Consider the following 111,316-nt stretch of genomic DNA (forward strand, 5'->3'; position numbering starts at 1 on the left):
CAGGTTGTCATACTCTCCTGTCATCTGGAGCCAGACCCAGTCAGACTCAGAGACTAAGGAAGCTTCTCTGGAAATAAGTCTCCTCGGGCTCCTTTTTGCAAGAGTGATATCTAGCCAGCACTGTGCTTTGAACCCCATCACAACCAAAATAATAAAAATTCTGGAGAACAACGTTTTCCGTCATCAGGGCACTCGAGGATGGCGGGAGGTGGGAGGCCGCGAACGGAGCTGCGTGGCATGGGCTGGAAGTGCAAGAGCTGAGCCGAGTGGCGTGAGCAAATGAGGCCGCGAGCTGAGCCGCGTGGCATGAGCTAGGATGCCGTGAGCTGAGAGGCCACGAGCTGAGGCGTGTCTCGCGAGCTAGGAGGCAGCGAGCTGAGCCATGTCCGACGAGCGAGGAAGCCTTGGTCCAAGCTGTGTCCCGCAAGCTGAGAGGCCGCAAACTGTACCGCCTCGACCAACATTGCTGAACTCGTAGTCTAAAGCGTCCAACAGGTTGTCATACTCTCCTGTCATCTGGAGCCAGACCCAGTCAGACTCAGAGACTAAGGAAGCTTCTCTGGAAATAAGACTCCTCGGGCTCCTTTTTGCAAGAGTTATATCTAGCCAGCACTGTGCTTTGAACCCCATCACAACCAAAATAATAAAAATTCTGGAGAACAACGTTTTCCGTCATCAGGGCACTCGAGGATGGCGTGAGGTGGGAGGCCGCGAACGGAGCTGCGTGGCATGGGCTGGTAGAGCAAGAGCTGAGCCGAGTGGCGTGAGCAAATGAGGCCGCGAGCTGAGCCGCGTGGCATGAGCTAGGATGCCGTGAGCTGAGAGGCCACGAGCTGAGCCGTGTCTCGCGAGCTAGGAGGCAGCGAGCTGAGCCACGTCCAACGAGCGAGGAAGCCTTGGTCCAAGCTGTGCCCCGCGAGCTGAGAGGCCACAAACTGTACCGCCTCGACCCACATTGCTGAACTCGCAGTCTAAAGCGTCCAAGAGGTTGTCATACTGTCCTGTCATCTGGAGCCAGACCCAGTCAGACTCAGAGACTAAGGAAGCTTCTCTCGAAATAAGACTCCTCGGGCTCCTTTTTGCAAGAGTGCTATCTAGCCAGCACTGTGCCTTGAACCCCATCACGACCAACATAATAAAAATTCTGGAGAACAACGTTTTCCGTCATCAGGGCACTCGAGGATGTCGTGAGGTGAGAGGCCGCGAACGGAGCTGCGTGGCATGGGCTGGTAGAGCAAGAGCTGAGCCGAGTGGCGTGAGCAAATGAGGCCGCGAGCTGAGCCGCATGGCATGAGCTAGGATGCCGTGAGCTGAGAGGCCACGAGCTGAGCCGTGTCTCGCGAGCTAGGAGGCAGCGAGCTGAGCCACGTCCGACGAGCGAGGAAGCCTTGGTCCAAGCTGTGTCCCGCGAGCTGAGAGGCCAGAAACTGTACCGCCTCGACCCACATTGCTGAACTCGCAGTCTAAAGCGTCCAAGAGGTTGTCATACTGTCCTGTCATCTGGAGCCAGACCCAGTCAGACTCAGAGACTAAGGATGCTTCTCTCGAAATAAGACTCCTCGGGCTCCTTTTTGCAAGAGTGCTATCTAGCCAGCACTGTGCCTTGAACCCCATCACGACCAACATAATAAAAATTCTGGAGAGCAATGTTTTCCGTCATCAGGGGACTCGAGGATGGCGGGAGGTGGGAGGCTGCGAACGGAGCTGCGTGGCATGGGCTGGTAGAGCAAGAGCTGAGCCGAGTGGCGTGAGCAAATGAGGCCGCGAGGTGAGCCGCGTGGCATGAGCTAGGATGCCGTAAGCTGAGAGGCCACGAGCTGAGCCGTGTCTCGCGAGCTAGGAGGCAGCGAGCTGAGCCACGTCCGACGAGCGAGGAAGCCTTGGTCCAAGCTGTGCCCCGCGAGCTGAGAGGCCACAAACTGTACCGCCTCGACCCACATTGCTGAACTCGTAGTCTAAAGCGTCCAAGAGGTTGTCATACTGTCCTGTCATCTGGAGCCAGACCCAGTCAGACTCAGAGACAAAGGAAGCTTCTCTCGAAATAAGACTCCTCGGGCTCCTTCTTGCAAGAGTGCTATCTAGCCAGCACTGTGCCTTGAACCCCATCACGACCAAAATAATAAATATTCTGGAGAGCAACGTTTTCCATCATCAGAGCACTCGAGGATGGCGGGAAGTGGGAGGCCGCGAACGGAGCTGCGTGGCATGGGCTGGAAGTGCAAGAGCTGAGCCGAGTGGCGTGAGCAAATGAGGCCACAAGCTGAGCCGCGTGGCATGAGCTAGGATGCCGTGAGCTGAGAGGCCACGAGCTGAGCCGTGTCTCGCGAGCTAGGAGGCAGCGAGCTGAGCCACGTCCGACGAGCGAGGAAGCCTTGGTCCAAGCTGTGTCCCGCGAGCTGAGAGGCCACAAACTGTACCGCCTCGACCGACATTGCTGAACTCTCAGTCTAAAGCGTCCAAGAGGTTGTCATACTGTCCTGTCATCTGGAGCCAGACCCAGTCAGACTCAGAGACTAAGGAAGCTTCTCTCGAAATAAGACTCCTCGGGCTCCTTTTTGCAAGAGTGCTATCTAGCCAGCACTGTGCTTTGAACCCCATCACAACCAAAATAATAAAAATTCTGGAGAACAACGTTTTCCGTCATCAGGGCACTCGAGGATGGCGTGAGGTGGGAGGCCGCGAACGTAGCTGCGTGGCATGGGCTGGTAGAGCAAGAGCTGAGCCGAGTGGCGTGAGCAAATGAGGCCGCGAGCTGAGCCGCGTGGCATGAGCTAGGATGCTGTGAGCTGAGAGGCCACGAGCTGAGCCGTGTCTCGCGAGCTAGGAGGCAGCGAGCTGAGCCACGTCCGACGAGCGAGGAAGCCTTGGTCCAAGCTGTGTCCCGCGAGCTGAGAGGCCAGAAACTGTACCGCCTCGACCCACATTGCTGAACTCGCAGTCTAAAGCGTCCAAGAGGTTGTCATACTGTCCTGTCATCTGGAGCCAGACCCAGTCAGACTCAGAGACTAAGGAAGCTTCTCTCGAAATAAGACTCCTCGGGCTACTTCTTGCAAGAGTGCTATCTAGCCAGCACTGTGCCTTGATCCCCATCACGACCAAAATAATAAAAATTCTGTAGAGCAACGTTTTCCATCATCAGAGCACTCGAGGATGGCGGGAGGTGGGAGGCCGCGAACGGAGCTGCGTGGCATGGGCTGGTAGAGCAAGAGCTGAGCCGAGTGGCGTGAGCAAATGAGGCCGCGAGCTGAGCCGCGTGGCATGAGCTAGGATGCCGTGAGCTGAGAGGCCACAAGCTGAGCCGTGTCTCGCGAGCTAGGAGGCAGCGAGCTGAGCCACGTCCGACGAGCGAGGAAGCCTTGGTCCAAGCTGTGTCCCGCGAGCTGAGAGGCCACAAACTGTACCGCCTCGACCCACATTGCTGAACTCGTAGTCTAAAGCGTCCAAGAGGTTGTCATACTGTCCTGTCATCTGGAGCCAGACCCAGTCAGACTCAGAGACTAAGGAAGCTTCTTTCGAAATAAGACTCCTCGGGCTCCTTTTTGCAAGAGTGCTATCTAGCCAGCACTGTGCCTTGAACCCCATCACGACCAAAATAATAAATATTCTGGAGAGCAACGTTTTCCATCATCAGAGCACTCGAGGATGGCGGGAAGTGGGAGGCCGCGAACGGAGCTGCGTGGCATGGGCTGGAAGTGCAAGAGCTGAGCCGAGTGGCGTGAGCAAATGAGGCCACAAGCTGAGCCGCGTGGCATGAGCTAGGATGCCGTGAGCTGAGAGGCCACGAGCTGAGCCGTGTCTCGCGAGCTAGGAGGCAGCGAGCTGAGCCACGTCCGACGAGCGAGGAAGCCTTAGTCCAAGCTGTGTCCCGCGAGCTGAGAGGCCACAAACTGTACCGCCTCGACCGACATTGCTGAACTCTCAGTCTAAAGCGTCCAAGAGGTTGTCATACTGTCCTGTCATCTGGAGCCAGACCCAGTCAGACTCAGAGACTAAGGAAGCTTCTCTCGAAATAAGACTCCTCGGGCTCCTTTTTGCAAGAGTGCTATCTAGCCAGCACTGTGCCTTGAACCCCATCACAACCAACATAATAAAAATTCTGGAGAACAACGTTTTCCGTCATCAGGGCACTCGAGGATGGCGGGAGGTGGGAGGCCGCGAACGGAGCTGCGTGGCATGGGCTAGTAGAGCATGAGCTGAGCCGAGTGGCGTGAGCAAATGAGGCCGCGAGCTGAGCCGCGTGGCATGAGCTAGGATGCCGTGAGCTGAGAGGCCACGAGCTGAGCCGTGTCTCGCGAGCTAGGAGGCAGCGAGCTGAGCCACGTCCGATGAGCGAGGAAGCCTTGGTCCAAGCTGTGTCCCGCGAGCTGAGAGGCCACAAACTGTACCGCCTCGACCCACATTGCTGAACTCGTAGTCTAAAGCGTCCAAGAGGTTGTCATACTGTCCTGTCATCTGGAGCCAGACCCAGTCAGACTCAGAGACTAAGGAAGCTTCTCTCGAAATAAGACTCCTCGGGCTCCTTTTTGCAAGAGTGCTATCTAGCCAGCACTGTGCCTTGAACCCCATCACGACCAAAATAATAAAAATACTGGAGAGCAACGTTTTCCATCATCAGAGCACTCGAGGATGGCGGGAAGTGGGAGGCCGCGAACGGAGCTGCGTGGCATGGGCTGGAAGTGCAAGAGCTGAGCCGAGTGGCGTGAGCAAATGAGGCCGCGAGCTGAGCCGCGTGGCATGAGCTAGGATGCCGTGAGCTGAGCCGCGTGGCATGAGCTAGGATGCCGTGAGCTGAGAGGCCACGAGCTGAGCCGTGTCTCGCGAGGTAGGAGGCAGCGAGCTGAGCCACGTCCGACGAGCGAGGAAGCCTTGGTCCAAGCTGTGCCCCGCGAGCTGAGAGGCCACAAACTGTACCGCCTCGACCCACATTGCTGAACTCGTAGTCTAAAGCGTCCAAGAGGTTGTCATACTGTCCTGTCATCTGGAGCCAGACCCAGTCAGACTCAGAGACTAAGGAAGCTTCTCTCGAAATAAGACTCCTCGGGCTCCTTTTTGCAAGAGTGCTATCTAGCCAGCACTGTGCCTTGAACCCCATCATGACCAAAATAATAAAAATTCTGGAGAGCAACGTTTTCCATCATCAGAGCACTCGAGGATGGCGGGAAGTGGGAGGCCGCGAACGGAGCTGCGTGGCATGGGCTGGAAGTGCAAGAGCTGAGCCGAGTGGCGTGAGCAAATGAGGCCGCGAGCTGAGCCGCGTGGCATGAGCTAGGATGCCGTGAGCTGAGAGGCCACGAGCTGAGCCGTGTCTCGCGAGCTAGGAGGCAGCGAGCTGAGCCACGTCCGACGAGCAAGGAAGCCTTGGTCCAAGCTGTGTCCCGCGAGCTGAGAGGCCGCATACTATACCGCCTCGACCCACATTGCTGAACTCATAGTCTAAAGCGTCCAACAGGTTGTCATACTCTCCTGTCATCTGGAGCCAGACCCAGTCAGACTCAGAGACTAAGGAAGCTTCTCTGGAAATAAGACTCCTCGGGCTCCTTTTTGCAAGAGTGATATCTAGCCAGCACTGTGCTTTGAACCCCATCACAACCAAAATAATAAAAATTCTGGAGAACAACGTTTTCCGTCATCAGGGCACTCGAGGATGGCGTGAGGTGGGAGGCCGCGAACGTAGCTGCGTGGCATGGGCTGGAAGTGCAAGAGCTGAGCCGAGTGGCGTGAGCAAATGAGGCCGCGAGCTGAGCCGCGTGGCATGAGCTAGGATGCCGTGAGCTGAGAGGCCACGAGCTGAGCCGTGTCTCGCGAGCTAGGAGGCAGCGAGCTGAGCCACGTCCGACGAGCAAGGAAGCCTTGGTCCAAGCTGTGTCCCGCGAGCTGAGAGGCCGCATACTGTACCGCCTCGACCCACATTGCTGAACTCGTAGTCTAAAGCGTCCAACATGTTGTCATACTCTCCTGTCATCTGGAGCCAGACCCAGTCAGACTCAGAGACTAAGGAAGCTTCTCTGGAAATAAGACTCCTCGGGCTCCTTTTTGCAAGAGTGATATCTAGCCAGCACTGTGCTTTGAACCCCATCACAACCAAAATAATAAAAATTCTGGAGAACAACGTTTTCCATCATCAGGGCACTCGAGGATGGCGTGAGGTGGGAGGCCGCGAACGGAGCTGCGTGGCATGGGCTGGTAGAGCAAGAGCTGAGCCGAGTGGCGTGAGCAAATGAGGCCGCGAGCTGAGCCGCGTGGCATGAGCTAGGATGCCGTGAGCTGAGAGGCCACGAGCTGAGCCGTGTCTCGCGAGCTAGGAGGCAGCGAGCTGAGCCACGTCCGACGAGCGAGGAAGCCTTGGTCCAAGCTGTGTCCCGCGAGCTGAGAGGCCACAAACTGTACCGCCTCGACCGACATTGCTGAACTCTCAGTCTAAAGCGTCCAAGAGGTTGTCATACTGTCCTGTCATCTGGAGCCAGACCCAGTCAGACTCAGAGACTAAGGAAGCTTCTCTCGAAATAAGACTCCTCGGGCTCCTTTTTGCAAGAGTGATATCTAGCCAGCACTGTGCCTTGAACCCCATCACAACCAAAATAATTAAAATTCTGGAGAACAACGTTTTCCGTCATCAGGGCACTCGAGGATGGCGTGAGGTGGGAGGCCGCGAACGGAGCTGCGTGGCATGGGCTGGTAGAGCAAGAGCTGAGCCGAGTGGCGTGAGCAAATGAGGCCGCGAGCTGAGCCGGGTGGCATGAGCTAGGATGCCGTGAGCTGAGAGGCCACGAGCTGAGCCGTGTCTCGCGAGCTAGGAGGCAGCGAGCTGAGCCACGTCCGACGAGCGAGGAAGCCTTGGTCCAAGCTGTGTCCCGCGAGCTGAGAGGCCACAAACTATACCGCCTCGACCCACATTGCTGAACTCGTAGTCTAAAGCGTCCAACAGGTTGTCATACTCTCCTGTCATCTGGAGCCAGACCCAGTCAGACTCAGAGATTAAGGAAGCTTCTCTGGAAATAAGACTCCTCGGGCTCCTTTTTGCAAGAGTGATATCTAGCCAGCACTGTGCTTTGAACCCCATCACAACCAAAATAATAAAAATTCTGGAGAACAACGTTTTCCGTCATCAGGGCACTCGAGGATGGCGTGAGGTGGGAGGCCGCGAACGGAGCTACGTGGCATGGGCTGGAAGTGCAAGAGCTGAGCCGAGTGGCGTGAGCAAATGAGGCCGCGAGCTGAGCCGCGTGGCATGAGCTAGGATGCCGTGAGCTGAGAGGCCACGAGCTGAGCCGTGTCTCGCGAGCTAGGAGGCAGCGAGCTGAGCCACGTCCGACGAGCGAGGAAGCCTTGGTCCAAGCTGTGTCCCGCGAGCTGAGAGGCCAGAAACTGTACCGCCTCGACCCACATTGCTGAACTCGCAGTCTAAAGCGTCCAAGAGGTTGTCATACTGTCCTGTCATCTGGAGCCAGACCCAGTCAGACTCAGAGACTAAGGAAGCTTCTCTCGAAATAAGACTCCTCGGGCTCCTTCTTGCAAGAGTGCTATCTAGCCAGCACTGTGCCTTGAACCCCATCACGACCAAAATAATAAAAATTCTGGAGAGCAACGTTTTCCATCATCAGAGCACTCGAGGATGGCGGGAGGTGGGAGGCCGTGAACGGAGCTGCGTGGCATGGGCTGGTAGAGCAAGAGCTGAGCCGAGTGGCGTGAGCAAATGAGGCCGCGAGCTGAGCCGCGTGGCATGAGCTAGGATGCCGTGAGCTGAGAGGCCACGAGCTGAACCGTGTCTCGCGAGCTAGGAGGCAGCGAGCTGAGCCACGTCCGACGAGCGAGGAAGCCTTGGTCCAAGCTGTGCCCCGCGAGCTGAGAGGCCACAAACTGTACCGCCTCGACCCACATTGCTGAACTCGTAGTCTAAAGCGTCCAAAAGGTTGTCATACTGTCCTGTCATCTGGAGCCAGACCCAGTCAGACTCAGAGACTAAGGAAGCTTCTCTCGAAATAAGACTCCTCGGGCTCCTTTTTGCAAGAGTGCTATCTAGCCAGCACTGTGCCTTGAACCCCATCACGACCAACATAATAAAAATTCTGGAGAACAACGTTTTCCGTCATCAGGGCACTCGAGGATGGCGGGAGGTGGGAGGCCGCGAACGGAGCTGCGTGGCATGGGCTAGTAGGGCATGAGCTGAGCCGAGTGGCGTGAGCAAATGAGGCCGCGAGCTGAGCCGCGTGGCATGAGCTAGGATGCCGTGAGCTGAGAGGCCACGAGCTGAGCCGTGTCTCGCGAGCTAGGAGGCAGCGAGCTGAGCCACGTCCGACGAGCGAGGAAGCCTTGGTCCAAGCTGTGTCCCGCGAGCTGAGAGGCCACAAACTGTACCGCCTCGACCCACATTGCTGAACTCGTAGTCTAAAGCGTCCAACAGGTTGTCATACTGTCCTGTCATCTGGAGCCAGACCCAGTCAGACTCAGAGACTAAGGAAGCTTCTCTCGAAATAAGACTCCTCGGGCTCCTTTTTGCAAGAGTGCTATCTAGCCAGCACTGTGCCTTGAACCCCATCACGACCAAAATAATAAAAATTCTGGAGAGCAACGTTTTCCATCATCAGAGCACTCGAGGATGGCGGGAAATGGGAGGCCGCGAACGGAGCTGCGTGGCATGGGCTGGAAGTGCAAGAGTTGAGCCGAGTGGCGTGAGCAAATGAGGCCGCGAGCTGAGCCGCGTGGCATGAGCTAGGATGCCGTGAGCTGAGAGGCCACGAGCTGAGCCGTGTCTCGCGAGCTAGGAGGCAGCGAGCTGAGCCACGTCCGACGAGCAAGGAAGCCTTGGTCCAAGCTGTGTCCCGCGAGCTGAGAGGCCGCATACTGTACCGCCTCGACCCACATTGCTGAACTCGTAGTCTAAAGCGTCCAACAGGTTGTCATACTCTCCTGTCATCTGGAGCCAGACCCAGTCAGACTCAGAGACTAAGGAAGCTTCTCTGGAAATAAGACTCCTCGGGCTCCTTTTTGCAAGAGTGCTATCTAGCCAGCACTGTGCCTTGAACCCCATCACGACCAAAATAATAAAAATTCTGGAGAGCAACGTTTTCCATCATCAGAGCACTCGAGGATGGCGGGAAGTGGGAGGCCGCGAACGGAGCTGCGTGGCATGGGCTGGAAGTGCAAGAGCTGAGCCAAGTGGCGTGAGCAAATGAGGCCGCGAGCTGAGCCGCGTGGCATGAGCTAGGATGCCGTGAGCTGAGAGGCCACGAGCTGAGCCGTGTCTCGCGAGCTAGGAGGCAGCGAGCTGAGCCACGTCCGACGAGCGAGGAAGCCTTGGTCCAAGCTGTGTCCCGCGAGCTGAGAGGCCACAAACTGTACCGCCTCGACCCACATTGCTGAACTCGCAGTCTAAAGCGTCCAAGAGGTTGTCATACTGTCCTGTCATCTGGAGCCAGACCCAGTCAGACTCAGAGACTAAGGAAGCTTCTCTCGAAATAAGACTCCTCGGGCTCCTTTTTGCAAGAGTGCTATCTAGCCAGCACTGTGCCTTGAACCCCATCACGACCAACATAATAAAAATTCTGGAGAACAACGTTTTCCGTCATCAGGGCACTCGAGGATGGCGGGAGGTGGGAGGCCGCGAACGGAGCTGCGTGGCATGGGCTGGAAGTGCAAAAGCTGAGCCGAGTGGCGTGAGCAAATGAGGCCACGAGCTGAGCCGCGTGGCATGAGCTAGGATGCCGTAAGCTGAGAGGCCACGAGCTGAGCCGTGACTCGCGAGCTAGGAGGCAGCGAGCTGAGCCACGTCCGACGAGCGAGGAAGCCTTGGTCCAAGCTGTGTCCCGCGAGCTGAGAGGCCACAAACTGTTCCGCCTCGACCCACATTGCTGAACTCGTAGTCTAAAGCGTCCAAGAGGTTGTCATACTCTCCTGTCATCTGGAGCCAGACCCAGTCAGACTCAGAGACTAAGAAAGCTTCTCTCGAAATAAGACTCCTCGGGCTCCTTTTTGCAAGAGTGCTATCTAGCCAGCACTGTGCCTTGAACCCCATCACGACCAAAATAATAAAAATTCTGGAGAGCAACGTTTTCCATCATCAGAGCATTCGAGGATGGCGGGAGGTGGGAGGCCGCGAACGGAGTTGCGTGGCATGGGCTGGTAGAGCAAGAGCTGAGCCGAGTGGCGTGAGCAAATGAGGCCGCGAGCTGAGCCGCGTGGCATGAGCTAGGAGGCCGCAGGCTGAGCTGCGTGTCATGAGCTAGGAAGCCGTGAGCTGAGAGGCCACGAGCTGAGCCGCGTCCCGCAAGCTGGGATGCCCCGAGCTGAGCCGTGTCTCGCGAGCTAGGAGGCAGTGAGCTGAGCCACGTCCGACGAGCGAGGAAGCCTTGGTCCAAGCTGTGTTCCGCGAGCTGAGAGGCCGCAAACTGTACCGCCTCGACCAACATTGCTGAACTCGTAGTCTAAAGCGTCCAACAGGTTGTCATACTCTCCTGTCATCTGGAGCCAGACCCAGTCAGACTCAGAGACTAAGGAAGCTTCTCTGGAAATAAGTCTCCTCGGGCTCCTTTTTGCAAGAGTGATATCTAGCCAGCACTGTGCTTTGAACCCCATCACAACCAAAATAATAAAAATTCTGGAGAACAACGTTTTCCGTCATCAGGGCACTCGAGGATGGCGGGAGGTGGGAGGCCGCGAACGGAGCTGCGTGGCATGGGCTGGAAGTGCAAGAGCTGAGCCGAGTGGCGTGAGCAAATGAGGCCGCGAGCTGAGCCGCGTGGCATGAGCTAGGATGCCGTGAGCTGAGAGGCCACGAGCTGAGGCGTGTCTCGCGAGCTAGGAGGCAGCGAGCTGAGCCATGTCCGACGAGCGAGGAAGCCTTGGTCCAAGCTGTGTCCCGCAAGCTGAGAGGCCGCAAACTGTACCGCCTCGACCAACATTGCTGAACTCGTAGTCTAAAGCGTCCAACAGGTTGTCATACTCTCCTGTCATCTGGAGCCAGACCCAGTCAGACTCAGAGACTAAGGAAGCTTCTCTGGAAATAAGACTCCTCGGGCTCCTTTTTGCAAGAGTTATATCTAGCCAGCACTGTGCTTTGAACCCCATCACAACCAAAATAATAAAAATTCTGGAGAACAACGTTTTCCGTCATCAGGGCACTCGAGGATGGCGTGAGGTGGGAGGCCGCGAACGGAGCTGCGTGGCATGGGCTGGTAGAGCAAGAGCTGAGCCGAGTGGCGTGAGCAAATGAGGCCGCGAGCTGAGCCGCGTGGCATGAGCTAGGATGCCGTGAGCTGAGAGGCCACGAGCTGAGCCGTGTCTCGCGAGCTAGGAGGCAGCGAGCTGAGCCACGTCCAACGAGCGAGGAAGCCTTGGTCCAAGCTGTGCCCCGCGAGCTGAGAGGCCGCATACTGTACCGCCTCGACCCACATTGCTGAACTCGTAGTCTAAAGCGTCCAACAGGTTGTCATACTCTCCTGTCATCTGGAGCCAGACCCAGTCAGACTCAGAGACTAAGGAAGCTTCTCTGGAAATAAGACTCCTCGGGCTCCTTTTTGCAAGAGTGCTATCTAGCCAGCACTGTGCCTTGAACCCCATCACGACCAAAATAATAAAAATTCTGGAGAGCAACGTTTTCCATCATCAGAGCACTCGAGGATGGCGGGAAGTGGGAGGCCGCGAACGGAGCTGCGTGGCATGGGCTGGAAGTGCAAGAGCTGAGCCAAGTGGCGTGAGCAAATGAGGCCGCGAGCTGAGCCGCGTGGCATGAGCTAGGATGCCGTGAGCTGAGAGGCCACGAGCTGAGCCGTGTCTCGCGAGCTAGGAGGCAGCGAGCTGAGCCACGTCCGACGAGCGAGGAAGCCTTGGTCCAAGCTGTGTCCCGCGAGCTGAGAGGCCACAAACTGTACCGCCTCGACCCACATTGCTGAACTCGCAGTCTAAAGCGTCCAAGAGGTTGTCATACTGTCCTGTCATCTGGAGCCAGACCCAGTCAGACTCAGAGACTAAGGAAGCTTCTCTCGAAATAAGACTCCTCGGGCTCCTTTTTGCAAGAGTGCTATCTAGCCAGCACTGTGCCTTGAACCCCATCACGACCAACATAATAAAAATTCTGGAGAACAACGTTTTCCGTCATCAGGGCACTCGAGGATGGCGGGAGGTGGGAGGCCGCGAACGGAGCTGCGTGGCATGGGCTGGAAGTGCAAAAGCTGAGCCGAGTGGCGTGAGCAAATGAGGCCACGAGCTGAGCCGCGTGGCATGAGCTAGGATGCCGTAAGCTGAGAGGCCACGAGCTGAGCCGTGTCTCGCGAGCTAGGAGGCAGCGAGCTGAGCCACGTCCGACGAGCGAGGAAGCCTTGGTCCAAGCTGTGTCCCGCGAGCTGAGAGGCCACAAACTGTTCCGCCTCGACCCACATTGCTGAACTCGTAGTCTAAAGCGTCCAAGAGGTTGTCATACTCTCCTGTCATCTGGAGCCAGACCCAGTCAGACTCAGAGACTAAGAAAGCTTCTCTCGAAATAAGACTCCTCGGGCTCCTTTTTGCAAGAGTGCTATCTAGCCAGCACTGTGCCTTGAACCCCATCACGACCAAAATAATAAAAATTCTGGAGAGCAACGTTTTCCATCATCAGAGCATTCGAGGATGGCGGGAGGTGGGAGGCCGCGAACGGAGTTGCGTGGCATGGGCTGGTAGAGCAAGAGCTGAGCCGAGTGGCGTGAGCAAATGAGGCCGCGAGCTGAGCCGCGTGGCATGAGCTAGGAGGCCGCAGGCTGAGCTGCGTGTCATGAGCTAGGAAGCCGTGAGCTGAGAGGCCACGAGCTGAGCCGCGTCCCGCAAGCTGGGATGCCCCGAGCTGAGCCGTGTCTCGCGAGCTAGGAGGCAGTGAGCTGAGCCACGTCCGACGAGCGAGGAAGCCTTGGTCCAAGCTGTGTTCCGCGAGCTGAGAGGCCGCAAACTGTACCGCCTCGACCAACATTGCTGAACTCGTAGTCTAAAGCGTCCAACAGGTTGTCATACTCTCCTGTCATCTGGAGCCAGACCCAGTCAGACTCAGAGACTAAGGAAGCTTCTCTGGAAATAAGTCTCCTCGGGCTCCTTTTTGCAAGAGTGATATCTAGCCAGCACTGTGCTTTGAACCCCATCACAACCAAAATAATAAAAATTCTGGAGAACAACGTTTTCCGTCATCAGGGCACTCGAGGATGGCGGGAGGTGGGAGGCCGCGAACGGAGCTGCGTGGCATGGGCTGGAAGTGCAAGAGCTGAGCCGAGTGGCGTGAGCAAATGAGGCCGCGAGCTGAGCCGCGTGGCATGAGCTAGGATGCCGTGAGCTGAGAGGCCACGAGCTGAGGCGTGTTTCGCGAGCTAGGAGGCAGCGAGCTGAGCCATGTCCGACGAGCGAGGAAGCCTTGGTCCAAGCTGTGTCCCGCAAGCTGAGAGGCCGCAAACTGTACCGCCTCGACCAACATTGCTGAACTCGTAGTCTAAAGCGTCCAACAGGTTGTCATACTCTCCTGTCATCTGGAGCCAGACCCAGTCAGACTCAGAGACTAAGGAAGCTTCTCTGGAAATAAGACTCCTCGGGCTCCTTTTTGCAAGAGTTATATCTAGCCAGCACTGTGCTTTGAACCCCATCACAACCAAAATAATAAAAATTCTGGAGAACAACGTTTTCCGTCATCAGGGCACTCGAGGATGGCGTGAGGTGGGAGGCCGCGAACGGAGCTGCGTGGCATGGGCTGGTAGAGCAAGAGCTGAGCCGAGTGGCGTGAGCAAATGAGGCCGCGAGCTGAGCCGCGTGGCATGAGCTAGGATGCCGTGAGCTGAGAGGCCACGAGCTGAGCCGTGTCTCGCGAGCTAGGAGGCAGCGAGCTGAGCCACGTCCAACGAGCGAGGAAGCCTTGGTCCAAGCTGTGCCCCGCGAGCTGAGAGGCCACAAACTGTACCGCCTCGACCCACATTGCTGAACTCGCAGTCTAAAGCGTCCAAGAGGTTGTCATACTGTCCTGTCATCTGGAGCCAGACCCAGTCAGACTCAGAGACTAAGGAAGCTTCTCTCGAAATAAGACTCCTCGGGCTCCTTTTTGCAAGAGTGCTATCTAGCCAGCACTGTGCCTTGAACCCCATCACGACCAACATAATAAAAATTCTGGAGAACAACGTTTTCCGTCATCAGGGCACTCGAGGATGTCGTGAGGTGAGAGGCCGCGAACGGAGCTGCGTGGCATGGGCTGGTAGAGCAAGAGCTGAGCCGAGTGGCGTGAGCAAATGAGGCCGCGAGCTGAGCCGCATGGCATGAGCTAGGATGCCGTGAGCTGAGAGGCCACGAGCTGAGCCGTGTCTCGCGAGCTAGGAGGCAGCGAGCTGAGCCACGTCCGACGAGCGAGGAAGCCTTGGTCCAAGCTGTGTCCCGCGAGCTGAGAGGCCAGAAACTGTACCGCCTCGACCCACATTGCTGAACTCGCAGTCTAAAGCGTCCAAGAGGTTGTCATACTGTCCTGTCATCTGGAGCCAGACCCAGTCAGACTCAGAGACTAAGGATGCTTCTCTCGAAATAAGACTCCTCGGGCTCCTTTTTGCAAGAGTGCTATCTAGCCAGCACTGTGCCTTGAACCCCATCACGACCAACATAATAAAAATTCTGGAGAGCAATGTTTTCCGTCATCAGGGGACTCGAGGATGGCGGGAGGTGGGAGGCTGCGAACGGAGCTGCGTGGCATGGGCTGGTAGAGCAAGAGCTGAGCCGAGTGGCGTGAGCAAATGAGGCCGCGAGGTGAGCCGCGTGGCATGAGCTAGGATGCCGTAAGCTGAGAGGCCACGAGCTGAGCCGTGTCTCGCGAGCTAGGAGGCAGCGAGCTGAGCCACGTCCAACGAGCGAGGAAGCCTTGGTCCAAGCTGTGCCCCGCGAGCTGAGAGGCCACAAACTGTACCGCCTCGACCCACATTGCTGAACTCGTAGTCTAAAGCGTCCAAGAGGTTGTCATACTGTCCTGTCATCTGGAGCCAGACCCAGTCAGACTCAGAGACTAAGGAAGCTTCTCTCGAAATAAGACTCCTCGGGCTCCTTTTTGCAAGAGTGCTATCTAGCCAGCACTGTGGCTTGAACCCCATCACGACCAAAATAATAAAAATTCTGGAGAGCAACGTTTTCCATCATCAGAGCACTCGAGGATGGCGGGAAGTGGGAGGCCGCGAACGGAGCTGCGTGGCATGGGCTGGAAGTGCAAGAGCTGAGCCGAGTGGCGTGAGCAAATGAGGCCACAAGCTGAGCCGCGTGGCATGAGCTAGGATGCCGTGAGCTGAGAGGCCACGAGCTGAGCCGTGTCTCGCGAGCTAGGAGGCAGCGAGCTGAGCCACGTCCGACGAGCGAGGAAGCCTTGGTCCAAGCTGTGTCCCGCGAGCTGAGAGGCCACAAACTGTACCGCCTCGACCGACATTGCTGAACTCTCAGTCTAAAGCGTCAAAGAGGTTGTCATACTGTCCTGTCATCTGGAGCCAGACCCAGTCAGACTCAGAGACTAAGGAAGCTTCTCTCGAAATAAGACTCCTCGGGCTCCTTTTTGCAAGAGTGCTATCTAGCCAGCACTGTGCCTTGAACCCCATCACGACCAACATAATAAAAATTCTGGAGAACAACGTTTTCCGTCATCAGGGCACTCGAGGATGGCGGGAGGTGGGAGGCCGCGAACGGAGCTGCGTGGCATGGGCTAGTAGGGCATGAGCTGAGCCGAGTGGCGTGAGCAAATGAGGCCGCGAGCTGAGCCGCGTGGCATGAGCTAGGATGCCGTGAGCTGAGAGGCCACGAGCTGAGCCGTGTCTCGCGAGCTAGGAGGCAGCGAGCTGAGCCACGTCCGACGAGCAAGGAAGCCTTGGTCCAAGCTGTGTCCCGCGAGCTGAGAGGCCGCATACTGTACCGCCTCGACCCACATTGCTGAACTCGTAGTCTAAAGCGTCCAAGAGGTTGTCATACTCTCCTGTCATCTGGAGCCAGACCCAGTCAGACTCAGAGACTAAGGAAGCTTCTCTGGAAATAAGACTCCTCGGGCTCCTTTTTGCAAGAGTGATATCTAGCCAGCACTGTGCTTTGAACCCCATCACAACCAAAATAATAAAAATTCTGGAGAACAACGTTTTCCGTCATCAGGGCACTCGAGGATGGCGGGAGGTGGGAGGCCGCGAACGGAGTTGCGTGGCATGGGCTGGAAGTGCAAGAGCTAAGCCGAGTGGCGTGAGCAAATGAGGCCACGAGCTGAGCCGCGTGGCATGAGCTAGGAGGCCGCAGGCTGAGCTGCGTGTCATGAGCTAGGAAGCCGTGAGCTGAGAGGCCACGAGCTGAGCCGCGTCCCGCAAGCTGGGATGCCCCGAGCTGAGCCGTGTCTCGCGAGCTAGGAGGCAGCGAGCTGAGCCACGTCCGACGAGCGAGAAAGCCTTGGTCCAAGCTGTGTTCCGCGAGCTGAGAGGCCGCAAACTGTACCGCCTCGACCAACATTGCTGAACTCGTAGTCTAAAGCGTCCAACAGGTTGTCATACTCTCCTGTCATCTGGAACCAGACCCAGTCAGACTCAGAGACTAAGGAAGCTTCTCTGGAAATAAGACTCCTCGGGCTCCTTTTTGCAAGAGTGATATCTAGCCAGCACTGTGCTTTGAACCCCATCACAACCAAAATAATAAAAATTCTGGAGAACAACGTTTTCCGTCATCAGGGCACTCGAGGATGGCGGGAGGTGGGAGGCCGCGAACGGAGCTGCGTGGCATGGGCTGGAAGTGCAAGAGCTGAGCCGAGTGGCGTGAGCAAATGAGGCCGCGAGCTGAGCCGCGTGGCATGAGCTAGGATGCCGTGAGCTGAGAGGCCACGAGCTGAGGCGTGTCTCGCGAGCTAGGAGGCAGCGAGCTGAGCCACGTCCGACGAGCGAGGAAGCCTTGGTCCAAGCTGTGTCCCGCAAGCTGAGAGGCCGCAAACTGTACCGCCTCGACCAACATTGCTGAACTCGTAGTCTAAAGCGTCCAACAGGTTGTCATACTCTCCTGTCATCTGGAGCCAGACCCAGTCAGACTCAGAGACTAAGGAAGCTTCTCTGGAAATAAGACTCCTCGGGCTCCTTTTTGCAAGAGTTATATCTAGCCAGCACTGTGCTTTGAACCCCATCACAACCAAAATAATAAAAATTCTGGAGAACAACGTTTTCCGTCATCAGGGCACTCGAGGATGGCGTGAGGTGGGAGGCCGCGAACGGAGCTGCGTGGCATGGGCTGGTAGAGCAAGAGCTGAGCCGAGTGGCGTGAGCAAATGAGGCCGCGAGCTGAGCCGCGTGGCATGAGCTAGGATGCCGTGAGCTGAGAGGCCACGAGCTGAGCCGTGTCTCGCGAGCTAGGAGGCAGCGAGCTGAGCCACGTCCGACGAGCGAGGAAGCCTTGGTCCAAGCTGTGCCCCGCGAGCTGAGAGGCCACAAACTGTACCGCCTCGACCCACATTGCTGAACTCGCAGTCTAAAGCGTCCAAGAGGTTGTCATACTGTCCTGTCATCTGGAGCCAGACCCAGTCAGACTCAGAGACTAAGGAAGCTTCTCTCGAAATAAGACTCCTCGGGCTCCTTTTTGCAAGAGTGCTATCTAGCCAGCACTGTGCCTTGAACCCCATCACGACCAACATAATAAAAATTCTGGAGAGCAATGTTTTCCGTCATCAGGGGACTCGAGGATGGCGGGAGGTGGGAGGCTGCGAACGGAGCTGCGTTGCATGGGCTGGTAGAGCAAGAGCTGAGCCGAGTGGCGTGAGCAAATGAGGCCGCGAGCTGAGCCGCGTGGCATGAGCTAGGATGCCGTAAGCTGAGAGGCCACGAGCTGAGCCGTGTCTCGCGAGCTAGGAGGCAGCGAGCTGAGCCACGTCCGACGAGCGAGGAAGCCTTGGTCCAAGCTGTGTCCCGCGAGCTGAGAGGCCACAAACTGTACCGCCTCGACCCACATTGCTGAACTCGCAGTCTAAAGCGTCCAAGAGGTTGTCATACTGTCCTGTCATCTGGAGCCAGACCCAGTCAGACTCAGAGACTAAGGAAGCTTCTCTCGAAATAAGACTCCTCGGGCTCCTTTTTGCAAGAGTGCTATCTAGCCAGCACTGTGCCTTGAACCCCATCACGACCAAAATAATAAAAATTCTGGAGAGCAATGTTTTCCATCATCAGAGCACTCGAGGATGGCGGGAGGTGGGAGGCCGCGAACGGAGCTGCGTGGCATGGGCTGGTAGAGCAAGAGCTGAGCCGAGTGGCGTGAGCAAATGAGGCCGCGAGCTTAGCCGCGTGGCATGAGCTAGGAGGCCGCAGGCTGAGCTGCGTGTCATGAGCTAGGAAGCCGTGAGCTGAGAGGCCACGAGCTGAGCCGCGTCCCGCAAGCTGGGATGCCCCGAGCTGAACCGTGTCTCGCGAGCTAGGAGGCAGCGAGCTGAGCCACGTCCGACGAGCGAGGAAGCCTTGGTCCAAGCTGTGTTCCGTGAGCTGAGAGGCCGCAAACTGTACTGCCTCGACCAACATTGCTGAACTCGCAGTCTAAAGCGTCCAAGAGGTTGTCATACTGTCCTGTCATCTGGAGCCAGACCCAGTCAGACTCAGAGACTAAGGAAGCTTCTCTCGAAATAAGACTCCTCGGGCTCCTTTTTGCAAGAGTGCTATCTAGCCAGCACTGTGCCTTGAACCCCATCACAACCAAAATAATAAAAATTCTGGAGAACAACGTTTTCCGTCATCAGGGCACTCGAGGATGGCGGGAGGTGGGAGGCCGCGAACGGAGCTGCGTGGCATGGGCTGGAAGTGCAAGAGCTGAGCCGAGTGGCGTGAGCAAATGAGGCCGCGAGCTGAGCCGCGTGGCATGAGCTAGGATGCCGTGAGCTGAGAGGCCACGAGCTGAGGCGTGTCTCGCGAGCTAGGAGGCAGCGAGCTGAGCCACGTCCGACGAGCGAGGAAGCCTTGGTCCAAGCTGTGTCCCGCAAGCTGAGAGGCCGCAAACTGTACCGCCTCGACCAACATTGCTGAACTCGTAGTCTAAAGCGTCCAACAGGTTGTCATACTCTCCTGTCATCTGGAGCCAGACCCAGTCAGACTCAGAGACTAAGGAAGCTTCTCTGGAAATAAGACTCCTCGGGCTCCTTTTTGCAAGAGTTATATCTAGCCAGCACTGTGCTTTGAACCCCATCACAACCAAAATAATAAAAATTCTGGAGAACAACGTTTTCCGTCATCAGGGCACTCGAGGATGGCGTGAGGTGGGAGGCCGCGAACGGAGCTGCGTGGCATGGGCTGGTAGAGCAAGAGCTGAGCCGAGTGGCGTGAGCAAATGAGGCCGCGAGCTGAGCCGCGTGGCATGAGCTAGGATGCCGTGAGCTGAGAGGCCACGAGCTGAGCCGTGTCTCGCGAGCTAGGAGGCAGCGAGCTGAGCCACGTCCGACGAGCGAGGAAGCCTTGGTCCAAGCTGTGCCCCGCGAGCTGAGAGGCCACAAACTGTACCGCCTCGACCCACATTGCTGAACTCGCAGTCTAAAGCGTCCAAGAGGTTGTCATACTGTCCTGTCATCTGGAGCCAGACCCAGTCAGACTCAGAGACTAAGGAAGCTTCTCTCGAAATAAGACTCCTCGGGCTCCTTTTTGCAAGAGTGCTATCTAGCCAGCACTGTGCCTTGAACCCCATCACGACCAACATAATAAAAATTCTGGAGAGCAATGTTTTCCGTCATCAGGGGACTCGAGGATGGCGGGAGGTGGGAGGCTGCGAACGGAGCTGCGTTGCATGGGCTGGTAGAGCAAGAGCTGAGCCGAGTGGCGTGAGCAAATGAGGCCGCGAGCTGAGCCGCGTGGCATGAGCTAGGATGCCGTAAGCTGAGAGGCCACGAGCTGAGCCGTGTCTCGCGAGCTAGGAGGCAGCGAGCTGAGCCACGTCCGACGAGCGAGGAAGCCTTGGTCCAAGCTGTGTCCCGCGAGCTGAGAGGCCACAAACTGTACCGCCTCGACCCACATTGCTGAACTCGCAGTCTAAAGCGTCCAAGAGGTTGTCATACTGTCCTGTCATCTGGAGCCAGACCCAGTCAGACTCAGAGACTAAGGAAGCTTCTCTCGAAATAAGACTCCTCGGGCTCCTTTTTGCAAGAGTGCTATCTAGCCAGCACTGTGCCTTGAACCCCATCACGACCAAAATAATAAAAATTCTGGAGAGCAATGTTTTCCATCATCAGAGCACTCGAGGATGGCGGGAGGTGGGAGGCCGCGAACGGAGCTGCGTGGCATGGGCTGGTAGAGCAAGAGCTGAGCCGAGTGGCGTGAGCAAATGAGGCCGCGAGCTTAGCCGCGTGGCATGAGCTAGGAGGCCGCAGGCTGAGCTGCGTGTCATGAGCTAGGAAGCCGTGAGCTGAGAGGCCACGAGCTGAGCCGCGTCCCGCAAGCTGGGATGCCCCGAGCTGAGCCGTGTCTCGCGAGCTAGGAGGCAGCGAGCTGAGCCACGTCCGACGAGCGAGGAAGCCTTGGTCCAAGCTGTGTTCCGTGAGCTGAGAGGCCGCAAACTGTACTGCCTCGACCAACATTGCTGAACTCGCAGTCTAAAGCGTCCAAGAGGTTGTCATACTGTCCTGTCATCTGGAGCCAGACCCAGTCAGACTCAGAGACTAAGGAAGCTTCTCTGGAAATAAGACTCCTCGGGCTCCTTTTTGCAAGAGTGATATCTAGCCAGCACTGTGCTTTGAACCCCATCACAACCAAAATAATAAAAATTCTGGAGAACAATGTTTTCCGTCATCAGGGCACTCGAGGATGGCGGGAGGTGGGAGGCCGCGAACGGAGCTGCGTGGCATGGGCTGGAAGTGCAAGAGCTGAGCCGAGTGGCGTGAGCAAATGAGGCCGCGAGCTGAGCCGCGTGGCATGAGCTAGGATGCCGTGAGCTGAGAGGCCACGAGCTGAGCCGTGTCTCGCGAGCTAGGAGGCAGCGAGCTGAGCCACGTCCGACAAGCGAGGAAGCCTTGGTCCAAGCTGTGTCCCGAGAGCTGAGAGGCCGCAAACTGTACCGCCTCGACCCACATTGCTGAACTCGTAGTCTAAAGCGTCCAACAGGTTGTCATACTCTCCTGTCATCTGGAGCCAGACCCAGTCAGACTCAGAGACTAAGGAAGCTTCTCTGGAAATAAGACTCCTCGGGCTCCTTTTTGCAAGAGTGATATCTAGCCAGCACTGTGCTTTGAACCCCATCACAACCAAAATAATAAAAATTCTGGAGAACAACGTTTTCCGTCATCAGGGCACTCGAGGATGGCGGGAGGTGGGAGGCCGCGAACGGAGCTGCGTGGCATGGGCTGGAAGTGCAAGAGCTGAGCCGAGTGGCGTGAGCAAATGAGGCCGCGAGCTGAGCCGCGTGGCATGAGCTAGGATGCCGTGAGCTGAGAGGCCACGAGCTGAGCCGTGTCTCGCGAGCTAGGAGGCAGCGAGCTGAGCCACGTCCGACGAGCGAGGAAGCCTTGGTCCAAGCTGTGTCCCGCGAGCTGAGAGGCCACAAACTGTACCGCCTCGACCCACATTGCTGAACTCGCAGTCTAAAGCGTCCAAGAGGTTGTCATACTGTCCTGTCATCTGGAGCCAGACCCAGTCAGACTCAGAGACTAAGGAAGCTTCTCTGGAAATAAGACTCCTCGGGCTCCTTTTTGCAAGAGTGCTATCTAGCCAGCACTGTGCCTTGAACCCCATCACAACCAAAATAATAAAAATTCTGGAGAACAATGTTTTCCGTCATCAGGGCACTCGAGGATGGCGGGAGGTGGGAGGCCGCGAACGGAGCTGCGTGGCATGGGCTGGAAGTGCAAGAGCTGAGCCGAGTGGCGTGAGCAAATGAGGCCGCGAGCTGAGCCGCGTGGCATGAGCTAGGATGCCGTGAGCTGAGAGGCCACGAGCTGAGCCGTGTCTCGCGAGCTAGGAGGCAGCGAGCTGAGCCACGTCCGACGAGCGAGGAAGCCTTGGTCCAAGCTGTGTCCCGAGAGCTGAGAGGCCGCAAACTGTACCGCCTCGACCCACATTGCTGAACTCGTAGTCTAAAGCGTCCAACAGGTTGTCATACTCTCCTGTCATCTGGAGCCAGACCCAGTCAGACTCAGAGACTAAGGAAGCTTCTCTGGAAATAAGACTCCTCGGGCTCCTTTTTGCAAGAGTGATATCTAGCCAGCACTGTGCTTTGAACCCCATCACAACCAAAATAATAAAAATTCTGGAGAACAACGTTTTCCGTCATCAGGGCACTCGAGGATGGCGGGAGGTGGGAGGCCGCGAACGGAGCTGCGTGGCATGGGCTGGAAGTGCAAGAGCTGAGCCGAGTGGCGTGAGCAAATGAGGCCGCGAGCTGAGCCGCGTGGCATGAGCTAGGATGCCGTGAGCTGAGAGGCCACGAGCTGAGCCGTGTCTCGCGAGCTAGGAGGCAGCGAGCTGAGCCACGTCCGACGAGCGAGGAAGCCTTGGTCCAAGCTGTGTCCCGAGAGCTGAGAGGCCGCAAACTGTACCGCCTCGACCCACATTGCTGAACTCGTAGTCTAAAGCGTCCAACAGGTTGTCATACTCTCCTGTCATCTGGAGCCAGACCCAGTCAGACTCAGAGACTAAGGAAGCTTCTCTGGAAATAAGACTCCTCGGGCTCCTTTTTGCAAGAGTGCTATCTAGCCAGCACTTTGCCTTGAACCCCATCACGACCAAAATAATAAAAATTCTGGAGAGCAATGTTTTCCGCCATCAGGGGACTCGAGGATGGCGGGAGGTGGGAGGCTGCAAACGGAGCTGCGTGGCATGGGCTGGAAGTGCAAGAGCTGAGCCGAGTGGCTTGAGCAATGAGGCCACGAGCTGAGCCACATGGTGCATGCTGGGAGGATGAGGGCTCAGCTGCTTGTTATGAGCTAGGAAGTCGCAAGGTTAAAGGCTGCAAGTTGTACCCCATCGAGCCACTTTTCTGTACTTGTAGTCTAGTAATAAACACCCTGGAGGGTTTTCTCTCACCAGTGCATTCGAGGATGGAGTGGCTTCACACAGCAAGGGAGGGACGGAAAAGGAGCTTCGTGCAGCTGTGAAGCCAAAAATTGAGCTGCTAGCTGAGGTAGGTAGGAGCTGAGAGTCTGCAAACTGAGCCGCATCTCGCGAATACGAGGTCACGACTTGAGCTGTATCCTATGAAAAGACTGGGCTTAGAACTAGGCATAAAGGTTAGGGTTGGGATAGTTCCTTATCGGGCTTCTAATGAAGTTTTTAATTTTCTTTTTTTATTAAGCTGCGAACAAGAACATCAAGCATTCATTAATATAAGAAGTAGGACAAATGTCAGATAGCATGGGATCATTGGGGGGAAAAAAGAAAAAAAAAATACCACTATCAACAATAATAAGACAATTATTTAAATAAAATACAATGCAAACACCTTACATACTTTTATACATTTATATGTATAAATTAAGTCACATATCAGATAAATTAGCAAATGATTACGGGGCAACACATGACAAATAACCACAACCCTTGTCTTGATGTATGGATATGTGTCTTATAAGCTCTTTTTTCAGGGAAAACAGAAGGAAAGATAGAACAGAAGAAAGATAATCAAAAGATAATAATAAAATCAACTAAATAACAATAATAATACAATTACATAATCATTAGGCGTTGTGATGTAGTGAATATCTGTAGACTATTGAGGCTGCGTACTGTTTCCCCTTAATGGTGGGCATGCATTGTGTGTTGGTGAAGATACAAGTAACACATCAGGGGGTAGAGATGGAAGAGAGGATAGGTGGGAGAAAAAGGAAGATTGATGGGGGGAAGATTGTTGTTTGATCAACGCAGGTTGGGCCGCCGTGCACCGTGAGCAGAGCAGAGGGAGAGGCATGGCAGCCCCCAGGACAGCACCCCCCATGTAAACCCCGGCCCAGGCAGACCACACCGAACGCGACCTGCTACCACTGCGTACCCCTAGACAGGGGCTAGAGTAAAGGCGTATTAAAATGGCAATTCAAGATGGAAGATGCTTATTGGGCTTTTTATTAAGACAGAGGGGTGATGAAGCTGTGCTGTAGTTCAAACATGTTCCTTTTTTGTGCTTTTACAGACGCTCCCCTCCAAATACTGAGCAGGTTCTGTGCCCATACCGATTTCTTAAAGAAATGATTGACCACAGAAAGTTTGTCATGTCCTGCTGTCTGCTTTTCAATTTGTCTCACATATTTTTGTTTTTTTATAGGCCAGCATATTTTATTTATTTATGAACACCTTTGCTACTTGTTGTGTAAAATAATAAACATTTGAAAAATTATTTGATTTTCTTTGTTGCTTTTTCTCATCCATCTTTAAGTACTGTTTGGTTCATCATGACATTTATAAATTGTATTACATATAAAGGTTCACACACTGATAGGGGTATTAGTAATATATGGCAGTCAATGTTGTCCATAAGACCACATTGTAAAAATGTGTGTCAGTGTATAAAAACACAAATGATTTTCTCACTGTCACTGTTTTGATTACGGGTACAGATATGGTGGTACTGCAATATGTCAGAATATCTGCAGACTTTGTCAGTCCTTCATGCAGCTGTAATGATAGAATTAGAACATTTCTGTGTACTGCTACCACATAGTGGACAAATAAAATATTGCAATCAATTCTAAAATCAGTCAGTCAGCCCAGATGTCTTTACAGGCAGTCCCCGAGTTAAGGAAGGCCGACTTATGGACAGCTCATACTTACGATCGGACTGCCATGAAGCCTTTTATATTAAAAATTTGGGCTAAATACAATGGTTTGTAATAACAAACAGATGCGCCATTAGTGACACTCCCAGGGGGTTCATTAGTTTCAAGAGAAAGAGGTTACCACCTTGAAAGTAGGTGGCTACCATTGTTCAGGGAAACTTGACACGCAAACTCCGAGACATGCGACGTAAACCAATTTCAGGGGGTTGTAGGGGTCCTTCTGAGAAAATTTTGAAATGTAGAACCTTTAATATTCCCTTTTTCAGGCATCTTAGAGGCCTCATTCCACCAAATTTTACTGACACAAACTTTCATCATACAGTAGTAGTACTAAGTAGTAGTAGCAGTCTGTTACTGAGGACACCAAATGTATCTCATTCTTAGATTATGTTGATTAATGATTGATGTACTGGTCAGTTGCAGTGCTCAATTATCAAGTAATGGTTTCATCAACAAGAGGTCAGCTTACCAGTATCTGAAATAAGACTTTTAACCATTAACCAATCATTAAAAAAAATAAAGTTAACATAACAAAGGAAATTATGTCTATGACTTCATTCATTTATTTATTTCACACCCTATTAGACATGTTAAAGGAACCTACAACTGTCTGAATGTAGCTTCTTCATTCAGTAAATTCAGTGGTCTCCTAAATCAAAATAATTCCATAATCCTACCAGGTACACTCATGTCATGCCCATGAAATACTAGTACTTATGAAAAAAACAACCACTCCAAGTTACCAACTAAAAGTCTCTTTCAAAATACAATGCCTCTGAGCCAAACTGATGTAGGTTCATAATTGGTATAAAAACTGTCAGAATGGGTTAACTTGGAACACGTGTTAATGTTTGTAAACAGGCTCGGCTGATCGTGACATCATCGCTGTACATTATATGGCTAGTAATGGTAGCTAGCCTACACACACAACTAGATCAGCGAGTTCAGATGCTCCAGCGTTTTGTCGTTTTTTTGTCAGAATATTTCACTTTGGAAATAAGCTGTCGGCCTTAGCTTTCGAACAAAATCAGTGTCATGCAATATCTCCCCATATTTTTCACCAATTTTACGCCGATGTTGGCTCGAACGAACGAAGATATCGATCGTCTGCTGCTGGTCTGATCCATGTGCATCTGTACTGTGTGAATAAGTCGACGAGTCGAGTTGTATGTCAATGCAATGCATGCGGCAACCGAAGCGACGACACCGGGATGAAATAGTATAGTGTTACGCCATGCTGGTCTCACTTCATTAAGTATTAAACTCACCTTCAGTTCCTGCTTTGCTTTCTAGACGCCATTTTGTCCACTTGCCTCAATCAGCCAATCAGAAAACGCAGAATAAAAGCTTGCCAAAAATAGCCAATCAAAACAAAGATAAGAATTAAGAAAGCCAAGCTAAGATGAAGATGGCTGCACCTAGACAGAACATGGAAATTTCTGCAAAAAAATCTTTTACTGTGGCACCGAGTGCTGATCGTTTGATTCTGGGAACAGAGGCATATTTTTTTTCAGCAACTGAAAGTATCCGGTGATGTACTTACCCACAGGCGCCGAAATATCGCCAGGTGCCGGCTTCAAATGAACCCCCTGTGCTCCTGAAATCATTGCACGGCTTCAGCGGCTTGCTGGCTGGAAGTACAGTACTGTATTTTTGTTTTTTACTGTATAGCAGTAATAATAATGATAATTATTATCATGTACTGCATTTACTTTTCTGACTTTCCTACAAATTCACCTTAAAGACTGACTTTGGGAACCGATCTGGTTTGTAACCTGACGACTGCCTGTACTCTGAATATAACCTCCTACCCGACATTAATCCATATGATGTCCGTCTATTGAAGGGCTCATACACAGTTAAGGGCTGAACTACATGCTGTCAAATTATAATGAATTTATACATTTTCCTGGGATATCTGCTGTTAATCATTATAAAAACGAAGTGAAGAAATAACCATCCTGAAGTAAGTGATTCTCACCTGGAGGCCCATCAGAGGATGAAGAGGAGCATCAGAGGAGCCTTATGTGTGTCTCACTGCCCTCAGATCTGTGGAGACTGACACTCATTTCCTGATTCTCCAAATCTGCATTGTTTCTCTGTCTCTACCTGTGATTGAGGAGTCCAATGAAAAACCCACTTTCTCCTCTCTGATTGGCTGATACGAGTTCTGCTGTCTTCTGTGTCACCTACTGACAGACCACAGCCCACCTGACCAACGTCGTCCTTTACAGCAGTGACTGGCTGTGGCATGTGTGGCCCTATAAGGGCAGCCCTGCATGTGCTGAGGAGGCCAGCAGCACTGCCATGGGGTGTGTGCCACTGGGGGAGGGAGGGTGTCTGGGGGCAGGGGGGGAGGAAGAGCAGGAGGAAGAGCAGTGCCCAGGGCTCTACATCAGCAAGAAACTGTCAGCGAGAGAGACAAAGTATAGCACCACTGAGAAACAGTGATTGATAATTAAGTGAGCTGTCCTCACCCTCCGCTTCTACTTCCTGGGGGGGAGGGGTACTTCCCCCTCTGTTGTGACCGTGCTCCCCCCATTACTCAGATCACTTAGCACTGTCTAGCTGGAACACCCTTCAGCTTCCAGGGAGCCTATTAGCTGGGGGGCGGGACCTGGTCTGGACTGACTCCCTCCCCCAAGAAGGGGGTCAGTGCAGCAGTGGATAGTTCAGGTCCAGAAAGTAAAAATCCAGACCAAGATTTAGTTTCAACCAACCAGCTGAGTACTCTGTGTCTGTGGCACTTTACACAACTAGTTGTTTGAAACAACATCTAAAACTGGATTTTTACTTTCTGGACCTAAACTATCCACTTCTGGATCAGTGTCATTCTTAAAGTCGTGTTTCAACTTCTGGCAAAGTTCTCCCAGGAGCCTATCTCTGTTGTATGTACAGTCGGCATGTAATTCCTGCCCAGGTCCCTGACAAACAGTTGGAGGCAGAATTACTTGTTATCAGAGTATGTGAATTTATACACACACCAGCAGCTGTGACAGAGTAAGACATTTCCTGTATACTGCTGCCACATACTGGACACAAAGAAGACTGCAGTCAATTCTAAAATCAAAGTTAGTCAACATGCTACCACCACAGACTATTACAGTTTTTCTGAATTGCTAAAACGCATTTCCTAAAATCTCCTCTCCTTTTCTCAAAACACTAAGCACAAACCCTAAAGTTCAAGCTATGCTCATAAAACCTTTTACTTGTCTTGCAAAATCAAACAGTTGAACCGAGACAACTCAAAAGAACCAACTTTACTCAAAATCAAGCACAACTGTCAGAAAACACACAAAACACTACTCAGAAATTGACACACTACATAAACAAATGCAAATCACTCTGGGATAAAAGGAAAATAATCTTTATTTAGGACATTCCTGTACCTATGAAAGCTTATTTACATCCAAACAAAGAAACCTGCAGCAAAACAAAATGCACTCTGTACTTTTACATATTTTTACATCAAAATCAATCAGTCATTCAGCCGCATCATCATGCCTTTGCATCCAGTCAGGCCACAGGACTTCATCTACATCACATGCAATGTTCTCCCTTGCAAGACAACGTGGAAAGAATCCTTTGGCTTCCCGAATCCAGCCTTGGCAAGATTCCATTCTTACATCATCACACGCTGCATCCATTGCTTGGATGAGATTTTCCTGTATGTAGGGATTTCGGTAATATACTTTCCACCGCCATGCTGAGAAAAATTCCTCAGTAGGGTTTAAAAAGGGAGTGTATGGAGGAAGGCAAACATTCATAAAATGCTGGTTATTGTTAAACCAATCACGTATTCTTGGACCACGGTGAAAGCTCACATTGTCCTAAATGATAACATAAATGCGATGCTCTGCCTGCTCGTCACCTCTCCGCTCATGTCCAAGCAAAGCATCCCATAGACCATCCAGGAATGTTAGAAGAAGGTCAGTGTCGTATGGCCCAACAACAACATGGCAGTGGACAACCCCATAGCTGCTGATGGCAGCGCATATGGTCACATTTCCACCACACTGGCCAGGCACTTCTACAATGGCACGTTGACCAGTTATGCTGCGACCTCTCTTTCTCCTTTTTGCCAGATTGAATCCAGCTTTATCCATGAAGATGTATTCGTGAGGCCTCTCCATTGAGTCAAGTTCAAAAAGTCTCTATACACAATGAAAATAGATTACCCTCCGTTCTGTGAATGACATATATAGTACAGTATACTGTACATGCTAGTGCAGAGTGTACTGTAACAGTTTAGTTACTTGCACATATTGATTTCGTTGCTCTTTCACTATTTCAGTTTCGCTCAAACGGCACCCTATAGGCTTGTTTCATCCTTATCTGGTTGCGTTGCAGGACACGGTCATTTGTTGAAAGACTCACATGATTTATTCTATCGAAATGCACCTTGTCTTCAATAATCTGCTGTTGTATTTCACACAAGTTGTATTGCATTGTTTTGATGGACCATCTCAACAATTACTATCTCTTATTCTTCTGAGAACTTACGTGCTCTTCCACCCCTACTGTATGTGGCCATCTGTCAATTCTGCAAAAAGATAATATTGTTAGCAGTATACATGCTGTACTGTAAATGTTCTCTACTGTACAAAAACAGATATAGTGCCGTAAGGAAATTATTTTTCCCTGTCCCCTTTATAGAGATTGGTGGAGCCATTGACTGACACTGAAGTCACGCCGTAACTTTCAGAGACAAAAATACATTTTACCGGTTTTCTTCCCTGAAGGTCCTGACCATGGAGGCCACTGTGAACCGACATAGTTTTGGTTGCACATGTTGTCCTGCTTCCCTCATCGTCATGCCATGAACCACAACGTGATCTATGACCGTTGCTCTGATTTCATTTGAAATTACACCTCTTCTTCTTGGTCTTCCTCCTCGTCCACCACCTCTGACTCGCACTCCTCTTCCTCTTCTGTTGTATTGCTCCATGTTGAATTCAGTCACACCGCTTTCATTTGACTTGGCTTATATCCTGTTTATTGAATGGGTTCCACACATCACAGACTGCACACGTGTGCTCAGTTTTGAGTGATAGTGTTAATGATGAAAATAGGGTGTTATTTCTGTGTAACTTTTAGAGTCTGTGTGTGCCATTCTGGGTCCAAGTGCACCACACTGCTAAATGTGTTTTGTGAATGAGAATGTGTTTAGAGTTTTGCTAATTGGGAGATTCAGATTTGCTAATTGTATCTAAGCAGACAAACAGTGTTTATCATTTTGCAAACTGTGGAATTGATTTGATGAAGGAGTTTTGGTAGTTGACAGTTTAGTTTTTAAACTGAGGTTTAGTGTTTTGGCAATTCAGAAAAAATAACAGGAAGTGATAAAACTTCATGGAAGAATATGAATATAAATGTAGTAAATATATTATGCAAAATTTATCTTCATCTTAATTACACTGAATGGTGGAGTGAGAGAGAGTGAGAGCTTGTCTCAGAGTAAGTGATCCTCACCTGGAGGAAGAAGATGAAGAGGAGCATCAGAGGAGCCTTATGTGTGTATCGCTGACCTCAGATCTGTGGAGACTCAATTCCTGACTCTCCTTAACCTCACTGCCTCCCTTTTTGTGGGTTTTAAATGTTTAAAAATCATCCATCTATCTTTCCCCCTCTTGCCCAGGCAGAGGGTCACAGTCAGCCTGGGGCACATCCCAGGAAGCACGGGGCCCAAACCGGGGACACAAACAGCACACTGACAGCCAGGGGCAGGATTCAAACCCAAACCCCTGATAGTATGAGGCGTCCGTGTTACACACAGCCACCACTGCAGCATGCAGGAGCAATGAAAAGCATTTTTATTAACATGGTGTATGACAAGTCACACAGTCTGTGTTCTGCATTTTCAGTAATATTCCATCTATCAATAAACTGCAAATCTGTAATAAGGCATCAAAATAGTGAAGTTACTCCAGCAGGGGGTGTCAGTAAACCCTCATCAGTGTGTATACTGTACACAAGAGAAATGATAGACGGATCGGTGCAGCATTGGCAGTAATGTGGACGCTGTACTGTACTGTCGAGAGGAGGGAGCTGAGCTGGAAGGCGAAGCTTTTGATTTACCAGTCGATCTATCTTCCTACCCTCACCTATGGTCTTGAGCTCTGGGTAGTGACTGAAAGAATGAGACTGTGGATACAAACGACCGGAATGAGCTTCCTCCACAGCAGGCCTGGGCTCAGCCTTAGAGACAGGGTGAGGAGCTCAGACATTCGGGAGGAGCACTGAGTAAAGCCGCTGCTCCTCCGCATTGAACTGAGCCAACTGAGGGGTTCGGGCATCTAGCTGGGATGCCTCCTGGACGCCCCCAGGGGAGGTGTTTCCGGTATGTCCAACCAGGAGGAGGCCCTGGGGCGTCTCTCTCGGCTGGCCTGGGAACGCCTTGGTATCCCCCGGTGGAGCCGGAAGAGGTGGCTGGTGAGAGGGAGGTCTGGGCATCCCTGCTTAGACTGCTGCCCCTGTGACCCGACCCCAGATAAGCGGCAGAAAATGGATGGATGGATGGATGGAAGGAAGGAAGGACGGACAGACAAGAGAAAGAGACACTGGCCAATACTTTCTCAAAATACTGTATATTATGATAATAGACATTTTATATTATACAAATAAACTAATACTGCTAATGATATTTTCTCCATTAATATAAAAGTGACATTTCACAGACCGCCAGAATAAAACCTCACATTTACATTTATCTTATTTAGCAAAAGTTTTTCTCCAAAGCGACGTACAAGTGCAGCAAATGGCGTCTTGATCACGGTAAAAATGCACAACAGCCACGAATGACTGTTTCTCACTGGCTGATTCTTACTGTCACACTGTAACATGACATTGCTGCATGCCATTTAAATACAGCTCACATCACTGTAAGATTCTCCTCCATGGTGATGATCCCTCCCCATCACTGGAGTATCTGCGTGTCCCTCTCATCCTGGGCAGCAGCTCCCCACATGTAGAGCAGTGCCTCAGTTGCTGCCCCCTATTGGACAAGGAACAGACAAGCATTAACATCAATTTGGTTTCTCAGACACTAACACCTTCCTTAGCATTTCAGGGAATGTAGAGAATCAATGTTAGTTCTACAGGAACAGGAAATCAACCAGATTGATACATTAATCTGTGAAACCTCTTTAGTTTCATCCGATTAAAATCTGATGCCAAGTGAACCGCAGGTATGATGCTGGAATCATGACCATATACAGTGTCAAAGGAAACTCATAGCTAGGTGAACAGTAGGCAGGGTGTGTATTTTGGCAGCTTGGATGCCATGGGACCATCTGATTGTGTAATTAGTACCACAGTAATTCTTCCTTTCTGTTGCGGTGATGCTGGCACTTTAATATCAGCGAAACGGCAGAGTGTGTGAGGGGCTGGAGCTCCCATATGACATCAGGGTTAGGAAGTGGCTGGAGAGCAGAGTGTGTGAGGGGCTGGAGCTCCCATATGACATCAGGGTTAGGAAGTGGCTGTAGAGCAGAGTGTGTGAGGGGCTGGAGCTCCCATATGACATCAGCGTTAGGAAGTGGCTGTAGTGCAGAGTGTGTGAGGGGCTGGAGCTCCCATATGACATCAGCGTTAGGAAGTGGCTGTAGAGCAGAGTGTGTGAGGGGCCGGAGCTCCCATATGACATCAGGGTTAGGAAGTGGCTGTAAAGCAGAGCTGAATGTATGTAGCAAAAATATACGAATAGATGGTTATAAAATACCGAAACGGTCAGCAATATCAGGACAAAAGTATAATCATCAGCGGACTAAGGGGGATGAGTGATGATTTTGTTATTCTTCGATTCCCGGAGACTGGGAAAACGTGCTAGGTGTGTGATATCCCCTCCTCGACACCACTGACCAGCGGGGCAGCGGAAGTGGCAGTAAAGTACACTGGTGGATGTCTATGGATGCTGACTATCATGGGTTGTCATGGGCTGGCGGTGGGGTCGCTTTGGCTTTGCATGACTGCTTCACGCTTGCTGGGTTGCCTGTTGGGGGGTGATGCTTGGCGGTTCCTTCTTGCTTTAATTGACGTGCCAGCTAATTTGGTGGCATGCCGGTTGATGTATGGGGTGGCTGTGGGCTGGCGTCCCCTGGCTGGTGGCTTAGTGGGTGTGGGGTGCTCAGGGGGGGCTGCAGATACTTTACCGTTGGTTCTTGGTGGGTGGCGCGGGTCTGTGATGCGTCTTGTATTGGTTTGTGCATTGGATCGTCGGGGGTCATGGATTGCTTGGGTGTTGCTTAGATGTATGGATTTTGTCCTTCTTATAAAGTGTCACTTTATGTAATTGTGGTGTTTTTCCTTCATTTTGGAACCAGCCACTACTGTTGTCTATAGATGTCCAATAGACTGAATTGTCATTAGGAGGTCGAACTAAAGTGTGTTTTATGTTTCTCATAATCGTTTAATTATGGCAGTTACGTTATAAAAAGTAATGCTTTTCTTTAAACAGTGCAGTCGGGATTTTCTTCCATGGCCGGTGGGATAATTTATAATCAGTGAACATATGACCCACATGCAGCATGGCACAGACTAAATGTATCACAGCTCATGTTACAGCAGATTCTCCAAACTCACCTCTCTGTGCTTCAGGGTGACTGAGCTGTAGATCACGTCGCTGGCTGGGTTACAGCAGGACAGTGTGAAGAACATCCTGAGGACACCTGCTGAGAGCATTTAGCTGCTTACAGTGGAGGTACAAGACTAACCTTTGTACAGAAACCACAAATCCATAAACTCCCAAACCTCCCATGTGAATCACTATGAAATATCAGGGGTATCATGGTACTTCTTGGTTCATTACTGCTAATTCTGATACACATGGATCTGAGAGATCAGCTGAGGTGTAGATGTACCTGCCCAGTCAGTACATTATTGATATACTTGTCACTCTCATTGGTACGGGCATAGGAGCAGTATCACAAAAACTGATTTACATGAAACCATCTTACCTCTGGCAGGACAATGGAGCTGTAGGTGACATCAGCACCAGGCTCCTCAGAGGTCTGAGAGAGGAACATTATGACCATGTATCTCTACAGAACCACCTGTCCATTCTTTAACTGACAACAATGAAACGTCATTAGTGATGAATTTGGAGATAATCCAGTGTACAAGTAAATAACTTTACCATTAAAGTTATTTTCCAAAATTAAGACTTTTTATTTCCATTTAGAAACCATTATAATGCAGTAACTCACTTTTGAACTGGCAATGAATAATAAAGGAACTATCAGCACCTGGTAATGAATGACAAGAGGAGTACGACACCCGGTACTGAATAACAAGGGGAGAATCGACACCCGGTACTGAATAACAAGGGGAGTACGATACCCGGGACTGAATAACAAGGGGAGAATCGACACCCGGTACTGAATGACAAGGGGAGAATCGACACCCGGTACTGAATAACAAGGGGAGTACGACACCCGGTACTGAATAACAAGGGGAGAATCGACACCCGGTACTGAATAACAAGGGGAGTACGACACCCGGTACTGAATAACAAGGTGAGAACCGACACCCGGTACTGAATAACAAGGGGAGTACGACACCCGGTACTGAATAACAAGGGGAGTACGACACCCGGTACTGAATAACAAGGGGAGACCACCAAGCAGACCAAGACATTGAAAGAGCAGCAAAGAACAAAAAGACTTGCTTGTCGGGGTAGAACACGCTCTTTATTTGCAGTCTTTAGCAGGAAAATAAGAAGCACCCAACAAGCACCAGACCTAACACAGTATGAAAACACAGGAAGGTCAGAGGCTGGACCGTCAGGTACGCAAACGGTGGGTGTCGCGTTTTAAGGAAGACACGAGACAGGTTGTAAACTGAAGCTGTTCAGTCATTTTTTCCCAAAAAACCTGCTCTCCTCTTCCTGCGCACTGTCCCCTTAATATTCCCCAAACGTAACGTATTTTTTTGTGCGAGTACATAACCTCTACTCCCCCCCCCCCCCAGAAAACAAAATCAGTCATGATAATTCGGCAAACTGCACTCACCCAGTTGTTTGGGATGCCCTAAAATGTTTCAGATAAACAATATATTAACACAATTTGGCATGGAAAAGCACAATAGTACTTAGCGTACCCAGCACATTAAATGAACTGCACAGAGAGCCAGGTGCAAGGTCAGCATATCAGAATTCAGTCAAAGTCCCTTGGGTAACCTGGGCGAGACTGGATGCGAGCTGATCTTCGAGGGGACTCCAATGTAGACTCGAATGGATGTGCGGCTGGGCATTGAGTGTGCTGCACTATGGGTTCAGATGTGAGCACACCTCGTTCCATAGGTAAGTTCTAATCACCTTCTGATGAAGGGGAGCCAGCATGAACATGAGTGCTGGCCAATTCCGGAGCTGCCACCTTGCGGAGGCGGCCAGCGTGCCATCGAGACCCATCAGAAAGAGAAAAGGTAGCTGGCCCTAGCTTCCCCGCCACCTGAATAGGAGGGGACCAGAATGAGACCAGCTTGTGGTTACGATGAGCGCGGCGGATTCTGACCCAATCCAAAACGGCAATAGTGGGGTTCCTCGTCCCCCAAGACCGATCAAACCGCAGCTTCATCTTGTGCTGCTGGGCGGACACCCTGTGGCAGCATGTAGGGGGAGGGGCCACTGGCCTTGAGTCGATCCAGTGGAAGCTGCAGTTCGCAGCCCAACATAAGTGACGCTGGCGAGCAGCCTGTTGTGCTGTGCTTGGTGGCCCTGTAATGGAGCAGTGTGTGAAGGAGCACCGCTGAAAGGGGTAACCTTCAGCTAAGTGGGCTCAGATGCCATACTTAAGGGTCTGATTGAGACGCTCCGCTCCGCCATCGGCCTGGGGGTGATATGAAGCTGTGCAGATGTGACGGATGCCTGGATCCGTCAGAAAGGCTTCGAACTCAGCAGACACAAATTGGGGCCCATTATCCTTCGTAATAGCCAGAGGAAGTTCCCATCGAGCAAAGAGGGCATCTAAAAAGTCAGTGAGTACCCATGCCGTGACAGTGCCAGTGGAGACCACCTCAGGCCACTTAGAGTGGAGATCATGCACCACAAGGAGGAACCGCTGCTGGTGTGGAACTCCATGTAGTTCCCCACAGATATCCAGTAGGAGATGTTCCCCAGGATGGGCCAAACCGGAGGCTGCAGGGGGGGTGGTGCAGGTTGGCCCATTTTCCTGCTCATAAGGCAAGCTGCACAATCCCTAACTAGATTTTCTATGTCCCTATCAATGCCGGGCCACCATACTAGGTCCCTACAACGTGGTTTGACATGTACAATGCCCAAATGGCCTTCATGTGCCATGCTAAGAACACGGGCCTGAAGGCTGCTTGGCACCACTGTGACAGCTCCACGAGCTACACAGTGCTCATTCCAACATGAAAGCTCATCCCTGACCCTGTGGTAAGGGGTCACCTCAGCAGAGACTTCAGTCGGTCAGCCTGTGCGAATGTATGTACGAAGCTGAGGAAGGACTGGGTCTGGTTCTGAGGCCAGCCGGAGTTCATCAAAGGAGACAGCTGCCTTCAGTGGTGTGTGCATCATCTGGCTGAGGTCTGGTTCCTGAGAGATGGAGTCAGGTGCTGCAGGATACTGGGTGTAGCGGGACAGCAGGTCTGCCACAACGTTATCACAACCTGGGGTAAAACAGGATGATATTGTACTGCTGCAGTTGCTCAGACCACCGGTCATTGTGGTTTGCATCCTGTACTAGCTGTTGCAAGCAAGGCTGTCAGGGCCTAGTGGTCAGTGCGCAGTGTAAATGCCCTGCCATAAAGATACATGTGCCACCGCTCACAGGCCCAGACACAGGCTAGAGCCTCACGTTCGCCCACGGAATATTTTCGTTCGGTGGGGGTGAGAGCACGGGAGGCAGAGCCAATGGGCCAGTCCACTCCATCCTGCAGCTGTGACAGTACAGCTCCAACTGCCACAGCTGAGGCATCACAGGTGACAGAGGTGGGGCAGGAGAGGGAAAAGTTTGCCAGGATAGGAGGTGATGTGAGATGGGACTTCCGGAGCTGGAAAGCCTCAAAGCAGGCTGGCATCCAAATGCATCTTTCTGCAGCAGCTGATGTAATGGAGCTGTGGTAGCGGAGTAGTGAGGCAAAAAACACACAGGTAATAAGCTGTCATGCCCAGGAAAGAGAGAACCTGGTTAGCATTCGTGGGTCCAGAAATACGCTGAATGGCCTCAATATTAGGTTGAAGTGGAATGAGGCCCTCAGCCGTGAGGCAGAATCCATGGACCATGATGTCATCGAGGTAGATAATCACCCCAGGTATGCCAGTGAAGATGGTAGTCATAGTCTTCTGGAAGCAGCTGGGGGCAGAGCTAAGCCCAAATGAGACCCATGTGCACTGAAACACTCCAGCATGTGTCACAAAAGCCGTGAGATTCTGGCTGTCAGGCTGGAGAGGGATCTGCAGATAGCTCCGACGAAGGCCCAGTTTTGTGAAGACCATCGAGCCATGAAAGTGGGAAGTGACTTCTACTATGGAAGGGAGGGGGTACTTGTCAGGGACAACGGCCTTGTTTACAGCCCGGAGGTCGACACAGAGACACAGACTCCTGCATTTCTACTTAGCTATCACCAGATTTGAGATCCACTGAGAAGCATCAACTAGCTCAATAATGTCTGCCTCCAGCAGGTGGCGCAGCTCAGCAGCAACACCATCATGAAGGGCCAGGGGACTCAACATGGGAGCTGAAGTACTGAAGTTATAGATGGAACAAGTAGGGGTTGGTGATTAAATGTGGAGAGACAGCCTACGCCCTCCAACAGGGGACTGCTGCTGCCATGGGAAGTTAAAACGGCAGATCCAGTCGTATCCAGTAGGAAGAATCCAAGGGCAGTAAAAAAGTCAAGGCCCATGTTGGCAAAATGGTGGGAGACGTGAAAAGGAAAGTCTGGGACTAGTTTATAGCCACAGCGGACTGATAGCCGGCTGGAGCCTAACGTGAATTTTGGAAGTGCCATAGCCACATGGAGCAGGAACGGCCTTAGAAAGTGGCACATGGGAAAAAAAACTACCGTACAGTAACTAGATTAAGTGAATGTGGCCCCAGTACCCAATAAGAGGGGAAGGCAGACTTTGTCCAGCTCTACAGTACAGGTTTTAAAAGCTGGCAGTGTGAATAGTTGTAGAAGCATATGGAGGTGCAGTGGAGAGTGACAGCGCTGTAGAATTTGCAGGGGTCGACCGGCATACTTTGGCAAAATGGTTAACTTTGCCACAGCGCTGGCACCGTTGCCCATGGGCAGGACAGCTCCAGGCCCCAGTAACACGGCGTCATGATATGGCAAGCTCGGACTGGGAAAACAGGCGAAGGACAAAAAGGGATTTAATAGGGAGCCGGATCGGCATACGGAACAAAAATCACCATAACAATACAATGACAGAACTAGGGAAATATTCTCTGACCTGGACATAAATACACAAAACTAATGAAGACACTTCAAAACAGCTGGTAAACACGGGGATTCCACGGCATCCAGGAGGATCGGACGGGCGGGTCGACACATTGGAGAATGAGCCACAATTCCCACAGCGTTGTCGTTGTTGCTTTCGCGGTGTATAATGCACGTCTGAACCAACTTCAGATAGTCCTGACGAAGGTGGCTGTGATGCAGATACTTATTGTGCAGGGAGCGAGGTGACAGCGGGGTAAGGTAATTTAGACGTAAACTCCGCTGCTGTTTCAATTTGAAACGCGACTTGTATAGCGCTAGCGAGGTCATGTGCTGCCGTCAACAGTCGCTCTCTAATTTTAGGGTGGTTAGAGTGTTCAGCCAGCTGACCACGAATGAATTCATCCTGCATGCCACCAAATTTACAAAGACTGGCTAAACCACGCAGATTAGCCACGTACTGATGTACGGACTCACCCGGCTGCTGTCGCCTTCGGCGAAAAAGAATCTGCCACAGGATGACACTTTGTGGAGCTGCGAAGTGAGAACCCAGGAGCGAAACAGCGTCTTCATACATCTCCGCAGGTCCGAGCGTCCGAAAGATCTGCCGTCCTTCCGTGCCTAAGCAGTGAATAAGTATGGCTTTCTTCCGAGCGTCGCTGACTTCATGCTGTCCCAGGGCATCCGAGTATGTCTGGAATGATTCCAGCCAGCGAGTCCAAGGGACAGGAGGTTCGCCAGGAAGTGCAAGAGAAGGTGAAGGTGGTGGAAGTGCAAGCTCTATTCTCGTCGCCAAAATGTCGCGTTTTAAGGAAGACCGAAGCTGTTCATTTATTTTTTCCAAAAAAATTGCTCTCCTCATCCCGTATACTGTCCCCTTAATATTCCCCAGACGTGACGTGTTTTTTGTGCGTGTACATAAAAGTGAGTAATTTACATGATGCTAAAGACATGCGAGGGTCGTACAGGGTGCATACAAGACACGGGCAACCATATATGCCACGATCGGGAAAACAAGGGATTTATTAGGGGATGACACCATCGGGAACTCAAGGACCACCAGTAACATTAAGATGTTAATGACCCTGGGTAGCATTTGTGGGTTCGGAAATACGCTGAATGGGGAAACATACTCTGAGGCGGACTTAAATACACAGGACAGAGCAGCTGATAACACGAGGATTCAACTTGAGTTAGGTGAGGGGGCTTGGCACACAAGAGGATCGGCATGATCGGAGCATGACAGATTTTCTTCCCATATGAAACATGAACTTACTGTCCTTCCTAGATTTTGGCCCCCAGCCACATTTTTCTCTACAAGGAAAGAAATGAGGAAAAAAATAGAAAATTATTCTGCTGACACCATTGTCTCTGTCCTTAACCGACACAGATGACTTGCTTTGTAACAAACACATTCACTTTTAATCAGCATGTACATACATCTGAAAATATTATCAAGTCTAATTAATGAGTAAAACTATCTACTCAATAGGGGCAATAGTTTTCTTATTTCTATGACAACTGATTACCAGTCTGAGCTTGCTGGTAACCAATCAGTGAATCCCAGCCGGCCCTGGTTAGAATAACTAATTCAGGGAGGTTTTTATAAGCTCAGCTGGGTGGACACAGACTCAGGGGGTCAGAGGAAAGTCTGATCATGGATCATGGAGGAAAGGGTTCGGGTTAGAAAGGCTCCTTCAGGGCTGCTGTCCTCTGATGTCCTGTTTGTACTATAGTGGATTTTAGCTCTGCACTGTTATTCCTTTTCCAAAGGGTTGTGACCACGTTCTATGTTTTAATTTCACTGCATAGACCTGTGTGTCTGAATGCTGCTGTCTGTGTCCCTGTCAAGCAATCTTTGGAAAAGGATAAAAGCATGAAGTTGCCACTCACTGTGTTTGTCCCGCACTTTCCATGTGATGATGATGACCAACAGCAGCACCAATAAGCTCAGTCCTACATACAGAGCCAGCTGGACCAAAGAGCTGAATAAGAGGGTGGATGTGAACAGTAAAGTCTTACATGCTTTATAGAAACACGGTACAGCCACATCTGTACTATTACACAGGACACATGTGAGGAACAGGAGACATTAACAAAGAGCATGAAAATAGCTAGAGATTATCACACAACATGTTACACTATTTTGTAAAAACAGGCCTGCAGTCGTTCCCCAGCAGCACAGGGCACAAGGCAAGGGCTCACCCTGGATGGGATGGGATCTCAAGTTTATTATTAAGAAAATGAAATAAAAAATAATATCTTTTTCTCTTATAATTAAAATGACAGTTTCCCATCACTGTGTGATCAGGTAAATGCTGCTAGCAGGACCCCCACACTACTGTAAATGCTGCTGAATGCTTACCTCAGTTTTTCATTATCCCCTCCTTCTTCATCATGTGCAGAGAAAAGGAGAGCAGTGGAAACAGGAGAAAGGATAGTTAATAAAAAGCAATTTTCTGTTAGTCAATAAAGACTAAGAAAAGGTCACTCTTGAAACTGAAATATAAATTATGAAAGATATTCTACAGAGAAAATGATTAGATGGAGAACAATGAATTAGTGTTCACATCCCAGGGCACTGATAGTGAACAGGTGAGATAAATGATTTTATTAACATATTTTAATGTATTTACTGTGGCAGGGTGGCACAGTGGTGCAGTGGTTTGCAATGTCACCTCACTCCTCTGGCACATGTACTCAAGTCTCTGCCAGAGTTCCGTGTGTATGGAGTTTGCATGCTCCCCCCGTGTCATTGTGGGGTTTCCTCCAGGGACTCTGATTTCCCCCCACAGTCCAAAAACATGCTGAGGCTAATTGGAGTTGTCAAATTCCCGGTAGATGTGCTTGTGTGAGGGAATGGAGTGTGAGTGTGTCCTGCAATGGGTTGGCACCCTGTCATGGGACGTTCCCTGCCTTGCGCCCATAGGGACCCTGAGTTAGACAAGCAGTTTCAGACAATGGATGGATGCAGCACTGGAACAGATATTACAGAGTACAACTGTAACACTGGCCTACGCTGCAATGAAATATCAGTCAGTCAGCATACCTTTAGTAACAATTCATTCCCACAAAAAAAATGCAAGCTACATGGATTTGTATACATAACAAAGGGCTGGCTGTATGTTTGCAGCAAAATGGTGTGATTTTTTCATGTTACATATTGATCATAAACTAGAAGACACACACTGTATATTAGAGACATCAATTAGCCTGACTGTGCGTTTTTGGATTGTTGGAGGAAACCTACACAGCATGTGGAGAACATGCAAACTCCACACAGACAGAGCAGAAGCCAGATTCCCGTAAACATGGAGGCGTGAAGCAACAGCGCCGCCTACTGGACCACCGTGCCACTATCATTGAAACAATAATCCCAATAAATAACTCTGTTTCACAACAGCTGATAAATAGGGGATTATCCCCACAAAGAAGCACAAACCCCCTTCATGAGTGAAACTGCTGGGTTAATTAGTATTTATCTTTTTATATTCAAGTATAAATGATCCACACACAGATTTAAATTAATTACTTACGTTTGATAGTAATATGAACTGGAATCTGCTGATATCCAGCAGCACACCAATACCAGCCAGTGTCCTTCCTCTCCAGTCCCCTCATTGTCACAATGAAGGTTTTATTTACTTTGTCATCCCTGATCAGGACAGGCCTCCCATCCAAACTCCCAGATCTCTCTGATGCACAGGAGCCCCCAATCTTACACCACATCCTATGTCTTTTGTTGTTTCCATAGTAACACTGAACACTGACACTGTCTCCATCCACACCCGTCACCTCCTGTTTGTCCACAGACAGCCCCGAAGAAGCTGAACACACAGATTAGGAACAGATAAAATACTGAAATATTTACACCACAATGAAATATTATGAAAATCAGCTCATTAAACATGCATATGCAAATGTTTTTCCAAAAAGCCATATATTACTTATCATATTTAACTCTGTGAAGTTGCCCATTTAAACTGACACTGTTACTTCTTTCAAATCTCGTTTATCACATTGAATGAAAATAAAATGCATATTTTTACAATATTAAAGTATCTTTTCCTTTTACAGGAAACAATATTTGTGTTAATGTCCTTCCTTTTTGATTCAATCACCTGTTACATACTGTGCATCTCATTGGATACAGTCTGCAGTACAGACATCTTACCATCAGTGACTGACAGGTTAACTCGATCTCCAACATCTGAGGCTCCACTGATCTTCACACCACACCAGTACCTATCAGAGTCTTCAGCTGTCAGATTGTTGATGGTCACAGTGAAGACTTGCTGGTCAGGATCATCTCTGACTGACACTTTACCCTCCTGTGGAGAGTCAGTGTGTACTATGGGAGTACATGACCTCACATTATACCCTCTGCACCAGTATTTCACATGAGTTTTATATCTGTCACCATATAAACATGAGATGGTGACAGATCCTCCTCTCTGTACAGACACTCGTCTCAGTGTGGACACACCTGCAGGGAAGGTATGAAAATTACCAGGCTGATTAACTCTCTCTCCCTATTACACCATTTATACACAAATTAATAAAGAGGCAGAATATTAAACACAGAGTATTAAACAAAGAATATTAAAATTTGCTTTGCTAAAGGCATGGTGGTGTAGTGCTTAGCGCTGTTGCCTCACATAGAGTCTGACTCTCTGCTATGGCTCTGTGTCTGTGGAGTTTGCATGCTCCCCCAGTGTCATTGTGGGGTTTCCTCCAGGTGCTCTAGTGGCCCCCCACTGTCCAAGAACATGCTCAGGTTAAGTACACTGTAAAAAGTAATACCTAGATCTAACTTGTAAAAAGTGAGGCAAGTGGCTGCATTGGATGTTTTAAGTTGAGTCAACTTGCAGCCTTTTTTAAGTGTAATAAACACTGTAACATTACTTAATACAAACACAACAAAATGAAGTTGAGTTAACTAATAGTACTAGTATTGCTCAGTTAGATAAACCTACTTTTATTGGTACAGGTAACTTATTTATGGGTTGCTACAAGTAACCTGTACTCATTTTAATTAGGTTTTATTGACTTTATTTTCTCAGTAAAATTAACCTAATCAAATGTGAATAAACATTTTAATTGAGTCCTGTCTATAACCTCAGAAAAAAAATCTAAATGGCTATATAGTCTAAGTACTACAGTGATTAACTGTACATAAACAGACTTTGTCAAAAACAGTTACAAATTAAATTGAAGAAGAAAAAGATGGGAGGATAGATTGAAAACAATAACATTTATTCAATGTCAACCAGTTTCACTTTTAACAGGGACTACAAAACAGCCAATAAATGTGGCCGCAAATGTACACAATAAGTGTATTAAGTGTATTTTCTACCTGTTCTGAACAATAAAGTGAAATATCCAAACTACACAATCTGCAATGTTTAGATAAAGGTAAATGTGAGCCAGAACATCACATTGTATCACACTGGAACTGCATTGTCCAAAATAATTACAGTATTTCTATATTTTGACCATTATTTTTAAGAACTTCCAAATTGTGCACACAACACTGTTGAGTATTTACCTTATGAGGTAATAATCGGCACAGAACAAGGCCAAAGTGCACATTAATTAAGGCACTGAATAATGAACAAAAAAGGAAAATAACCAAATTACCTGAGCAACTTGTACCTGTCCAATGAGTTTTAAGATCAAAAACAAACAAAAGAAATCTGTAAAACTAATTATTTCAAATCAAAATATTGGTAAAATTCAGAGACAAATATTTATATCACCCTGAATATTATAAAATTATCTGATTATGTTACAGTACGTTTATGTTGGCATTTAGCAAAATCACCTACCAAAGTGACTGAATTTTTTCTAATGACGGCAAACAATGCCAGATGCCACTGAGAAATAATCTAAGACAACTTGGTAAGGAGATTTGCATATTTGGATGATGGCTTAGGACGCATGGGGTCCAATCCCACAAAGAGCCTCTGATATATCTCAAAAGTATACACCATTTTTGAGGGATACTTGAGGTCGAGGGCATAGGTAAGTCCAAACAGGAGGCAGCATGCTTTCAACAGGTTTGGCACACCTCTGACCACAGGCTGTCCTTCTATGATGATCCCAATCGTGTCGGGCTGATGGCATATGTAAATTTTCAGTGGGCAGCTGCCAAGCTCAGCGTGCACCTCTGTCTCATCATGACTCTATTGGTGGAGACAAAAAAGAATCAAGAGTTTGGTCAGACAAACAAGTAATGAGATAAATATGTATACCTCACAATATGAATACATACAAACAGAAAAATAGACAAGTAGCTCTAAGCACGATACATACGTGGTGGACACTGATGAGGTCTTCCTGTCTCTCCCCCATATACTCAATCAGGCATCTCAGGACCACTTCTCTCCTTTTCTCCACAGAGGCAGATGGATCCTGTCAAAAAGTAAAATCTGATCAAAATTCACAGCCTGATGTCAGATTGCTGTTAAAGGTCCTACTATACATATAGCTCTGTACTACAAGATCTCACACTAGCACCGGCATCTCAAAAAAACAAAACAAAAAAGCATATTGCATGTGCATGTTGTTTACTCAAAAACGTCAAGGGGACAATTCACAAATTTGAGATTTAACTGTCCAAGTAGGCTGTGTTCATTAATATGAATCAAGCTTCTATAAAGTACATTGTCTATTTCTCACCTCAAATGCTTTCTCTGATTCCAGAATCATGTCAAATTCCATCTCGTTTTGCCTGTTGTCCATGGTAGAGAAAAGCTTACTTTCCCTTATTTGCCCGCACAACTACTGCCTGAAGGCTCGAAATTGCGACCGTTTCAATTGCATTTCAGCCCGTAATTTAAATTTGTGCAACCTAAAAATATAACTGAGGACATTTGCGCAACTAATTATTAACTACGTATCTGCGTTTTCAAACACGTCCATGTTGTAACAGTGGCGATGATGAGACCATTAATATGAAATTAAACAAATGCGTTTTAAGGCTACTTTGGATTTAATTTTTTAATCTTTAGTTAACGTTAACTTAAACTAATATTTGACATTAAACTGTAAGGCAAACGTCATAGACAAAACACGTTAACATTAGTTCTACGCTAGTCTAAAGTAACGCTAACTTACGATTAAAAGTGATATTATTGGTAAAATTAAAACCAAAGTAGCCTTGAAACACATAGTATACATGACTACAGCACTTATTTAACTTCATATTAACAACACGGTCTCAACCGCCGTCTTGCCTACAAGACCACACTGCTTCTACACTGTGCAGCCAACTTCGCGTGCGATGTGTGCAGGATAGTTAGCTATACAGTACAACTTGCAAACTTAACCTCAGCTCCTTAGTGGAGTAGCGATTTTGCGTGACTTTACATCACCAATCATTTGGTTAAATTGCTCAACTTACCGTGTTAACCAGTCCCTGAAATCCAGATCCGCTGCAGCAAACAACAGCCGAGAAAAATGCTGCACCTGCGTGGGAAAGTCCCCGCCAGTGAAAAAAGGATAATGCCAACTTACAATAATTTTTAAATATTTAAGTTTGATGAACACACATGCCACATCGGCAGCTGCTCTAATAAAATGTGTATGTCAACTCACTTTTATAACATTTCTTGTACACAACAACCACATACAAATAACTAACCTGAATAAATTGCAATTGTTTTATTTACAATATATAGTTATGTAAAAAACTGATATATTTTAAGTAAAGAGGAAGTATATTGAGATCTTTTAGTAAAAAACAAATAAAATAAACTAGATTACAAATATTTAAAGTATATAAAACCTACTTTGTGGGTGTAGCACTTTTTACAGTGTATCCGAATTGCCCGTAGGTATCAATGGTGTGTGTGTGGAGAAGGGGTTCAGGTAAACATTACATTGTGAGGACCAAATATCCCCACAATGTAATAAAAACCAGTTATTTTGATGTTGTGGGGACCATTTTCTTGTGTATTTTGTTTGGTTACTTATGGTCCAGGTTAGGATTTGGTTGGGATCAAGGGTTTCATTGTTGGGAATAAGGTTTTGCCCATAGATATGAATAGATGGTCCCCACAAAGATATGAGTACAGGTCTGTGTGTGTGTGTCTGTGTGTGCGTGCCCTGCGACAGGTTGGCGCCCCATCCTGGGTTGTTCCCTGCCTTCCACTCATAGGCTCTGGATACCCTGCGACCCTGAACAGGACAAGTGGTTACAGGATATGGATGGATGGATGGATAGATGAAAACTTCAAATTTATCCCTGAAAGTTGCAGGACCCCTGATGTAGCCCATTTAAACTGGTACTGTTACTTCTCTCTGATTTTATTTATTACATAAGTGATAAATATGTATATTTGGACTTTAATTTACAAAAATGCAGTTTAACACTGGCTGATTCATTCCTTGTATTTATTTTAATTCCATCCTTATTTACAAATAAATACTTTACAGTCATTTTAACTCATAAAATGAACATTTGCATTCATGCTTATATAGGTCTGGTCAGATATTTTACCTTCAGGCATCTTACCTTCAGTTACTGACAGGTAAACCCAATCTCGAACATCTGAACCTCCACTGATATTTACAAAGCATGAGAGTCCAACCAGAGTCCCCAGCTGTCAAATTGTTGATGGTCACAGTGAAGACTCGCTGGTCAGGATCATCTCTGATTGACACTTTACCCTCCTGTGGAGAGTCAGTGTGTACTATGGGAGTACATGACCTCACATTATACCCTCTGCACCATTTTTTCACATGAGTTTTATATCTGTCACCATAGAAACATGGAATGGTGACAGATCTTCCACTGCGAACAGTCACCCATCCACCTGTGGGCACACTGTCAGCACCTGCAGGGAGAACAACCAACTGAATTCACATTTTCCACACCACGATCAGGTCAGGTCAGGTCAGGTTGGGGAGTATGCACTGATGCAGCATGTTGCTGCACCCACCACACAGCGAAACTCCCCGGGATCCCGGCCAGCGATCCTCCAGGCAGATACACTGTCCAGTCCCACCCTCCGGAAATGGCCATCCATCTGCCGCAGCCAGGTGCTGCATGGGCATCCCCTTGGCCTGGTCCAGCCGCTTGGGTCCACAGCATTGAGGATCCTGTGACCCGGATCACCCTCAAGGAAACGCACCACATGTCCGTAGTGCCGTAACTGACAACTTCCTCACAATGCAGATAATGTCCCTCATTCAGGGCTCCTCTAGTAATCGCTCATTCGACACAAAGTCAAATCAGTGGTACCCAAGGATTCTCTGAAGAGACACGGTACCGAAGGAGTCCAGTCTTCGTCTCAGCTAACTGCATAGCGTCCATCTCTTATAGCCATAGGGCAACACAGGGAGCACCAGGACTCTCAAGACTTGAACCCCCGTCCTCTTGCAGAGATATTGGCAATGCCACACGCCCCTTTCCAGCAACCTCACGACCCCACGTGCTTTTCTAATCCGTCTGCTGACTTTATAGGAAGATTCACCAGAGACATGAATGTCGCTGCTGAGGCGGGTAAATCTCTCGACAAGGTCGATATTCCCCTGCAGACAGACACACAATTGATGGCTGTGCCTTAGAAATCATTAAAAGCCTGGATCTTGGTCTTTATCCAGGACACCTGCAATCCCAGAAACTCAGACTCCTCACTCAGTCTCCGGTGAGCCCCGAGCTGAGCTTCCATTGACTCCAGAAAGATCACAGCACAGCAAAGTCAAGAGCAGTAAATCTTACTTCACCAACAAATGCCTCATAACCACTGGACCCCACATCCCTGCCCAACGCCCAGTCCATGCAAGCATTGAACAGAGTAGGAGCAAGAACACATCCCTGGAAAACCCCAGAATCAACTGGGAAGAATGTAGAGGTTCTTCCTCCACTCTGTACAGCATTCACTGTACCAATGTACAGGCCGGCCATGACATCCAGAAGCTGTAGGGGGATCCCGCAAAATCTCAGGATGTCCCACAGGACAACTCGATCAACTGAATCGAACGCCTTAAGAAACTAAACCAAAAGCTGCAAAGAACCTCCGTTGATATTCGTGCTTACACTCAATGAGAACTTTCAGTGCAAGGATACGGCCAATGGTAGACTTCTTAGGTGTAAAACTAGACTGCTTTGGCCACTGATAGGTGAGCAAGTGATCACGAATCCTGTTAATCCTAGCAAGGACCTTACCCGGCAGTGAGAGCAGTGTTATTGGCCTGTAGTTGCCACAATCCAGGTGATCACCCTTCCCTTTCCAGATAGGGACTATAAGTCCCGTTTTCCAGTCAGTTAGGATGATGTCTGACTGCCAAATGGAAGCAAAGACTGCCTGCAGTGCCGGGAGGACAGCCTTACCACCAGCCTGGAGAAGTTCAACCCAGATACCACAGATCCCTGCAGCCTTCCCCACCCCCAGCTGATTCACCACCCATGCAATCTCAGTGAGACTGGGTGGTTCACAGCTGATTGGAGGATCTTCTTTTAGAACTGTAGACCCAGAGATGTCCAACATCCTAGCTGGAGGGTCAGCTTTAAACAACTGCTCAACGTAGCCGGCCCAGCAGGTCACAACTGCAGTGTCATCCGTAAGGACCGTTCCATCACCCGCCCTGACTGCAAGTCTCTGAGGAACAGATTCAGATATATGTAATACTTCAATCCCTCTGTAAGCAGGGTGTGGGTCATTAGACCACAAATGATGTGTCACCTGCTCACAAGATTATCATCTAATTCAGATTTGTATATTTTTACATGAATATAAGGTAATAAAACTGACGCTATACAGTCGCTATTCACTGAATTTTATTGACGATGTCAAAATACAGTACAGCTCTTTCAAACGCTTTTCGAATTACTGTACCGTACAAATTAAATTACTGAACTGTGCATAATTCGAATATGGTATAATACAGCATAATACTGTACATAAATATTCAGCCATCCATCCATCCATCCATCCATCCATCCATTTTCTAAACCGCTTATCCTATTGGGTCGCGGGGGGTCCGGAGCCCGTCCCGGAAGCAATGGGCACAAGGCAGGGAACAACCCAGGATGGGGGGCCAGCCCATCGCAGGGCACACCCACACATCATTCACTCACACACGCACACCTATGGGCAATTTAGCGACTCCAATTAGCCTCAGCATGTTTTTGGACTGTGGGGGGAAACCGGAGTACCCGGAGGAAACCCCACGACGACACGGGGAGAACATGCAAACTCCACACACATGTGACCCAGGCGGAGACTCAAACCCGGGTTCCAGAGGTGCGAGGCAACAGTGCTAACCATTGCACCACCATGCCGCCCCTCAAAAATATTCAATTCAATAGAATTTTTTTACACAGTGTCATGACCTGCTCGTACGATACTCCTGTATGCCACACCCCCTTATCATCCTCGTGTGAATTCCTGATTGTTCTCAGCCGTTCTGCGTTTCCGTCCCTTTAGTTCTGTGTATTTAGTCTGTGTGCTAGGCTGTCTCCCCTAGGTCTGTCATTGACGTTCTCATGCTCCCTGTCCTGAGTCTGTCTCTCGTCAATAAGGCTTCCATTGCCTGCTTGCCTGCCCCGACGCAACACACAGCACAAATTTCAGAATGTTACATTGTTTCAAACCGCTCACTGTAGTTTTGCTGCTGCATCTCCGTGGCCTTGTTTTTGGTGGTTTATCATAAGTTTTGATTATTCTATATTTCTTATTGAAAGAAAATGACTTTCTTTTTCCAGTCTTGTTTTCTGTGCTAGCCTCAAGTAGCTAGCCAGAAGCAGATGGGTTACCGCAGGGCAAAGTAGGATGATCAAAGTAAAGTAAACAAAGAAAATAACTACTGCAGGAAAAAAGACCCAAAATGAACAGTGAAAGCTGACTACTTGATTACGACAGACAAATTATCAAAACAATATTTGTACAAGAATTAATCTGTCCCAAGTATTTGATCCATATAAGTGATTCATCGTGATAACCACTGTATGCAAAAATGTGAAATTTGTTAAAATTGAAAAAGTATTCATTATTTCCAAGAACACATCAATTACATCATCATGTAACTAGCAACAGATCTCCATCATGATCTCCAACCTGTAGCTGACAGTGTGTGGAGGAGCAGGAGAGAGATCTCTACTCAGTACCACTGTAATGAGTGACACTCACCTGTGAGCCCAGCAATGAGAAGAAACAGGACCATCAGAGGATCCATATGTGTGTGTGTCACTGAGCCCAGATCTGTGGAGACTGATACTCACTTCCTCATCCTCTGTACCTTCACTGTCTCTGTCGTTTCTATTCTCACACACAGCAGGCAGAGTGAAGGGGGAGTGGACACTTTACACAGGAAGTGACAAAACCACAAGGCTGAAAGTTTATCACTTCAGCATGTCATTCTATTATTATTTGTCTATTGAGCAGAAAATAAACTATTAGAAGATAGACTCCTTTATTAATGAAATTAAAATATCAGCATGAATACAGATGATGCATGAATTAGTGTTGATGTGTATTTATACTATGTTTTTGCTTATATGAAAAGTATATTTGTTTGATCCCCCTGTTGCGTCAAAGATTCGTCTGTTTTCATCATTAGAATAATTATGTAGAATCTAGATCGGATCAAGACAGATTCTAGACCCTAATGCAGGAAGCACACAGTGTAAAGTGAGGTAAACCTTCAACAGCACGTCAGTCCATTGCAGGGCACTGGAAGGTGGAGAAATGCCATGTGAACAGAGAAAGCCTGCAAACTGCACACAGACACAGTTATGGCCACATTCAAAACCAGCACTCAGCAGTGCTGGGATGGCAGATGTATGAGTCAGATATCTAATTCCAGCATACATCAAAGACACAGAGGGACATTGATGAACCACAGCAAGACCAACAGAAGACGGGCTTCTGACAGTAAGGCATCAAAATCCGTCACTGTTTACTGTCGATGTCTCATTGTTCTTAAATGAACTGCAGGTGCAGCCAAAGTGGATTTTTAAAAATTCTTTATCTTGCTTGGTTTCCTGTCATACATGTGAGTCATAGGTATTTTTTGGTAACTTCAAAAGTTAAAGCATGAAATGAAGAACTGTGAGCCCCTGTACATTCTATCAAAGGATGTCATCTTTGAGAGAGCTTGTTTGTGCAGTGATACATTTTCTGTGTAGTTTGAGGTTCAAAGTTTTTGTCCTGCTGTTACCAGGAAGAAATATTTGGAATCTTATAATTTTAGAAACATAATTTCATAGTAAAATAATTGATTGTTGGTCTTCATGGTGAATCATTCCTGCTCACAGAGTTTAAAATACAAGCAAATGAAGCAAATAAGTCTAGTTTTTTTCTGAACTGCTATATCCTCATTTTTCTCTTGCAGATGAGCATAGAGCAGCTAAATCATTAGCATGATGTAGAAGATAATTTCAGACAGACACTCATTCTGAAAAGCAGAAATGTCGTCCTACAGGATGTGAGGGTGAGTGTCACAGATCCACCCAACTCCCCTGCTGCTATGGCTCCTGGCCAGGGTGAGCGCCTCTGTCATGACTCCGCCTACCCTCCTCGTTGCCATGGCTCCTGGCCAGGGTGAGCGCCTCTGTCATGACTCCGCCTACCCTCCTCGTTGCCATGGCTCCTGGCCAGGGTGAGCGCCTCTGTCATGACTCCGCCTACCCTCCTCGTTGCCATGGCTCCTGGCCAGGGTGAGCGCCTCTGTCATGACTCCGCCTACCCTCCTCGTTGCCATGGCTCCTGGCCAGGGTGAGCGCCTCTGTCATGACTCCGCCTACCCTCCTCGTTGCCATGGCTCCTGGCCAGGGTGAGCGCCTCTGTCATGACTCCGCCTACCCTCCTCGTTGCCATGGCTCCTGGCCAGGGTGAGCACCTCTGTCATGACTCCGCCTACCCTCCTCGTTGCCATGGCTCCTGGCCAGGGTGAGCGCCTCTGTCATGACTCCGCCTACCCTCCTCGTTGCCATGACTCCTGGCCAGGATGAACGCCTCTTCCCTGACTCCGCCCACCTTCCTTTTGATTCAAACATGTGCAACGGAGGGTGAGCTACGCGGATGAAGAGATCTGTGTATCCAGGGATGGAGAAAGCCGTTCATGGCCTTGTGATGGCTACAGCCACACAGTAAGAACTTAGTTCAGTATTTGTATGCATTTTCTAATTAAATTGCTTTACAGTAGTAATTCATAGGTTTTAGTTGTGTTTTGTCTTTGGTGTTAGGTGTAGTGCGTGTGTGTATATATATTTTGATATTGTAGGGTTGTGTGCAGTGATTGTTTAATCTCTTTGGTTTGTAGTTACTTTGTTTGTAGGGGATGGTCTTTTATTCAGCGTAAAGGTGTGGCTGAGGGCGGAGGTGTCTCAAAAGACAACCCCTGGAGTAGGAGCGAACCATGTGCTGCCATGGCAAGAGGGGGGAGTTGGGGTTTAGCTGTGTTTTGCTTTGTTTAGTTATATGTAGTGCTTATTTGTTTTATCCCTTTTGTGTGTTAATTGGTTTGGCCAAACCGCTATATATGTTCACTCATGTTACCATATTAGAAAGGTCAGTTTGCTTCAGTTACTGTTTTGCTTTGTAAAATTATGCCATGTTTGTTTTTGTTGGCCTCTTTTATGGGCCCAGTTATTAAGGTTTGAGTTTGTTATTGTTTGCATTTCGGGGGTCAATAAAGCTCTGTTTCTTTAATTACGTTACTGCTTGGTCCCTCACAGCCTGGATCATGTGTCTCGTGTCGGGATGGTGGCAGCTGACTCGGGTGTGGCATGCCCCTGGGTTTGCCGCAGCTGCTGCCCAATTCTCCGGTAAGTGTATGGTGTGCATGAAATTCAGTGTGGGAAAGGGCACTCCAACGACCCTGCAGTGACCCCGAGTCCCCAAAGCCCATTCGATCACCTGCAGATGGATTTCATTGAGCTGACGCCGTGCAGGGGATAGAAGTATTGCTTGGTGATTGTAGATCTGTTTTCCAGATGGGTGGAGGCATTCTCTTGCCGTCGCCCTGATGCTCTGAGCGTGGCTAAATGTCTGCTAAAGGAGGTGATTCTGCGATGGGGCATTCCATCTAAAATCACCACAGACAACGGTCCTGCGTTCAGCGCAGAGACCCTGGCTAAATTGGATGCAAATTGATTTGAAGCATTATTGTGCCTATCACCCCTATCGCGCGCGGGACAGTCCTGAAACATTTCAGCGGTGCAGGCCAATGGTGAGCCGTTACAGGTGAAACAATTGTTTCACTTAAAGCCGAAGATCGTCCGACCGGAGGCGCGATAAGGCGTTTCTATTGTTTCCTCTTTGGGTCACGTGTTTAGAGGTGCGGAGCTTCCATACGGTCCAGCAATTCCCGATTCATCCACAGGGTGGCGACCTTGCACGCATTTGGCGTGACACTCACGCTTTCCGACTTTCATGCTGTTGCAAGAAGTGTTATGGTAAATATATATTCTTCCACTTTAAGCCCCAAATTAGCTACATCAAAAGCACTGGGGCAGTTTTCAAACCCAACAGACTGTTTACAAGGTAATAAAACTCTTACATGCATGTAAAGCATTGTGCAGATTTATCCGCAATGAAAATCGCATGTCAGCCAGCTGACGAAAGTAGACATCCCTGTAGCCTGGCGGGCCGGGTTCCGTTCCCGGTATGGCAAAGGCAGGTTTTCACGTCTGCAGCCTGGTAGTTTCCAATATGCCTTAAATGAGAAAACATAAAACTCTTCCTGAAAAGTTTTGCTAATTTTCTCATTTAGTTTCAATCATAATTTTAGTTTTAGTTGACTAAATATAATAATTACAGTGAACTAAAACTTCAGTTGATTTAGTCGTCTAAAATTAAAAGTGCTAAGTATAATGTTTAAAGTTCCCCTTCGATTTCTGAAAGTCACTATATTCACCATATGCTCCGGACCCCCCGCGACCCATTAGGATAAGCGGTTTGGAAAATGGATGGGTGGTTGCACTATATTCACCAAGATGAAATGAAAGCAATGTTAACGGATGGTATTAAGGTCTGACTGTGCAGTAAACAAATACACAGATTTCTCTCCTATTTGAAACACAAACTTGTGTCTGTTTACCCCGGAAACTGAAAACTGTAAAATCTTTAGTGCCATTAGTGCAAAATTAAATCACTTCAAAATGCGTAGGCTATAATGCCACCAGGCCTGTTCTCTCTGAATATTAAAACAGAAATATTTAAATAAATATTTGAAGATGGAGGCGGCATGGTGGTTAGCAGTGTTGCCTCACACCTCTGGGACCCGGGTTCGTGTCCTCCTGGGTCGCATGTGTGTGGAATTTGCACGTTCTCCCCATGTCGTCTTGGGGTTTCCGTGGCTAATTGGAGTTTCTAAATTGCCCGTGGGTGCGCATGCGTGTGTGTGAATGGTGTGTGAGTGTGCCCTGCGATGGGCTGGCCCTCTATCCAGGGTTGTTCTCTGCCTCGTGCCCATTGCTTCCGGGATAGGCTCCGGACCCCCCGCGACCAAGTAAGACAAGCGGTTTGGAAAATGGATGGATATTTGAAGACGTAGTTTATTGGTGCTTTCATGTTCGTTGAAGTTTCTGCTTTTTAACAACTGTATAAAGTGATGTTATTTGTTATATAAATCAACTCAGGTGAAATAAAAAAATGTACGTTTTCAGGGTTGCCAAATCTCAAGCATCTGGCATTACACTCACGCATTCAGATTCACGCAGGAAATCTTACGGTCAACTGGTAATGTTCCATTATAAACCAAAAATTTGCTACGTCAAATGGGAATTTCCACGGTTAAATACAGACTATTTACAAGGTAAGAACTGTTACATTTGTGTGCAGACAACTCGAACTGAAAACCTCACTCCAGCCACCTGGTTGAAGTTGGTATCCCCACGTTTTATTTGGAATAAAAAGTAAAATCCGCTGTTTTGTAAGCTGGCTTACCTTGTTTTAATAGTAGTTTTTCCGATTAATTCCATCCCTGGCTTTGTATCCGAAGTGTTAAAAGTAATTCCCCGCATACCCCCCCGCTGAGTAGCCACTTATCCTCCCTGGCGCCATGAAGATGTTGTGCAGCAAAAGTTTAAAACAAGGTGGAGCCTGTTATACTGTTAACGTTTGTTTTCTTGTTTAAGGAGCTGCTGGTCCCCGTGTTTAGAAGATGGTTAGCTGAAAAAGCCTTGCCATTCAGGGTGCGCCGATCATACTGTCCCCCACACCACCTTATTTTATTATTCTGGCCCTGAGTTGATTCGCGTGGACGCGCATTGCACGTGCTGAAACCCTACTGTTGACTGATCCATCGGAGGTGAGGTGGGCCTATAACTAAATAACCTGTAACTTAGATCATTTTGAATAACTGAGTGACCTGTAGTCGGCATTTTGTTGCTTATCACAGGCGAGACGATTAATGAAATTATCTTGAATACCTATGAAAACATAAATTTGTATTTTTTTACTGATGTAACAGGTCTGTAATGGTTTAATCCAACTCCTGAATGATTAAGATCCTAGCTAGTGCAGTAACACTAACACAGCATGTGGCGAATAGAAATGTATTTTTTCTCTCTGTTTCTGGCTGTTCTAGTAACGAATATAAAATTTGAACAACATGAAGATACTCCTGTGCTGCACACACACATGTCCCTGTGCTGTACACACGCATGTCCCTGTTCTGCACACACGCATTTCCCTGTGCTATACACACGCATGTCCCTGTGCTGCACACACGCATGCCCCTGTTCTGCACACACACATGCCCCTGTTCTGCACACACACATGTCCCTGTGCTGTACACACACATGTCCCTGTGCTGTACACACACATGTCCCTGTGTGTTACGATCCTCAGTCTAGGGTTGAGGACCGCCAGAAAGGTAAAGGGAAAGGAGAGGGGAAAACGAGACAACCAGGGTATGGGAAAAGGGAACACGGGACACAAAGGGATCTTTTTTTGTATTTTTTTATGTTTATTCACAAAGACCTTCACACACAATAGGGCAACAGACTTCGGGAGTGACACCGGCAAAACAATAAACAAAACACCACTAACGAATACGTCCCAAACTAAGCTAACTCTAAACGAAAAGAAAATGACACAGACTAATCCTAACTCCCTAACCAAAACACAGAATAAGCAACACGTACGCAAACCAAAACAGCCGTCACTCCCTACGCACTTAACAGAACCAGACATACAGAACACCAAAGCCGAAACACAGTATCCGAGGGGCGAAGCAAGAGAGGAGTCAGGAGGAAGGCAATAGATCACAAACCAGAAAGCAGTCAAAACCAAAGGCAAAGGTACAGAGGGATAAGGCAAGAAACGAAAACCGGAAAACCAAAAACTGTCATACACGATAAATCACAAGAACACAAGCAAACCAATACCGCAAAAACCAACTATGAGCAGAGCTCCCGCTACTCTCCCGCGCCGGCCTTTTCAATTCACAAACGCGGAAGTAGCGTCGAGGCTCGGGGCGTGGCCAGGTCCGGGAGGCGGAGTCGAAGGCAGCCGAACAACAATCAGGACAATCCCCCCCCAAACCTTACGGCACGTAACACTGTGCTATACACACGCATGTCCCTGTGCTGCACACACGCATGCCCCTGTGCTGCACACACGCATGTCCCTGTTCTGCACACACACATGTCCCTGTGCTATACACACACATGTCCCTGTGCTGTACACACACATGTCCCTGTGCTATACACACGCATGTCCCTGTGCTGCACACATGCATGCCCCTGTGCTGCACACACGCATGTCCCTGTGCTGCACACACGCATGTCCCTGTTCTGCACACACGCATGTCCCTGTTCTGCACACACGCATGTCCCTGTGCTGTACACACGCATGTCCCTGTTCTGCACACACGCATGTCCCTGTGCTATACACACACATGTCCCTGTGCTGTACACACACATGTCCCTGTGCTGTTCACACGCATGTCCCTGTGCTGCACACACGCATGCCCCTGTGCTGCACACACGCATGTCCCTGTTCTGCACACACACATGTCCCTGTGCTGCACACACGCATGTCCCTGTTCTGCACACACACATGTCCCTGTTCTGCACACACGCATGTCCCTGTGCTGCACACACACGCATGTCCCTGTGCTGCACACACGCATGTCCCTGTGCTGCACACACGCATGTCCCTGTTCTGCACACACACATGTCCCTGTTCTGCACACACGCATGTCCCTGTGCTGTACACACACGCATGTCCCTGTGCTGCACACACGCATGTCCTTGTGCTGCACACACGCATGTCCCTCTGCTGTACACATGCACATATTAAGTAAATCCAGCTAACTGAGAACACCTACTTTGTGGAATAACCCCCCTTCTTCCCCTGTCTCTCTTGTTACATAATTGACTACAAATGCTTGATTTCCTCAAAGACCATATTTAGCAGTGATTTCTCTAAACATGCTTTGCAATATATTGATAATTCCTGACCGATTCAGGAAAAATTAGACTCATGTCCTATCCCTGTCATAATTATGATGCACACATCACTGAAACAGAAGGAAACCGTACTAGGAGTAAGACTTATCTTCAAGGTATAACCAAAATCATTAATTTAAAAACAATCAATAGAAAGTCAACTAACACAAATCTGTGAAGGACTTGGAAAATTGAAAACACTTTGCAAATATGCCTTATCATAATCTCTGCACTGTCCCGGTTCTGTCCAGTGCGGGGCTCAACAAGTGACACAAAGAGAAAAGGATTAAACGCATTTGCATTTGGCTGTTTCACCACGGGTAAGATATTTTTTTTCTGTACAAATTGCATTTCGTAACCAACAAAAGCTATAAAGATCAGTTGCAGGGGTGCAGTCAACAATAAGTACAATTCCCACACTGGGAGTCGAACCCGGGCCACCTGGGTGAAAACCAGGAATCCTAACCGCTAGACCATATGGGACACCATGCAGCCTGCCTCTTGTGAGCTCCCTGTCTGTAGGTGATGCGAGGAAGCCAAGATGTTGGTAACATGGAGCGGCTAAAGCAGAAGGCATTAGAGTAAAGGAAAGAAATGGCCGAACCAGCCAGGAGTCGAACCTAGAATCTTCTGATCCGTAGTCAGACGCGTTATCCATTGCGCCACTGGCCCACAGCATAGAAGGGCAAACAAATAACACAAAGAGAAAAGGATTAAATGCATTTGCATCCAGATCTTTCTTGTGTCGATTTCACACTTCAGATGACTTTCAAGTATTTCTTAAAAACAGATTCTTCCTCTCAGTATCAAATAATGTTACAAGAAATTTCATCTTTTTAAGTAGCAATAATGCTTATGAGAATGACAGATGGAAAATCAACTAAAAGTAAATGCTACAGTCTGAAAATACGGAATGCTTCCCACATCTGTCTGTCATCTATGTTCCTTTTGCCAGCCTCCTTTCGGCTTTAGTGCAACAAATGTTTCAGCCCCCTATTGGCCAGTTGAAGAAGTGTTTCAACTAAATGTTTTACAAAGGTCTCGACCGATTGGCCAAGCGAGCAGACTGGCCCCGTGTGGTTGGCCAGTGAAACAAGGACCCGCCTGCCCCGCTGACGAGCTGGTGTTGCAGCACGGACATTCCCTTCGCATCGGTGACGTTTTTGGCTTGGCATCCAGCATCCTAGACAATGCACACATTTATGGCCGAAAAACTGCTAAATTTCAGCAAAATCTCTCGTATTTTTTGTCTTTTCTTTTTGTCTATTTCACCACGGGTAAGATATTTTTTTTCTGTAGAAATTGCATTTCGTAACCAACAAAAGTTATTCTATGGTAAAAGTTCATTTTCTCAAGTAATTCATTTCATTTTGTGTGTCTGATCTGAATTGTCGGGGACAGTGTTTTTCAGGGGTAACCTGGCACGGCACCACAAGCTACGACTGGAGGAAATGGGCGCTGAGATTATTCTTTAGCTTGGCTTAAAATTACTAAAAATGTAATAAATATTGTGACACCAAAGTATGGCAAAATCACGTGCAAGGTGACAGCTCCACCTGAGTTGTATGTAATGGCTGGTCAGTATTTCCAGCAAGATTGTTAGACTTCCCAGGAAGAGCATTTTTGCTGCCTTGGCACAAGGACATGATTAGTTGCAAGGCTGAAGACAACGATAAGTATAATTCCCATACCGGGAGTCGAACCCGGGCCACCTGGGTGAAAACCAGGAATCCTAACCGCTAGACCATATGGGACACCATGCAGCCTCTCTCTTCTGAGCTCCCTGTCTGCAGCTGATGCGAGGAAGCCAAGACGTTGGTAGCATGGAGCGGCTAAAGCAGAAGGCATTAGAGTAAAGGAAAGAAATGGCCGAGCCAGCCAGGAGTCGAACCTAGAATCTTCTGATCCGTAGTCAGACGCGTTATCCATTGCGCCACTGGCCCACACCACAGAAGGATAAGCAAGTAGCACAAAGAGAAAAAGATTAATTGCATTTGCATCCAGATCTTTCTTGTGTCGATTTCACACTTCAGATGACTTTCAAGTATTTCTTAAAAACAGATTCTTCCTCTCAGTATCAAATAATGTCACAAGAAATTTCATCTTTTTAAGTAGCAATAATGCTTATGAGAATGACGGATGGAAAATCAACTAAAAGTAAATGTTACAGTCTGAAAATACGGAATGCTTCCCAAATCTGTCTGTCATCTATGTTCCTTTTGCCAGCCTCCTTTCGGCTTTAGTACAACAAATGTTTCAGCCCCCTATTGGCCAGTTGAAGAAGTGTTTCAACTAAATGTTTTACAACGGTTTCGACCGATTGGCCAAGCGAGGCGACTGGCCCCGTGTGGTTGGCCAGTGAAACAAGGACCCGCCTGCCCCGCTGACGCGCTGGTGTTGCAGCACGAACATTCCCTTCGCATCGGTGACGGTTTTGGCTTCGCATCCAGCATCCTAGACAATGCACACATTTATGGCTGAAAAACTGCTAAATTTCAGCAAAATCTCTTGTATTTTTGGTGTTTTTTTTTGGCTGTTTCACCACGGGTAAGATATTTTTTTTCTGTAGAAATTGCATTTCGTAACCAACAAAAGTTATTTTATGGTAAAAGTTCATTTTCTCAAGTAATTCATTTCATTTTGTGTGTCTGATCTGAATTGTCGGGGACAGTGTTTTTCAGGGGTAACCTGGCACGGCACCACAACCTACGACTGGAGGAAATGGGCGCTGAGATTATTCTTTAGTTTGGCTTAAAAATATTAAAAATGTAATAAATATTGTGACACCAAAGTATGGCAAAATCACATGCAAGGTGACAGCTCCACCTGAGTTGTATGTAATGACTGGTCAGTATTTCCAGCAAGATAGTTAGACTTCCCAGGAAGAGCATTTTTGCTGCCTTAGCACAAGGACATGATTAGTTGCAAGGCTGAAGACAACGATAAGTACAATTCCCATACCAGGAGTAGAACCCGGGCCACTTGGGTGAAAGCCAGAAATTCTAACCGCTAGACGATATGGGACACCATGCAGCCTGCCTCTTGTGAGCTCCCTGTCTGTAGCTGATGCGAGGAAGCCAAGACGTTGGTAGCATGGAGCGGCTAAAGCAGAAGGCATTAGAGTAAAGGAAAGAAATGGCCAAGCCAGCCAGGAGTCGAACGTAGAATCTTCTGATCCGTAGTCAGACGCGTTATCCATTGCGCCACTGGCCCACAGCAGAAAAGGACAAACAAATAAGACAAAGAGAAAAGGATTAAATGCATTTGCATCCAGATCTTTCTTGTGTCGATTTCACACTTCAGATGACTTTCAAGTATTTCTTAAAAACAGATTCTTCCTCTCAGTATCAAATAATGTCACAAGAAATTTCATCTTTTTAAGTAGCAATAATGCTTATGAGAATGACGGATGGAAAATCAACTAAAAGTAAATGCTACAGTCTGAAAATACGGAATGCTTCCCACATCTGTCTGTCATCTATGTTCCTTTTGCCAGCTTCCTTTCGGCTTTAGTGCAACAAATGTTTCAGCCCCCTATTGGCCAGTTGAAGAAGTGTTTCAACTAAATGTTTTACAACGGTCTCGACCGATTGGCCAAGCGAGGCGACTGGCCCCGTGTGGTTGGCCAGTGAAACAAGGACCCGCCTGCCCCGCTGACACGCTGGTGTTGCAGCACGGACATTCCCTTCGCATCGGTGACGTTTTTGGCTTCGCATCCAGCATCTTAGACAATGCACACATTTATGGCCGAAAAACTGCTAAATTTGAGCAAAATCTCTCGTATTCTTGGTGTTTTCTTTTTGGTTGTGTGGTAGAAAATTCTTGATTATGCTAATCAGTAATCAATAATGGAATATAGACGATTATGCAAAATGCATTACCTAATCAGTAATTAACAATTGAGCTCATAATGTGTTGTTGATTTACCTATAATGATTGAAACAATATAACCTCACTTGAATCAGTTTGATGTATCAAGCACAATGTACTAATGCAAGCTTGCTTACTGTAAGTAAAGGGATTTCTATTTTCTATGAATGAACTAACGTTTGCCATAATGTAGCTTGCTCAGCAAGGGCCCGGGTCAGCATGACCTGGAAGTGAGATAAAAGTAATTGGGTAATTGGATAAATTTAACTCGACTCAGTATGAAACTGCAGAGGAATTTCTGTGCTGATAAGCAAGCCTCAATAAGCAGAAGTGCCTTGTGTCTACAGACACCTGATCCTTTTCTTTGAACTATCTGATGACGGTATTTTTGGCTATAAGAGATGTATGCACTTGTTGTTCGGGGAGCAGAACACAAGACGCATGATTGCTGAGTGTCTGTTCCCTTTGAGCTCATCCAATAATAAAGTTCTGTCAAACACTTAAACATCGGACTTCGAGAAATTTCTTCCACAGATTTGGGGGCTCGTCCGGGATCGGAGAAAGGGAACAGCCAGAGCGCACGGACGGCGAGGAATGAGGTGTCCTGTTAGAAGGGAGCGGTGAAGCGCTACCGTCAGCCAAGGAGCGAGGAAAAAAGTTACTCGATCCGGCTCAGCATCCCATCCTCGTCGGACAAACGCCTGGACGTCCCAATCCGATCAACGGACCAAAATTAAAGGGAAAAATTGTAAGTTGATTTATTTAATCGCAAGTCGATGTTTAAGTCTATATAGTAACTATATGTGCTGTTTGACAAACTTTGGGAAAAGCGCTAGTGGATTGTGATCCACAGGAGGATCCTCGTATTCACAGGAAGGTGAATACAGGTATTTGCAAGGAAGCAAATATGGGTGTCTGTAGAGACACAGGTCTTTGACAGGGAGGGAGTATGAATAAGGTTGTGTGTGTGGAAACTGTCCCGTCGGGCAGCTAACACGGCTCTGCCGGGGGCAGCCTGGTAGCGGACTGAGTCCTGCCAGGGAAGTGAATGGATAGTAGCTGCCGCGCAGTGATTCGTGTCCTGCCGGAGGAAATTGTGTGAATGTGTGGAGCGTGTAAATATCCTGGTTGTGAAGAATGTGAATGTGTTGTGTTGTCTAGTGCAAAATATCAGATAAATGAATTAATAAGTGTCCAGAAAATTAGACAGAGATAACGGTGTAAAAAGCGCCGGAGGCCAAGCGGCCGTGCCCAAACTAAATTTGTCTCATTTATGAGGACAGAGACACAAGTCAAAATTTATATTGCTGGAATGTGTGTCTGGTGCGCATAATAAAATATTAATTATATTATCCTCCAATCCTGCTAAAAACAAAATATTTGCTTATGCTCTCTAGCGAAGGAGCGCTAGGGCTTTGTGTTTATAATAAATAGCTTGCTCTATCGCAAGGAAGGAATTTGCTTTTGCTTTCTCACAAGGAAGGAATTTGCTTTTGCTTTCTCGCAAATTCTATTGCAACGAAGAAACTTGCTTCTGCTTTCGCAACGAAGTAAACTGCTTAATTTCCTGAAGTGCTTTGTTGAGGGTAACTGGTGTACAGATAGGAAAAGTCATGGGCAGTTCAAATAGCAAAGAAAACAAATGGGCTCCAGATCCTGCATATGACCCAGAGGGTATGACAAAATTTGAAAAACAAATGAGAAAACGCAGTTGTCGAGACTGAGATGGGAGAGAGTTTTAGCAAAGAATGTGCCAAATGGAGTAAAATGGCAAGCGGGCGCTGGCCCGTGGACGGCACGTTCGATCCAACAATAATGCAACATACAAAGCGTGTAATACAAAGCAAAAAGGGATGTTGTGGAAAATATGGGGATATTGATAAGTTTGAAAAGCGGATATATGTGGCTAAATTGAAAGAGTTAGAGAAGGAAAAGGCAAATAATGAGGGACTGCGGGACAAACTGGCCAGGGAGACAGCGGAGTTAAACGCTGAAAGGGCTAAAAATGAGGCTCAGGCCCAATCCCTCAGCATGGTGTTACAGAATACTAAGAAGAAAAAGGAAGAGATACATCTGTACCCTCCTCTGCCGAATGTGCCCCCTCCCCCTGCTTATCATCCTCAGCTAGGAGCAGCTGCAGCAGCACCGGCATCTGTGGAGACCACTGCCCCTCCCTCAGAGAAGGAGGAGGAAGATGACGCAGTTGGGGAAGCAGGAGCCCTGCCGCTGAGACAGAGCCAGAGACTGCTGCAAAGGGGGGGAGACTCAGCCTCACAGTTGTAGGATCACACATGCACATATCACAAAGCTTAAATTCCAGGTGACCTGAGACAAGGCCTACCCTGGTACGAGAAGGCACACATCGACCTAGGCCCCAAAGGGGGGGTTCGTGACCCCACACACATAGATAACCAGGGAGGCCAGCACTCCAACTTTTATTGCCCAAAGCTTTAACGACCTACAGATAGCAGAGTGGATCCCCAGGGACAGGGGCCCCTCGACTTGGCCCACAACCCCATCACCCGACATCCTGCCTTGCATACCACTCTCCCAACACCCCACAGAAAGTTTCCTTTAAGTTTGGTTTTTGTATACCCTGTATAGTATGTTGCTTATGTCTCAATATGCAAGTCATGTTTATGTGAGTGTCCTTAGACAGTCTTAGGTTTGTGTGCCACCCTTATAACCATGTTCACAGCGTGTCTATTATTTTACCCCTCACACCTAAACACTTGTATAAATTTGAATAAATAAATAGGTATAGCTACCACTGCATATATGTTAAACCAGAATAATCTTGGAAATTGAATAGTCTAACCAGGGATCTTAGTGTGCCCTAACTTTCGAAGATTCTTTTCCTTTGTCTGACAAACATTCCCCCCCCTTTTTGCTTTGCCACATTCCTCGGCAACCCTTATCTGATCTTTGTATTTCACCATACATATTCAAGGGTAAGATGTGCTAATGACAAGAGAATGTCATATAATGTCTGTATAAAGGGTATACATCTGTTGAAGTGTAACCTATACTGTCTACCATATATACCACATACTGGTGTGAGTAATAGAACATAACATAATAGCATAATATAAGTAATCATTAATTAATCATCACAGATGGGATTTGGTGTGAACCGCTAGGCTGGTATGGCATGTTTGGTATCAAACCGACGGGAAATCACTCCAGTTTCCAAATCTGGTCAATGGTTACCACAAAAGTGGACGTATCAAAAGTTACACCAGCCTAATGAAAATCACCATTACCAGAGAAGTCAGTCTGGTCATAAATCCCAAAAGGACTGATACCGACCCCCTTCCGAAAGCCCGCCAAATGGATGGTCAGCCATTGGCCCAGGACTCGAATTCCTGGTCACTCCTATTCACGAACTTTACACTATAAAACCTGGCACCTCAGAACAAAGCGGGGGAGAGGGAAGAAAAGGAGAGAGAAAGGTGTAGAACATCAGCGGAGCGGAGGAGAGCGGAGCAGAGGAGAGCGGAGGAGAGGAAACAAAGACCATTAGCCCAGGAGAAGAGAAGCCCACAAGCAGGCCTCCAGCCATCAGTTTAGACCCAACTGGACAAAGAACTGAAACTCAGTCCAAGCTTCACCAGGAGAGAGAATCAGAGGGCTCCACTCCAACAACCGCTGTAAACACCGCGCCTCCCTGAGTGCCATCACCCATCAGCTCATTAGCCTCTGCAACCAACTGCCAAGACCCCCCCTTTCCTGCATCCAAGTAAACCAACTTCCTTTCATTTCTAATAACCTAAACTGTCCTATTCACCTGCTATATTCCTTTAGGTTCATATTTCCACAAACTGTTTGCTTTGCAGAACAGTTTTTCCCTTTTTAGGTTAATCCTTTTAAATCTGGTCATTGCATTTTCATGATTACATTGTTTGTGTCTATTCCGTTATTTCATGTTTATTCTTTGTTAGGTGTAATGTCTGTCTTATGTTAGTTGTAGGAATAAATGCATGTCTTTTACACAACTTCAGTCTCCGTCATTGAGTGCTCACAATAGTCCCTGCCTCTGTGCTATCTGGCTACTACGCTCTGAAACCTCTAAACTCGCCTGAAATATCGCGAGACTCTCTCTCATCGGCCGTGAGGGGAGCTTCGCTACCGATCGTTTACATTACCTGGTGACGCAGCTCGCTGGACGAGCCTACTAACCCAGGTTATTAAGCGATACTGGTTATTAATGAGTCCCATTTAAGTCTCACATTAACAGATATCGGGGATTCGCAATTGAGTTTGGAGGAGCCGACCATTCGGCATAACAATTGGTTAATAATCAGCATTAAATAATAATAAATTAAAAGTTAATTAATTTCAAAACATATTGGTGGAGATATAAAAATTTACCTGAGCTAATAATTCCTACACCTCCTTGTCCTTTACGCACTGAAATTCCTTCAGATTCCTTCAATCTTTTAATTATGTTATGCACTGTTGAAGGTGAAATATCCAAATCTCTTCCTGTCGTTCTTTGAGGAACATTGTTTTTAAACATTTCAATAATTTTCTCACGTATTTGTGCTGCTTTTGTACCAAATCATAATTACAATCACCTATTGACATCACCTCTTTCAAATCACATCATTATTTAACCAATTTACCTCACTACTGGCCCTAAATTGCTCCTGTCCCAACTTTTTTGGAAATGTGTTGCAAGAACCAAAATTGGAATACGTGTTTATTTTGAGAAAAGCAATGAAATTCATGAGGAACACATTAAATAATGTGGTGGGGGTAACACAATAAATTCATGATATTTGTTTGTCATACAAATGTAGTGGTACACTGGCAGCGAAATGAAATCGTCGTTACTCCAGTCGGTGTAATAAACACACTAGTAAAAGGACATCAAAATTAAACAACGTGAATTAACAAAAGAAGTACTGAAACTACAAAAAGATAATAAGAAAATATAACAATAAAAGGTATATAAAAAGTAAAGATGAAAATGTATAAAAAATATGTAGAAATGTTTAAAGTACAGATTGTAGTTATAGCATATTTTAGCTTTTAATCTGTGATGTTAATGATCCTACTGGCCTGGGGGTAGAAGCTTCTCCTCGGCCTCTCAGTCCCGGCCATAAGGCCCCGGGGACTTATGCAGGGCGGTAGTTCTGTCCTGGTGATTCTCTGGGTGCATCGTATCACCCTCAGCGGGACTCGGCGGCCCTCAGAGCTGGAGCTGCCGTACCGAGCAGTTATGCTCCCAGAGAGCACAGATCCCACATTGCCGCTGTAGAAGGTTTTTTGAGGCACAGAGGAGAGTCTGTATTTCCACAGCTGCCTCACATGATACACTCACTGTCAAGCTTTCAGCAATAAAGTTACAGATTACTGGGTGGCCGAGAGGTTTGTGAAATTTGGAGGGTCAGTAGCTTGCCTGGGAAGCCTTAGCATTCAGCGAAAACTGAACAGAGCGGCCTGTAGCAGGGTTGTCTAATTTGTTTAGCTGGCTGGCATAAGATTTTCAGTTTGAAACAAGTATGCACACAGATTTACATGTACGTAACAGTTTTATTACTTTGTAAATAGTTTGCAGGGTTTTCAAAGTACCCCAGGGCTTTTGATATAGCGAATTTTAGGTTTATAATGAAGTAATATAGATTTGCCCTAAGATTTAATAAGATTTCTTGCGTGAGCATGAGAGTCTGAAGGTGTGAGTGTCACACCAGATGGGTGAGAGCTGGCAACCCTGGCTCTGTTCAGTAGCCTCAGAAATTCTTTCGAACTTTCCAAACACAGCTGATGGAAATCAATGGACGCAAAGGTTCTCAGTGACCATTTTAGCTTGTTTTTAGACTAAAGGCCTATGATGGATCTTTGGAATGTTGCGGAGATACGAATGCTGAGGACAGCATACTTTGTGCTGTGAGTGTTATGTTATCCATGTAAACAAAGAGGAAGTACACAGTCCAACCAGATACTATATTGAAATGCTAACAAGTTTTTAAATATTTTTATTCAAGTGACTTTAAGTCTGGATAATGTTTTTAATGGTTGGAAACGTGTGTATTACTGTATAATTAAATAATTAAACTTCTGAAATGGCCGCTCAGTGCAGGAGGAGGCTGCAAACCTGAAGAGGCACACAACCATATGGGTGGGGCAGGGGATCAATGGTGTGAGGTAGAGGACCAGGGCAGTGGGATTGCAGTGGCACAAGGGCAACCGTGTGGTCATCATGGGCTCCTCCAATGGCAGCTTCAGGTAAGTCGCTCTGGTAAACCCCGTTAGACTCCAGTGAAGTGAGTGAGGCTGCAGCGCAACACTGGAGGGGACACATGTGGGCTCAGGGGCCCACGTGACTGTAGCAGAGGAAGGGATCTCTAGCTGATGTGGAGGTACAGGCCCAGTGGCAGTAAGGGGTGGGCAGTCAGCTGCAGAGGCTGCGGGGCCAGCGGCCCCACTGTACACATGGACTGCAGGGAATCTCAGCATGTTGTGCCCAAAATCCAGCACACATGCCGTGCTCCGGGGGAAATTCAGGCCCAGGATGGAGGGATCGAGCATGTCAGCCATCCACATAGTTACTATTCACAACTAAACCCCCCATGTCAAAAGGGAACAACTCCGTCCCTCTTAAAGGGGCCAGGTCACCAGTCATTGTTCTCACCTGCACCAATGTCAGTTCTAGACAGTGTCTGGTCTCACCAGGGTTGCAGTGGAACCTGTATGGACTAGGGCAGTACATGCGACTCACATCACTATGGTGGGTATGTGACAGAAGTTGCCTCTGTGAGTCCAATCCGTAGTCACCACCTCTGCAGCAGGTGGCAGCAGGGCCACCTCCCCAGTGTCACCAAGGAAGTTCCGGAAATTAACCTTGTTGGCCCACATCTTCCCGGCTATGCGTGCCCTTGGCGGAACCCTGGGTGGCGGTGAACTTGGGACACTGTCTGAGGATTGAGGGGTGGGGGGGGGTGCTGCTGCCTGTCAGCCTACAGGCAGTCTGCATCCAGGAAGTAAACCTGAGGGCCTGGGTCCTCCAAGCCCTTTGGCGTTTACAGCTTGGTTGATTTCTCCCGCCTCGTTCCCCGCCACCTCGCTGCCCACAATTTCTCTCTCCAAAGCCAGTTCCAGGGCCTCGTCTAGGGACGCAGAGGGGTTGACTGTGTCTGAATGTGAGCTATCTGGGGTTAAGTGTCTAGATAAACTGATCCCTGGCCAGTTCACTCTGTACTGATAGAGCCATGTGAGCACAGACACGCCTACACAACCCCTTGATATCATTAAGCAGGATGCAGAGAGACTCATTTGACTCAATCCCTGCACCTATTGTTTAACTGAGAGGGCAGAAGTCCTCACACTGCCCACAGCGATTCTGCAGGGTACTGACCAGTGTCTCATCCAGGGGCTCAAGCAACCAGCAGTGTACACCTCAGAAAAGCATGTGTGACAACCCTGAGGACCTGCTTGCATACCACAATGGTATCCCATCTCCCCTTGCTCTTTGAAGGGGTACAACCCATCCAGTATAGTTATCACTGGGCTATCACAATGTCATCACAATACTAAAGACTGAAACAAAGCCGTGAGGTCAGACCCTCTGTATACAGCACACAGTCTCACCCTCACATCCTGTATGACCACATTTCTGCTGTTCACATGGCAATTCTCCAGCTTCCTTTGCCCTACAATGGACTGACGAGCTGTTGAAGGTCTACCTCACTTTACACTTTGCCCATGTCTTGTGTGTATACCCTGTCCGATCCTAACGTGTATTTAGTGTGTGTAAATCTCTCACTGCATCTGCATTTCGCAGTTCAGCTTCTGACAACATTGTGTTTCCCATCTGTGTATTTGGGTTCGGTGCTTGTTGGGTGCCTGTCGTGGTCCTTCTATTTACAATTGTACGCAGGGCATGCTGGGATATGCGCCCCGCCGGTGTTACACTAGTATAAAAAAAGGAATCTGGTCGAGTTTGTTCATTGACCAAATTTTGTTTTTGCGAACCAAATTGTTTGTAGGCCAAAGCATTTGTGAACTGCAAGCACTACTGTACTAATGATAAATTGGTATGAAAAAATGGAGACAATTTCTGAGACACCAGAGCGATCCGTGTACTGTAATATTTATCTTATCAATAACACAGTAAAAATACACATTAGCGCCAATTCATCTTCTTTATTCATCATGAATATTTTAATTCATTAATGCAGGAGTCTGTGATAAATCGCTATCAGCATTTGGTTTATAATGGCCAATTAATGATAACTAAAAAGAAACAGAGAGACTAAAGACACAACTTTCAACCATGATATGAGTGCTGTTGCTGCATAATTTGTCCACCAGGGGTCACAGCGCAACCCCCATCTCGGCAAGATGGATGACTTGAAATATGTTTCTATATCAAGTTGAATTATTTTTATTTCTATAGCACATTTAAAAACAATCTATGTTGTGCCAAAGTGCTGTAGGTCAAAATAATATAAATATATAGTAAAAGTAGAGACATTGGCCAATGTTACACAATGTTACACAAAAAATAATCAGAATCAGACTGTGGTTTATTGCCAAGTAGGTTGACCCTACAAGGAATTCTTTTTGGTATAATGGTGCTCCATGGAAAAACAAGACTAAGCAACAACCAAGTTCAAAAAACAGTGCAAAAGTTATACAATAATCTAGTAATAAATATAAAATCACTATAAATGTTAAATACATGATGTGCAAAGCAGAATAGTCAGATTAAATAGATAAATAAAATGTGTTCCTGTGTGTGCAGGGTCAGTACAGAGATGCATCTAATAAGAAGCGGTGTAAGGCTGAATTAGCTCCGAGACGGACTGGGGACCTATGCCATGTATCGCCTTAGAAAGAAATAAGAAATCTTTAAACTGTATTCTCAGAAATTCTCAAAACTTAACAGGTAGCCAATGCAATGTAGCCAACACAGGGGAAATTTGGTGTCTAATTTTTGTTGAGAGCCTGGTAGCACCGTTTTGAACAAGGTGTAGTCAGAATAAAGATGCTTCTGGTAAACCTGGGTACAGAGAACGGCAGTAACCCAATCAGGATAAAAGCAGGAGTAACTCTCCAGGTCTTTGGCTGAAAGGTGTGGTTTAAGCCAGGCTATTGAACTCAGCTGACAGAAACACCCCTTCACAACAGCATTTATTTGTTTATCAAACTCAGTGATGAATCAAAGATGACACCAAGATTTTTAGTATGTGACTGGAAGTTTTCTGAATGAGGCCCTAATTGTTCTCTGAGATCATGAACAGTGACCAAAACTCATTACCTCTGTTTTGTTTTCATTAATCTGGACGAAAGTCATTGCTGTCCTGTTCTTAATATCCTCCAGACAGTTAGAAAGGGCCACCAGAGAGCAGCAGTCACCAGGTTTTAATGGCAGATAGAGCTGCGTATCACCAGCATAGCAATGATATTTTACATAATAACGTTCACAAATAGAGCCCAAAGGAAGCATGTATAGAGGGAATATGAGAGGGCCTGTATCACAGGACTGGATATGTTTACAAATAAGGCCATAGTACTGAAGGGGTGTGGCCATCCCACACAGTGACAAGCCCATTCATTCACCTCATCTAGGCCTTTTTTTCCCAACAATATCTTTATTAAAATTTTAAAAAATACAGAAATTACAGAAGTTTGAGTGCTTCCACATCGAAAGGAGCATCCAAGGCAACTAAATTATTGTATAACAATCAATCAACCTTCCTTGCAAATCAGACATTTAAAAGATGATAGAAAAATATTTAGGTGGAAGTACAAAATATGACCTGTAAATAATAACTTAATCAAATAAAAGAAAAACACAAAGCCCAAAAAAAACCCCAAAAAACATAAAAAATAAATAAATAAATAAATAAATAAATAAATAAAAAACCCCAACATCAAATAAGTTTCTCTATTTTCCAAGGGTTGCTCAACTCCACCTCAATTGTACTGTTCTGTATTGTTCAAAATTACAAACTCAAATTTATTTAGTTTAGGAAGCTGCAGAGGGCCGACATCAATTACATCTCATCTGCCTCATTCACAATACTACTAAGATCCACATTTTCCATATATTGCATAAAGGGACCCCAAATGTTTTGAAAAAGTGACATTTTTCCCTTGACAATGTAAGTAATTTTCTCCATAGGTAAAGTTGTGGACAGTTCCTTTATCCAGTTAATGAGTTTTGGTTTACTGGTCTTCCTCCATGAGAGTGCTATGACTCTTTTTGCTAACAGTAGACATAAGTCCATGGCGGTAATTATCTTTCTAGACATAAGATGTCCATCAGGATATAAACCTAAAATAAATAGTTTAGGGTCAAGATCTAATTGTATACCCAATATAGTATCCAGAGCTTGTTTGATCTCTTTCCAAAACAATTGTACTTTATTGCATTCCCAGATACAGTGGAAGAATGTCCCTTTCTCCTCTCCACACCTGAAGCACAAGTCTGGGCTATCACCATTATACTTATTAAGCTTTTCTGGAGTCACATATGTCCTCATTAGCCAATTATATTGCAGTACTTTAAGACGGGTACTGGTAGTTTGTGTTTGTGCTTCAGCACATGCCTCCTCCCAGTCTTCGGAGGATAAGTCCTCCTGTAAGTCTTCCCTCCAGGCATTAAGTTTCCCTAAAGAAGATTCAGGGGAACCCTCTACTAATATATTATATAGTTTGGAGATTATTCCCTTTCCAAAGCAATCTTTTTTCATTTCTGTTTCCAATGTGGATAACGGAGGGATTGACAAGCATTGATTTTGAGATAATCTAATAAAGTTTCTCATTTGTAGATATTTAAATCGATGTTTGCATGGAATATCATACTTGGCAATCAACTCCTCAAATGACATCAAAGTCTCATCCTCTGATCCCATGAGGTCCCCTATTGTCTTTAAACCTTTGTCAGCCCACTTCCTAAAACCAGGGTCTGCTCTGCCTGGAGGGAAAAAATGATTACCCCATATTGGGCTGAAGCGTGCGAGAGAGGTGGATTCACCCAGATATTTCTTAACCTGATACCAGATTATAATCATATTTCTGACTATAGGATTTTTTGTCTTTTTTTTCAACATTTTGACTTTTGCTGAATATAGGTATTGGGGAAGGGGAAGAGGTACCGAGCAGTTTTCAATATTCATCCAAGGCGGGAGGGATTTATCTGTAAAATAATACATCATAGTCCTCAATTGAGCTGCCCAATAGTACCAAAGTGGATTGGGACATTTGAGGCCTCCTCTTTCATACGGTAAGTACAAGAGTGATAAACGCAGCCTCGGTCGTCTATTATTCCACAAAAAACGTACAAAAATTGTTTTCAGGTGTGAGAATAAATTAGCAGGAGGTGACAATGGAATGTTCTGGAACAAGTACAGAAGTTTGGGCATTATGTTTAGTTTAAGAACATTAATTCTTGCTATAAGTGACAAGGGCAAGGGTTTCCATCTATCTACAGATGAGATGATGGAATTTATCATAGGGGTGTAGTTAGCTCCAACAATGTCTCTCAAACATGGCACTATCCTAATCCCGAGATAGGTAAAACAGTCTACCATTTTGAATTGGAAAGAATTTCCGGCACTTCTTCTCTCTTCTGAGTTAAGTATCATTAATGAAGATTTTTCTTTGTTCACTTTATATCCTGATATCCGTCCAAATGTGTGTAATAAATCCAACAAGGCTGGGATAGAATCTTTCAGTTTTTCCAAAAAAAGGATGACATCATCTGCAAATAAAGCAATTCTATGTTCCTGTTGATTTACTGATAAACCAGTTATGTTTTTATGAGACCGCACCGCAATGGCAAACGGTTCAATTGCTAAAATAAACAATAAGGGGGACAAAGGGCACCCTTGCCTACATCCCCGTTTAATTTCAAATGGTTTAGATATAATTCCATTTGTCAGTATTTCAGCATATGGTTCATTATATAGAAGTCTAATCCACCGACAGAAATTATCCCCACAGCCAAATCTTTTTAATATTTCAAATAAGTAGGGCCACTCAACTCTATCAAAGGCCTTTTTGGCATCCAGTGATAGTAAAGCATTGTCTGTTTTTCCTTCCTGATTATGAAGAATATCCAACACTCGTCTCACATTATGAAATCCCTGTCTACCTGCAATAAACCCATTCTGGTCACAGGGAATTAGATCAGGTAAGAATCTCTCCAGTCTTCGAGCCAAAATTTTACAAAGTATCTTTAAATCCACATTAAGAAGACTTATTGGTCTTAGGTTTCCACATTTATTGCACGGTTTACCTGGTTTGGGTAGTAAAGTTATCAGAGCTCCTCTTAATGAAGCCGGAAGGATTCCCTTCTCAAATGAATCCGCGAACATGTCAAAAAGAGGGGACAGCAATTTAGTTTTAAATTTCCTATAAATTTCTGTCGGCAGCCCATCTGGGCCTGGGGTTTTACCTGTTTTCAAATGATCTATTGCTATAGATATTTCCTCCTTTGTTATAGGTGTATTAAGGTCTGCACTTATTAGTTCTGAAATGCTAGGTATCTGAAGGGTATCTAAGAAGAGATTTTGCTCTTGTCCCATATGTGTTATGTCTGAGCTGTATAGTTTTTCATAAAAAAAAACTTAAAAGTTTCATTAATTCCTAGAGGGTCAACAATGATCTGTCCATCACTGTTTACAACTGAAGTAATGTTTTTCTCATTTTGTAATTGTCGGAGGCGCCAGGCTAATAATTTCCCGGGCTTTTCCCCTTGGTCATAGAATGATTGTTTAAGACGCAAAAGATGTGAGGCTGCTTTAGAAGCAGAAAGTTCGTTATACTGTGTTCTTAGTAATAAAAGCTTTTGATGGACTCTTGGACAAAAGGTTTGAAAGTATTCTCCCTCAAGCAGCTCAATCTCCGCCTCCAACTTTTTTGTTTTCTTATAAGTTTGCTTTGCTCTATAACTTGTAAAACTAATAATCTGACCTCTTACGTAGGCCTTAAATGCTTCCCACCTTGTGCAGGGTGACGTTTAATCCGTATTAGTTTCAAAATAAATATTTATTTGATTGTCTATTTTTGTTTAAATCTCCATCTAGGGGGATCTCTTTTTAGTCTTAAATCTTCATATATTAATGAGTTTGGCGAATGGTCAGATATTAAAATGCTATCGTAGTGACAATCCTTTATTTTGTACCTCATATTGCCAGAAACTAAAAAAAAAAAAAAAAAAAAAGTGTATTTGAGTAGCAGGAGTATTTTAAGACCTTGGGGTTCATATCCCTCCAAATATCCCTCAGATCAAGTTCTTTCATAAAATGTTGAATAGTTTGTCTACTTTTAGGATGCGAGAAATCAATACCTGAGCTCCTATCCAATTCTGGATTCAATGTACAATTAAAATCCCCTCCTATAATAAAGCTACCAGACAGAGATGATGCTGTCAAAAAAAGATTATGAAAAAACTTTGGGTCGTCAATGTTTGGAGCATAGATATTTATCAGGATTATTTTTTCCGTAATAAGTGTGCCCTGTAAAATAATATATCTCCCCGCCTTGTCTTTAATAACCCTTGTCACATGGAATGGTATAGATTTGTGGATCAAAATCATAACACCTCTTGCCTGAGAGGTGAAGGGTGCAGAATATATACTGCCCTGCCACCTCCTCCTAATCTTCGCCTCTTGACTAGACAACAGGTGTGTTTCCTGAAGTAGCATGATATCAGAGTGCATAGATTTCACCCTAGTCATTACTTGTTTTACCTTCTCCAGTTTTTGTAGTCCTCTGCAGTTCCAAGAAGAAATTTTAATTCTTATTCCACCAGACATAACACACAGCACTAAATGAGCTTCCCAACACATTTGAAATATTAAAGGATAGAGAAACAAATAACATCTGAATGTCAAAAACTACACCCACAACAATAAGTATTGAACATACCCCTTTAACTTGAACTTTGGTACCCATTTCCCTCCCCCTATATATACTGGTACCTGTCTAACAGCTAAAGGTTGTTCCACCCAAAAGTGAGGATCAACCGACTATGCCTAAACACCTTTCCCCCCTACCCCACCCCGCTACATAAACAGAAAAACTCGTTATTGGATACATTAAGAAAATTAGGCTACTAATAGTAGCTGTAAGCCTCTGGACCGATAAACAAATATAACAAATTGGCCTTTCTCTTTCACTCTTCTTTTAAAACTTAAAGCTCAGTAATTATTCCTTCATGCCAACACACAGCATGTCAATGATTACATTCTCAACCCAGTCCACTTTCTGACCTCAGAGCCTTCACAAAATTCTCCGCTTCACCTGGCTGGTTAAAGATGCGAGACTTTCCGTTCTATGTCACTATCAGTCGCGCGGGAGGAATCATGCCGTACCGGATCCCCATGGAGCGAAGCTGTTGTCTCACGGCGTTAAACTCTTTCTGTTTTCTGTGTACACCGGTCGCCAGGTCCTCATAAAATCTCACCGGACGGTTCTTGAAAAGAATCTGTCCCTTTGCCCTGGCAGCTCTTATCACGGTCATTTTATCCTTGTAATTTAGGAACTTCATGATCATTGTCCTCGGTGCAGCGGTGTTTGACGTATTCTTCTGGCCGATCCGATGAGCTCTCTCCAGCGTCAGAGCGGTATGTAGCGGTGCCAAGTTCAGAGCCTCCGGCAGCCAGTTTTCCAAGAAGACGCACGCGTCCTCTCCTTCCGCGCCCTCGGGCAGGTTAACAAGTCTCAAGTTAGAACGTCGCGATCTGGCCTCCAGATCCAGCACTTTGTCTTCGAGATCTTTGTTGTTATTTTCAAGAGTCCGTGCCTTTGCTTCCAAGGTGGTGATACTATCTTCTGCTGCAGATATCCGGGCCTCCGCCTCACCAACCCGCTTAGCACACTCATTAACATCCTTCCTCACAGTCTCTATTGCTGACAAAATACCGTCCAGTTTGGAGGAAAAATCCGATTTCAAGTTTGCAATAGCCGCCAGTACTGCGTCTAAGCTTTCGACCGTCTTTCCCCTCTCATTTGGCTTGTCAATTTTCTCCTCCATCACCTGACAGGTGTTGGTATTATTCTCGCTATCTTCACCACTAACATTAGCTTCACAGCTAGCCTCGGAGCTCGACTTAGAAGTGAAGTTAGACAATTTCGACTGAGTCGGTCTACTAATGTTTTTACCAAGTTTCTTTTGCGAGAGAGGCATCACTACTGGTCTTGTTCAACGTCCAATAAACGAGTATTATTCAGGATTTTACAGAAACATAGCGGAGCAGAAGTGGGCACGTCTTCTCAGCAAGCCGCCATTACCGGAAACCCTCATCTAGGCCTTTTACTAGGGATTTAAGGTCCTGGTTTTCCTCTCAGACCCTAGAACACACTGCCAGGCTCAGATTCCCGATCCCACATCCTGCTGAAGCCCTTCCCAAGATCAGACACTAGTTTTGTTTTCCTTGTTCTTATAGTAAAATGATGGTCTTTCACTTTTATACATCATCACTGTTCTGTTAATTACACATGACCTAATCTAAGTATTACACAAACCAAGCATAATTACTTAGAGATGTCAAAAGATGGAAAATCCTTATTCAGTTAATTATTTTCCCCACAGGTGCTGACAGTGTGTCTACAGTGAAATGGGCCTGTGTACAGAGAGGATGATCTGTAACAATCCCATGTTCCTATGGTGACAGATATAAAACTCATGTACATACTGGTGCAGAGGGTATAATGTGAGGTCATGTACTCCCATAGTACACACTGACTCTCCACTGGAAGGTAAAGTGTGAGTCAGAGATGATCCTGACCAGCGAGTCTTCACTGTGACCATCAACAATCTGACAGCTGTAGGAATTATTAGCTCAGGTATATTTTAATATCTCCACCAATATGTTTTGAAATTAATTAACTTTTAATTAATTATTATTTGATGCTGATTAGTAACCAATTGTTATGCCGAATGGTCGGCTCCTTCAAACTCAAATGCGAATCCCAGTGAGTCTGTTAATGTGAGACTTAAATGGGATTCATTAATAACCCGTATCGCTTAATAACCTGGGTTAGTAGGCTCGTCCAGCGAGCTGGGTCACCAGGTAATGTAAACGATCGGTAGCGAAGCTCCCCTCACGGCCAATGAGAGAGAGTCTCGCGATATTTCAGGCGAGTTTGAGGTTTCAGAGCGTAGTAGCCAGATCGCAGAGGCAGGGACTATTGTGAGCACTCAATGACGGAGGCTGAAGTTGTGTAAAAAGACATGCATTTATTCCTACAACTAACATAAGACAGACATTATACCTAACAAACAATAAACATGAAATAACGGAAAAGACACAAACGATGTAATCATGAAAATGCAGTGACCAGATTTAAAATGATTAACCTAAAAAGGGAAAAACTGTTCTGCAAAGCAAGCAGTTTGTAGGAATATAAACCTAAAGGAATATAGCAGGTGAATAGGACAGTTTAGGTTGTTAGAAAGGAAAGGAAGTTGGTTTACTTGGATGCAGGAAAGAGGGAGGTCTTTGCAGTTGGTTGCAGTGGCTGATGAGCTGATGGGTGATGGCTCTCAGGGAGGCGCGGTGTTTGCAGCGGTTGTTGGAGTGGAGTCCCGTACTGGTGCAGAGGGTATAATGTGAAGTCATGTACTCCCATAGTACACACTGACTCTCCACAGGAGGGTAAAGTGTGAGTCAGAGATGATCCTGACCAGCGAGTCTTCACTGTGACCATCAACAATCTGACAGCTGAGGATTCCGATCGGTACTGGTGTGGTGTGAAGTACAGTGGAGCCTCTCTGATCAGGTTAATCTGTCAGTCACTGATGGTAAGATGTCTGTACTGCAAACTGTAGCCAATGAGATGCACAGTATGTAACATGTCACTGAGTCAAAAAGGAAGGACCTTAACACAAACACTGATGGAAAAATGTTTTAATATTTTAAAAATCTGCATTTTAATTTAATTCAATATGATAAACGAGACTTGGAAGAAGTAACAGTGTCAGCTAAATCGGGCGACTTCATGAGGTTAAATATGATAAGCAATATGTTAAAAAATGTCAGGGGTTGGCCAAACATTTACATACAGTATGTATGTTGTAATGGGCTGATATTCATAAACATTTCATTGCTGTGCAAATCTTTGAGTGTTTTACCTGTGTGTTGAAGTCCTCCAGGGCTGTCAGTGGACAAACAGGAGGTGACGGGTGTGGATGGAGACAGTGTCAGTGTTACTATGGAAACAACAAAAGACAAAGGATGTGGTGTAAGATTGGGGGCTCCTGTGCATCAGAGAGATCAGTGAGTTTGCATGGGAGGCCTGTCCTGATCAGGGATGACACAGAAAATAAAACCTTCATTGTGACAATGAGTGGGCTGGAGAGGAAGGACACTGGCTGGTATTGGTGGCTGGTTGTGGAATCCTGCAGATTCCAGTTCATATTACTGTTAAACATAAGTAATTGATTTAAATCTGCCTGTGAATTATTTATGCTTGAATATAAATAGATACATACTAATCAACCCAGCAGTTTCACTCACGAAGGGGTTTGTGCTTCTTTGTGGGGATAATCCCCTATTTATCAGCTGTTGTGAAACAGAGTTATTTATTGGGATTATTGTTTCAATGATAGTGGCACGGTGGTCCAGTAGGCGGCGCTGTTGCTTCACGCATCCATGTTTAGGGGTTTGAATCTGGCTTCTGCTCTGTCTGTGTGGAGTCTGCATGTTCTCCACATGCTGTGTGGGTTTCCTCCAACAATCCAAAAACGCACAGTCAGGCTAATTGGTGTCTTTAATATTGAATGTGTGTCTTCTAGTTCATGATCAGTCTGTAATATGACAAAAATCACAGCATTTTCCACAGACATACAGCCAGTCACTTGTTATGTATACAAATCCAGACAAATCCATGTAGCTTGCAACATAATTCAGGCATTTTTTCATCTTTGTGAGGATGAATTGTTACTAATGGTGTGCAGACTGACTAACATGTCTGTAGGTGGTTTTTCATTGCAGCGTAGACCAGTGTTACAGTTGTACTCTGTAATATCTGTTCCAGTGCTGCATCCATCCATTGTCTGAAACTGCTTGTCTAACTCAGGGTCCCTATGGGCGCAAGGCAGGGAACGTCCCATGACAGGGTGCCAACCCATTGCAGGACACGCTCACACTCCATTCCCTCGCACAAGCACACCTACCGGCAATTTGACAACTCCAATTAGCCTCAGCATGTTTTTGGACTGTGGGGGGAAATCAGAGTCCCTGGAGGAAACCCCACAATGACACAGGGGGAGCATGCAAACTCCATACACACGGAATTCCAGCGAAGACTTGAGTACACGTGCCAGAGGAGTGAGGTGACAGTGCAAACCACTGCACCACCATGCCACCCTGATACAATAGATACATTAAAATATGTTAATAAAATCATTTATCTCACCTGTTCACTATCAGTGCCCTGGGATGTGAACACTAATTCATTTTTCTCCATCTAATCATTTTCTCTGTAGAATATCTTTCATAATTTATATTTCAGTTTCAAGAGTGACCTTTTCTTAGTCTTACTTACTTCAGTCAGAATAGATTCACTGTTTTGTTCTTCAGGTTTAAATGTGATATGTGTGACTGACAGACACACTGGTGTATTATATGTCTCACAGGTGGGAGCAGGTTCTGGATGCTGTACTGAAAGCTGGGACTGGTGTGTTTTACCTGATTTGCACTATCATCACCATTCAGCTGCACTGGACCTCCTGTAGAAAGCGGGAACCAATCAGAGAGAAGCAGAGGGTCTCCCTGGATCAGAGGAAGCTGGCAGAGGAGATGACCTTCGTGGAGTAGAATGAGTCAGACGAGCTGTAAAATAAACGGTTATGCTAACTGCAGTGAGGCCTCTCTCACTCGGCCCTGCTCAGTCTGTACAGTCATAGCATGAGAGTCAGTTAAACACAGAGGGGATGATTATCTGCTGGCAACCTGTACAACCACGTATTGGCCACTTATTCACAAGTGCTTTGCTGCCACCTGCTGGTTAATGTTTAATAATCGTTATTTTGTGAAGGTAAGACTGATTTTTATTAAATTGTCTCTTGATTCTGAAAAAATATGGTACTATGCAAAAGTCTTGGGCCATCAAAGAAAACGTTTAATGCTATTTAATTGGGTTGTGTATATTTGCTCAGAACAAAAACACAATTATCAAAAAAATATATGCAAATTAAAAGTGACACAATAAAAACTAACAAGAATTTCTTCTTTTCTCCATAAAGTTACTGATGCCTTGTTGGATCGCTAGATGAACCACGCTTTGGATCCTAAACCTCTCCTCAGGGGCACCCCAGCCATTCCATGTATTTGTTAAATTCCGCCACCAGCTCACTTAAATAATTAATTTAATTAAACAAATGTTAATGATGCATTGATTAGCCATAGGAGTTGTGTTATGAAAATATATAGGTCTATTGGATGGTTGGTGCAAATGTTTTACTAACTTTAGAAGAGATTTTGAAATGACTGGGCTGCCACACTTTGACGGACAAAATATTATATAATATTATATAATATTATTAGCCAGAAATATTATTTCTGGCTAAGGGCGTCTGCCAAATCCTGTAAATGTAAATGTAAATATTATAATTCTAGACCAAGATGAAGATCATTTGAACATCATTTTCTTTGACAGCCCAAGATTTTTGTACAGTTTTGTATGTGTCTTTTATACTGGTCATTATTTGTTTAAATACATGATTAATAAATTGATACTTTACAAAACATTTCATATTTTTCTGAAATTGGTAATTATTAAAAACGAATTTCACAAACTTAAATGGTTTGGCTGCGATGGGCTGGCCCCCCATCCAGGGTTGTTCCCGTGCCCATTGCTTCCGGGATAGGCTCCGGACCCCCCGCGACCCAGTAGGATAAGCGGTTTGGAAAATGGATGGATGGAGGGATAAATGGTTTGGAGATTTTAGTTCACCCCTCCACGTCAGAGCCCACCAATCAGGGACTCTTTTAAAGAGTGATGTAATGGGGACCGCCCACTTTTCAATCTGCGGTACAAATACACCAGCTTGTCTCTGCTAACAACAGCCTGTGCATATCAGTTAAGGAGGAAACAGTACCACATACAAATTGGCCAACATCAAATGAAAATGTAACACACGAAAACAGGACCGCCCACTTATCACTCTGCGTAAAATCACACCAGCTTGTCTCAGCTGACAGCAGCCTCACATATCAGCTAAGGAGGAAGACGGCATATCAAAAGTAAAAAGAAAGAGACCATCAAATGAAAATATCCCTGTGTGATCTATTGGTTTCTGCTTTCACTCCTATTAAATGACAGTAAGTCTAGTTGCTGTCCGTGGTGCTGAAAACCTGGATCAGTAAATTCCAAATGAAACTTCTTTACCTGATTTAACTGTAACTCACTTATTTTGTTGGCAATGATGCTTTGTTGAGTCTAGAAAGGCGCAAAGTGGGTTTCAGATAAATTAAATGAAGTAGTTTTGCTTAAAAACCAAAAAGCTTTGAACAATCAGTTCAGCTTTGGACTGTAGTGCTTCACAAAAGTAAAATCCATCCAGTTAAATCTCTTTATCCCCAAGTCAAGAAGATATCAAATGCAGAAGCACATTGTGGGAGATACAAGGTGCAGACACATTAAAAGCACTTTTTTGTGTGAACATTATAAAACAGATTGATACACATTAAGCAGTTTGTAACTTTACATCCAGACCTACATCAGTCGGAAAAAGCAGGCGATGACCATCCCATCCAGCAGCTTCATTTCTGATTGTACAGAATCCCTTGTCAGCGTAACTTCTGAAGTCATGACTGAACTAATTTCCAGCTCTGCCTTCAGTTTCATCTGTTAAATTAAATTAGGAACTAAACTAAACTAGGAGGGAAATATAGTCAAGCTACTTAAGTAGCCGAATTTTGTGTATCCACTAGAGGGCAGCCACACATAGATTCCCTTATGAATGGTTCTGATGCTTCCGGAAAGCACTGCACAGAAACCCAGGTATGCCAGTGAGGAACGGATAAAGAGCAGACGGATCCAAATACTAGCTGTAATATATAGTATTTTCAATGAATTTAAACAAATTAATATAACAGTGTCAGATCCATGTGACTTTTTATGATTGAAGAACTTTGAAAGCCTGAATATAACTGAGGAGGCCCACGGACCCCATTATGTGTGCAACATCATTGTGGTGCTGAGAGAAACACAGGACTGCTGATAAGACCCAGATGAAGTGAATTACCTGACTTTGCCCCCACCCATCCCCCCCCCGCCCAGGATACCCTCACCCCTGTCATACAGACACCTTCCTAACGGACCTCTTGATTTGTGCTGATCCACACATATGAAAAGGACCTACTGCAGTGACATTTTAAAACTGTACAAAACATAATAAAGACTGAAACAAAGGCCTGAGGTCAGACCCTCTGTATGTAGCACACAGTGTTTCTGCAGAGTCTCACACTCACATCCTGTATGACAACTTTTCTGCTTTTCAGAATAAGTCTGATTTCACTGCTCTTTGCTCATTTGCAATATGAGGAAGTAACAGTTTAGAAAAGAACTAGACTTATTTGATTAATTTGTTTGTAGTTTAAACTCTGTGAGCATGAATGATTCACTGTGAAGACCAGCTATCAATAATTTTGCTATGAAATCATGTTTATAAAATGATAAGATTCTAGATGAAATCAAAATATTTATTCCTGGTAAGAGCAGGACAACAGCAGCATCAAACTGTTTTCCTTTTTACAGACATGAAATAGACAGGAAATGCATCAGTGCACAAACAGTTTATGAAAATCAAAGATAGATGGATGATTTTTAAACATTTAAAACCCACAAAAAGGGAGGCAGTGAGGTTAAGGAGAGTCAGGAAGTGAGTGTCAGTCTCCACAGATCTGAGATCAGCGATACACACATAAGGCTCCTCTGATGCTCCTCTTCATCCTCTTCTTCACTGATGGGCCTCCAGGTGAGGATCACTTACTCTGGGACTCCACCATTCAGCGTAGTTAAGATGAAGATACATTTTGCACAATATACTTACTACATCTGTTTGTTTATATTCATATTGTTCCATGAAGTTTGATCACTTCCCGATTATAGTCTGTGGTGGTAGCATGTTGACAGACTGATTTTAGAATTGACTGCAGTCTTCTTTGTGTCCACTATGTGGCAGCAGTATAAAGGAAATATCTTATTCTGTCACAGCTGCTGGTGTGTGTAAAAATTCACATACTCTGATAACAAGTAATTCTGCCTCCAACTGTTTGTCAGGGACCTGGGCAGGAATGAATTACATGCCGACTGTACATACAACAGAGATAGGCTCCTGGGAGAACTTTGCCAGAAGTTGAAACACGACTTTAAGAATGACACTGATACAGAGTACTCAGCTGTTTGGTTGAAACTAAATCTTGGTCTGGATTTTTACATTCTGGACCTGAACTACCCACTGCTGCACTGACCCCCACCTTCTTCTTTTTTTTTCCCTTTGTCCTGTCCGGCAGCTTTAGCAGAATCATGGTCTGAATGCACTGCTGTGACAAACATGTTTGCTTTACCATGAGGGGTTCTATAAACTCTGTATAGGCCTCTCATGTTGATCGATTTCATTTTTTAAATTTAAAAAATTTATTTATTTCATTTTTAACCCGTAAAGTATTGCAGTGGGTGAGCTGGCCGAAGAGAATGGACAGATTAGGAGGGAAAAAAAGAAGGAAAAAGAAGAAAGGAGCAAGTGAGATGAAATGAAAGTTTTTAGCGGGTGTCTCTAACTTTGCTCTGCCATTGCATGCACACCACTTCCAGGGCCAGCCTTGCTCTCACGCTGATATACTGTCAGATTATGCACATCTTATATGTTGTTTTAACCCTTAGCGTATTAGTAAAGGCTGTTTTGTACTTACTTGATGTGATGGTCCACTTTACTGTGGCCTTGAGCCACATTAGAAATTTATTTCTGATATATTTAACTTAATCCTCATTTTTCTTTTGCCCATGAGCACGAAACAGCTAAATAATTAGCATGATGCAGAAGTTATTCTCAGACAGGCACTTAATCTAAAAAGCAGAAATGTCATCATACACGATGTGAGGGTGAGACTGCAGACACACTGTGTGCTGCATACAGAGGGTCTGACCTCAGGCCTTTGTGTCAGTTGTTATTATGTTTGATTTGTGATTCTCACCTGGAGGCCCATCAGCGGATGAAGAGGAGCATCAGAGGAGCCTTATGTGTGTCTCACTGACCTCAGATCTGCGCAGACTGGCACTTACTTCCTGATTCTCCATAACTTTGCTGTTTCTCTGTCTTTATCTGTTACTCAGGAGTCCTGAAGTCCAATGAAAAATCCGCTTTCTCCTGTCTATTTGGCTGATACAAGTTCTGCTCACTTCTGCTTGGGTTGCATGGATCACCAGCCACTTGTCACCAACTAACAGACCACAGCCTACCTGACCAATGTCATAACTGGTGCACCTAGGTATAAAATTTAGTCTCACTGTCTCCAAAAAAGGTCACTGTCTGGAACCCCATGGAACCACATTTTTGATTCCTTAGGCAATTTTTACACTATGTGACAAACAAAAACAACACACAAGTTTGTCTCAACACAGGCTCCATAGTCAAGAAAGCACAGCAGCACCTCTACTTTCAGCGGAAGCTGAGAAAAGTCCATCTCCCATCCTCACAACATTTTACTGGGGAACTACTGAGAGCATCCTGAGCAGCTGCATCACGGTCTGATTTGGGAACTGCCTCGCCTCAGATCATAAGACCAGCGGATAGTGAGGATAGCTGAGAAGATTATTAGAGTCTCTCCCCCCTCCATCATGGACATTCACATCACACGCTCCATCCGCAAAGCCACCAACATTGTGGATGACCCCACCCACCCCTCACATAATCTTTTCACTCTGGCATCTGGAAAAGCATTCAGGCCTCCACAACCAGACTCAGAAACATGGCGTCTGACTACTGAACTCTCAGGGACTGATCTGATACCACACACAACACACACACACATACAGCTGTGTAATCATATCTTCGTGGGGACTCTCCATTCATTTGTATGGGCGTAACCCCAATCCTAACTATGGCAACCTTAAACATTGCAGTAGTTACCAAGCAGTAACAGTAAGCAACCAAACAAAATGCAAGACTTTTTGAATTATTCATTTGACTGCATTCACAGAATTTAATAAAATTCAGTATCTTCTTACTTTCGGGACCGAAAACATGTCCCTACAAAGTCAAAATAACATGTTTTTATAGCACTATGTACATAACCACCCACCCAAACGCGCGCACACACACACACACAAACAGGCCTACCTACAGTATACCCTCCATAGATTCCTGAATGAAATATCTGTAAAGCAGTTATTATGGCATGGCGTTTGGTTTGAACATGCAGTTTTTAAGAATATTGCGCTAATTCTAAACGAAAGACTGCACTAATTCTAAAATGACTATATAAGAACTTTATTTACCATTAAATAAATTATAAATCAAACTAAAATTTAGTCTCTCAAAAAACTTGTATATGACATATTATTGTTCACATTATGAGAAATTAAAAACACCAGGACACAGAATGTGAATAACAAGAACTATAGTGTTCTTTTTCAAAAGCGGACCTACCAACGTGGATAAAATGCTAATTGCGTTCGCCAGCTATGGAAAAAAAAAACAGCGGGGCACCCCAAACATCGCGGTATTACGCATTACCGTAATACTGCATAGCAAAGACATAATGTCATAAAAAAAAATTGCAGTCAGTATTTATAGAGAGAACTGCGTGGTTTCCCATTGACAAGTAGATACATGGTTTACGGGCTTGAAGGCGGTTAGATCAACAAATCCAATCACGCCCAGCCAAAACAAGCACGAGCTAAACATACTACTTTTTATTGGTTCACATTCAAATTCATCCCGCCCTGACAATTAATTCTCGTTTTCATTCGTTGAAAATGGCGTCAGTACATATCTTCATCCTTTCGACCAATGAAAAATTTCGCTGGTTTCCATAGAAACAAAATCTGCAGGTTGAACATAAACTTTCTGACAGAGCGATGGCGCAGAGGTGAGAAGCATCTCTTCGTATGTTTCTTGCTATTTCTTCAGATTATGTTTTGTTAGCATAGTTAATTTTATATTTCATTTTATGTCGTGATATAGTTCATGCAAATATTGCCGCAAAATATAATTGAAATATATTTAAAATTAGTAGCTTAAACTGTAGATGCTGTGGCCATTTTTCGTAATGTGATTGTTTATATTTAAATTGTAAGAGAAAATAATTGTGTTAAACTTAAAAACAATAAGCCTTATGGTTGATATGATTGGTTTTACTCATCCGGTCTGTCGTAATGCGTTTCATCTGAAGATGTTATTCTGAAAAGAGCCCCTATACGTTTACTTTTTAAATGTCCCATGTTGTTGAAGTAAGATTAACCGTTTGCTGGGTTCATTACCATGGCGATGTTATAACGTACCGAAGCAGCGTCCTGATTTCGCCAGCGTTACTGTATAGGTTGTGAAACAGTTTTAGCAATTTGGCCGCTTCTGTCGGAGTAGCCTCGATCCCACGAGCAGCTAATGAAGGCTCCATCCCTTTCCATAGGCATTCTTGGTGAATAGCATTTAGCAAATGTCTGGAGTACGTTGAAAATACACAGTGTCTAGTTTGGCTTTGAGAGTATCACAGACGGCTAGTTAATTATGTTAACCAGAATGAAAATTCCGAAAGCTGTTTCCTGGACCAACAACCAGCACTGGGGAGCCTGGGACCTGTGGGACGAGGTGATCGACTGGGGAGAGAGGAATGGTTTGGAGGAGTGCTCACCAGCGACACCCCCCACTGTCCAGGCTGGGGAGGTTATGGGGGGACTGGGAGGTGTGACGGACTGGTGTAAGGGAGGGGAGGGTGTGAGAGTGATAGGCAATGCTGGCATTGTTTCTGAGACTCTTCAGAGAGGAAACTGGCGGTGTAGAGATAGATGTGGGTCTGGTATAGATAGAAGATGTAGAAGTGGTGGAAAATTAATATTAAAGTTGAGCTTGTAGAGCTCTTGACACAGAGAAGAGCCAAAATATAAGGAAGATGAAGCTGTGGTTCTTCTGCTGCTGTTTGGGGAACATTAAATGTTTGAAACAGTATCAAAGATAATGAATTAAGTGTGCTAAATTTTGAGATGTATAGTGGAATGTTTATTAACAATTGTTAATGTGGCGCCCCTGAACCCCCTTGGTTGGCCGCCCCTGCCGGTTGTGTGGGGTCGGGGATGAGGACTAATCGGGGCCAGTCGGGGATCTGGCCCCGGTGCCGGGGGGGGCCCACTCCTGCATGCCCTTATTGCTCCCCTGGGCCGGACACCACATTTCATACAACACTAGAGCTTTGAGGGGCAGTGGGGAGGTTTTACTTGCACATTAGACACCACATGACACTAGGGCTGAGGAGGTGGGTATAGGCAGGTGGGGTTCTGCCGTCTGCCAGCGGTGGGGTGCCCGTGCCTCGACTGTTCACCTGCTTTTTGCACTTTAGTTATATACACAGTCCATGCTACATTAGGGCCTTGGGGTGCAGGGAGGGGGATGGGGGACTCTGCCATCTGCCAGTGGTGGGGCCCTCATACTCAAACTGCACCCACTAATTTTAATGCATTGTAGACATAAACACACAACTCTCTCACACATGTACATGCACACTTCACATTAACATGGGACGGGGAATCAGTGGGGGCTGAGGGGTCCCCCCTAACTCTCTGTCTCTGGCCCTGCGCGTGTGGGGTGGCCCGGCAGGTAGAAGATGGCCCTGGCCGGTGTGGGCCGTCTCCTCTTGTGGGCTGCGGGCTGGGTGGTCCTTGGCTCTGCTGCGCCGTGGTGGGGCCCTGGCAGGCGGTCCGGGGTATCTAGGGATGCTCTGAGCCCTTCTAGGCGAATTGTAGGGTTCGGTCTGGGCTGGGCGGGGGGTCTGCCGCTCCCCAGTTGACGCAGGTCCGCTCCTGGGTGGTGGGGGGGGGGGTGCACTTTTGTTTGTATGGGTCTCCCTTAGATCATCCTGCAGTGTCGGGGAGGGGGGGGACGTGCCGGGTCGCTACAGTGGGCGGTGATCCGTCCTGCCGGGGAGCGGGCTGGGGGGACCGTCCGCCAGGGGAGTGTTCCCGGTTGATGGGGCCCTTTGGCCCTGGACCCGCTTCCCTCGGTGGAGGGCTTGCGGGAGGGACTGGGGGGCTCGCTGTCTGTCCCCCCTCTGCGGACCTCCTTTTACAGGGGTTGGGCCCCCCTTAGTCCCTCGTAGGCTCCCTCTCGGGTTGGGCGGGTGGTTGTCTTGTGGACATATGGCCATGGGCCGTGTGTTTCTTATGGTTGTTTGTACTCTGTATTCCCCTACACTTTATTTTCTCCATCCCACCTTTACATCTCCAGCCCGCTGTTCCTGGGAAAAGCCACCTGCCAATCATCCTTGGAGCAGCAGCCATTCTCAGGATCTCCTACATCACAGATCACCTAATAAACACAGGACCTGTCGACGACTGGAGAAAAGGAGAAACGCTGAAGCACACTGGGCATTTTGGAAGCATTTCATCATAATAAATTACCTTTGCCTTTACAGTTTCTGTGTACAGTTTCATTATAGTAAATTGCACTTAGTTGTGATTACTCAGTTACAAAGACAATGGGTCACTCTATAATGGGTGATGGTATGCTTTTAGCTGTGCTTCCACAGGTTGTATCTGCCTTAGTAAATGACTAAATGTCTTTTTCACAAGTGATTTTGATTATGTTTGTAGAATTAAATTAAAGGTAAACCTGTACATTGGTTAAAATAACATCTGACTGCTACAATAATACATCATACAGCGTCTTTTGTACTAATGTGCTACCTTGAGACATTCAGGTTGTATAATGAACAATTTTAATAAGAATTGTGTTAAGTAATTAACTTTCAAAATCTATCAATACCATGCAAAAGTGTAAAGTCAAATTTATGAGATACTTATTACAATAAACGGAAGTAGTCTGTACCCATTTAAAGAGGCTTTACATCATACAGCTTCTTATACTGGTCTGGTTGGTGGGTATAAAGGATCAATTAGAAATCTTCCTCCTCCAAATGTATCATATCATTTCATGAGTTTTGGTAGAGTGGGGGTAGCAGGATAATAATAGGATTTACTGGTTATTTTTGATACGGTAAAATCGCAAGACGCAGAAAAATAAAAATTTGTGTATGGTCAGAATTATCAGTGGTAGGAGATTTTGTCCCTACTACCATCTGGGAAAAGAACATTCTGGTGCTTATCTGTGAAGAAACAATTTCAGGAGATATAAATCCTTGCAAAAAGTAGTCTCCCACTCTATAAATAGGGTGCAATTTGTTTTTTCACGCAGTGGAAATGGAAATGTTTTTTTAATGTTGATGACGACTGTAACTGGTCAAAAGGTGGCGCCAAAGATCCCCAGTAATGCATCGCCCATTAATGTACAGATATCCCCCTGCCTCACCATGCATGACTCCTCCAATGGTGCTGATGTTTAACAGTACATTCATCCTAACTATACAATTTGATATCTGGTATCGTCCTGTCAGTTTTAACCCATTTCTAAGTCCCGTATGGTTTAGGTAGCTTTTTTTCCAAAATGATGACCATGAAATTCAGCACATATAACAAATATTGAACTATAGGCATTAATTGAAATGCTCTCTCTCACAGACACACACATATTAGATGTCTATGTCTTTGAAATTGTTTAATACGAATTAATCTGTTTTATAATGTTCACACAAAAAAAGCTTTTGTGTTCACATTTTACAACCCCAAATCAGAAAAAGTTGGGATGGTATGTAAAATGAAAATCAAACTGAAAACAGCACTTTGTTAAATTATCTTTGACCTGTATTACATTGAAAACAATACAACAGCACATTATTTAATGTGTTCCTCGTGAATTTCATTGTTCTTTTTCAAACACGTATTCCAATTTTGGTTCTTAGAACACATTTCAAAAAAAGTTGGGACAGTAAAGCATTTAGTACTTTGTAATGTCGCCATTCCTTTTCACAACACTTAAAAGACATTTAGGGACTGAAGACACCAAGTGATGTAGTGTTTCAGGTGTAATTTTGTCCCATTCTTCCTGCAAACAAGTCTTAAAGCGGACAACAGTACGGGGTCTTCGTTGTCACATATTGCGCTTCAAAATGAACCACACATTCTCTATTGGAGACAGGTCGGGACTGCAGGCAGTCAAGTACCCATACCCTCTTCCTCCACAGCCAGGACTTTGTAATGTGTGCAGAATGTGGTTTCGCATTGTTTGTTGAAAAATGCATGGGCGTCCCTGGAAAAAATGTCTTCTTGAAGGTAACATATTGTGCTCCAAAATCTCTATGTACTTTTCAGCATTAATGGTGCCATCACAGAACTGCAAGTTACCTTTGCCAAGGGCACTGACACAACCCCATACCATGACAGACCCTGGCTTTTAGACTTATTGCTGGTAACAGTCTGGGTGATCCTTTTCTTCTTTGGTCTGGAGCACACGGCATCCATTTCTCACAAAAAATACCTGAAATACTGATTCATCTGACCACAGTACACGTTTCCACTGTGTGATGGTCCAACTCAGATGCGTTCTGAGCCCAGAGAAGCCGACGGCGTTTCTGGACACTGTTAAGATGGGGCTTGCTTTTGGCACAGTACAGTTTTAACTGGCATTTGTGGATGTAACTACGTATTGTGGTACTTGACAAAGGTTTGCCAAAGTAGTCATATGTGGTCATATCGCTTATAGATGAATGACGATTCTTGATGCAGTGCCGCCTGAGGGATCGGAGATCACGGTAGTTCAACTTAGGCTTGCCTCCTTGTCCTTTACGCACTGAAATTCCTTCAGATTCCTTCAATCTTTTAATTATGTTATGCACTGTTGAAGGTGAAATATCCAAATCTCTTCCTGTCGTTCTTTGAGGAACATTGTTTTTAAACATTTCAATAATTTTCTCACGTATTTGTGCTGCTTTTGTACCAAATCATAATTACAATCACCTATTGACATCACCTCTTTCAAATCACATCATTATTTAACCAATTTACCTCACTACTGGCCCTAAATTGCTCCTGTCCCAACTTTTTTGGAAATGTGTTGCAAGAACCAAAATTGGAATACGTGTTTATTTTGAGAAAAGCAATGAAATTCATGAGGAACACATTAAATAATGTGGTGGGGGTAACACAATAAATTCAAGATATTTGTTTGTCATGAAAATGTAGTGGTACACTGGCAGCGAAATGAAATTGTCATTACTCCAGTCGGTGTAATAAACACACTAGTAAAAGGACATCAAAATTAAACAACGTGAATTAACAAAAGAAGTACTGAAACTACAGAAAGATAATTGTCATGCCCGGCTCGTCCGCTCCTCGTGTGTGCCACGCCCCCTGATTACCCACGTGTATTTCCCTGATCGTCTCCAGCTTCGTCTAGTTACTTTGATTAGTCCTGTGTATTTAAGTCCTGGTCTCCCCGGTTTCCCTCGTCCGTCATTGATGTTGGTCGATGTTCGTGCCTTTGTCTTTTATTAAACCCTCGTTTGCCCTGATTTTCGGCTTCCAGTCCTGTTTGCCTGATTCCTTACCCGCCTGCATGCACGATCGCCTGTCTGCACCTGACCGATCGTGACTATAATAAGAAAATATAACAATAAAGATGAAAATGTATAAAAAATATGTAAAGTACAGATTGTAGTTATAGCATATTTTAGCTTTTAATCTGTGATGTTAATGATCCTACAGGCCTGGGGGTAGAAGCTTCTCCTCGGCCTCTCAGTCCCGGCCATAAGGCCCCGGGGACTTATGCAGGGCGGTAGTTCTGTCCTGGTGATTCTCTGGGCGCATGGTATCACCCTCAGCGGGACTCGGCGGCCCTCAGAGCTGGAGCTGCCGTACCGAGCAGTTATGCTCCCAGAGAGCACAGATCCCACATTGCCGCTGTAGAAGGTTTTTTGAGGCACAGAGGAGAGTCTGTATTTCCACAGCTGCCTCACATGATACACTCACTGTCAAGCTTTCAGCACTAAAGTTACAGATTACTGGGTGGCCGAGAGGTCTGTGAAATTTGGAGGGTCAGTAGCTTGCCTGGGAACCCTTAGCATTCAGCGAAAACTGAACAGAGCGGCCTGTAGCAGGGTTGTCTAATTTGTTTAGCTGGCTGGCATAAGATTTTCAGTTTGAAACAAGTATGCACACAGATTTACATGTACGTAACAGTTTTATTACTTTGTAAATAGTTTGCAGGGTTTTCAAAGTACCCCAGTGCTTTTGATATAGCGAATTTTAGGTTTATAATGAAATAATATAGATTTGCCATAAGATTTAATAAGATTTCTTGCGTGAGCGTGAGAGTCTGAAGGTGTGAGTGTCACACCAGATGGGTGAGAGCTGACAACCCTGGCTCTGTTCAGTAGCCTCAGAAATTCTTTCGAACTTTCCAAACACAGCTGATGGAAATCAATGGACGCAAAGGTTCTCAGTGACCATTTTAGCTTGTTTTTAGACTAAAGGCCTATGATGGATCTTTGGAATGTTGCGGAGATACGAATGCTGAGGACAGCATACTTTGTGCTGTGAGTGTTATGTTATCCATGTAAACAAAGAGGAAGTACACAGTCCAACCAGATACTATATTGAAATGCTAACAAGTTTTTAAATATTTTTATTCAAGTGACTTTAAGTCTGGATGATGTTTTTAATGGTTGAAAACGTGTGTATTACTGTATAATTAAATAATTAAACTTCTGAAATGGCCGCTCAGTGCAGGAGGAGGCTGCAAACCTGAAGAGGCACACAACCGTATGGGTGGGGCAGGGGATCAATGGTGTGAGGTAGAGGACCAGGGCAGTGGGATTGCAGTGGCACAAGGGCAACCGTGTGGTCATCATGGGCTCCTCCAATGGCAGCTTCTGGTAAGTCGCTCTGATTAACTCCGTTAGACTCCAGTGAAGTGAGTGAGGCTGCAGCGCTACACTGGAGGGGACACATGTGGGCTCAGGGGCCCATGTGACTGTAGTAGAGGAAGGGATCTCTAGCTGATGTGGAGGTACAGGCCCAGTGGCAGTAAGGGGTGGGCCAGCGGCCCCACTGTACACATGGACCGCAGGGAATCTCAGCATGTTGTGCCCAAAGTCCAGCACACATGCCGTGCTCCGGGGGAAATTCAGGCCCAGGATGGAGGGATCGAGCATGTCAGCCATCCACATAGTTACTATTCACAACTAAACCCCCCATGTCAAAAGGGAACAACCCCGTCCCTCTTAAAGGGGCCAGGTCACCAGTCATTGTTCTCACCTGCACCAATGTCAGTTCTAGACAGTGTCTGGTCTCACCAGGGTTGCAGTGGAACCTGTATGGACTAGGGCAGTACATGCAACTCACATCACTATGGTGGGTATGTGACAGAAGTTGCCTCTGTGAGTCCAATCCGTAGTCACCACCTCTGCAGCAGGTGGCAGCAGGGCCACCTCCCCAGTGTCACCAAGGAAGTTCCGGAAATTAACCTTGTTGGCCCACATCTTCCCGGCTATGCGTGCCCTTGGCGGAACCCTGGGTGGCGGTGAACTTGGGACACTGTCTGAGGATTGAGGGGTGGGGGGGGGTGCTGCTGCCTGTCAGCCTACAGGCAGTCTGCATCCAGGAAGTAAACCTGAGGGCCTGGGTCCTCCAAGCCCTTTGGCGTTTACAGCTTGGTTGATTTCTCCCGCCTCGTTCCCCGCCACCTCGCTGCCCACAATTTCTCTCTCCAAAGCCAGTTCCAGGGCCTCGTCTAGGGACGCAGAGGGGTTGACTGTGTCTGAATGTGAGCTATCTGGGGTTAAGTGTCTAGATAAACTGATCCCTGGCCAGTTCACTCTGTACTGATAGAGCCATGTGAGCACAGACACGCCTACACAACCCCTTGATATCATTAAGCAGGATGCAGAGAGACTCATTTGACTCAATCCCTGCACCTATTGTTTAACTGAGAGGGCAGAAGTCCTCACACTGCCCACAGCGATTCTGCAGGGTACTGACCAGTGTCTCATCCAGGGGCTCAAGCAACCAGCAGTGTACACCTCAGAAAAGCATGTGTGACAACCCTGAGGACCTGCTTGCATACCACAATGGTATCCCATCTCCCCTTGCTCTTTGAAGGGGTACAACCCATCCAGTATAGTTATCACTGGGCTATCACAATGTCATCACAATACTAAAGACTGAAACAAAGCCGTGAGGTCAGACCCTCTGTATACAGCACACAGTCTCACCCTCACATCCTGTATGACCACATTTCTGCTGTTCACATGGCAATTCTCCAGCTTCCTTTGCCCTACAATGGACTTACGAGCTGTTGAAGGTCTACCTCACTTTACACTTTGCCCATGTCTTGTGTGTATACCCTGTCCGATCCTAACGTGTATTTAGTGTGTGTAAATCTCTCACTGCATCTGCATTTCGCAGTTCAGCTTCTGACAACATTGTGTTTCCCATCTGTGTATTTGGGTTCGGTGCTTGTTGGGTGCCTGTCGTGGTCCTTCTATTTACAATTGTACGCAGGGCATGCTGGGATATGCGCCCCGCCGGTGTTACACTAGTATAAAAAAAGGAATCTGGTCGAGTTTGTTCATTGACCAAATTTAGTTTTTGCGAACCAAATTGTTTGTAGGCCAAAGCATTTGTGAACTGCAAGCACTACTGTACTAATGATAAATTGGTATGAAAAAATGGAGACAATTTCTGAGACACCAGAGCGATCCGTGTACTGTAATATTTATCTTATCAATAACACAGTAAAAATACACATTAGCGCCAATTCATCTTCTTTATTCATCATGAATATTTTAATTCATTAATGCAGGAGTCTGTGATAAATCGCTATCAGCATTTGGTTTATAATGGCCAATTAATGATAACTAAAAAGAAACAGAGAGACTAAAGACACAACTTTCAACCATGATATGAGTGCTGTTGCTGCATAATTTGTCCACCAGGGGTCACAGCGCAACCCCCATCTCGGCAAGATGGATGACTTGAAATATGTTTCTATATCAAGTTGAATTATTTTTATTTCTATAGCACATTTAAAAACAATCTATGTTGTGCCAAAGTGCTGTAGGTCAAAATAATATAAATATATAGTAAAAGTAGAGACATTGGCCTATGTTACACAATGTTACACAAAAAATAATCAGAATCAGACTGTGGTTTATTGCCAAGTAGGTTGACCCTACAAGGAATTCGTTTTTGGTATAATTGTGCTCCATGGAAAAACAAGACTAAGCAACAACCAAGTTCAAAAAACAGTGCAAAAGTTATACAATAATCTAGTAATAAATATAAAATCACTATAAATGTTAAATACATGATGTGCAAAGCAGAATAGTCAGATTAAATAGATAAATAAAATGTGTTCCTGTGTGTGCAGGGTCAGTACAGAGATGCATCTAATAAGAAGCGGTGTAAGGCTGAATTAGCTCCGAGACGGACTGGGGACCTATGCCATGTATCGCCTTAGAAAGAAATAAGAAATCTTTCAACTGTATTCTCAGAAATTCTCAAAACTTAACAGGTAGCCAATGCAATGCAGCCAACACAGGGGAAATTTGGTGTCTATTTTTTGTTGAGAGCCTGGTAGCACCGTTTTGAACAAGGTGTAGTCAGAATAAAGATGCTTCTGGTAAACCTGGGTACAGAGAACGGCAGTAACCCAATCAGGATAAAAGCAGGAGTAACTCTCCAGGTCTTTGGCTGAAAGGTGTGGTTTAAGCCAGGCTATTGAACTCAGCTGACAGAAACACCCCTTCACAACAGCATTTATTTGTTTATCAAACTCAGTGATGAATCAAAGATGACACCAAGATTTTTAGTATGTGACTGGAAGTTTTCTGAATGAGGCCCTAATTGTTCTCTGAGATCATGAACAGTGACCAAAACTCATTACCTCTGTCTTGTTTTCATTAATCTGGACGAAAGTCATTGCTGTCCTGTTCTTAATATCCTCCAGACAGTTAGAAAGGGCCACCAGAGAGCAGCAGTCACCAGGTTTTAATGGCAGATAGAGCTGCGTATCACCAGCATAGCAATGATATTTTACATAATAACGTTCACAAATAGAGCCCAAAGGAAGCATGTATAGAGGGAATATGAGAGGGCCTGTATCACAGGACTGGATATGTTTACAAGTAAGGCCATAGTACTGAAGGGGTGTGGCCATCCCACACAGTGACAAGCCCATTCATTCACCTCATCTAGGCCTTTTTTTTCCCAACAATATCTTTATTAAAATTTTAAAAATACAGAAATTACAGAAGTTTGAGTGCTTCCACATCGAAAGGAGCATCCAAGGCAACTAAATTATTATATAACAATCAATCAACCTTCCTTGCAAATCAGACATTTAAAAGATGATAGAAAAATATTTAGGTGGAAGTACAAAATATGACCTGTAAATAATAACTTAATCAAATAAAAGAAAAACACAAAGCCCAAAAAAACCCCAAAAAAACATAAAAAAATAAAAAATAAATAAATAAATAAATAAATAAATAAATAAATAAAAAAAAAACCCCAACAACAAATAAGTTTCTCTATTTTCCAAGGGTTGCTCAACTCCACCTCAATTGTACTGTTCTGTATTGTTCAAAATTACAAACTCAAATTTATTTAGTTTAGGAAGCTGCAGAGGGCCGACATCAATTACATCTCATCTGCCTCATTCACAATACTACTAAGATCCACATTTTCCATATATTGCATAAAGGGACCCCAAATGTTTTGAAAAAGTGACAGTTTTCCCTTGACAATGTAAGTAATTTTCTCCATAGGTAAAGTTGTGGACAGTTCCTTTATCCAGTTAATGAGTTTTGGTTTACTGGTCTTCCTCCATGAGAGTGCTATGACTCTTTTTGCTAACAGTAGACATAAGTCCATGGCGGTAATTATCTTTCTAGACATAAGATGTCCATCAGGATATAAACCTAAAATAAATAGTTTAGGGTCAAGATCTAATTGTATACCCAATATAGTATCCAGAGCTTGTTTGATCTCTTTCCAAAACAATTGTACTTTATTGCATTCCCAGATACAGTGGAAGAATGTCCCTTTCTCCTCTCCACACCTGAAACACAAGTCTGGGCTATCACCATTATACTTATTAAGCTTTTCTGGAGTCACATATGTCCTCATTAGCCAATTATATTGCAGTACTTTAAGACGGGTACTGGTAGTTTGTGTTTGTGCTTCAGCACATGCCTCCTCCCAGTCTTCGGAGGATAAGTCCTCCTGTAAGTCTTCCCTCCAGGCATTAAGTTTCCCTAAAGAAGATTCAGGGGAACCCTCTACTAATATATTATATAGTTTGGAGATTATTCCCTTTCCAAAGCAATCTTTTTTCATTTCTGTTTCCAATGTGGATAACGGAGGGATTGACAAGCATTGATTTTGAGATAATCTAATAAAGTTTCTCATTTGTAGATATTTAAATCGATGTTTGCATGGAATATCATACTTGGCAATCAACTCCTCAAATGACATCAAAGTCTCATCCTCTGATCCCATGAGGTCCCCTATTGTCTTTAAACCTTTGTCAGCCCACTTCCTAAAACCAGGGTCTGCTCTGCCTGGAGGGAAAAAATGATTACCCCATATTGGGCTGAAGCGTGCGAGAGAGGTGGATTCACCCAGATATTTTTTAACCTGATACCAGATTATAATCATATTTCTGACTATAGGATTTTTTGTCTTTTTTTTCAACATTTTGACTTTTGCTGAATATAGGTATTGGGGAAGGGGAAGAGGTACCGAGCAGTTTTCAATATTCATCCAAGGCGGGAGGGATTTATCTGTAAAATAATACATCATAGTCCTCAATTGAGCTGCCCAATAGTACCAAAGTGGATTGGGACATTTGAGGCCTCCTCTTTCATACGGTAAGTACAAGAGTGATAAACGCAGCCTCGGTCGTCTATTATTCCACAAAAAACGTACAAAAATTGTTTTCAGGTGTGAGAATAAATTAGCAGGAGGTGACAATGGAATGTTCTGGAACAAGTACAGAAGTTTGGGCATTATGTTTAGTTTAAGAACATTAATTCTTGCTATAAGTGACAAGGGCAAGGGTTTCCATCTATCTACAGATGAGATGATGGAATTTATCATAGGGGTGTAGTTAGCTCCAACAATGTCTCTCAAACATGGCACTATCCTAATCCCGAGATAGGTAAAACAGTCTACCATTTTGAATTGGAAAGAATTTCCGGCACTTCTTCTCTCTTCTGAGTTAAGTATCATTAATGAAGATTTTTCTTTGTTCACTTTATATCCTGATATCCGTCCAAATGTGTGTAATAAATCCAACAAGGCTGGGATAGAATCTTTCAGTTTTTCCAAAAAAAGGATGACATCATCTGCAAATAAAGCAATTCTATGTTCCTGTTGATTTACTGATAAACCAGTTATGTTTTTATGAGACCGCACCGCAATGGCAAACGGTTCAATTGCTAAAATAAACAATAAGGGGGACAAAGGGCACCCTTGCCTACATCCCCGTTTAATTTCAAATGGTTTAGATATAATTCCATTTGTCAGTATTTCAGCATATGGTTCATTATATAGAAGTCTAATCCACCGACAGAAATTATCCCCACAGCCAAATCTTTTTAATATTTCAAATAAGTAGGGCCACTCAACTCTATCAAAGGCCTTTTTGGCATCCAGTGATAGTAAAGCATTGTCTGTTTTTCCTTCCTGATTATGAAGAATATCCAACACTCATCTCACATTATGAAATCCCTGTCTACCTGCAATAAACCCATTCTGGTCACAGGGAATTAGATCAGGTAAGAATCTCTCCAGTCTTCGAGCCAAAATTTTACAAAGTATCTTTAAATCCACATTAAGAAGACTTATTGGTCTTAGGTTTCCACATTTATTGCACGGTTTACCTGGTTTGGGTAGTAAAGTTATCAGAGCTCCTCTTAATGAAGCCGGAAGGATTCCCTTCTCAAATGAATCCGCGAACATGTCAAAAAGAGGGGACAGCAATTTAGTTTTAAATTTCCTATAAATTTCTGTCGGCAGCCCATCTGGGCCTGGGGTTTTACCTGTTTTCAAATGATCTATTGCTATAGATATTTCCTCCTTTGTTATAGGTGTATTAAGGTCTGCACTTATTAGTTCTGAAATGCTAGGTATCTGAAGGGTATCTAAGAAGAGATTTTGCTCTTGTCCCATATGTGTTATGTCTGAGCTGTATAGTTTTTCATAAAAAAAACTTAAAAGTTTCATTAATTCCTAGAGGGTCAACAATGATCTGTCCATCACTGTTTACAACTGAAGTAATGTTTTTCTCATTTTGTAATTGTCGGAGGCGCCAGGCTAATAATTTCCCGGGCTTTTCCCCTTGGTCATAGAATGATTGTTTAAGACGCAAAAGATGTGAGGCTGCTTTAGAAGCAGAAAGTTCGTTATACTGTGTTCTTAGTAATAAAAGCTTTTGATGGACTCTTGGACAAAAGGTTTGAAAGTATTCTCCCTCAAGCAGCTCAATCTCCGCCTCCAACTTTTTTGTTTTCTTATAAGTTTGGTTTGCTCTATAACTTGTAAAACTAATAATCTGACCTCTTACGTAGGCCTTAAATGCTTCCCACCTTGTGCAGGGTGACGTTTAATCCGTATTAGTTTCAAAATAAATATTTATTTGATTGTCTATTTTTGTTTAAATCTCCATCTAGGGGGATCTCTTTTTAGTCTTAAATCTTCATATATTAATGAGTTTGGCGAATGGTCAGATATTAAAATGCTATCGTAGTGACAATCCTTTATTTTGTACCTCATATTGCCAGAAACTAAAAAAAAAAAAAAAAAAAAAGTGTATTTGAGTAGCAGGAGTATTTTAAGACCTTGGGGTTCATATCCCTCCAAATATCCCTCAGATCAAGTTCTTTCATAAAATGTTGAATAGTTTGTCTACTTTTAGGATGCGAGAAATCAATACCTGAGCTCCTATCCAATTCTGGATTCAATGTACAATTAAAATCCCCTCCTATAATAAAGCTACCAGACAGAGATGATGCTGTCAAAAAAAGATTATGAAAAAACTTTGGGTCGTCAATGTTTGGAGCATAGATATTTATCAGGATTATTTTTTCCGTAATAAGTGTGCCCTGTAAAATAATATATCTCCCCGCCTTGTCTTTAATAACCCTTGTCACATGGAATGGTATAGATTTGTGGATCAAAATCATAACACCTCTTGCCTGAGAGGTGAAGGGTGCAGAATATATACTGCCCTGCCACCTCCTCCTAATCTTCGCCTCTTGACTAGACAACAGGTGTGTTTCCTGAAGTAGCATGATATCAGAGTGCATAGATTTCACCCTAGTCATTACTTGTTTTACCTTCTCCAGTTTTTGTAGTCCTCTGCAGTTCCAAGAAGAAATTTTAATTCTTATTCCACCAGACATAACACACAGCACTAAATGAGCTTCCCAACACATTTGAAATATTAAAGGATAGAGAAACAAATAACATCTGAATGTCAAAAACTACACCCACAACAATAAGTATTGAACATACCCCTTTAACTTGAACTTTGGTACCCATTTCCCTCCCCCTATATATACTGGTACCTGTCTAACAGCTAAAGGTTGTTCCACCCAAAAGTGAGGATCAACCGACTATGCCTAAACACCTTTCCCCCCTACCCCACCCCGCTACATAAACAGAAAAACTCGTTATTGGATACATTAAGAAAATTAGGCTACTAATAGTAGCTGTAAGCCTCTGGACCGATAAACAAATATAACAAATTGGCCTTTCTCTTTCACTCTTCTTTTAAAACTTAAAGCTCAGTAATTATTCCTTCATGCCAACACACAGCATGTCAATGATTACATTCTCAACCCAGTCCACTTTCTGACCTCAGAGCCTTCACAAAATTCTCCGCTTCACCTGGCTGGTTAAAGATGCGAGACTTTCCGTTGTATGTCACTATCAGTCGCGCGGGAGGAATCATGCCGTACCGGATCCCCATGGAGCGAAGCTGTTGTCTCACGGCGTTAAACTCTTTCTGTTTTCTGTGTACACCGGTCGCCAGGTCCTCATAAAATCTCACCGGACGGTTCTTGAAAAGAATCTGTCCCTTTGCCCTGGCAGCTCTTATCACGGTCATTTTATCCTTGTAATTTAGGAACTTCATGATCATTGTCCTCGGTGCAGCGGTGTTTGACGTATTCTTCTGGCCGATCCGATGAGCTCTCTCCAGCGTCAGAGCGGTATGTAGCGGTGCCAAGTTCAGAGCCTCCGGCAGCCAGTTTTCCAAGAAGACGCACGCGTCCTCTCCTTCCGCGCCCTTGGGCAGGTTAACAAGTCTCAAGTTAGAACGTCGCGATCTGGCCTCCAGATCCAGCACTTTGTCTTCGAGATCTTTGTTGTTATTTTCAAGAGTCCGTGCCTTTGCTTCCAAGGTGGTGATACTATCTTCTGCTGCAGATATCCGGGCCTCCGCCTCACCGACCCGCTTAGCACACTCATTAACATCCTTCCTCACAGTCTCTATTGCTGACAAAATACCGTCCAGTTTGGAGGAAAAATCCGATTTCAAGTTTGCAATAGCCGCCAGTACTGCGTCTAAGCTTTCGACCGTCTTTCCCCTCTCATTTGGCTTGTCAATTTTCTCCTCCATCACCTGACAGGTGTTGGTATTATTCTCGCTATCTTCACCACTAACATTAGCTTCACAGCTAGCCTCGGAGCTCGACTTAGAAGTGAAGTTAGACAATTTCGACTGAGTCGGTCTACTAATGTTTTTACCAAGTTTCTTTTGCGAGAGAGGCATCACTACTGGTCTTGTTCAACGTCCAATAAACGAGTATTATTCAGGATTTTACAGAAACATAGCGGAGCAGAAGTGGGCACGTCTTCTCAGCAAGCCGCCATTACCGGAAACCCTCATCTAGGCCTTTTACTAGGGATTTAAGGTCCTGGTTTTCCTCTCAGACCCTAGAACACACTGCCAGGCTCAGATTCCCGATCCCACATCCTGCTGAAGCCCTTCCCAAGATCAGACACTAGTTTTGTTTTCCTTGTTCTTATAGTAAAATGATGGTCTTTGACTTTTATACATCATCACTGTTCTGTTAATTACACATGACCTAATCTAAGTATTACACAAACCAAGCATAATTACTTAGAGATGTCATGAGATGGAAAATCCTTATTCAGTTAATTATTTTCCCCACAGGTGCTGACAGTGTGTCTACAGTGAAATGGGCCTGTGTACAGAGAGGATGATCTGTAACAATCCCATGTTCCTATGGTGACAGATATAAAATTCATGTGAAATACTGGTGCAGAGGGTATAATGTGAGGTCATGTACTCCCATAGTACACACTGACTCTCCACAGGAGGGTAAAGTGTGAGTCAGAGATGATCCTGACCAGCGAGTCTTCACTGTGACCATCAACAATCTGACAGCTGAGGATTCCATTCGGTACTGGTGTGGTGTGAAGATCAGTGGAGCCTCTCTGATCAGGTTAATCTGTCAGTCACTGATGGTAAGATGTCTGTACTGCAGACTGTAGCCAATGAGATGCACAGTATGTAACATGTCACTGAGTCAAAAAGGAAGGACCTTAACACAAACACTGATGGAAAAATGTTTTAATATTTTAAAAATCTGCATTTTAATTTAATTCAATATGATAAACGAGACTTGGAAGAAGTAACAGTGTCAGCTAAATCGGGCGACTTCATGAGGTTAAATATGATAAGCAATATGTTAAAAAATGTCAAGGGTTGGCCAAACATTTACATACAGTATGTATGTTGTAATGGGCTGATATTCATAAACATTTCATTGCTGTGGAAATCGTTGAGTGTTTTACCTGTGTGTTGAAGTCCTCCAGGGCTGTCAGTGGACAAACATGAGGTGACGGGTGTGGATGGAGACAGTGTCAGTGTTACTATGGAAACAACAAAAGACAAAGGATGTGGTGTAAGATTGGGGGCTCCTGTGCATCAGAGAGATCAGTGAGTTTGCATGGGAGGCCTGTCCTGATCAGGAATGACACAGAAAATAAAACCTTCATTGTGACAATGAGTGGGCTGGAGAGGAAGGACACTGGCTGGTATTGGTGGCTGGTTGTGGAATCCTGCAGATTCCAGTTCATATTACTGTTAAACATAAGTAATTGATTTAAATCTGCCTGTGAATTATTTATGCTTGAATATAAATAGATACATACTAATCAACCCAGCAGTTTCACTCACGAAGGGGTTTGTGCTTCTTTGTGGGGATAATCCCCTATTTATCAGCTGTTGTGAAACAGAGTTATTTATTGGGATTATTGTTTCAATGATAGTGGCACGGTGGTCCAGTAGGCGGCGCTGTTGCTTCACGCCTCCATGTTTAGGGGTTTGAATCTGGCTTCTGCTCTGTCTGTGTGGAGTCTGCATGTTCTCCACATGCTGTGTGGGTTTCCTCCAACAATCCAAAAACGCACAGTCAGGCTAATTGGTGTCTTTAATATTGAATGTGTGTCTTCTAGTTTATGATCAGTCTGTAATATGACAAAAATCACAGCATTTTCCACAGACATACAGCCAGTCACTTGTTATGTATACAAATCCAGACAAATCCATGTAGCTTGCAACATAATTCAGGCATTTTTTCATCTTTGTGAGGATGAATTGTTACTAATGGTGTGCAGACTGACTAACATGTCTGTAGGTGGTTTTTCATTGCAGCGTAGACCAGTGTTACAGTTGTACTCTGTAATATCTGTTCCAGTGCTGCATCCATCCATTGTCTGAAACTGCTTGTCTAACTCAGGGTCCCTATGGGCGCAAGGCAGGGAACATCCCATGACAGGGTGCCAACCCATTGCAGGACACGCTCACACTCCATTCCCTCGCACAAGCACACCTACCGGCAATTTGACAACTCCAATTAGCCTCAGCATGTTTTTGGACTGTGGGGGGAAATCAGAGTCCCTGGAGGAAACCCCACAATGACACAGGGGGAGCATGCAAACTCCATACACACGGAATTCCAGCGAAGACTTGAGTACACGTGCCAGAGGAGTGAGGCGACAGTGCAAACCACTGCACCACCATGCCACCCTGATACAATAGATACATTAAAATATGTTAATAAAATCATTTATCTCACCTGTTCACTATCAGTGCCCTGGGATGTGAACACTAATTCATTGTTCTCCATCTAATCATTTTCTCTGTAGAATATCTTTCATAATTTATATTTCAGTTTCAAGAGTGACCTTTTCTTAGTCTTACTTACTTCAGTCAGAATAGATTCACTGTTTTGTTCTTCAGGTTTAAATGTGATATGTGTGACTGACAGACACACTGGTGTATTATATGTCTCACAGGTGGGAGCAGGTTCTGGATGCTGTACTGAAAGCTGGGACTGGTGTGTTTTACCTGATTTGCACCATCATCACCATTCAGCTGCACTGGACCTCCTGTAGAAAGCGGGAACCAATCAGAGAGAAGCAGAGGGTCTCCCTGGATCAGAGGAAGCTGGCAGAGGAGATGACCTTCGTGGAGCAGAATGAGTCAGACGAGCTGTAAAATAAACGGTTATGCTAACTGCAGTGAGGCCTCTCTCACTCGGCCCTGCTCAGTCTGTACAGTCATAGCATGAGAGTCAGTTAAACAGAGGGGATGATTATCTGCTGGCAACCTGTACAACCACGTATTGGCCACTTATTCACAAGTGCTTTGCTGCCACCTGCTGGTTAATGTTTAATAATCGTTATCTTGTGAAGGTAAGACTGGTTTTTATTAAATTGTCTCTTGATTCTGAAAAAATATGGTACTATGCAAAAGTCTTGGGCCATCAAAGAAAACGTTTAATGCTATTTAATTGGGTTGTGTATATTTGCTCAGAACAAAAACACAATTATCATAAAAATATATGCAAATTAAAAGTGACACAATAAAAACTAACAAGAATTTCTTCTTTTCTCCATAAAGTTACTGATGCCTTGTTGGATCGCTAGGTGAACCACGCTTTGGATCCTAAACCTCTCCTCAGGGGCACCCAAGCCATTCCATGTATTTGTTAAATTCTGCCACCAGCTCACTTAATTAATTAATTAAATTAAACAAATGTGTCATGCCTGGCTCGTCCGCTCCTCCTGTGTGCCACGCCCCCTGATTACCCACGTGTTTTCTCCCGATTGTACCCAGCTGTATCTAGTTAATTTGCTCAGTCGTGTGTATTTCAGTCCGTGTCTTACCCGAGTCCTTTGTCCGTCATTGATGTCAGTTGATGTTCGTGCCCTCGTCCCTGAGATTAAACCCCTCGTTTGCCCTGATTCTCGGCTGTCTGCCTGCTTCTTACCCGCCTGCCCGCACGATCGCCGCTCTGCCCGCGATCGCTGCCGTCTCCCGTGACAAAATGTTAATGATGCATTGATTAGCCATAGGAGTTGTGTTATAAAAAGATATAGGTCTATTGGATGGTTGGTGCAAATGTTTTACTAACTTTAGAAGAGATTTTGAAATGACTGGGCTGCCACACTTTGACGGACAAAATATTATAATTCTAGACCAAGATGAAGATCATTTGAACATCATTTTCTTCGACAGCCCAAGACTTTTGTACAGTTTTGTATGTGTCTTTTATACTGGGCATAATTTGTTTAAATACATGATTAATAAATTGATACTTTACAAAACATTTCATATTTTTCTGAAATTGGTAATTATTAAAAATGAATTTCGCAAACTTAAATGGTTTGGCTGCGATGGGCTGGCCCCCCATCCAGGGTTGTTCCCGTGCCCATTGCTTCCGGGATAGGCTCCGGACCCCCCACGACCCAGTAGGATAAGCGGTTTGGAAAATGGATGGATGGATGGATGGATAAATGGTTTGGAGTTTTTAGGTCACCCCTTCTCGTCAGAGCCCACCAATCAGGGACTCTTTAAAAGAGTGATGTAATCAGGAACGCCCACTTTTCAATCTGCGGTACAAATACACCAGCTTGTCTCTGCTAACAACAGCCTGTGCATATCAGTTAAGGAGGAAACAGTACCACATACATATTGGCCAACATCAAATGAAAATGTAACACACGAAAACAGGACCGCCCACTTATCACTCTGCGTAAAATCACACCAGCTGACAGCAGCCTCACATATCAGCTAAGGAGGAAGACGGCATATCAAAAGTAAAAAGAAAGACACCATCAAATGAAAATATCCCTGTGTGATCTATTGGTTTCTGCTTTCACTCCCATTAAATGACAGTAAGTCTAGTTGGTGTCCGTGGTGCTGAAAACCTGGATCAGTAAATTCCAAATGAAACTTCTTTACCTGATTTAACTGTAACTCACTTATTTTGTTGGCAATGATGCTTTGTTGAGTCTAGAAAGGCGCAAAGTGGGTTTCAGATAAATTAAATGAAGTAGTTTTGCTTAAAAACCAAAAAGCTTTGAACAATCAGTTCAGCTTTGGACTGTAGTGCTTCACAAAAGTAAAATCCATCCAGTTAAATCTCTTTATCCCCAAGTCAAGAAGATATCAAATGCAGAAGCACATTGTGGGAGATACAAGGTGCAGACACATTAAAAGCACTTTTTTGTGTGAACATTATAAAACAGATTGATACACATTAAGCAGTTTGTAACTTTACATCCAGACCTACATCAGTCAGAAAAAGCAGGCGATGACCAGCCCATCCAGCAGCTTCATCTCTGATTGTACAGAATCCCTTGTCAGCGTAACTTCTGAAGTCATGACTAAACTAATTTCCAGCTCTGCCTTCAGTTTCATCTGTTAAATTAAATTAGGAACTAAACTAAACTAGGAGGGAAATATAGTCAAGCTACTTAAGTAGCCGAATTTTGTGTATCCACTAGAGGGCAGCCACACATAGATTCCCTTATGAATGGTTCTGATGCTTCCGGAAAGCACTGCACAGAGACCCAGGTATGCCAGTGAGGAACGGATAAAGAGCAGACGGATCCAAATACTAGCTGTAATATATAGTATTTTCAATGAATTTAAACAAATTAATATAACAGTGTCAGAGTGTCAGATCCATGTGACTTTTTATGATTGAAGAACTTTGAAAGCCTGAATATAACTGAGGAGGCCCACGGACCCCATTATGTGTGAAACATCATTGTGGTGCTGAGAGAAACACAGGACTGCTGATAAGACCCAGATGAAGTCAATTACCTGACTTTGCCCCCACCCATCCCCCCCCCCCAGGATACCCCCACCCCTGTCATACAGACACCTTCCTAACGGACCTCTTGATTTGTGCTGATCCACACATATGAAAAGGACCTACTGCAGTGACATTTTAAAACTGTATAAAACATAATAAAGACTGAAACAAAGGCCTGAGGTCAGACCCTCTGTATGTAGCACACAGTGTTTCTGCAGAGTCTCACACTCACATCCTGTATGACGACTTTTCTGCTTTTCAGAATAAGTCTGATTTCACTGCTCTTTGCTCATTTGCAATATGAGGAAGTAACAGTTTAGAAAAGAACTAGACTTATTTGATTAATTTGTTTGTAGTTTAAACTCTGTGAGCATGAATGATTCACTGTGAAGACCAGCTATCAATAATTTTGCTATGAAATCATGTTTCTAAAATGATAAGATTCTAGATGAAATCAAAATATTTATTCCTGGTAAGAGCAGGACAACAGCAGCATCAAACTGTTTTCCTTTTTACAGACAAGAAATAGACAGGAAATGCATCAGTGCACAAACAGTTTATGAAAATCAAAGATAGATGGATGATTTTTAAAACATTTAAAACCCACAAAAAGGGAGGCAGTGAGGTTAAGGAGAGTCAGGAAGTGAGTGTCAGTCTCCACAGATCTGAGGTCAGCGATACACACATAAGGCTCCTCTGATGCTCCTCTTCATCCTCTTCTTCACTGATGGGCCTCCAGGTGAGGATCACTTACTCTGGGACTCCACCATTCAGCGTAGTTAAGATGAAGATACATTTTGCACAATATACTTACTACATCTGTTTGTTTATATTCATATTGTTCCATGAAGTTTGATCACTTCCCGATTATAGTCTGTGGTGGTAGCATGTTGACTGACTGATTTTAGAATTGACTGCAGTCTTCTTTGTGTCCACTATGTGGCAGCAGTATAAAGGAAATATCTTATTCTGTCACAGCTGCTGGTGTGTGTAAAAATTCACATACTCTGATAACAAGTAATTCTGCCTCCAACTGTTTGTCAGGGATCTGGGCAGGAATGAATTACATGCCGACTGTACATACAACAGAGATAGGCTCCTGGGAGAACTTTGCCAGAAGTTGAAACACGACTTTAAGAATGACACTGATACAGAGTACTCAGCTGTTTGGTTGAAACTAAATCTTGGTCTGGATTTTTACATTCTGGACCTGAACTACCCACTGCTGCACTGACCCCCACCTTCTTCTTTTTTTTCCCTTTGTCCTGTCCGGCAGCTTTAGCAGAATCATGGTCTGAATGCACTGCTGTGACAAACATGTTTGCTTTACCATGAGGGGTTCTATAAACTCTGTATAGGCCTCTCATGTTGATCGATTTCATTTTTTAAATTTAAAAAATTTATTTATTTCATTTTTAACCCGTAAAGTATTGCAGTGGGTGAGCTGGCCGAAGAGAATGGACAGATTAGGAGGGAAAAAAAGAAGGAAAAAGAAGAAAGGAGCAAGTGAGATGAAATGAAAGTTTTTAGCGGGTGTCTCTAACTTTGCTCTGCCATTGCATGCACACCACTTCCAGGGCCAGCCTTGCTCTCACGCTGATATACTGTCAGATTATGCACATCTTATATGTTGTTTTAACCCTTAGCGTATTAGTAAAGGCTGTTTTGTACTTACTTGATGTGATGGTCCACTTTACTGTGGCCTTGAGCCACATTAGAAATTTATTTCTGATATATTTAACTTAATCCTCATTTTTCTTTTGCCCATGAGCACGAAACAGCTAAATAATTAGCATGATGCAGAAGTTATTCTCAGACAGGCACTTAATCTAAAAAGCAGAAATGTCATCATACACGATGTGAGGGTGAGACTGCAGACACACTGTGTGCTGCATACAGAGGGTCTGACCTCAGGCCTTTGTGTCAGTTGTTATTATGTTTGATTTGTGATTCTCACCTGGAGGCCCATCAGCGGATGAAGAGGAGCATCAGAGGAGCCTTATGTGTGTCTCACTGACCTCAGATCTGCGCAGACTGGCACTTACTTCCTGATTCTCCATAACTTTGCTGTTTCTCTGTCTTTATCTGTTACTCAGGAGTCCTGAAGTCCAATGAAAAATCCGCTTTCTCCTGTCTATTTGGCTGATACAAGTTCTGCTCACTTCTGCTTGGGTTGCATGGATCACCAGCCACTTGTCACCAACTAACAGACCACAGCCTACCTGACCAATGTCATAACTGGTGCACCTAGGTATAAAATTTAGTCTCACTGTCTCCAAAAAAGGTCACTGTCTGGAACCCCATGGAACCACATTTTTGATTCCTTAGGCAATTTTTACACTATGTGACAAACAAAAACAACACACAAGTTTGTCTCAACACAGGCTCCATAGTCAAGAAAGCACAGCAGCACCTCTACTTTCAGCGGAAGCTGAGAAAAGTCCATCTCCCATCCTCACAACATTTTACTGGGGAACTATTGAGAGCATCCTGAGCAGCTGCATCACGGTCTGATTTGGGAACTGCCTCGCCTCAGATCATAAGACCAGCGGATAGTGAGGATAGCTGAGAAGATTATTAGAGTCTCTCTCCCCTCCATCATGGACATTCACATCACACGTTCCATCCGCAAAGCCACCAACATTGTGGATGACCGCACCCACCCCTCACATAATCTTTTCACTCTGGCATCTGGAAAAGCATTCAGGCCTCCACAACCAGACTCAGAAACATGGCGCCTGACTACTGAACTCTCAGGGACTGATCTGATACCACACACAACACACACACACACACACACACAGCTGTGTAATTATATCTTCGTGGGGACTCTCCATTCATTTCTATGGGGAAAACTGTAATCCCAACATGACAACTTTAACCCCTACCAACCCCTAACCTTAACCATATGTAACCAAACCAAATACAAGACTTTTGGCATTTTTAGTTTTTTGACTGTATTTACAGATCTTTCTGAGTACCTGAAAATGCCCCCCAAAACATCAAAATAACAGGTTTTTGTCACATTGTGGGGGACATTTGGTCCCCACAATGTAATATACACCTAATCCACACACACACACAGAGTAGGTATTTGAATCTTTGTGGGGATTCTCCATTCATTTGTATGGGCGTAACCCCAATCCTAACTATGGCAACCTTAAACATTGCAGTAGTTACCAAGCAGTAACAGTAAGCAACCAAACAAAATGCAAGACTTTTTGAATTATTCCTTTGGCTGCATTCAAAGAATTTAATAAAATTCAGTATCTTCTTACTTTCGGGACCGAAAACATGTCCCTACAAAGTCAAAGTAACATGTTTTTATAGCACTATGTACATAACCACCCACCCAAACGCGCGCACACACACACACAAACAGGCCTACCTACAGTATACCCTCCATAGATTCCTGAATGAAATATCTGTAAAGCAGTTATTATGGCATGGCGTTTGGTTTGAACATGCAGTTTTTAAGAATATTGCGCTAATTCTAAACGAAAGACTGCACTAATTCTAAAATGGCTATATAAGAACTTTATTTACCATTAAATAAATTATAAATCAAACCAAAATTTAGTCTCTCAAAAAACTTGTATATGACATATCATTGTTCACATTATGAGAAATTAAAAACACCAGGACACAGAATGTGAATAACAAGAACTATAGTGTTCTTTCTCAAAAGCGTACCTACCAACGTGGCTAAAATGCTAATTG

At 45.7% G+C, this 111,316-nt stretch overlaps 1 protein-coding gene, 2 long non-coding RNA genes and 4 other non-coding genes across 16 annotated transcripts; all 7 read right to left on the minus strand.

Moving 5' to 3' along the window:
- Nucleotides 1–31,271: 31,271 nt before the first annotated feature.
- On the minus strand, nucleotides 31,272–42,612 carry LOC125740349 (uncharacterized). 9 transcript variants are annotated; one of them, XM_049011346.1, is made up of 8 exons: nucleotides 41,638–42,612; nucleotides 40,467–40,491; nucleotides 39,995–40,086; nucleotides 39,378–39,415; nucleotides 38,579–38,722; nucleotides 33,655–33,708; nucleotides 33,281–33,366; nucleotides 31,272–31,694 (listed from the first exon to the last, which is right to left on the minus strand). In XM_049011346.1, the coding sequence occupies exons 1-7, from the start codon at nucleotides 41,828–41,830 to the stop codon at nucleotides 33,313–33,315; spliced, it is 600 nt and encodes a 199-aa protein (XP_048867303.1). In that variant the 5' UTR covers nucleotides 41,831–42,612; the 3' UTR covers nucleotides 31,272–31,694; nucleotides 33,281–33,312. The 9 variants fall into 9 exon arrangements, 1 of the variants encoding a protein (XP_048867303.1); XR_007397569.1 differs by lacking the exons at nucleotides 40,467–40,491; nucleotides 41,638–42,612 and adding an exon at nucleotides 37,902–38,003 and having other exon boundaries at nucleotides 38,579–39,415; nucleotides 39,995–40,412; XR_007397566.1 differs by lacking the exons at nucleotides 40,467–40,491; nucleotides 41,638–42,612 and adding an exon at nucleotides 37,902–38,003 and having other exon boundaries at nucleotides 38,115–39,415; nucleotides 39,995–40,412.
- Nucleotides 42,613–43,929: 1,317 nt separating this feature from the next.
- On the minus strand, nucleotides 43,930–45,792 carry LOC125740376 (uncharacterized). Its single transcript, XR_007397601.1, has 3 exons — nucleotides 45,507–45,792; nucleotides 44,417–44,515; nucleotides 43,930–44,286 (listed from the first exon to the last, which is right to left on the minus strand). It is a non-coding gene; the product is annotated as an uncharacterized LOC125740376 (long non-coding RNA).
- Nucleotides 45,793–50,287: 4,495 nt separating this feature from the next.
- Nucleotides 50,288–55,263, minus strand: LOC125740358 (uncharacterized). 2 transcript variants are annotated; one of them, XR_007397582.1, is made up of 4 exons: nucleotides 55,000–55,263; nucleotides 53,612–53,767; nucleotides 50,751–50,825; nucleotides 50,288–50,367 (listed from the first exon to the last, which is right to left on the minus strand). It is a non-coding gene; the product is annotated as an uncharacterized LOC125740358 (long non-coding RNA). The 2 variants fall into 2 exon arrangements; XR_007397581.1 differs by lacking the exon at nucleotides 50,288–50,367 and having other exon boundaries at nucleotides 50,383–50,825.
- A 2,657-nt stretch (nucleotides 55,264–57,920) lies between these two features.
- Nucleotides 57,921–57,992, minus strand: trnae-uuc (transfer RNA glutamic acid (anticodon UUC)). Its single transcript has one exon. It is a non-coding gene; the product is annotated as a tRNA-Glu (tRNA).
- Nucleotides 57,993–58,108: 116 nt separating this feature from the next.
- Nucleotides 58,109–58,181, minus strand: trnar-acg (transfer RNA arginine (anticodon ACG)). Its single transcript has one exon. It is a non-coding gene; the product is annotated as a tRNA-Arg (tRNA).
- A 1,010-nt stretch (nucleotides 58,182–59,191) lies between these two features.
- Nucleotides 59,192–59,263, minus strand: trnae-uuc (transfer RNA glutamic acid (anticodon UUC)). The gene has a single exon. It is a non-coding gene; the product is annotated as a tRNA-Glu (tRNA).
- A 116-nt stretch (nucleotides 59,264–59,379) lies between these two features.
- Nucleotides 59,380–59,452, minus strand: trnar-acg (transfer RNA arginine (anticodon ACG)). The gene has a single exon. It is a non-coding gene; the product is annotated as a tRNA-Arg (tRNA).
- Nucleotides 59,453–111,316: the final 51,864 nt, after the last annotated feature.

The sequence above is a fragment of the Brienomyrus brachyistius genome, chromosome 4, assembly GCF_023856365.1.
Source record: "Brienomyrus brachyistius isolate T26 chromosome 4, BBRACH_0.4, whole genome shotgun sequence".
Taxonomy (NCBI): Eukaryota; Metazoa; Chordata; class Actinopteri; order Osteoglossiformes; family Mormyridae; genus Brienomyrus; species Brienomyrus brachyistius.

Bases quoted from the DNA above. Each gene is read 5' to 3' on its own strand.
- LOC125740349 (XM_049011346.1), bottom strand. From the start codon at position 41,830: ATGTGGTGTAAGATTGGGGGCTCCTGTGCATCAGAGAGATCTGGGAGT. The intron at 39,416-39,994 runs GTGAGTGGCAAC...CTTTCCTTGTAG, and splicing joins GAAAGTGCGGGACAAACACA to AGAAAAATGTGGCTGGGGGC. The intron at 33,709-38,578 runs GTGAGTCCGTAC...TTCCTCTCTCAG, and splicing joins CCGAAGGCGACAGCAGCCGG to ACCTCTGAGGAGCCTGGTGC.